The 102,458-nt window shown below is 40.4% G+C and overlaps 2 protein-coding genes across 2 annotated transcripts; both read left to right on the top strand.

The window, feature by feature from the left end:
* Window positions 1–8,740: 8,740 nt before the first annotated feature.
* Window positions 8,741–18,104, top strand: LOC127641251 (adhesion G-protein coupled receptor G7-like). Its single transcript, XM_052124091.1, has 7 exons — window positions 8,741–8,840; window positions 10,564–10,779; window positions 12,394–12,495; window positions 12,599–12,702; window positions 12,811–12,960; window positions 17,775–17,843; window positions 17,990–18,104. The coding sequence occupies exons 1-7, from the start codon at window positions 8,807–8,809 to the stop codon at window positions 18,035–18,037; spliced, it is 723 nt and encodes a 240-aa protein (XP_051980051.1). The 5' UTR covers window positions 8,741–8,806; the 3' UTR covers window positions 18,038–18,104.
* Window positions 18,105–22,050: 3,946 nt separating this feature from the next.
* On the top strand, window positions 22,051–78,110 carry LOC127640970 (adhesion G-protein coupled receptor G7-like). Its single transcript, XM_052123711.1, has 10 exons — window positions 22,051–22,123; window positions 26,094–26,248; window positions 27,768–27,929; window positions 28,465–28,577; window positions 29,174–29,505; window positions 32,788–32,869; window positions 32,984–33,142; window positions 33,285–33,444; window positions 33,596–33,791; window positions 78,052–78,110. Exons 1-10 carry the CDS (start codon window positions 22,102–22,104, stop codon window positions 78,108–78,110), a joined length of 1,440 nt encoding a protein of 479 aa, XP_051979671.1. The 5' UTR covers window positions 22,051–22,101.
* The last annotated feature ends 24,348 nt before the right edge of the window (window positions 78,111–102,458 follow it).

The following is a 102,458-nucleotide window of genomic DNA, read 5'->3' as shown; positions in this document are numbered from 1 at the left end:
TCCAGTGATGATTTTAAGCAGAATGTTTAAAAAAAAAATATATATATATATATTTTATTGCTTCTACTGTCATTCAAATGCTTTTAACTTTTAACCAATAGGTGGCACTGTCACCATATGGTATTGTGGTATTGTAAGGGTTTGTCTATAATGCCATACATGAAGTTTCCTGTAAAAACACCAAAGCATTCATATGATACATCCTCAGATCTTAATTAGCATCTTGCCATTTTATTCGTTTATACGTTACACAAGAATGGATTGGTATATCAAAAAGCTTTTCATAACTTTTTGTCATGAGTGTTTCTAGATGATTCATGTACACTCACCTAAAAGATTATTAGGAACACCTGTTCAATTTCTCATTAATGCAATTATCTAATCAACCAATCACATGGCAGTTGCTTCAATGCATTTAGGGGTGTGGTCCTGGTCAAGACAATCTCCTGAACTCCAAACTGAATGTCAGAATTCAGTTCTGACATTCTGAATTCTGAAAGAAAGGTGATTTAAGCAATTTTGAGCATGGCATGGTTATTGGTGCCAGACGGGCCGGTCTGAGTATTTCACAGTCTGCTCAGTTACTGTCATTTTCACGCACAACCATTTCTAGGGTTTACAAAGAATGGTGTGAAAAGGGAAAAACATCCAGTATGAGGCAGTCCTGTGGGCGAAAATGCCTTGTTGATGCTAGAGGTCAGAGGAGAATGGGCCGACTGATTCAAGCTGACAGAAGAGAAAATTTGCCTGAAATAACCACTCGTTACAACCGAGGTATGCAGCAAAGCATTTGTGAAGCCACAACATGCACAACCTTGAAGCGGATGGGCTACAACAGCAGAAGACCCCACCGGGTACCACTCATCTCCACTACAAATAGGAAAAAGAGGCTACAATTTGCAAGAGCTCACCAAAATTGGACAGTTGAAGACTGGAAAAATGTTGCCTGGTCTGATGAGTCTCGATTTCTGTTGAGACATTCAGATGGTAGAGTCAGAATTTGGCGTAAACAGAATGAGAACATGGATCCATCATGCCTTGTTACCACTGTGCAGGCTGGTGGTGGTGGTGTAATGGTGTGGGGGATGTTTTCTTGGCACACTTTAGGCCCCTTAGTGCCAATTGGGCATCGTTTAAATGCCACGGCCTACCTGAGCATTGTTTCTGACCATGTCCATCCTTTTATGGCCACCATGTACCCATCCTCTGATGGCTACTTCCAGCAGGATAATGCACCATGTCACAAAGCTCAAATCATTTCAAATTGGTTTCTTGAACATGACAATGAGTTCACTGTACTAAAATGGCCCCCACAGTCACCAGATCTCAACCCAATAGAGCATCTTTGGGATGTGGTGGAATGGGAGCTTCGTGCCCTGGATGTGTATCCCACAAATCTCCATCAACTGCAAGATGCTATCCTATCAATATGGGCCAACATTTCTAAAGAATGCTTCAGCACCTTGTTGAATCAATGCCACGTAGAATTAAGGCAGTTCTGAAGGCGAAAGGGGGTCAAACACAGTATTAGTATGGTGTTCCTAATAATCCTTTAGGTGAGTGTAAAATTCTGTGCAAATCGGAATTACGTTAGGAGTCAGAAAACGTAGGTTTTCAATTAAATTCAAAATGGTAGACAGGAAGTATGGCTGACCATGACAAATCTATGTACTAGGCATGACACAAGGAAACTAACAACATACAAGTTCCATGACAAAATGCCAAATTAATCAAAAGTGAAAAGCATTTATTTGTATCTTTTGACCACTAGGTGGCACTGTCCCCAAACTTTCAAAATACCTACAGGACATGGTCCATATGACATATAACAAATTTTGTAATAATATGCCAATGCGTTAGTAATATACAGCAACTTACAAAAAAATTCTAAATGGCCGAAGCCCAATGTGGCCGACATAGGAATATTGGATATCATTCGTCTAGGAATGCCCCAAGGAATCTTAAGAGACCAGTCTTAAGGCCAAACTATTCAGAAGTTACAACCAAAATAGCCATTTCTCATATTTCTTGACCACAAGGTGGGGGTGTGCTGAAACAGATACACTCAGGTCATGCTTGTGATTACATTTACCAAGATATATGTCAATATGCTAAAGCATTGAGAAGATACAGCCTCACATCCATTTTGGCCACCTATTGTCTGTGACAACAGTCAATTATTCAGTTTAGAGGTCATTATAAAAGAATATTTGTCTGCAGAATGCCACGACTAATGAATCAGAACCAAGTATGCCAGTAAGATGTGTAATAAACAAGCCTAAAAAATATTAATGTCTTGATAAATAATGGAAATATTTCCATTCAGCCCAATATGACCCTTAAAATTACTATAGTTGTATAACGTTATAGTGAGATTTATTCAGCTATTTTTTAAAATATAATATTTCTGACTTGACAAATATCATCACTGACTACTGAATATTGTTTTAATTTGTTTTCAGAACATATCTGGCTCAAGACCTCATGACTTTGCATGTGTGTTTTGGGACTACAGTCAAAGTGACTGGAGCACAAAGGGGTGCTTCAAAATGCTTGATGCTTCTGGTAGCATGCAGTGTAAATGTAACCACACCACCAATTTTGCAGTTCTGATGGTTAGTCAAATTACTTTTAAATAACACCTTTGTGCAACTTTGTGGCTTTGAGCCAAAACCTACTGAGCTTCCTTTCTGTTTACTGCCTACATTTGGTGCTGTTCACACAGAACATGTTTTTGTGGTAGTATGCACCAACTTTTATATATATTTGTTTTTCTATAACAAAATGCATTACTTGACGGACTCGATTCCAAAGTTTGGACACTTTTGATACTGATGTTTTATCGAAAGGAGTAATACTCACATAAATATATTGATTCTAAAGTTTTTGATTTAAGGTTAAGGTTAGGTTAGGGTTAGGTTACTAGTGATTTTATTTTTTATTTCTTTATATTAAATTAATGCATATCAAGATTTGAATGAAAAAAAGCCCTCTTATGTAAAGATTTTGTGGCCCCAAGTGGCTGTTTTCTAAACTGGATTTAAATTTAAATATAAAGTTGTTAAAACATTAATAATGTTCTGTAATTGTTGTTAATGAGTGATAAACAAAACAAGTCAAATAATTTGTATAAATATTAAACAATATAGAATTTAAACAGACACTATAATATTTTAAATAACCAATTTTATCATCAGAATTCTTGACAATACTTGGTATTGGATCGGAAAGAAAATAAACATTGCACATTGTTCCATTTGTTCCACTGGGTTACCACTTTGAGCAATCCATAAGGCAGCATTCTTACTGAAATAGAACCAATCTGAAATTCTATACATAGGCAGTAACTCATATAGAGCTCCTTAGACATAGCTCACTGATTTTCAAAGCATATCAGAAAACGTTTTAAATAATTAATGCAAAACTCTGAAACAGTATATTAAACATTGAATGTTGCTTGCAGAGCTACAGAGCAGATTACGTTTATTCAGAGGCTTTAAACTGGATCAGCATTGTGGGATGCAGTCTGTCTATTGTGGGTTTGGTCCTCACAGCACTTTATCAAATTAAGACCAGGTACGTCTAAAAGCACTCACTCAAAAACATTTTGGCAAAAAAACATAAAATAAGTATCAATCTTGATTTTGTTTTTAAATATATATTTTTAAATAACCATTACAGGAAATTGAGGAAAACCAACTCCACTATGCTCTTAGTGAATATCTGCATTTGCATGACAATCTTCTACCTGCTTTTCGTTTTTGGAATCAACAACCCCATCCAGCACCCAGGTGACACTGATTTTAAGAAGAATGTTATCCTTGCTTCAGACTGGCATCAGGCAGTTGATCAGGGCCCCTGTACACCAATCACGGTCCTGCTGCAGTATTTCCTGCTGGCCACATTTGTCTGGAACACCATGTATGCCGCTCAAGTTTTTTTTCTCATTAGTAATGGCCTCAAAGGTCTGCCCAAAGGTTTCTGCATTGTTTCCATGACAGCCGGCTGGGGTATGTACATTTAAACGTACTGAAATGTAATGTCACAACACTTTGGGAACACATAAACAAATATGTATGTATGTAATTGAAGTATAATATAATATGTCTATGTGGACTATAGTAGGTTTGCTTACTCAGTGTACTGTGGAATCCCAACTGTGCATCCATATGTCTGTTTTTGTACTTATGTATTAATTATTTTGGTAACTCTTTACACTAATGTTCCCTTTACTAATGGATTATTAAAGGGTTAATTAATGAGTAATAATTCATTTACAAATGCTTTATGAATCATTTATATGTGGTTATAACAACATCCATTAAAGGGATGACTTTCATGCAAGACCTGCCAAATATTTTGGTAAAACTTTACATAAATTTTCCCTTTGCTAATGGATTTTAAAAGGGTTAATTAATGAGTAATAATTCATTTACAAATGCTTTATGAATCATTTATATGTGGTTATAATAACATCCATTAAAGGGATGACTTTCATGCAAGACCTGCCAAATATGTTGGTAACACTTTACATAAATTTTCCCTTTGCTAATGGATTATTAAAGGGTTCATTAATGAGTAATAATTCATTTACAAATGCTTTATGAATCATTTATATGTGGTTATAATAACATCCATTAAAGGGATGACTTTCATGCAAGACCTGCCAAATATTTTGGTAAAACTTTAGATTACGTTTCCCTTTGCTAATGGATTATAAAAGGGTTCATTAATGAGTAATAATTCATTTACAAAGGCTTTATAAATCATTTATATGTGGTTATAACAACATCCATTAAAAGGACGACCTTCATGCAAGACCTGCCAAAAAGTGAGCATTTTACCTCACATGCTATAACTGCTTAATACCACATATTCAGCATTAGTACCCTATGAAAATGTATCAATGTAAGTGGACACCTGTGAAGCATTTATTATGTAGCTGCCAACATTAGAAGAGGACTGTAGCAAAATTACTTATCACAATAATATAATTTTTTGGGACATTGTGACAGAAGTCATAAGACATAAGTCACAATGTACTGGAAAGTACTGGAAGTACTGGATGATCGTTGCCATTTTTATCCATGTTGCTATTATAAATGATTTATAACACATTTGTAAAGGACTTATTAAACATGAATAACCCCTTTATAAACCTCTAACAAGGTGAGTGTTACCAAAATTTTGCTAAATCATTTCAGATCTCTTTATTTAATGTTTTAGGCCTGCCTGCTCTAATTGTTGGCATCTCACTGGCCACCACCTACAGCTTCAGGGACCCGCTAAGATATCGACAAGAAGAGTTGTAAGTAATCAAGCATTTGCTGGTCTTAGCTTGTCCCCATCCTGGTCTTGGTGTAAGTTGGCTGGTTTTAAAGGGAACCTTCTTTTGTTTGAATTTAAAGATTGTGAAAAATGTGTTGTCTTTGAACATATCCACAGTAACACCCTGGCAACCAGCTATAACACTAACATTTTGCGAACACATTTTGCATGGGCACCACTCACATTTGTCTTCCAAAAATGTACAAATCTAGTCTTTATTGTATTGTTGCAGTTGCTGGCTGGCTTCTCTGGACAAGGAAGGGAGATTTGACCCAAAGCGGCCAATGCTTTGGGGTTTTTTGCTCCCTCTAGCGGCCATGCTCATTTTTAACATAGCTCTTCTCATCTACTTCTCCCAAACCATCTGCTGTGCAAATCCTAACCTGAAGAGGTACATGTTTGAATATAGAAGCCATTGTTATTTTTTATGAACAATATTTGAAGTGTAATTCTCAGAGCGCAAATGTTATTTGCCAGGTTACAAAGATATTTAAACATGAATTATTGTTGTTTAGCTCACGAAGAACATCTCTAAAGAAGAAGATTCTGAGTAGTTTCTCTCTGGCTGTGGTGCTCGGTTTGTCCTGGGTCATTGGCTACTTTGTGCTCATTACCCATGATAAAACTCTTTACACCATTCTCAGCGTGATCTTCTGTCTCTTCAACACAACACAGGTGTGCAATTGCACTTTGCTTATATTCACCCATTTTTATTGAAGTTATTGACAAATAATATTGAAAAGAAGTACAATACAACCCACAATGTTGAGGGTGATATTTTAAAGGATTAGATCACAGAACACATTATTTACTCACCCTCATGTCGTTCCAAAGCTGTATGCCGTTACTTTGTCAATGGAACACAAAAGTTGAAATAAAAAAAAGTTAAATCCTAAAAGCACCACAAAAGTAGTCCATACGACTTGCCCGCTATATTTGAAGTCTTCTGAAGATACACAGTAGCTTTGTTTGAGAAACAGACTGAAATGTATTATAGCTATGTGTATTGTAGTACAATATAGTTAATTTGGATATTGGTATTTCCATAAGAATGCAACATATCCATTGCTTGACACTACTTTAACTACCCATATGCACAATAGCACACTACAAATAAACACAAATAAACTGTATGAAGATGACTGTAATAGTGTACATCCGTGTGTATATAAAATATGAAAAAAGCCAACTGGGGTATCCAAACTTTTGACTGCTAGTACAGTATATATGCACACATACACATTTACTATTTTGTAGTACTCAGTCTTAATCATCGAGGTTTCGAATCTTTGAAAATCATGAATAATTAAAATATTGTTTTCAAATCAAAGATACTATTAGGCATGTTTACAGGTTTGCAGTGGTTGTTAGCTAACTGTACTTTTTCTGTCCTCCAAAGGGTGTTCAGATTTTCATACTATTCACACTGAGGCCTTTTCTAAAGAAGAGGGCTCAAGATCATCTTGATTCTAAGACTGAATTAAAGGTGGATCCTTAAAATGTACTTTTTACGGACACAAAAAGCCAAGGACAACAGACAAGATCAAAGACTCCGGCCTATAGCCTACTGTCAAGCCAGATGTTAAAACATTTTGGCATGTCCCCTTTATTTCAGTGACAGTAACGGATTTGTATTTTTTGCCTTGCTAACACTAATTGATGTAATATCTTTTTTTTAGACAGGTATTTAATATCAAATATGGGGACATTTAGTTTTTCATATTACATACAAAACAAAAATTTGTATATTAGAATGCAGTCAGTAACATTAGTTTTTGTGACAAGTCTTTGATTTAAATTTGACAATTGATTTTTTTATTTCAAAAATAAAAACAAATAAAAACAAGTTTTTGTCCAGTTGCATGCATGTCCTTAGTTCTTTTTACTCTTCATTTATGTCAAGGTGTGAAGCCCTTATTATATCTAATAGTTTTCTTATTGTTATTCTGCCAAAAGTATATGGCAGCCCATAGAACCGTACATAGGAAAGTTATGAAATTTGGCACATCTCAAATGTAACTGTCCCAAATTTGGGGTCTCTCACTCAAACCCTTTAGCACCACCAACAGTTCAAATTTTCACTTACGTTTTGGCCTGTAACTTTTGAACTGTACTGTAAGTACTAGAAACAGCATTTATTTTTCTTTGATTCCTTGGGTCATGCCCCACAAGAAAATAATGCATAATTTTTCAGCTCTGCCCATTAGATTTTGTACTTAAGTATTAATTATTTTGGTAACTCTTTACACTAATGTTCCCTTTGCTAATGGATTATTAAAGGGTTAATTAATGAGTAATAATTCATTTACAAATGCTTTATGAATCATTTATATGTGGTTATAACATATAAATGATTCACATATCCGCCATTTTGAATTTTCTGAAGAAAAATTACATCATACAAAAATGATGTATCATCTACAGACATATCAAACATTTGTGGAACTCTTGGAATTCATGATGATAGACCAAACTGTTTTCGTATACCACGTAAACGAAATTGACGTCAAGCATGCCAAAATGGACGTGAGGCTCTATTTTTCTAACGCTTTAGCGTGTTGACATGAATCTTGGTATATGTCATAATAAACATGACCTGAGTCTACCTGTACAGTTGTGGAACAGCGCCACCTAGTGGTCAAGAAATATGAAAAATGTCTTCTTTAGCTTATAACTTTTGAATAGTTTGTCCTAACACCATGAGGTCTCTTTAGATTCCGTGGGGCATACAGAGTCGAATGATAACCAATTTTGCTATGTCGGCCATTTTGAATTTTGTCTTAAAATGCTGTATATTACAAACACATTGGTGTATCATTACCATATTTGGTATATGTCCTGAAGGTACTCAAAAAGTTTTGGGACAGTGCCACCTATTGGCCAAAAATTTTAAGTATTTGTATAATACTATAAAAAAAATTATAAATGTATTTTTTCACCACTCTGTTTAAAATCATCATTGGAATTCTATATTCAATCTAAATGTTTCCCATTGGTGTGCTTAGCCACATATTTGCTGCTTGCAACTATATTTATTATTTGTATTATCCTAAGATCTATTTATCTAGGTGTTCATACAGTATCATCCTGACTAGGTATGTCCTTAGCAACAACAATTTGTTTGTGGTCTTGTCTGAGTCACTATGGTAGGAATCTGTCTGCTAATATAACTTAATAATATAACTGGTCTGACTTACATTGACTTTCTACTAATAATTTAACTATTATACATTTGCTGAGTGAATAATATATCAATATAACATTACAGATATGATCGTTATAGTGTGGCAATTAAATTCCTGTGATCTTTGTGTATTTTGAAATGCAAGCCTATTTCCTTGACTGATGGACTTCCCATTCCAGTAATGATCCAGCCCTGATTCTGAATTATAAACCAGACAGTGACAAGAACCATTCCTGTTAGTCATTAGTCTTATATTAGTCTCATTATAGTTGTATCCAGTATATAGCATGTGCAATGGATTGCCATCAGCTCTTATTCTTTATCTCAGGTAAGAGATCCACCTGGACTTTTTTCGGGGGCCGAGGGTTATAGATGTGACTGGGCAGGATATTGCCAACTTATTGTTTGACAATAAAGCCAGCCCACTAGTTTTTATTTTTTATTACTCTTTGTTTTTTTCTTTTAATGGATTGATTAACCCTCAATTTAGTTGACCTTTGAAATAGTTACAATTATTATATTAGTTAATGATATCTACTAATTTGTTGAATAGTTATAACAATTTAAGCAATATAAGCAACAGTTAATAGTATTGTTATTTTAGGTTTTAAAGGGTTAAGGTATTATTTGTCTTTCACATTTTATTATTTGTTTTGTTTGTTTATCCGTCCATTTATGTGTATTTTAGTATAGTACAGTATGATAAGACACTTATTTGTTACTTGTTCAAATAAATTGTTTTCATGGAGCTGGTTTGCATATTGGTATTTCCATAAGAATGGCATGTAACCATTGCATGTGAGTCCTTAACCTTCCAAAGATCACACGATTCAGATAATTATACTAATTTGACTACTCCGCGTACACTCCATAACAATGTAAATAAACAAAATTTAAATGTTTAAAGGTGACTAATATGTTTGCATATATAAAAGACAGGTGGACATGTAAAAAAAAAGCACTGGGAAAAGCCAACCAGTGTATACAAACTTTTGACTGGTAGCATATGCACATGTATTTTGTTATTACGGTACAGTATATTACTGGTGATTTTTTGTTTTTCACTTTATCGTTAAAGGAATGTTCCGGGATCAATACATGTTAAGCTCAATTGACAGCATTTGTGGCATAATGTTGATTACCACAAAAATTCATTTTAACTGAAAAAAATAAATACAAATCTGGGTTACAGTGAGGCACTTACAATGGAAGTGAATAGGGCCAATCCATGAATGTTAAAATACTCATTGTTTCAAAAGCATAGCCACAAGATGTAAACATTATACATGTTAATATCTGCCTCTGTCTAGAATCATTTACTAACTTTTTCTGTTTAAAGATATATCTAGTTTAACAACTTTGTTGCCATGACGATGTAATGCTGTAATCCCCACAAAAACGAACATTTAAACAACTTTACAGCTCAAATAATACACACGTTAAAACAGAAGAATACATTTAAGTGTTATTAAAAAATTATATGCTTCACATTTCTGGCTTTAAACCCTCCAAAATTTGCCCCATTCACTTCCCTATAACCTTGATTTTTTTCTTTCATTGCAATGTCTTGTTTGTCCCGGCTACATTTCTGAGCGTATATCATTCCCTGTCTTGTTTACTCGTGTTTTGACTCTGCCAATATCCCACCGTTTGCTGCCTGCCTATTACTGTGTTTGCCAGGACTTCTGACATTGCTGTTTGACGCCTGCCCCGAACCTCTGCCTGTCTCACCACGATTCTGCCCTGCCTCTGATATTACTGTTTGCCTGGATTATTCGACCCTTGCCTGTCTGTACTCTGAGTTTGTTGTGTTTAATAAAGCCGCACATGGATCCCACTCAACCTGAGTCCTTGTTACAACTATGTACTCTAAAATGTTCCTCAGCAAACAGATTTAAATTCCACTTATTGAGCTGACAAGGATCTCATTGTTTGTTTCAAAATAAGCTGAAAATGGTACCAGACTTTATACCAACTGTTAAAAAATCATAGCGTGATATAAAGTGGTCATAACAACTGTATAATGTCTGATCTTTTGTCTCTGCAAACAGTTGTTTTGGTTTGTACCAGTCTGACCCTAATAAACGGCACCACAAACATAACTACAGCAACAAGCAACATCTTCAACAACCAAACGGTATTCCCGCGATCCATCACCTCAGCACACCTCAACACAACTGTTCCTAAACGGTGCCAAAATGGGGGTCGCTTAACTGCGGGGGTCTGCCTCTGTTCAGATGATTGGAGTGGAACTACCTGCACTAAATGTAAACACACACACACACACACTCATATATATTGCATATATGTAGACGACACACACACACACACACACACACACACACACACACACACACACACACACACACACACACACATATTACCTATACAGTATAAGGATTTGTTGACATTTTACTTTATTTTCACTATAATGTAAAATAGCACATCTATAGATTGTCTGTGGAACAATTTATATCTGTTTTACAACTGGGAAATAGAGATTCTTGTGCCACAGCTTTGCAGTGTTGGGAAAGCTATTTTAAAACTGTTGCTTGTCAAGTTACAAGCTACTCATACTTAAACTACAGTCAAGATATCCTTCTGAAAATGTACTTAGCTAAACTACGTGCTACTAACAAAAAGTAGCTTACTACATTAAACCGATATTTCACCCAAGAAGGAAAATTCTTTCATCATTTACTCACCCTCAAACCTTCCCAGATGTGCATGACTTTCTATCTTCTACAGAACACTTTATATATAAAATTTAGGCTCTGTAGCTCCAAACAATGCAAGTCACCAGGGTCTAAAACTTTGTAGCTACAAAAAGTATATAAAGGCAGAATAAAAGTAACCCATACGATTCCAGTGGTTAAATCCATGTCTTCAGAAGTGATATGATATGCAGGTGTGCATCCAAAAAAGATCAATATCGAAGTCATTTTTTACTTTAAATTTACATAAATCTTCACTTTCAAACAGACCTCTTAAGCACTCACCTCAGAGTTCTTCTTTCATTTTTGGAATTCACATTCTTTGTGTATAACGCTACCTACTGGGCAGGAAGGAGAATTTATAGGAAAATTTGACTTAAATGTTGATCTGTTTTTCATCCACACCTATCATATGGATTTAATTACTGGCATCATATGTATTCATTTTATGCTCCGTTTATATGCTTTTTTCAGCTACAATGTTTTGGACCGCGTTGACTGCTAAAATCTTTGTTTGTGTTCAGCAGAAGAATGGAAGTCATACACATCTGGGATGGCATGAGGGTGAATAACTAATGAGAGAATTATAATTTTTGGGTGAACCATTCCTTCAAAAAATTATAATTCAAACCACTGCCCCAAGTGGCTGAAGCTGTAAGTGTTTTTTAATGATAACATGTGAGCTCCAGTTTCTGGGTGACATGTCCACAAAGGGGCGCCAAAAGCTAATTATGCAGCGAGCTGTTTTTTGTCTGAAACCATATAATACAGTTTTACTCTAAACCAAACAATTAGTGGAGAAAACATGCAATCTTAAAGGGAACTTGAACCCCCCAATTATGCTCATCATTGATTATACAAACACAATTACTTCCTGGATTCAATGCCAGACGTGAACCCAGGTTTCGGTCCGGGAAAAGGTAAACATATTTGAACTAATGTAAAAATGTCTGATAGGAAATGCTTCTTTTCAGTAACTCGGCAGAATGAGATTGATGTCAGGATACCAGAATATTCTGTGGCAACATGATGACTTTCCGTGTGATCATGTTGTTTTGAATTAGTTACTCCCCAACATTGCAGCTTTGAATTTTTATTGATACACCTAAACATTTTTACTATGCAAAGTTCTAAAGGTTACTGATGTAGTCATGTATGTGTTTACAGCAAATTTCTGCCCTGAGCAAAAAGGCACATACACCTTTCCAAAAACTCTCTTAGGCCAGTTTGCTTCCTCCAAAAACCTATGCCAATCAGGGAAAATAAATGGTAATTTACCTTCTCTACTACCTTTCTGAAAAAACAATACACACTCGTAGTTATATATGAACGTACTTTAAATATCTCTTCATTTCACATTCATATTTTTCAGCTGGGATCCCCCAGGCATCAGCCCTCTGTAACACAGCTAATAACTCATTTAATTTTCCAAACATTCTAAATTGTGATTTGACCTTGGACACCATTAATACAGATGTAAGTACAGTAACAATATCTTCTGATTTTAATATACAGTAAAGTCATGTAAAATGTATATAGTTTTTTCTTAAGATAAAGATAAGGACATACATTTTTTTATTGAAGGTTTCTGGAGCTTCTTTGAAAGACATAAACATGTTAGCCTCCAGTACCCAGATCCTTACATCCATACCAGAACGACTGACACCCTACAACATCACAAAAGCAGCAGAGATAGCCAACAATCTGCTCTCCACTGGAACCCCACAAACCAAGGTACTTATTAAGCCTTAAACATTTTATAAAATATCACATATTTAAATACATTAAGATAATAACTAGAAAAGTTACGTTTGTAGCCAAACTTTGAGGTTGGCTTGAAAAAGCCTTTTCTAAAAGTTTAAAAGCTTGGGAATAGTAGGTAAAAGAGACAGACAGACAGACAGACAGACAGACAGACAGACAGACAGACAGACAGACAGACAGACAGACAGACAGACAGATAGATAGATAGATAGATAGATAGATAGATAGATAGATAGATAGATAGATAGATAGATAGATAGATAGAAAGAATGGCTGCCTGCCGGGCCGTGTGAAATGAACCTACTGCCATGTCTCTAAGATATTCTGCTACTGAGAAATGAAAGTTGGTATTTGGTTGCTAGGGCATTCACTCTGGTTGCTAGGGTGTGGCTATGCAGTTGCTAGGGTGTTACGGAATGATTCGCTTTTGGTCCGAGTCAAAAGAGCCCACCCCCATGTGTCTATGATATTCTGCTGCCAATATATGAGTGAAGCTATATGGTTGTTAGGGTGTTACATCTGGTTACTAGGGCATAGCTAGGCAGTTGGTAGGGTGTTATGGAAGGGCTTCCAGCCTGGGCCAAAAGAACCAACATTCATGCCTCAATGACATTCTACTTCAGAGATATGAGTGTTATTATTAGGCTGCTATGGTAATCTATCTGGTTACTAGAGTGTGACTAGACAATTGATAGAATATTATGGAAAGGCTGCCAGCCCGAGTCAAAAGAACCCACTTCCACATCTCTATGGAATTCTGCTGCTGAGATATGAGTGATGCTATATGGTTGCTAGGGTGTTCCATCTGGTTAAGAGGACATGGCCAGGTAATTGGTAGTATGTTATTGAAAGGCTGCCGTAACAAGTATAAATAACCCACATCCACATCTATGTGATATTCCACTGCTGATATATGACTGTTGCTGCACGTTTGCTAGGGTATTCCATCTAGTAGCTAGGGCATGGCTAGGCACTTGGTAGCGTGCTACAAAAAACCTGCTGGCCTGAGTCAAAAGAACCCACTTTCACATCTCTATGTAATTCTCCTGCTGAGATATGAGTGTAGCTATCTGGTTGCTAGGGTGTTCAATCTGGTTGCTAGGGCATGGCTAGATAGTTTGTAGGGTGTTACAGAATGGCTGACAGCCGTCCTGAGTCAAAAAACCCACTACCATGTCACTATTTATTCTGCTGAGGGGATATGAGTGTTGCTATATGGTTTCTATTGTGTTTCATCTGGTTGCTATGGCGTGGCTAGATAGTTCGTAGGGTCTTACAGAAAGGATGACTGTTGTCCTGAGACAATTAGACCTACTTCCACATCTCTACGATATTCTGCTGACGAGATATGAGTGTTTCGATATTGTTGCTAGGGTGTTCTGTCTGGTTGTTAGGGTGAATGCAGTTGCTAGTGTGTTAAAGTGATGGAGTGAAAGAAAGAAAAGTATGAGTGATGGAGTGATAGGATGTAGACTGAAGGTTCTAGAGGCAAAGTTGTTCAGAATGAGGAGATCTATCATATGGTATTAATAACGTGTGTCTGTTTGAAACACAGCGGTATATACCACCAATGGCCTAGGACTAGTTCTTTTAAAAAAAAAAATTCAAACAATACAAATTAGCAGGGAAATGAAAGGGCATAGCAAATTTTAGATGGTAATCCAATTTTGTTCACTGTTGCGTGCCCTTTGGCCGATCAGGGCAAGTCCATGCATATGGCTAGCCAGCCGAAAAATTATAATAATCCTTACAATTTAATAGTGTTTCTGCCCCTTCGGGCTTGAACCCCTAGTAATAAGCTTAAATAGTATTGGCTTTTTCAAGCCAACCTAATAATAATAATACTTTATAAGAGTTATGATATTATTTATTATAAATTATATTTTAATTATAAAACAAAATAATAGAACACTCTTACTATTATCATTGTTATTTTATAATGGTTAAGGTAATATTTAGTCTATTCAGTTCCCCGAGGCTATTGACGTGTCTTCCATGGCTCCGCCCCTGGAGTCTTCCACAGGTCTGCCCCTCAAGTCTTCCATGTCTTTGCCCCCCGAGTGTTCCATAGATCTGCCCCTCCAGTCTTCCATGGCTCTGCCCCTTGAGTCTTCCACGGCTCTACCCCTCGAGTCTTCCACAGCTCCTTCAATCCTCAGCCTTTCTGGCCTCTGAGCTCTCCGAGTCCCTTAGAATCTTGCTCTCCGAGTCCACAGCCACTCTGAACACTTTGAGTCCCATGATACCATAACCTCTGAACCACTTTAGCTGCGTACACACTGCCAGCGACTTTGTCACTGCAGGTCGCCAGTGGCTGGCGGTGAAGTCGCTAGTGGGCGTTCTCACTACTGGTTGCCTAGTAACGTTTATAAATGATATTCACGGATGTCATTCCATTGCTGTTGACAGCGAATCTCTTTTCTTGCCGCTAAAATTTTGGAGGGAAAAGACTAAATATAAATGGAATCAATACATAAAATGCTTTATATCAAAGATGAATGAGAAACAAGGCGTGCTGTTTGCCATAGCGGCTGTTTATCTGCGGCGAAAATGTAAATGCCGGTCTGTCTGGGTCCACAAAATCCCCGTGATCTCAGATACACCTTTCCACGCAGTATTTTTCTTAAAAATGTCCTACGTGGGAAGAGACATATCATAGAGCACTGGAAAATTTCTAACAGCAAGAATTAGCCTTTCATCCATCTTTCCGTTACTGCAGGAGCTGAGAGAGAGAGAGAGAGAAGGATCACGTGAGCTCTCCCATCTTCTCTCCTATTGGCTGTCGCTTCCGTTAGTCGCTCTTCATTTGAATAAAGTTGAACTTTGTCGCGTTGCTGGACACGCCCACATCTAGTTGCCAACGGTCGCGACAGCTCGTGTCGCCGCAAGTCGCTGTGCTCTCATTGAAAATGAATGGGATGGAGCCGCTGTTGCGCGCGATGCCACTGGCAGTGTGTATGCACCTATACTGCCCCATTCCCTGTGGATCCACCTCCTGAGACTCCACCATACCCTGCCCCTTTCTGGAGCCGCCACTCAAACCGCCGGATCCTGCTCCCTTCTTGAGCCACCTCCCTGGCCTCCGAACACCACTCCCTTCCTGAAGCCCCTCCCTTGGTCATTAATAAATGTATCTCTGCTAATTTCAGAAGACTTAGAATAAGGAAGCAATAATATATTAAAAGGTTTGTTTAAATTGACTAAGCATTTTGACCACTATGTGGGGCTGTCTCCAAACTGCTTAGGAACACTCAAGACATGATGTCAAAGACCCCTTCCAATGTTCATTAAAATCGGACAAAGTGTTTGAAATATACATTCATTTTTTATCAAATTCAAAATGGTGGAGAGGTTATATGGCTGATGTTGGAAACTTTGCATGTTACCTAAGATCATAGTCCTGATGAAGCATACTACTAAATATTGTTTCAATAGGACAAATAATTGCCTAGATAAAGCCTAAATTCCCTGAATTTATATACCTAAATCACTATTTGGTTACTCTACACTTGTATTAGAGGTCTTCAATCCCATCTGAGTCTGGTACACAACCTTCAAGTTTTGGGTCAGTTTTTCAAGTAGGCAAATTAAGGGCTGTACACTTTTTTTAAATTGTTTTCTTTTGTAAACATGAACTGGAAGGACGACTTTGATTGTTGCTCCACATCTCACTTTTTTCCTTCCCACGCAGGACCCCCAAATTTTAAGTTAAGTTAAAAAGAACTTCAATTGTTAATGTGACTGTAGAACATGATTCCAGATTGTCAAAGCATCCTGAAGAGGCTAATAAACTGCAGCAGTGTAACTCAAATGACACACATGACATTAGGCTACTAGTGTTCGCTGCTTCACAGAAATGTGAACATGCCCGGGAAGAATTACATGCACATTGTTACCTGCTAATTTAAGATTGTGTTTGACACATCTATGACAATGAACATTCTTTATTCCCGGGACTGTTTGTGAACTTTCGTGGTTAACCACAAAAATGTACTTCTTGTTTTGAATTTACGCCCCTGGGTTAATACGTGCCTACTGATCGCTAAGTATGACACATTAACCGACAGCTGATTAATTGCCTTTGCAATGAAAGGTAGCCCCCAATGTAGTTGTGGCAGTATCAGAAATGTTGTGTCACAAGCTGGGTTTCCATACATCCATGTATTTTAATGCACATTTTTGGATATAGCATAAAAAATGCTGGATGGAGACACCAAGATGCAAATAAAATCTCCAAACTGCACATAAAAAACATAAGGTCGATACATTTTTTATTCAATAAAAAGACATTGTCTTCTTCGGCTTCCCCGGAAGTTCAGAAGGTCAGGCTGAGTCTGCCCCATGTCACTGTCCCACGGGTTTAGGGGCCTCTCTGACCAATGGCTTTTTGTTTTAAATCATGCTGTTTTAGTCTCCTTGACCATTTTTTCGTCCAAAGGCAGGCTTCAACTAGACTGCTTAGTGCCTAGTTGAGCAGAATCTTTTAATTTATGATGTTGAAGAATTCCAGGATTAAAAGGTTGGGTTTTCTGGATTCAAGACATATTGCATAGCAATTGTTTGTACTTCTGCACCTAATATAGTACAATGGATTATACCCAAGATCTCACTGGATTCATATCAAACAGTCCGATAACAACAATCATAAAGCACCATAAAAATCGTTTAGTATGCACCTGCTTTTACTCATCTTACTCATAAAGCCAGGATTACAACTGTACCCTAAAGATTTGATGATACAAGTATACGTAAATAATGCAAGGCTGTTTTTGTTTGTTTTGCAGGACATCACTTTGTCAGCAGTTGCAACTGTCAGTCAACTCCTGAGTGCAAGTCCCACAAAGTACTCTAATGTCAGCACTAATACCATGGAATAGTAATACTTATTTCCAAATTTTGCCATTTTCAAAAGTTAAAACTTTCTTTTTTTATCCAGCTTTTGATTCACAGATTATCTTTTTTTACTTCATCTGCCTTTTTGTCTTTCAATTGTGTGCAGTCTAACAATGTCTCTGCAGCAACTCTCTCTGCGAAAGGACTTAAATAATTTGTTGGTGCAGCCGAATTTGGCAGTGCAGTCCATCAATGGGAAAACAAAGATCCAACAAGTGCAGTTAACCTCTTTTAAAGGCAAGTGTGTAACTATTAGATTTGAACATCTGCTTAAACAGGAGCTTTCTTGCAGATGAGGATAAATCAAACAGTAACACTTCCCTAGAAATTCCCGGAATGAGGAAGCAGGAGACAGAGTAGAACAGTTCATGGATGATCCTAATTGTGCGTCTCGCTTTTCAGCGATCTTTTCCAACACAAAAAACTCAAACACACAGGTCTGTGTAACTCTCTCTCCCTTTTGAAGGTCTCATCTTCCCTTTATCACTTTCGAGTCACTCACCGCAACACAGAACATCTTGTAGAGAAATTACATGGAGGTGTGAGTTCTTACCATTCCCCTCTCCTGGCCTTGCTCTCAATTCACAAAGCAGCACTTGAACACACCCCCTCCTCCACATACCCGTCACAGGCCAAGGAGCTGTCTAGCCTGCTACCGACTCCCCCCCCCCACCCCCCACGCATTGGCATACTTCATGCGGTGGAGCCATTGGAGTGGGCCGTGATCTGAACAGAGGGTGAAGGGCAGTCCCAACAGGTAGTATCGGAGGTTGAGGACCTTTTTCAATCGTACTGTACCTAGTCTCCCTTACTGAGAGCTTCCGGCTAATTTACAGTATGGGGCACTCTTCCCCCTCCACCACCTGGGACAACACAGCCCCCAACCCCCTATCCAATGCATCAGTATTTAAAATTAAAGGGAGAGAGAAGACAAGAGAATGTAAGAGTGGTCCAGTGGTCCATCCAAAGTACAGCTTTTACTTGCATAAAAGCCTGTTGGCACAGCTCCGTCCACTGGACCGGGTCTGGTGCCCCCTTTTTAGTGAGATCAGTAAGTGGGCTGGTGACAGTCGAACGCTTGGTCACAAACCTGCGATAATAGACAGCCAGCCCCAGGAACTGTCTCACCTCCTTTTTGGTCTTGGGTCTCAGGCAGGTCACAATCGCTGCTGTGTTATCAATTTGGGGACACACCTTCACATGCCCCAGTGGAAGCCCATTTACCATATTTCTACCTGTCCAATTGCACACGTCTTAGGGTTTGCTGACAGCCCTCAGATGTTAGATATGCCGCGTAGGCAGCGTGCAGAAAGAGGATTCTGTCCATGAGGTGCTGGAACATGGTTGGGGCCCCAAACAAACCGAAAGGGCCACAAATTGGTGTAACACAAACAGAGTTGAAAATGCAATTTTTTTGTGGGACATGGGAGTCAAGGGAATCTTATATCCCTTTGTTAAATCCAGTGTTGAATAATGACGAGCCACGCCTAACCGATCGAGCAGTTCGTCAATACAAGGCAACTGATACACGTCCAATTTAGACACTGCATTTACTTTTTGAAAATCCACACAGAACCAGACCGACCTGGTGGCCTTTGGAACCAGGACCACAGGGCTGGACCAGTCACTGTGGGACTCCTCGATTACCCCCATATTAAGCATGGCCATGAGTTTTCCCGCACCACTTGTTTCTTGTGTTCAGGTAATCTATAGGGGTGGCTACAAATCACTACCCACGGGGTCATCTTAATGTGGTGTTCTATGAGATTTGTGTGACCGGGGAGAGGCAAAAACACGTCGCAGAATTCCGTTTGCAACTTGGCAGCCTCCATGATTTGGGAAGGTGAGAGGTGGTTTCCAAAAGGGACTGGGGTGATTTGAATTACGGTTTTAAAATTCACATCTGGCCTAAACTCCTCCCTCTCTGGAATGATCATTGTTAAAGCCACGGTGACCACCTGTCTCCATGGTTTTAGGAGATTGAGGTGGTATAACTGCTGCGCTCCAGCTCAAACTATTTGCTTTACCTCATAGTCAACATCTTCGATTCGCTGTGTGACCTCAAAGGGTCCTTGCCACTTGACAAGTAGTTTGGAGCTCGAGGTGTGTAATAATACGAGGGCTCTATCTCCCTGTGCAAACTCCCAAAGTTGAGTGCACCTATTATACAGCCGAGACTAACGCTCTTGCGCCTGTAGCAAATTCCCCTGTGTTAATTGCCCCAATGTGTGGAGTATAGCTCTGAGGTCAAGAACATACTTAATTTTATTTTTACTTTCTGAAGGTCCCTCCTCCCAATTTTCTCTCAGGATATCTAGAACGCCTGAGGTCTGTGCCCATATAATAATTCAAAAGGGGAGAACCCTTAGGAGGCTTGTGGGACCTCTCGTAAAGCAAATAATATGGGTTTGAGCCACTTATACCAATTCCGAGCATCCTTGTGTATGAACTATCAAATCATATTTTTAATTGTTTGATTAAACCGTTCCACCAAGCCCTCCATCTGAGGATGTATACGCTGGTATAAATTGATTTAATCCCCAATAATTCATAAAGGTCGCAAAGTGTACGTGACATAAACCTTGATCAGTTAGGATCTCTTTCGGAATCCCGGGAGATAATTTTGAAGAGTGCCTCCGCAACACTTTGTGCTGAAATATTGTGGAGTGGCACAGCTACGGGGTATCGCATTGCGTTATCCACTAAGACTAACACAAAGTGAAACACATGTGCAGTCCATTCTAATGGCCCAAAGAGGTCCATACCAATTCTTTTGAAGGGAAACTCGATTAATGGAAGAGTGCACAATGGCGCTTTTGGAGTGGCTGAAGGATTCACCAACTGACCTTTGTGACATGCCGCACCCCACCTGTGAACATCCCAGTGAATGCCTGGCCAATAGAAAAAGTCCTGCCCTAAATGTCCCTCCATCAGATTATGATGAGCTGCCTGGAACAACATTTCCTGACGGCTCTTTGGAATCAACAACTGGCTTGTATCTTTGTTTGTCTGAGTGTCCTGCATCACTCGATACAACCAATATTTTATAATCATATAGTAGGGGTAGAAGAGTGCAACATTGGGCTGAAGCTGCTGACCATAAATTACATTCACTTGGTCAAAGGCGTGCCTAAGGGTTTCGTCTCATGACTGCTCCCAGAGGGGAGTTCCCCAGGACGCCCCTGACATGGTGCTGATGTCGATTGCTCTGGCAATGCCTCTCCAGCCAATGCAGCACACACCCCACACCAGATGTTTCAGTGGCAGGACCCATTTACACACATTCCCAACAACATTTGAAAGGCCGGCCAATTCGTACCCAAAATTAGTGGATGGGTGAGACAGGAACTATCTGGAAAAGGGGAAGGGCGAGAGGAAGAGGGAGAGATAAAGAGAGAAGAGGGCTCGCTGTCCCCCAGATATGCCACAAAACGGTTCTGTGCCAGCTGGACTGCCTCATCTAGCAGCACCAGGTGGTGGCACTGGACCCATTCTGCTGTCCCCTTTGGATTAAAAATATGATAAAATGAGACAATCAAATTATGTAAATCACTTTGATTCTTCAGAATATCACCAACATGTATGAGGATTGTTTATGCGTATTTTCCAATGCAGGGAACAGTAAATATTGACATGAAAGATTAATTGATTGAAACAATTCAGAAATATATTTGGTACACTTACAAAACCTTTGTTAGAAAAAGATGCAGTTGTGATTCAAATTAGTCCAAGTCTGCCCAGCTTCCAAAAAGATGAAAATGCAGACTGATCTCACAAAAAACAAAACAATCGGCAACAGAAGGTCGAAAGTTTTGTTTGCTTAAGCTGGTAATGCTTGAGCAAAACTGCCCCTCCCAGTGGCCGAAGATGGAACAGCAGTTGCTTACTTCTTTGAATGGATATTACATAAAACATACAGACTGTCTATTTTTCTAAAACATCTGAGTAGTAAATTCGGCACTTTGGGTCCGAATATGGGTGGTAAAACATTAAAAACTAACATGCTGAGTTTCATTATATAATTATGTCTGTATGCCACAATCAGAGGAACATCTTTATAAATATTTAAATGTTGTCTGTACAGTAAGTGTCCTCTTAACAGTTAAAATTATCTTTATATCTGCAGGGGAGAGAGATACCTTTATACCTGACAGAATAAAACTGGATGTGACAGAGACTGAGAATCTGCCTCAACACATAAAAGACTTTGACCTTCAGATGAAACTCAAATTCAATAAAGGTAGAGATTTACATTTACATTTATTAATTTGGCAGACACTTTTATCCAAAGCGACTTACAAAATAGGAAAACATAAGTGAATCATCTTAAGGAGACAGTGGTATGAAAATTGCCATATAAAAATGATTCACTAGCATCAGAATAGTATTCAAAACAGATTAAAGTGCAACAAGAATTGCTCTGCATTCTGAACGTACGTTCTGAACATGCTGCTGCATTCTGTATCATTTGCAGGGGTCTAATTGCACATGCAGGGAAGCCTGCAATCAGAGCATTACAGTAGTCAGTCTTGTTATGACAAGTGACTGAACAAGAAGTTGTGTGGCATGTTCAGAGAGGAAGGGTCTTATCTTCCTAATATTGTAGAGAGTAAATCTACATGATCTTGGGGTCTTTGAGATGAGGTCCATGAAATTTTGTTTGTTATCGATGGCTACCCCTAGATTTCTGACCATTTTGGAAGGCGTTACTGTAGTTGCACCAGCTGCATGGTGATGTTGTGTTAAACAGCAGGGTTGGCTGGAAAGACAAGGAGTTATGTCTTGGCCGGGTTAAGTTGCTGATGGTGTTCCTCCATCCAGGCTGAGATGTCTGCCAGGCATGCAGAGATTCGAGCAGTCACTGTGGTGTAGTTGGGCTGGAAAGACAAGTGGAGTTGCATGTCATCAGCGTAGCAATGGTAAGAGAAACTATGTGCCTGAATGATGAGTCCCAGTGATGTTGTGCATATAGAGAAAATAAGTTGCCCAAGCACTGAACCCTGAGGTACCCCAGTAAGTAGCTGATGTGGCTTGGACACCTCACCTCTCCAGGCTACTTTGAAGGACCTACCTGAGAGATAGGAATTAAACCAGTCAAGCACAGTTCCTGTGATGCCCAGTGAAGAGAGGGTGGAGAGGAAGATCTGATGGTTGACTGTGTTGAAGGCTGCAGAAAGGTCCAGCAGAATCAGGACGGATGATCTGGATTCAGCTTTCGCCTGTCTCAGCGACTCAGTGACAGAGAGTAGGGCAGTCTCGGTGGAGTGTCCACTTTTGAAGCCTGACTGATTGTCATCCAGCAGCTTGTTCTGTGAGAGATTTGATTGAAAACTGCCCTTTCAAGTGTTTTTGCCATGAATGGGATGAGAGATACTGGTCTGCAGTGTTCTATTTGTGTGGGATTAAGTGCAGGTTTCTTCAGCAGCGGGGTTACTCGAGCCTGCTTAAATGTAGTAGAAAAATTGCCTGTAAGTAGAGATGTGTTAATTATGTGTGTGAGTGCAGGTAGGATGGATGGAGAGATGTCCTGGAGAAGGTAAGAAGGAATGGGGTCAAGGGAACAGGTGGTGGGGTGGTTGGCGAGGAGGAGTTTAGAGACCTCAGTATCAGTCAGAGGTGAGAACATAGAGACAGAGGAGTTGCATACAGGAGATGGGTGTTTGACAGGTTAAGATGCTGAGAATATATTGCTGATGGTGTTTGACTAACCTTATTAGTCAAAAATGTGACAAAGACATCTGCTGTCAGTGATGTGTCAGGTGGTGGAGGGGGAGGGCAGAGAAGTGTGTTGAATGTTCTAAACAAGCTGTGAGTGTCTGTGTTGGTGTTGATCTTGTTGTGGTAGTAGGATGTTTTTACAGATTTAACATTATTTGAAAAAATTGCCAGCAGAGACTGATACTTACCTAGATCTGCTGGATCTTTAGATTTCCGCCATCTCCTCTCAGCTGCTCTGAGGTCAGTACGATGTTCACGAAGGACGTCAGAGAGCCAAGGGCTGGGTGGTGTAGTATGTGCTGGCCTAGAGGAGAGAGGACAGATGTTGTCTAGACAGGTTGTTAAAGTAGAGCTTAGTGTGTCTGTGGCATCAAGGGTGGAAAATACATTTTGTGTGGGAAGAGAAGTAGAGACAGCAGTGGAAAGGCTTGTGGGTGAAAGAGAACGGAGGTTACGGCGAAAGGAAACCAAAGGGGGAGTTTGTTATAATGTAGATGGGAGAGTCATGTTGAATTTAACAAAATAGTGATCAGAGACATGTAAAGGAGTAAAAAGAATATTTGAGTTGGTACAGTTATGTGTAAAAATGAGGTCCAGCTAGTTGCCCAATCTGTGAGTTGCTGTGGTGCTTATTCTTTCCAAGTCAAATGAGGCCAGAAGAGCATTCGGTTCAGAGGCCTGTGGCTTGTCTTGGTGTATGTTGAAATCACCAAGAACCAAACGTGGCTTACCATCCTCTGGGAAGGAAGACAGCAGGACATCCAACTCCTCGAGAATGCTAACGGGAGATGAATTTAGACTTGACGCTTTGCTTTTTCTCTTCTTCTTTTTCATAATTCAGTGAATTGATGCATTAAAAGTTTTGATGTTAAACTTTCTCTTATTATGACTTAAAGAGATAGTTCACTCAAATATGAAAATTCAGTCATTGTTTACTCACTCCTGTGTTGTTATAAGCCCATCTGACCTTCTTTCTTTTTCTTAACATTAAGAGAGAAATTTAAAAAAAATAAAAAAATAAATTGCTCAGTGATATCATACAATGGCAGTTTATGGTGACTACCTCTTCAAGCTTCATAAAGGTTGCAAAAGTATAATTCAGAAGTCTAATAAATTATTGTATGCAACTCATACCTTGTTCTGACCACATCCTCCACAGTTTTAGCATGTTTAAGCACAATGTGCGTCCTTTTCAGATAGTCCCTTACCCACTGTAGGCAAAATTTTCAAGGTTAACTTAACGATCTTGAACGTTTCTCCATGATGTCATAGGACCAGCTTTAAATATGAGACAAATTGTGTCCCATATTGATTCGATACAAGACGCATCGTTTCATCTATAAATATGGGACGATCCCGCATTTTACTGGATGGATGACAGCCCTATTGTGAAGGCATCTGATAAGGTTTGGTGAAAAACAAACCAAAATCGAATGTATTATTTAGTGAAAATTCTTACCAACCGTTGCTGTCCTGTGTGCATTTATTAATGCATGAAAGCAACAGAAAACACAATCCCCACTCACAAGATGGCCGGTCAAACGAGAAACTGATTTGTTTAGCTTCAACTGAACAACCAGCGATATTAACAACAGAAAACAATACAGCTTATAGAACTTACAAAACATGTCTGAAAAGTTTAAAGTCGACGAAGAGATGCATTTCTATGCCAAGTCTTATTTGTTTAAAAATGTAGTATTCGGAAATCAAACAGAGAGTTGGAGGAGGCTGAGAAAGCCACACATACACAGTCAGAAGCTATAGTCTGATAGATTACAGGAATTTTTTATGAGGTTTTAGATGTGTCCCTTACCAAAAGTGAACTGAAAGAATTGGAGAGAAAAGCAAAGGCCTATGGTATATGTCCCGTCTTCTCCATTATTAACTGGTGTGAGCGAGATTTTGGGAAACATTCAGTAGGTGTGGTACCACAGCATTTGGTATGATATATGCTGTTTTGAGAAAATTTTTGGATCAGTGCAGTTCACAGTGGACTGGGCTGCACAGCGCGATGCCGCAAATAGAAACCAAGCGATTGACAGAATGTCCCATTGCGCTTTAGGACCAAAACTCTGATTAATATAGAAAAGCTACCTTTTCATTTTTGTGTGAACTAACCCTTCAAAATACAGAGAACAATAATAAAAAAAAAAAACAACATCCATAAGTTCGTTTCAGCAACATTGTCTCAGCAAATGGTGCGAGTGCGGAACTATTGCAAATAATTACTGTTTTCTTGTAGCTTTCGAGCACTTCCCTTATCTGTCATTGGTCGAACAAACAGATAACCTTGCCCAAAAATCACACCACTGTTTGAGCCAAATTTTGCTGTGTCATGATGGTCAAGATAACAAACAACAAAGTTTTTGTTTTTTTTTTTATCAGAAAAATTACACTTCACCTTTACGGTAAATTAAATATGCAAGGCAGCAGGTAATAAGTAAATTGCGAGTAATCTTTCTCTCTATTTCGGTTTTTCACTCTCTGTGTAGATTTTGGTGAAGATGTTGGATTTGTCCTCTATGATAATGATCAGTTCTTCCAGTCACAAAGCTTTAAATCATCCTCGGAAAACAAGAGAAGAGTGATCTCTGCTAACCTGCAAGAAAAACATGAATTGGAGGTTGAGTTTACAATCCCACAATCAGTAAGCAATATTATACAGTATACACACTTAACACTTTATTAGGAACACTGTGGTTCTAATAAAGTGGTCTTCTGCTGTTGTAGCCCATCCGCCTTAATGTTTGACGTGTTGTGCTTTTTGAGATGCTGTTCTGCTCACTACAATTGTACAGAGTGGTTATCTGAGTTACCATAGCCTTTCTGTCAGTTTGAACCAGTCTGACCATTCTCCGTTGTCCTCGCTCATTAACAAGGCATTTCTGTCAGCAGAACTGCTGCACACCTGATGTTTTTTGTTTTTGGAACCATTCTGAGGAAACTCTGGAAACTGTTGTGCATGAAAATCCCAGGAGATAAGCAGTTACAGAAATACTAAGATATTATTCATATCTTAAGAATGAAAACTTTTTTATTGAGAGAGGAAAAATAAATAGTCTACAGGTGCACTTTTGATCTCTCATGATTTCAAATTTATGTCTTGCAATTGCAACTTTCTTTCTTTCTTTCTTTTGTAATTGTGAGTTTTATATTTGATTTGTGGGTTTACATCTGGAAGAAGTATTTTGTTTAGGTTTTTTGCTCATCAAAATTACATCTATAAGACGTTTCCTCTTGCAAGTTAATAATACATGTTAACAAGATGTCTTTGAGATGTTTATGATTCAGAATGTTTGTAAATCTGATCTTTTCAAGATGCGTAGCTGATGTTAAAGGTTTAGCTCACCCAAAAATGAAAATTATAATTTACTCACTCCTAATGCATCCCAGTTGTGTATGACTTTCTTTCTTCTGCTGAAAACAAACAACAATTATTAGAAGAGTATTTCAGCTCTGTAGTTCTTCAAAATGCAAGTGGATGGGTACCAAATTTTTGAAGTTCCAAAAGGACATATAGGGAGCATAAAAGTAACCCATAAGACTCCAGTGGTTAAATCCATATTTTGTGAAGCGATACAATAGGTGTGGGTGAAAAACAGCAGGGAAGAGAATCTATGGGAAAATCGCAAAAATAAGATGTATATATTGATCTGTTTCTCAACCACACCTATCATATAGCTTCTGATGGCATAGATTTAACCACTTGGAGTCTTATGGATTCATTGTATGCTGACTTTATGTGCATTTTGGAGCTTCAGAAATAATGGTACCAATTCACTTGTATTGCATGGACCTTCAGAGCTGAAATATTCTTCTAAACATCTTTGTTTGTGTTCAGCAGAAGAAAGAAAGTCATGCACATCTTGGATGGCAATTAGGGTGAGGAAATTAAAGAGTTTTCATTTTTGGGTAAACTATTCATTTATTTATAATTTATTAACAATTAAAGCTAAGGAAAGCAAAGAAAACACTTCATAATATTCATAATGAAATGTAAAAGTAAGCAGAGAAAACAGGTTGGCTCTGTTTCACCAAAGTCCTCTCACTTTTTAGGAGATTTCTGTTCTTCTTATACATTCATGAGCTCTGTGGTGTCAAACACATAGGCTTTTAGGAAGGCAAGTGAAGGGTGTTCATGAATTTAAGCATCATTGAACTTTCAGATCGATTCAACGAAGTCCCTCCATGACTTTGCATGTGTGTTTTGGAGTTACTCCAAAAAAGATTGGAGCGCAGAAGGATGTACCAAAGCAGAGATCATCTCAGGTCACCCAACATGCAACTGTAAACCTAATGAAAAACATGTCAATTTTGCCATCCTAATGGTAAGACACATTTACGAAACATGATATAAATACTGATGAAAAACAGTGTTAAACAAAGCTACTGGGGAGCTATTCGGGAGTAAAAAACTAAAAGTAGTGACAGTAGCTAACTTAAGAAAAACCTAACTTTTTCAGTAGAGCAACTATTTCACAATATTGTAGCTTTTCAAGAAACAAGCTACATTTTCCAAAGAGTAGAGCTGTAGCATCACAAAACGCCTACCTTTGTCACATTGTATTGTGAACGATTGATAAAATTGCTTACTACACAATTGACAATTTCGTTGTCATGACGACGTAAAACCGCAAACCCTGTAATCCAGTAACAATCTTTTTCTTTAATGTAGTTAGCTACAATACAACTAACAAAAAGTAGCTAACTACTTTTTAAAAAGAGTAGCTTGACTGTAGTTTCACTACTGCAGGTTTTAAGTAGCTTTCCCAACACTGTACTCAGTTTAAGGGTACAGGTAAATAAATATTATTTAAAAATAATATTTCCACAAGAAATTTATACATCTCTCATTTTCTGCAGACATTCAGTGTAAACTATCAATATTCTGAAGCCCTACATTGGATCAGCATCACTGGCTGTTCTCTTTCTGTAGTGGGTCTGGCTGTCACTGCAGTCTACCAAGTCATGACCAGGTAAAAGCACAATAACATTTTACTTGTAGAAACACAAAAAAACGTATAGTATACTATCACAATTAATGGGCATGAAGAGCTATGAAATACTTCTCTTTTTATCCATTTTCTCCCAATTTGGAATGTCCAATTCCCACTACATAGTAGGTCCTTGTGGTGGCACGGTTACTCATGTCAGTCTGGGTGCTGGAGGACAAGTCTCAGTTGCCTCCACTTCTGAGACAGTCAATCCATGCATATTATCACGTGGCTCATTGTGCATGACACCGCGGAGACTCACAGCATGTGGAGACTCATGCTATTCTCCACGATACACGCACAACTTACCACGCGCCCCATTGAGAGCAAGAACCACTAATTGCGACCACGAGGAGGTTACCCCATGTGACTCTACCCTCCCTAGCAGCCAATCCAATTTGGCTGCTTAGGAGACCTGGCTGGAGTCACTTAGCACAATAAAATACTTCTCAACCCTATTCACTGTGGGCAATATACTGTATGCATTGCACCTGACCGGCTCAATAAGGGTAGGGTTGTGTAATGTGCTTACAGATTTGGGACAGTATCCACATATTTGTACACACTCTTTGCTACAGGAAGTCAAGAGGAGGGAGCCCTACTCTGCTTGTGGTGAACCTCTGCTTGAGTATGACGATTTTCTACCTTCTCTTCATCTTCGGCATTAACAAATCTGAACAACATACAAAGGAGATACAGTTTTCTGAGCAGAATATGGTTCCTGAGTCAGATCACTATCAGGACCCAGATCAAGGTCCTTGCACAGTGATTACAGCCCTTCTTCAGTACTTCTTGTTGGCCACATTCACTTGGAATACTCTATATGGCGCAAACGTGTACCTCCTCTTCAAAAACAAAGTATCTGGAACGCCTACGTGGTTTCCAAAGGTCGCCTTTGCAGTTGGATGGGGTAGGAGACGTTCAAAGTCTTTAAAACTTCATTACATTAGAAAACTGCTTGGGCCTGGGTAGCTCAGCGAGTATTGACACTGACTACCTTCCCTGAAGTCACAAGTTCGAATCCAGGGAGAGCTGAGTGACTCCAGCCAGGTCTCCTAAGCAACCAAATTTCCCCGGTTGTTAGGGAGGGTTTCTGGTATTAGTGGTTCTCGCTTTCAATGGTGCACGTGGTAAATTGTGTGTGGATCGCGGAGAGTAGCATGAGCCACCACATGCTTTAAGTCTCTGTGGTGTCATGCACAATGAGCCACATGATAAGATGCATGGATTGACGGTCTCAGAAACTGAGGCAACTGAGACTTGTCCTCCGCCACCTGGATTGAGGTGAGTAACCGCACCACCGCAGTTTTCATGACTTTCGCTTTAAAGAATATTCCGTGTTCAGTACAAGTTAAGCTTAATCAACAACATTCTTGGCATTATGTTGATTACCACAAAAGTAATTTAGACTCTTCCCTCTTTTTCTTTAATAAAAGCAAATATCTGGGTTACAGTGAGGCACTTACAATGGCCCTCCATTCACTTCCAATCCGTAAATGTTAAAATACTCACTCTTTTAAAATTATAGCCAAAAGACATAACCAATATGTGTGTTAACATGACTGACGTGTGATAAAATCACTTACTAACCTTTTCTGTGCAAAGTTAAATAAAACTTTACAACTTCGTTGCCATTACGATGTAACGTGGAAGAGTAGATGACCTCAAAAACAATAATTTAAACAACTTTACAGATGAAATAATACACAAGTTTAAACAGAAACATTTATGTAAGTGCTTTAATAAAATTATAAGCTTCACATTTCTGCTTTTTAAACCCTCCAAAATATTGTCCCCATTCACTTCCATTGTAAGTGCCTCACTGTAACCTTGAAACATTATGCCACAAATGATGTCGATTGAGCTTAACTTGTATTTTACCTGGAATATTCCTTTTAGTTAAAGATTCTTGAACGTGCATTCTTCTGCCGATGTGGATGGAACAACGTCCTAAAATACTCTTGACTGTGTTTCCTGTGCTACCATTTAGCGGCACTGCAACATGGCATACATTTCAACCAGTGTCGTTCGATTCTTAAACAAATTACTGTTACATGCCGGATTTGTTTTTATCTATAGTGTGAAACATACAGTGCAATAATCAGATTCCCAAACAAATGAGTCTTATGAGTTGCCTATTTTAAATCTACATCGCAAAGCACATCACGACCAGTGTAGCCTGATTCCCCAATGATGCCTGTTATGAGTCTGTTCATTTAAACCAACACAGCAAAACACAGCGCAACCTGTGTAGCATAATTCAGTAACAAATTACCCTTATGAGTCTTTTCTTAACCTCATTCTGGCGGGAGTCGCAAAACATACAGCGCTTCTTCCAGAATGAATAACTCTTTTCAACAAGTTCATATTTGTGAATCAAAAACGCACTGAATTGCAAGTCATGTATTTAGTCATTTTCGACTCGAAATGAAACAAGAATTGTTACTGTGCTATGTGCATTTAAAGGAATATTTTGGCCAAAAATGAAAATTCCCTTATCGCTCATGGCTACCCAGATGTGTACTTTTTTCTTCTGCTGAACAGAAACTAAGATTTTTAGAGGAATATCTCAGCTCTGTTGGTCCATTAAATTGTCAGTTCACCCAAAAATGAAAATGATCCTATAATTTACTCACCTTCAAGCCATCCTAGTTGTATATGACTTTCTTCTTTCAGCCAAACACAGTCTGAGTTATATTAAAAAACATCCTTGGTCTTCCAAGCTTTATATGGGAGTGCATGGTACCTTAGATTTTGATGTCCAAAAAAGTGCATCCATCCATCAAAAAAGTAATCCATACGGCTCCAGTGGGTTAATAAAGGCCTTCTTAAGCAAAGTGATGCTTTGTTAACTTTATAAACAATAATCACTGGCTTCCGGTAACGGCCATTCACAAGAGAGTCAAGTTCCGGCGTATGACATAGGCGTAGCGTAAGCTCTGGTGAGAAGTGACAAAAGCGGAAGCACGTGAAAAAAAGGGAATTGTTTTAGCTATACTGTAGATTTGTATTAGTCTTAAAATGGTGCGTACGTGCATCTATCCAGTCATTCCAATCATTCATTTATGGCAGCAAACACTCTCAGCCTCTGTTGGCATTACCTCGCATTTCCTGCATGAGCACCACCATGTCTCCCGTACTCTCCGTCTACCAGATTCTTTTGTTCATGCTGCTGCTGCAGCCTCCTCAAATGGGGCTGGGCAAAAAACGAAATCTCCTCTTCTCTTATATCGACTTTTTTCTTTAAAAACCCTCATCTAATTCGTTATCCTCATCTAAAACATTGGCACATGTTTTGCCATATGCATTCGTCATACGCCGGAACTCGACTCTCTTGTGAATGTGCAGAAGGCCGTTACTGGAAGCCATTGATAATAGTTTATAAAGTTAGAAATATGGATATTTTCCTTACAAAAATGCATCGCTTTGCTTCAGAAGGCCTTTATTAACCCCCTGGAACTGTATGGATGACTTTTTTGATGGATGGATGCACTCTTTTGGGCTTCAAAATCTAAGGTACCATTCATTCCGATTCTAAAGCTGGGAAGAGCCAGGATATTTTTTAATATAACTCAGATTGTGTTTGGCTGAAAGAAGAAAGTCATATATACCTAGCATGGCTTGATGGTGAGTAATTTATGGGATAATTAAAAATTTTGGGTGCTCCAAAAAGGACATAAAGATATACAGCATAGTTTTTTACTATAATTTCTTCTCCTTTCCCAGTAGGTGGCAATATGCACGAATAATGCGAATCGCCAAAAACAAAAGAAGAAGAATGTGAAAGATTTATAGTAAAAATAAGGACTTAAATCCAATCCTATTGTTTATGAAGACAAGGATTTAACCACTGGAGTCGTATGGATTAATTCTATGCTGCCTTTATATACATTTAGGAGCTTTTGGAAGATTTGGAACCCCTTGACTTGTATTGTGAGGACATACAGAGCTGAGATATTCTTCTAAAATTCTTTATTTGTGATCAGCAGAAGAAAGAAAGTCATAAACATCTGGGATGGAATGAGGATGGCAACAGTCTGCCAAGGCCATTACATCGAATAAGAATAGCATTTTTTATTTCCACATCTTCCTCATAAGTACTAAAAGAATAATTAAGAAACCATTATGGAACTGGAATCAGACTTGTTAAATAATTACTGAGTGCCCATAAAGTGCCCTTCTTCTGTCTCAGGGTTTCCTGCTGTCATTGTTGGTATCTCACTGGGCTCTACCTACAGTGTGGAGAACCCTTTAGGTTATCGACGAGAAGAGTTGTAAGTACCAAAATATTTCAGTTTTCACATATTATTTTCCTTTTGGTTCTGCAATTACATTAATAATATGTCAAATTAGTGACCCCCCCCAGTTGTCACTCTTCTCTGCTGCAGTTGTTGGCTGGCTTCCCTGGACCAGAAACAAAATTTTGATATGCGGAAACCCATGTTCTGGGGATTTTTGCTCCCTCTAATGATCATGCTGATCTCCAACACAGCATTGCTGCTGTTCTTCTCTCGCAACGTCTGCAGAACCAACCCTAATTTAAACATGTACATTTACTTTTGGTGCAGTATACACTTATAATAACACAATAAATACATTAACATGATTGTACAAGTCCTTATGTTCAAGCACTCTCAGTTCTCAACTAAAAGACTTTAATGTTCCACCATCAACACTGTTGTCATTTAGGACACGACAAACTCCACTAAAGAAGAAGATTTTGAGTAGTTTCTCTCTAGCTGTGATGCTTGGTCTGTCCTGGGTCATAGGCTACATTATGCTCACCACTCATGAAAAAACTCTCAACCTCATCCTTAGTGTGGTTTTCTGTCTCTGCAACACAACACAGGTGTGTTAATGCATATACACTCTTCATCATGGCTTCATTCATCAGCATTTTTTAAATATTTGACTGCAAAATAATTTTAAAACTTTATGGATTTCAAATGAAATCTGCAATGCTTCGATATTGATTACGGATTTTCTTTCCATTTCCAAAGGGCATTCAGATATTCATTTTATTCACACTGAAATCTTTACTAAACAAGAAACCAGCTATTCTGGACTCAATACAGGTAGCAGCTATAGGCCTCCACAGGAGAAAGTTCTCTTTAAGGAAAGGTAACATACCAGAGATCAATGAAACCTACACAGCCACTGATCAGGACTCTATCAGTCTACCACAGGTCCTCAATGGTAATAACCAAAAGAGTCATTTTAAAATTGTGGGTACATACTTTATGTATGTCTGTAATTTTAAAATAGTAAGACAACTATTACTTTCAAGCTCATCATTTTAAATACTCTTAAAGTCTAGCTTAAAGGCCTATTATTGTTATCATTGACTATTTATTAATATTTTAATTAGATATTACAGATGCAGCATTGATACTATCATATAACACTGCTCCTTTGTGACAACTGCAAATGTAACACTTTCCATGTCCATGCCATGTTTCTTTAGAGCTGGAGTAGATAATTGAATGTTCAGACTGTGATCATCACCTCAACATTCAGAATTAAGGGACAACATGCATCGACACTATGAGATGAATCAGGATGTATACTGTAGATGGTGAGAAGGATGGATACCAACTTGTGTCATTGGTTTATTTGCGCTGTAATGGTAATTCAGAGTATTTGCATGTAAAACAATACAATGCCTTGAATTAAATAACTTTGTTGACTTATTTATGGTGCTGTTTCCATATTTATTTATCATTCCACATATTTATACTTTTATACTCAGTGGAGAAGGTAAGTGTTCTAATATACTGTCATTACAAGATAGTAGACCTGTAAGCCAGTCTTATTGATGAGGCAACTAAAGTAATAGTTTACCCAAATGAATAATTCGGTTATAATTTACTTGCCCCAGTGTATTTTCAAAAACCTGTATGACTTTGTTTATTATGTGGAACAAAAAAAGAAGATGTTACTGTCAGGTGAGAGTAGTTGAGAGGCAAGGATTTAGAGCAGAATTGCAGTGATGGGCTTTCATTAAATAACAAATAAAAAATTATAAAAAAATAAATAAAATAAAAAACACGAAACAACCCACAGGGGAAAACATCACAATGCAGGGCAGAATAAACAAACCAACTGGCTGGGCTGGAGAAGGAGAGCCTTGAGGTCCGGGCTAAGCACTGGAATCTCCAGGGAATTACAGGAATACAAACAGTCAAGACGAACACCACGACAGGGAAACATCCACAACAAACTGGCACGGGACAGAAAACACAATGCGGGACATTGAGATATCAAGAAGAAATCCCCCACAGCTGACTTTAAATGGAACACAGCATAATACAGGTTTGGGTTACGGTTCGCCCCAGTCTTTTTGCCACCACTTCCGACTGAAGGTGTGTTCGACTGCATCTCGATTTACCAATAGACGAGATTTGTCGGTTGCAGTCGGGGGAGGTGTTGAAAAGAGAGCTGTCAATCCGGCCACTTTTTTGCTTCCCATCGTGTGCTGAACCTACATCAGTCACGCAAGATCACGCGATGTTTGCTTTCTTTATTGCAGACGAAGTGGAATTCAGACGCTTGAATCTTAGACATAACAACCAGGAACATCGTTCATTTGAAAAGGTTATGTGCTGCTTAATACAGTGCCTGCTGGTGTACATGATAAAGTCCAATAAAAGCCTATATTATTTTAATACTAATAAAGCAGACAATATTTTTAATAATTTTTCATTTTTTTTTTTTTTACGAATAAACCTTATGTACTGTTACAAAACCATGGATTTATTTTGAAACCATTTGAGTTTTCTCGAACTTGAGGTGTCAGAATGAACACTTTGGTAAAGGCATACTACTCTTATTTCTGCCATAGACTAACATAGCAAAAGTAGTAAGAGTAGTATGTGAAGTATGCAATTGCGAATATTTTCTAGTGCTTTCATAACTCGTCTGGATGATTGATTTTTTTCATCTACTGTTGAAAAGTAGTCGTTTCTGCCTTACTCAATTTTAACTCTCGTATGGGAACAATTAAGGGAGAGAAACAGGAGGCTCTTAATTTGCAAATGCACAAACTTATTATTGGAATGACTGTGTAAATAGTACGTTCATACAGTCAGTTTCCCAGAATAGTCTTATATTTTTTATATTGAAAACAGTAACGTCTAAAAGTACGTGTAAATAATTAATTAAATAATTATTTATTGAACCACCATCTATTTTAATTGTAAAACTATGCTCAATGTCTGCTATTGCTTCTGAGAATCTGAACTCTAAAACCAGATCACCAGCTCTTTAGATCCACCAGAGAGAGCTATTTACAAGAAGATAGACGGTTTATTCCTAAATGGCCTTGTTTCTGCACAAATAACATGTAGTGGTTATTTATTTCCTGTGTTTGCTATGTGAAGCCCATTGTGCATTAAAAAACCTGTTAACATGAAATATTAGAAATCCTCAAGCCATGACTGTGGTCATCTAATTGATGAGGAAATAACATAGAAAACATTCAATATCTATATCTTACTTCTTGAGGGCTAGATAATGAGAAGAACATGATGAGATTATTGAGTTATTTTCAAGTGCTGCTGAGGATTCAGATCAGATGCCAGACCACTCTGGTTGTTGTTTTTGTCCTCAAAGAGACACATGTCCAATATTACTGTTTGCCCTCCAGTTTAGGCGTTGAATAAAACTGTGTAACACATAATTCACTATTTATAGTTGGTAATCCACACAGACTAAGGCGTTTTCTCTTCCTCTGGTGACTATGACCTCATGGCTGTTTTGTGAACAGTTCTGATCTGTATGTGCATGTGTGAATGCTAATACGTGAATAGTAAAAGCATCTTGGTTACAATTAGTGGTTGACTGATATGGGTTTTTTCAAAGACCGATGCCAATACCAATATCTAGAGAGCAGGATGGCCGATGGCTGATATAAATAACGATAAACATAATACAATTCAACAACAGCAAATCAGATGTACACAAAATGTCAAAACTGAAACAAAACTACTAACATTTGCATAAACTTGAAAAGAGAAAACCTTGAAAACAGACAGTGTTGACTATCCATTGAAAAATCTGTTGGTAGATTTTGGAACTGGCAAGGGAATGTTAACTCTTCTGTTAATCGGCCAAGCCAACGCAGTTATCGGCCAATGCTGATGATCGTAAAATGGTCAAATATCGGCCAATGAATCATCCTGGCCAATATATTGGTCTACAACTTTGTGGGCGGTTTGGACTAACAGGTAAACACAAAGACAAGTTGATTCATAAATAATTGTACCCACGAGAAGATATCTCTTGAGTGTGTTTCAAGTCGTGTGTTTTCTGCCTCCCCAGATTTGTACAGAGGGCAACCTGAACGCTTTCAGGATTGTTTTGAAGAACCAAATTTCTAAGAACCCTAATGTTTTGAACTGGTTATTTAGTGTTAAAAGCTTCCCTGGATGTCTGGGTGTGAGTTCAAAGCTCTAGGTATTCCTTCCTGGCCTGCTGCTTTGCATGGAACTCTTGGGGTACTTACTGGCCAGAAGGTTTCAGAAAACAGCTGACAACACACTTCTGACTGTTTAGTTCACACTTAGGATTTACTGCAGAGGTAATTAGATTTCCTTCTTTAACCACCTCCTCTTCAGAACTTTCCTGAACTTGTGTGTCTCTTAAAAACAGTGGCATATTCTGGGAATTTGTGGCTATCATGTGTCACTGTGATCTCAATCCATGATGGTAAGTGACCCGTTAGTATCACACTTTACAGGCAAAGGGCACACATACAAAAATACTGGCCCCTTGGGATTATGACACACATTGTGACTATTTATGAGAAGGCAGATGATTTCCTGTGTGTATGGCAGCTCTGTTCTTGCCCATTTGAATTATTTTGCATCATAGGATTTTTGTTAAGGGGTCAGAAGACTTTTTACTGGTCTTATTATCATTGATGAATTCTTGGATTTTTTTTTATTTTACAGTTTTAGTAACATCTGTCGAAAAATGTGTGATTATTTTAAGTTGATAAATATAAAACTATTTAAAGACATTGATCTAGCTTATTAAATACATATGATTGTTAATACCAACATAGCAGACCACATTGTTGGTCACAACTGAACCTTGCTCAATTCAAACTTTTATGATATGAATTTAAAGCCCTCTAAAATTCGCAAATGCCTTTGATTTGTCACGCCCGGTCACTTTTAAAGCAGCACTAATTGGCTTCTTTCAAGTTGTGGCGACTTTTGTATCATACTTTTTACATTTACATTTATGCATTTGGCAGACGCTTTTATACAAAGCGACTTACAGAGCACTTATTACAGGGACAATCCCCTAGAGCAACCTGGAGTTAAGTGCCTTGCTCAAGGACACAATGGTGGTGGCTGTGGGGATCGAACCAGCGACCTTCTGATTAACAGTTATGTGCTTTAGCCCACTCTGCCACCACATTACTTTTACTCAGTTGAAGTTATTGCTGGAAGGGCCGGTTGTGTTGTCCAGTGTAGGGCTGATTGTAGAGGATTTCGGGACTGCTCTTTTGCACGGAAGAATATCATGGTTTGAGTGTTGAGGTTATCTGCTCTTGCCTGTGCTCCATCGAAGACATATTCAAGCACAGAGCTGGAGTCATAATGTGCTATTTTCATGTAAATATTATGCTATTAACATAATATTAGTAATATTAGAGATATTACTTACTTTAAGGAAGATAAACAACACTTTTATTTTTATATTATTCAAGTGTTTTATCCACTACACATGAAAGGAATGTTCCGGGTTCAACACATGTTAAGCTCAATCGAAAGCATCTGTGGCATAATTTTGATTACTACAAAAATGTATTTGAACTCGTTCCTCCTTTTCTTTACATTTACATGTATGCATTTGGCAGACGCTTTTATCCAAAGCGACTTACAGTGCACTTATTACAGGGACAATCCCCCTGGAGCAACCTGGAGTTAAGTGCCTTGCTCAAGGACACAATGGTGGTGGCCGTGGGGTTAGAACCTGTGACCTTCTGATTAACAGCCCTGTGCATTAGCCACTACACCACCACCACTTTAAACAAAGAAAATCAAGGTTTTTCCTGTGAAGCACTTACAATGGAAGTGAATAGGGAAAATTTTTTTTAACATTAATATACTCACTTTTCAAAAGTATAACCACAAGACTAGGGATTTCCCGATACCATTTTTTTAGACAGAGTATGAGTACAGATATTTTTTTTTTTCTCTGAACTGCATATCAACAATTTGTTTCAATTTTATAATGAAAATAGTGTTTAAATAAATAAATTATTTCAAATGATTGATTCATTTGATTGAAAAATCTAATGAAAATATAACAATTCATTTTCAACATGACATTGTTTATATTTATTAAATGAAGTGCTTTTATTCAGAAATTCACTGCACAATCTAAAATACATTAGAGTTATATTTGATCAAATAAAGTGCTGTGCTATAGAGCATCACAGATGTAAGATATTGCTTAAATATAATACCATCACTATTGATTTAATATTATTATTATTAGTTGTAGTAGTAGTACATCAGTGAATGTTACATTTCTGTCATAATTTTAATTTAAATTGAGCTTTCATTTTTGCGGAGCTTTATTTTGAAGTGTTTCTGTGTTATGACCAAGTAGCTCTGATGTTATGACAAGCTTCGCACTCTGGAAAACGCCGGTCGCGCCACCGAAGAAGAAGAAAAATCCACCGAAGTAGAAGTCGGTGACACTATGTGATTCAAAGTGATTATTAAACCGCAAAGGCGTGTGAATTTGTGCTCTGTTTGCTGTCATCTGCTTTAAACAGAGTGCTTGATACTCATTCCCTGTATGAGCCAAGGAGGATTAAAAGGTACTTGCAGCTGGCGTCACACAGCACTGTCTTCACACATTCACAAGTGCTCACATTTGCAGCATCATCCACTCTATCCAATATATATATATATATATATATATATATATATATATATATATATATATATATATATATATATATATATATATATATTAATAATTTTTATCCACTTTTCTCCCAATTTGGAATGCCCATTTCCCACTACTTAGTAGGTCCTCGTGGTGCCGCAGTTGCTCATCTCAATCCGGGTGGCGGAGGACAAGTCTCAGTTGCCTCCACTTCTGAGACGTCAGTCCACGCATCTTATCATGTGACTCATTGTGCATGACACAACGGAGACTCACAGCATGTGGAGGCTCATGCTACTCACTACGATCCACGCACAACTTACCATGCGCCCCATTGAGAGCGAGAACCGCTAATCGCAACCACAAGGAGGTTACCCCATGTGACTCTGCCCTCCCTAGCAACTGGGCCAATTTGGTTGCTTAGGAGACCTGGCTGGAGTCACTCAGCACAACCTGGATTCGAACTCATGACTCCAGGTGTGTTAGTCGGCATAAATACTCACTGAGCTACCCAGGCCCTCATATATTTATATAATTAAATTGCAGATTTTTTGTGGTAAAATAATCAAACTTAATGTGATATTAATTTGTACACTGTTTTGGTTATGACATTCGTACATCAGATGGCATCTGTTTTTGGTATCTGAACACTTTGAAGGGTAACAATTTTAAAGAGTACCAGTACAAGAACGCGGTATCTGACCTGATACCGATACCATTATCGGTCTCGAGTAGTGACGATTTCTCAGGGCCTTCTCTGCTGGCGTAATATGCCAAATAAATATTTTTTGTTGACTTTTTTTGTATTTAAGATCGCTTTCCACTCCTAATTCATCTACAAATGAATAGCAGACAACTAAAAGTTTATCCAATCAGACTTTATTCCTCGATGCTTACAAGCAAAGTGTGATCACTGTTTCACAAATTACATGCCCGAAGCCATGCTCGTTAGCCGAAGCAGTGCGTGAGTTTGAGCTCCACACGCCTTCAGAGTTTCCAAAGAATCCCCCAACAGTCTAAGTGAATAAGCATCTAAAGTCAGATTGTCAGATTCATCAGCCAATCAGATTGATTTATTTGTTCTTGTGGGTGTAGTCTTTAGGATATGACCCAGTCCAGGCCTTCTAGCTGGCCTTGAGTGACGCAATCACACTTTAAGTGACGTAATTTGAAAGCGAAGAGCACGAGATCTTGCTGAAGCATCGACTGTCATCATTGCTGTTATTGTAGTTGAGAATATATATATATATATACACATGTATTTAAATGTCATTTATGCAATTAAACTTTGTGAAAATACATGTTATTGCACCCCTGCTAGTTTTTGATGCTTTTTATTAAATTCTTTTTACCTTTTACTGCTGTCTGTGGTGCCTTTTTCTCATGATATCAGATTATTTACATTTCTATTTCTAAGTAGGAAAACAATTTCACTATACACAGAAAAGCACATAATAGGACACAAATAACCATTAATTTTTATGTAGGCTCTATATGGTAATACAAGATAATGTGTTAATGTGAACATTGCTACACTCATATTAGCCTCAGTGCTTAATAGTTTATTGTGTATAATGAATTAGTTTATTAATTAGAGTAATAATAAAGTATACATTTTCATAGTAGCCTAATATGGTAAATGGTCTGCACTTATATAGAGCCTTTTTAACTTTAACAGTATTCAAAGCACTTTACACTGTGACACATTCACCCATTCACGTCATGCAAGTCACTAGCCTGCCATTGGGAGCAACTTGGGGTTCAGTGTCTTGCCCAAGGACACTTCGGCATGTGGAGTTGTGTGGGCCAGGATTCGAACCATGGCACCTATTAATTTAAATACATATTTAACTTCAAGTTACCATACTATGGTTCTTAGTGGTGTACTGTACACCATGCCAGCAAGAAACCTACCCTGATATACATTCTGTAAATTCATGTGGGACTATAATTACAACAGCCAATTTTTTTCAGACACTACTACACCACTGCCTAAAAATGTCTGTAAAAATTTATATTTAAACAACTTTATAGCTCAAATAATACACAAGTTTTAACAGAAGAATTAATGCAATTAACTTTATAAAAAGTTGTAATTTTATAATAAAATTATAAGCTTCACATTTCTGTATTTAAACCCTCCAAAAGTTGTCCCCATTCACTTCCATTGTAAGTGTGTCAGACAGTGAGAGCAAGACAAAGAGACCCAAGAGCAGAGGAACAGTTTTATAGGATTTATTTACAGTTCAAATAATAATTTCAGCAGACTTATGAGGAATCCCGCAGGCGATCGCACATGCCGTGACGACGAGGATCAGAGCCGTGAGGAAACCTCAGCTAAAGCCTCTTGCGTACAGCAAACTGGAAGACAACCACTCTCCCGGCATGCAGGCAGAGATGAGGAATCCTCCGCTGAAGATTCATGAGTGCAGATGACAAGCGTACAGCAAACTGGAAGGCTACCGTAGTCCCGACAAGCAGGCAGAGACGGACAATCAAACATATACACGAGACACATGCAGTACTTATTATACTTAAACAATCTCTACAGACTGCATTCATTCAACACTAAATTATATTCAACAATCCAGCAAAGAAATTGACACACGAGGGGGATTAAAATAGGCAGGTACAAACAAGTGACAGGTGCTGCTCCCCAGCTGAAAGGTGGCATGATCAGCGTTCCCATGGAATCATTCTTGGTTCCCATAGAAACACTGATTCGGCGTGCCAGTAGCACCTGAAACACACGAGGGAGAAACGTCAACACAACTAGACCAAAACAAACAGAACATGGAGCATGAGTGTTCAGATCCCGACACAGACCGAAACCGATCCATACAGGAAGTCAGGATTCAGACACCATACTCTGTACATGCAACAAGACCGACCGAAGAGCACACGCGCTCACACAAAGAACGTACACGAAACACAAGACATGGGATGATGTCACGGTACCGTCAGACAAAACCCCAAAAGAGTGATAGGAACGCGACATCACCGAAGAGCGCATGGCGGTAACTCACACCTGGACCCGTGCTCTCAACACAAAGACAGGACATGGGACGATGATGTCATGTTCCTGTCAAACTAGGGCCTCACTGGCAAGGCAAGGGCCTCACTTTAACCTCAATGTTTGCTTTTTTTTTAAGAAAAGGAGGAACGAGTCATAATAAATTTTTTTATTAATAAAAAAAAAAAGAATTATACATGCATTACTGGGCTATGAAATCAGTACATTATAAACATCTTGAGATGAGCAGACATTCATAGGTAACTACTTTGTACTAATTGTGGCTTTTAGATGGTCCACTCACACTATCTGCAAAAATGCCAATGGAAAGTGACAAAAACTTGCTGTTGTCACATTTCTGAGACTAGGGTAAAAGAAATACGACACCAGCACACACATTTAGAGACACACACACACAATCTTGAAATTACAGCAATGTTATAAAATACTCATAAGTCATGAAAATGAGTAAACATGTAAGAGTAACTTTACAGAGAAAATATATCCAACTAAACACATCGTGGTCGGTGTAATATTCCCCTCATAAAGTTTGATTCATTAAAGCATGACAACCAATATAAGCTTAAACAACATTACCAGAAAACATATCCAAGCATTATAGTAAGTAATTAGCTTCGCTAAGCAGTTAACAGAAAATATCCAGCTGGAGACTGATTTCCTGTTGGTGCTGTCCTGAACTGCGTCTGACAGAGCAGCCATAGATTCCCAAGCCGGTACACACATGACATAGTAGCTGGTCCTTCTTTACTGTTTTTACAGGGGTGGAAAGAGTACTGAAAAATCATACTCAAGTAGAAGTACTCTTACTTCCCAAAGTTTACTGTAGTGTGAGTAGAGTAAAAGTAGCAGTCCTAAAAACTACTTAAGTACGAGTAAAATTGTAGCTCATTTAAAAGTACTCATGAGTAGTGAGTATTGAGTACTGTGTTGAAAAACGTATGCCCCATTAGAATGAACACTGTATGCCAACTTTTAAAATACATCACTTATCCCTAATAAACACTACATGAATCTGATCCCAAAATATATAAGAGAGACATGATAACAGAAATTTTAAGATTAAAAAGTTATTTTCAGTACACTGATCGGCATTTTAAATCTTAATGTATGAAACAATTACATTAAAATCAGTTTATGCGTAGGGTCTAAATGTCCCTTAATGCCGACAGTGTGTTATTGTTGTGCATAAAACATGTTCAAACAATGCAAGGAAAGCAAAAAAATGCTAATAAGCAGGATCACTTGGCACATCATGTCCTGCACAATAGAGGAGGTAGAGCAGACATGGGAAAAGTTGTTTGGTACAGGGACTGCATCATGCTTAATAATTCACCCAAAAATGAAACTTCTCTCATCATTTACTCACCCTCATGCCATCCTGGATGTGTATGACTTTCTTCTGCAGAATACAAATTAAGATTTTTTTTTAGGAATATCTCTTTTGGTCCATACAATGAATGTTAAAATATTGAAGCTCCACAAATCACATAAATCAACATAAAATTAGTCTAATCCATGTGCCTGCAGTGGTTTAATCCATGTCTTCAGAAGCGATATGATTGAATTTAATTCCTTTTTTACCATTAATTCTCCTCCCTGCTCAGTCAATCTCCACTTTAACTTTCACTTTCTTCTTGTGTTTTTGGTGATTCACATTCTTCATTCATATCGCCACAAAATGGGCAGAGAGAAGACTTTCTAGCACAAATGTACTTAAATATTGATCTTTTTCTCATCCACACATGTCATATCAATTCTGAAGTAATGAAATAAAGCACTTGTGTTGTATGGATTACTTTTATGCTGCTTTTATGTGCTTTTTGGAGTGTCAAAATTTTGGCACCCCTTCACTTATATTGAATGGACCTACAGAGCTGAAATATTAGGTTGAGGTTGATTAAATGATAAGAGAATATTAATTTTTGTGTGAATTATTAGTTGTGTTCTCATTCTAATGCATGATGCACAATCTTCTGAAGTTTGTGACCGGTGGAATGTTCTGCTGAAGTATTGCTCTGTTTTATAAAAGGTATCATAATTGTAAATTATTTTATCATCTTTACTTTCCTGGTAATTTATTATACAAATTAACTCTCTCTCTACATCAGGGGTCGGTATTATTAAAAAACGAACAATATTTTTTAAAAATGGTATTATTATAAATGTCACTGTTTTATTCAATTACATAAATACTTTTAAAGCTACTCTTTGGCCAAAAGTAGTGAGAGGTTTTCTCATTTCCTTGTTAAAGTTGTTTGATTAAAAGCCTTTATATGACACAGCCTACTAGACAGTGCTCAATTCGGTTACATGTACAGTTCAAGTCCAACATTTTGATGAAAATACACTTTTTGTCCCACTGTTTAAATTCACTTTAGACATAAACGACTGCATTTATATGAAATCCTCATCAAGACCATTTAGGTGCATTAGTGCTCAAACATTATCCGCCTGTCAATCAAACAGCACGCAGCAACAGATGTCAAGAAATATAGAGTCAATCTTTTATATTTCATCTAGATCAATCAACCAGTGGTGTCCTTGCTATGGCGATTGATGTAATGAACACCCCTATTCTAGATGTATAACATAGGCTAAATATAGAAAACTACCATTGTGGCAGGGCGGAGGGCGGGGCCGGGTCGTGATTATACACACCCAGTCCCTTATCAGGCTAATTAAGCCTCCAAGAGGGATAATGGCTGATGGCAGACAGTGGTGCAACGAGAGAGAGATAGTTTACGGACATGTCCGTCGTGTGTGTTTGTGCCTTTTTAAATTTATCATTAAAACTATTATTTATATTGTCAAGCCAGTTCTCGCCTCCTCCTTTCCATTGACTACGTTACACTGGTGCCGAAATCCGAGAAGGAGGAGGGATACGCCGTAGTAGAATTCTCACCACTACCGTCCACCCCAACGGAGAAGCCGCGGCCATCTGCCGGGGGACGAGGAGCCCAACCGTGAGTGGGGAGGGGCTCGCTGCCGACTGCCTGGAGTGGGAGAACCGCTGCCAGGGCCGGGGAAGATCCCTTCTGTTCCTCAAGAACGCGGCGGAGCATTCCGTCTGCCAGGGGCTGGAGGTCTGCCTCCGATCCGCCCGGAGAGGCGCGGCTGTCATCCATTAGAGGGTGGAGGAGTGACCAAGGAACAAGCTACGGCGTATTGGAGTGTGTTTTTTTAAATCTCTCTCTCTCTCACTGCCGCTCTGCGTTGGCCTTTTCCCTCTCATTTAAATTTTACAGGTTTTTTCATTTAATTATTTCTGTTTCCCTCCCCTTGTCCCCTCACTCGTCCAGGTAGACTGGGATGACCTGCCAGCAGACAGGGCAAGAGGCACGCCCCTCCCCAGGGTAAGGGGGGGTGCACGTCATGCCGGGGCTCCCCTGCCTGAGAGAACGAGGGAGGAATGTGACAGGGCGGAGTGCGGGGCCGGGTCGTGATCATACACACCTGGTCCCTTATCAGGCTAATCAAGCCTCTGAGAGAAATAAAGGCCGACTGCGGAGGATTGTGCAGGAGAGAGAAATATTTTACGGACATGTCCGTCATGTGTGTTTGTGTCTTCTGTTTAAGTTTTATATTAAAATATTATTTATATTGAAAAGCCGGTTCTCACCTCCTCCTTCCCATTGAACTCCTTTACAACTATATACTCAATATACTCAAAATATACTTGTGGCAGCGGGGGCGTGGTCAAGCGCCCGTCCGGCAGAGAAAAGCGGTAAGGGCGCTTACACCTGAGCTAAATTATACCTACCACCTGTGTCTAATTTCAGTGAGCACGGGGAGAGCGGGATAAAAGTGGCAGCCACAGCACCTTTGAGAGAGAGAGTCGGACACAAGGAAGCCTACTGTGTTCCTTAAAATGATTAACTGTGTGTAAATTACAGTGTATGTGGGAAGTGTGTACATTAAAGTTACACCTTGAGCTTGAAGAACTGTCCTCTCGTGTCATCCTTGTTGGAAAGTGTCACACTGCTCAAGTAAAAGTAAATGTATAACATTTTTAAACGACTTAAATAAGTACAATTCTTGGGGAAAATTAGTTAACGTACAGTAACATGAGTATTTCTAATGCGTTACTTTACACCCCCTGTGTTTTTACAAACATGACGCAAACACGCAAGGATGAATGAAGCCTGCGATTTTGCACCAAATCTGTCACAACAGCTGAAAATACAAATAATTATTGTATGCTACCCCTAGTCCAGTGATGCTGTGACATTCTTTAGTATCTCTCTCTTTCTATCTCCCTGTGTCAGTCTTGTTGCACAACCAAAACACTCTTCACCTCTTACCTCTTAAATGCTATTTGATTGAATAAAGTTATTACATCTGATTAACTATTATCAACTGTAATCAAATGCTAGAGAGCAGTTGAGAGCCAGAGACACACAGAAAGTATAAATACTGGTTGTGAGATGTTTGTCTTGTTTTGTCCACCTTGAGTATGATCCACCTGGGTATAAAGCAAAGTTTTCTGTGGTCATGCATGTGTGAATGTGAAAAGCATAAACAAGGCTGAAGAATGCAAGGCCACAGCAGATCTGAGTCATTCAGTCATCTTAGCCAAAGATCCCTGTGTTTGTTTTGGTTGCTTTGCTCACCAGGGGGTCCAATGTCTTGGCTCAGAACAAGATCATATCCTAAGACTTAGGGTTTACAGGAATTCCTGATCCATATGTTTGTGTGTATGCACCTGACTGTGAATGTGCGAGTATGTATTTGGCTGTAGATCAACCTAGTGTTCCAGTTCTGTTAAAAACCTAAATGCTGAGATTTGTAGGTCACTGAGCTTGTGAATCTATGGAAAGGTATGGGAAGGCAATCTCCTGCTGTGCTCCATGCTAGAATTTATACAGGTTCTCTTCCTTTTTGTTTCTCTTTCCTTGCTGAATCTCTTCATTCTTCCTATTTTACATCTGTCATCCCATTTGTAAACTATAGAATATGCAACTCATGGAAACCTTTAGTTTTACAATCCGTAATGCAGTGTACTTTTTCCCAAGCCAGAATTCTTAACGCAAATGCCAAATGCTATTTGACATTTGTATTGACATTTTTAGCCTTTAAGCAGATAATTAGATGAAGCAGACCCCTTATATTGAATGTTCCTCCTGAGACTAAAGGCTAGCGCATTTATAGTGCTATCGTGATAGTGCTATTATGTCTTGTAATGGTCAGTTGCTCTAGCCTTTCAGAATATTTACTGCATTTACCATTGCATGCTTCTGCACTATTCTATGGCATTTTGTAGTGTGAGTAGTGAGTTCACACTGAAAAATTAAACAAAGAGTACTACGAGTACCCGGATGATGTTTTCTCGAGTATAAAATGTTTCTTCTTCGACTCAGCTACTGTGGTTTTCCATACGTATCGTAAAGGGTGGGGCTACCTGGCCGCAAAATTAGCTTGTCAAAACAATTGTAGCCTAATTAATGGTGAATGTGGCAACTACTGAAACGCATATTGAGACGGAATCTTGCAAATTTAAGTTGCATGCTTGACCATCACCACACGCTGTTCGAATATATACATTATTTAAGATATGTTTTGGACTGAGGTTGGCTAATGTGCTAAAGCTTCTGTCAGCTGAAAAATGGAGCATGTTTCCGTGAAGTAAAAAACATTTAGTGTTCCATTTGAGACAATGTTACACCTCCAGTTCCATACACTAGATGGCCGAGTGTAAGTGCACAGTTTATAGTGCGTCATTTGGGATTTAGATATACACTTTTGAGCCCATCCAGATGCATCTGACGAAAAGAGCAACACTAATGATCTCCAGCAAATGTTGCGTTTTGGATATACTGTAGATCCTGGTATGCTGGTTTTCCCATCAGGCTTCTTAACTAGATTAACCAGAAAGACTCAATTGGTCAACCAGTGTTACCAAAAATACATGGATGGTTGACCAGCATTTTTGATTTTCTGGCCCACAAGCTAGACCAGCACTAGACCATCACTAATCAGCATAAACTAGCCATAACCAACATGAAAATCCATGTTGGTGTACAGTAAGCGGATGTTTTCAGCAGGCTTATTGACTATTGTTATTGAGTACAATTTTAATGTTTTAGTAACATTGAAGCAAAGATCAGCTCTGTGGGTAACAGGATGTTTTAGTTACTTGTGCAGGCAAAGTGTGTTTACCCTGCTGTCAAAGTGGCCTGCCTCAGGCTGCAAGCCCAACCGCTTTCTCCTTCCTGATCTGTCAGTACTTTTATCTGCTCTCAATTATGGGCCTAGCATCTTGGCTAATATTAAAACAAGACTGGTAAAATAGGATAGAAAAGAAAAAGAGAACACCAGCTGATATTTTTTGTCTTATAAATTCCAATGAATCTGATTTAACCCAAAAGTTTAGTCTTCTGCAGTCACAGGTTTGTTAGTGATTGACGGCACGTGGAGGGAAGATGACCTCACGTGTACTCATGGGAACAAAACATGTGTGCCTGAGACAGACCACCACGCCTCTATCAGGAGACAGGGAATAAAAGAGTGAGACAGAGAGATTTTAACTGATATTATATTCATGATATTATGGTTTGGACTGTGGTGTTGGCCTGGAATGGGCGTAAGAACATATGTGCATGTGTGTTTGAATGTTTTGTTTGATTGCAGACCCAAATAAAGTTTTTGGTAGCAAACAAAATCTGCTGGCAACTCTCTGTATTTTAAGGAATAACTTCTTATTACAGGAATAAAGCATTATATCTGGAGTCTAAACAACCTATTGCTGGTCTTTATCTCCTTACTTATACCCCAGAGGCTGAGTCCCCTGGATATCAACACACATCTAGACACCTTTCCCTGCTGAAAATCAGCTTAGACCAGTGTGAATGTTTATTCTGGTCCATGCTGGTTTATGCTGGGAGCTGCTGGTCTAGCTGGTTGACCAGCATTGTGTTTCTGATAAAGCTGGTTGGAGGTCAAGGGCTGGTGGGGACACAAGCACATTAGAATCCTATGCTGGCAACAAGCAACTAAAACAAGCAATCCTGGGATTTTAACATGGGTGACCGCTTCAAATGCATTTTCTGCTTGGTTTTCACACAACTTGAAATTAGACCGCCCCAGACTCACTGTGGTTTTACCAGCTGTTCTACTCATAAACATAAAATGTTAAAAATAATAGAGCTGATGAAGTGTTAGATTTGTTATTATTGGATGCTGTTGCTGAGCACATGCAGATTCCCTATTGGCCACTGTGTGATTGGCATGTCCTCCTGCTTCTTCCCAGTTAGTGATACATTTGGTTTGTTTGGAGCTTCTGTCCCCACAGACCTCCAGTCAGAGTATGGACTGATGAATGCCATCTCATGGACGCTGGGGAATGGACAATTGAAGGATAGAGAGAGAAACTCCTTGGATCTCTCCAAACATTCCTAGCTTAGTGACGAGTGATATTAACCATATGACTCTGTAATGTTTGGGCTTTGCAGCTGCATTTAGTGTCTGAATACAGTTAATATTAACCTAAAACAGTCATGATAATTGGGACTTCTTGGTTGTTAAGCTAAACTTCATGTGACAGTGAGAGCTTAAGGTTACTGAAGAATGACGAACATCCCAGGATGTGCAAGTCTGAAAGGGAAGAACACAACCAGAGCTCATGTTTTGCAATGTATGTCCATGTCCTTGTCTGTTTAATCACTTCACAAAGGGAGATGTATGACTGCTCAACTGATTTGCACTATAACAGCATTCTTTAGTGGTGACATTCTTTCTCAGGATCCAGAACTGTTAACTCCCCACCTTTATCCTTTGATTCTGCACCGAACTACACCATAGAAATGCATAATAAAGCACCCAAAAGTGTCAAGAAAGTGGTCAATGCAACTCATGCATCTTATACTAAGTCTTCTGAATGCATACAATCAATTTATTTAATAAACAGACCATAATTTAAGTTATTTGTCACTCTCAATACAAATAATAATGAAGTATATAAGCAGTGCTGAAATCCAATATTGGAAGGTAAATCGAAAAGCATAAAACCTCATTGGTTTTTTGCTGGTCTGGAAAACAAATGTCATGACGACCTTATGTATTGCCATCGTATTGAATTCAGCCAACAGACATTTATTACATTATTTCCTTTTGTGTTTTGCAGAACAAAGTAAGTCATACAGGTTTGGGATGACCTGTGGGTCAGAAAATGATGCCAAAAGGTAATTTTTTTGGTGTACTATTCCTTGAAGCAGACAATAATCTCCCTCTCAAGCAGAACCATGGTTTATGGTGCCTCATGAGGCAAAAGAGGTGTGAATGTGTGACAGTTATATTTCTGATGAGGAATGCTGCCCATTTTCATATCCCTCTAAGCCTCGCTCTGTGATTTCACTGTCCACTGTTGAGATGATTGATCATCCCTCTGTTCATCCTGTGATTTGATGTTAAGGCCTCCGAGACCAAGTATGTCATGTGCAGCATATTTAAAGTAAAGCTCTTGCTCACTAAAAATACTGTCTCTTAAAATATATTCCATTATTCCATATTTCATAGTCATTTGAGAAGCTAGTTTATGTAAAGATGTGTTGCCACTCATACTCTGTGCACCTGTTTGAGCTCATCTGTAGTGGTTAAAGCTTAGGTTTATTTTTATGTGTTTGGTTGATATATTTTAGACATGGGCATATTAAATGCTATGAGGGTAACAAATACTTGGCAGGTCATTATATTGCATCCTTGACAAAGGAAGGGCTGAGGCAGGAGCTTCATCTCTATTATTTGGATTAAAGATCTCTTCTTCATTGGGTTGTGTTGAATGGTAGAGCCGTGATGAATATTTGGGATGAATGATTAATGAATGATAGTTAGAGCTGGATTCTTGTAGCATTTTGCTATTTATGGAGGGTGGTGAAATGTAGGTCTAGGGAGTGTATGAAGTTGCGGATAGTAAAAGTTTAAGAAAGATCTATTTGAACAGTCTTGGCTACCTTCCATTTCAACATCACTACTGACCTGCTGTGCTAATAGCTCAACTTGTCTAAGATATTATAGGTCTTTCCTGCCTCTGTAAACTCAGCACTTGCCCAGGGCAAGCAAGAAAATTAAAGGAATAGTTCACCCCAAGATTAAAATTTTATCATAATGTAGGGCTGGGCAATTAATAAAATTAAGATTACGATTTTGGCTTCCAACGATTACCAAAAGAAGATAATCAAGATAAAACAATTATAAAACATTTTGCAATGAAAAAACCCACCGTTCTATCTTTAAAGCATCCTTTATTAAAGTTTGTAGCGGTGGGAGCATGGTTGAGCATTCGTCCGGAGAGAGAGAAAGTGGTAAAGCTGCATACACCTGATCCCGATAATGACTAACACCTGTTTCTAATTGCAGTAAGCATTGGGGAGAGCAATAAAGAGCAACCATGCCAGAGTCCAGGAGAGGGAGTTACCCCTCTGAAAGAGACTATTGTACTTATAGAGAAACTGTCCCCCATCTCACAGGCCAGCACGAGGACCCGGAATGCCCTGGTTCAGCGGAGTTCGCTTAACTTCAGCGCAGGACGAGAATGCCACCACCCTGCGCGCGGAGATCACGAGCCTGTCCCTCCAGCCGAAATGGGGGAAAGGTTCTACAGTTGTGGCCAATCTTGGACCTGCAAGTTCTGAACTGGGCCTTACACAGACTCTGGTTAAAATAGTAACGCAGGAACACATTTTGATGTGCGCCCGGCCTCAAAATTGGTTCACAGCGGTAGACCTGAAGGATGTGTACTTTCACATCTCGGTTTTACATTGATGGGCATATCAGTACAAGGTCCTCCCCTTCAGCCTCTCCCTGTCCCCTCGTGTCTTCATGAAAGTCCCAGAGGCAGCTCTTGCCCGTTAAGGGAAGTGGGCATCCGCATAATCAGCTCGACGACTGGATGATTCTAGCACACTCTCGAGAGTTGCTGTGCATGCACAGAGACCTGGTGCTCAGCCAAATAGGGCTTTGGGTCAATTGGGAGAAGAGCGAGCTCTCCCTGGGTTCAGAGAATATCTTTTCTTGGCATGGAGTTAGACTTGGTATCAATGATAGCGTGCCTCACAAGCGAGCATGCGCAGTCAGTGCTGAACTGCCTGAAGTTATTCTGAAACACTTTCAAAGGATCCTTAGATATATGGCTTCCTCGGCAGTGGTCATATGAGACCGCTTCAGCACTGGCTTCAGACTCGAGATGGCATGGCGACGCAGCACACATCGCGTAACCATAACGCCACTCTGCCACAAATTATTCAACCCTTGGACAGACCTCATGTTGTTGAGGGCAGGAGTTCCCCTACAGCAGGTGTCCAGACACGTCGTGATCACCACAGATGCCTCCAAGTTGGGCTGAGCAAGCATGTGTTGGTTCGGTCAGAAAACACAGCAACAGTAGCGTACATAAATCACCAAGGTGGCGTACGCTCTCCTCGCATATTGTTTCACGCCCGCCATCTCCTCATTTGGAGTCAGTGGTGGCTGAGGTCGCTGTGGGCTACTCACATCCTGGGCAGCCTCAACACTACAATGGACAAGCTGTTGCAGCAGGCGATGCTCAGCGGAGAGTGGAGTCTCCACCCCCAGGTGGTCCAGCTGATTTGGAGTCGATTCGGCAAAGCACTTCCCTGGAATCCTCCCACTGCCCACTCTGGTATTCCCTGATGGGAGCCTTCCTCGGGACAGATGTACTGGCACACAACTGGCCCCGTGGGATGCGTTCCCCCCAGTGAGCCTACTGGCACAGATCCTGTGCAAGGTCAGGGAGGACAAGGAACGAGACACCCTCGTGGCCCCATATTCGCCCACCAAGACTTGGTTCTCGGGCCTCACGCTCCTCACGACAGAACCTCCCTGGCAGATTCCCCTGAGGACCCGCACCCAGACCTCTGGAACCTCCACGTCTGGCCCTTGGATGGGACGTGGAAGACCTAAGTGGTCTATAAGTGATACACGATAACTCAGGCCAGAGCTCCCTCTAAGGGAAAGGGAATGATTTCTCCAAACAGAGACTTGCCCATTGGATCATGGATCCCATCGCTCTGGCATACCAGGCCCAGGCCGTGCCTGCCCCTTTGGGAATACAAGAACACTCTACTAGGAGTGTGGCATCCTCGTGGGCACTGGCCCATGGCACCTCTCTAGCAGACATATGCAGAGCAGCAGGCTGGGCTACACCCAATACCTTTGCAATGTTTTACAATTTCCGGGTTGACCAGGTTTCATCTCATGTTTTGTCAGGTACGAACAGGTAGAGTTTGGTAATACGGAACAACTGGCCGGGTGTATCACTTGCGTATAGCACCCTTCCACCTACTTGAGGTGAAAGCGTGCACTTTTACCCCGAGTCGAGTTCACGAAGTCATGGACCCTGGATGCTCGTCCTCCCTAACCCTGTTGCTCATGAATTCGGTGGAGGAGTTCGCAGCTAGACCCACTACGGGTACTAATATGCCCTGTACTAGGAAAGTTGCTCCACAGGTGCCGATCACTCAGGTAACCTCCTGTGATGTATTTTCTGCTGTACGGTCTCCCTGTCGACAGACCCGCGTCTTCCATGGGCAGAGCCCTCTCTGCCCCTGCTGCCTTGTTTGTAGAGCTCCTCCCCTTCGAGGCAGGACCTGCCACCACGCCCCTCCTCCCCTACCCAGTGCAGTTTATATTTCAAGTTCAAGGTAATACACTGTTAAAAAGTCAAAATTTATGATTTTTCTGAAGTCAATGAGCATTCGTATTAAATTATCATGATCTCAATATTGACCCAAATAATTGTGATTATGATTTTTGCCATAATCGAGCAGCCCTATCATAAAGTGCCTAAAACTATTGCACAGTATTGTATGTTACGTTTTGGCGAGACACAATATGAAATTCCAAAAGTAAGTTCAGGAGGAGCTTGTCCATCTAGGCCTGGCAATAATATTCCAAGGATGGTGACGATTATTCTGGCATTCCTCCACCTCCCCATCTCCACTTGTATATTTCATAAAGCCTATAGCAATTATTTAGAAACTGTCTTTCTTTTACTTGTTTAGTCAAAAAGTCCATGGGGATCTTAGAAGTCAAGTCAAGTCAATTTTATTTGTATAGCGCCTTTCACAACACACATCGTTTCAAAGCAGCTTTACAGAATATCAGCATTAACAGACGATAAAACTGTAATGTCTATAAAGTCGATTAATCATCATTGTGTAATTTAGATAAAATACGATTTTTAATAGTGTTTAAAAATAATTAAATGATAATTGAATTAATAACCCCAGTGAGCAAGCTGTAGGTGACTGTGGCAAGGAACACAAAACTCCATAAGATGTAGATTAATGTAGAAAAATAACCTTGGGAGAAACCGGACTCACTGTGGGGGCTGTTCCCTCTGGCTAACATTATGAATGTAATGTAAATATTAATTATGTATAGGTAAAATCATGGTTTAAAATTATTAAACTAAGTGTTAAGGGTCAGTGATTAAACATCGATTGTGTTTGAACTGTAAGATTAATGACCAAAGTCTTTGAAGTCCATCTTGATTAATTGCAGAAGTTCACATAGATGCAATTGTCCTTGTTAATTGGCTGATGAAGGCTTTTGTTGGCAATAGTTATTCTAAGCATTTCATTTCAATATCGTAGTCCATAAATAGACTGAGGTGATGTAGGTTGGAGTTGGCATCATTTCATCCTCTGAAGTCTGTCATAATAGATTGAAGTGATGTTTGGCTGGCACCGGCTGCATTTAGTCATCATTCTGCGTCATGTAGCAGTGGAGTCCAACATGAAGCAGGAATGGTGCTGGATCCAGCCGGTTCTGGTGACCTCAGGATAGGAGTCCCGAGGTTGAGACAGGGAATCAAATAAAAAGATGTAAGCGTAGATGCCATTGAATTTATTGCAGAGTTAGAGATCATGCTCAATGTTTCTGGTTCCGGCAGACCCAACTAAAGCAGCCTAATTGTGGGTTGGAGGATAAATTAGATGTATGCCTGGCTAAATAGATGAGTCTTTAGTCTAGACTTAAACTGAGAGAGTGTGTCTGCATCTCGAACAGTGTTTGGGAGACTATTCCATAGTTTAGGAGCCAAATATGAAAAGGATCTTCCTCCTTTAGTGGATTTTGATATTCTAGGAACTATTAATAGGCCAGAATTTTGCGATCTTAATGAACGTGTTGGAATATAGCGTGGTAGAAGATCACTTAAGTATTGCGGAGCTAGACCATTCAAAGCTTTGTACGTAGTTAACAGAATTATAAAATCAATACGGAATTTAACAGGTAACCAATGTAACGATGATAAAATGGGGCTAATATGATCATATTTCTTGGTTCTCGTCAGCACTCTGGCTGCTGCATTTTGAACCAATTGAAGTTTATTTATTGATCTTGAGGTCATGAACGCATTAATTAGTTTTTCGGCATCAGCAACCGAGAGCATATGCCTTAATTTAGCAATATTTCTTAGGTGGAAGAATGCTGTTCTACAAACATTTGTAATTTGATTTTCAAAGGACAGATTGGTATCAAATATAACACCTAATTTGTTCGCTGTTGAAGATGATGTAACAGTACATCCATCTAGAGTCAAATGATATTTTAGTGGCTTATTTTTTGAGTTTTTTGGTCCAATAATTAGAACCTCTGTTTTGTCAGAATTGAGTAGAAGGAAATTTCTGGCCATCCAATCTTTTATTTCATTAATACACTCTGCTAATTTTGAGAATTGTGAAATCTCATCAGGTTTTGAAGAAATATAAAGTTGTGTATCGTCAGCATAGCAGTGGAAACTTATTCCACGATTCCTGATAATATCTCCCAGGGAAGCATATACATGGAGAAAAACAGAGGCCCTAAAACTGATCCCTGTGGCACTCCATATTTTACTTTTGTTTGGTTTGACAATTCCTCATTTACATAGACAAAGTGGTAGCGGTCTGCTAAATATGACCTAAACCATGCTAATGCCACTCCACAAATTCCAACATAATTCTCTAGCCTATTCAAGAGAATGTCGTGATCTATCGTGTCGAATGCAGCACTAAGATCTAAAAGCACTAGAAGAGAAATGCAGCCACGATCAGATGATAAGAGCAAGTCATTTGTAACTCTGATAAGTGCAGTCTCTGTACTGTGATGAGGCCTAAATCCTGATTGAAATTCTTCATATATACTATTTCTCTGTAGAAATGAACATATTTGGGAGGATACTACCTTTTCTAGTATTTTTGACATAAACGGGAGATTTGAAATCGGTCTATAATTAGCTAGTTCTCCAGGATTAAGTTGTGGCTTCTTAATTAGTGGTTTGATAATTGCCATTTTAAAGTTTCTTGGGACATGTCCTAAGCATAGCAAGGAGTTAATGATATTAAGAAGAGGTTCTGATATTACAGGAGATACCTCTTTTAAGAGCTTAGTTGGTATAGGATCTAACAAACAAGTTGTGGCTTTTGATGTTTCGATAAGTTTTGTTAGCTCTTCATGACCTATGATAGCGAAGGATTGAAGTTGCACATGAGGGAAATTATTCAGCACTGTTTTCTGAGGTGCTATGACAGATGATTGCATAATTCCAATTTTATTTCTGATTATTTCAATTTTATCTGTAAAGAAATTCATGAAGTCATTACTCTTGAGCTGTGACGTAATATCTGGTTCGGTTGAGGCTTTATTCCTAACCAATTTAGCCACAGTACTGAATAAACATCTAGGATTGTTGTGGTTATTTTCTATGAGTTTACTAAAATATGCTGACCTGGCAGCTTTGAGTGCGTGTTTGTAGCTACAGACACTATCCTTCCATGCACCCTGAAATAATTCTAATTTTGTATTTTTCCACATGCGCTCCATTTTCCGAGCTGCTCTCTTGAGAGGATGAGTGTGATCATTGTACCATGGTGCAGGGCTTATTTCTTTAATTTTCTTTAATCGAAGTGGGGCGACAACATCAAGGGTGCTAGAGAAGACTGCATTTAAATTTTTTGTTATTTCATCAAGTTCTTCTGGGCTTTGGGGTTTATTGAGTATATGAGATAGATCTGGAAGTGTATTAGTGAAGCTATCTTTAGTGGTCGAAAGAATAGTTCTACCTGAATGATGTTATGCTTGAGTAATGAGGCAGACGAGGAAATGTGGATCCAAACGCAGCTTGAACTTTATTGAGCGAACCAAAACAGGATAAACACAAAGTAACAACCCACGATGGGGAAATGAAACATAAACTGAGTGAGCTGACCAAGGTAAACACGAACAGGGAACTCGGGAGGGAAAGATACACCGGGTTAACATCAAACAACGATCGACAAAGACTGAACAAAGACACGGGGTATAAATACACAAACATGGGAAAGGTGGCCAATGAAAGAACAGAACTCAAACAAGATAACAAGGTGATTAACAGAAACCAAAGGCAAATTAACAAGGGCAGGTGTAAACAATGAACACGAACGCTAACAAGGACTATGGAGTTACATAAGGGACTAAAGTGAAAACTAAGAAGTGCAAAAGTGACAACAATGGTAAACAAAAGGGCAACAGTGAAACAAGACAGGGTATTCATAACAGAGCCCCCCCTCAAAGGATCGGCTTCCAGACGATCCTAGAAGACAAAGACAAAAGACAAAAAACCCACAGAGAACAAAATGATGGCACCGGGGGCAGACAGGCAGACCAGGGGGGGCATAAGAACAAGGAGGCAGTCCAAGGGGCACAGAGGGCAGGCAGGAAGTCCGGGGGGGGGCCACGAGGGGAAATGAGACAGTCCACGGGGGCACAAAGGGAGATGAGACAGTCCACGGGGGGCACAAAGGGAGCGGTTTAGGAGGCCGGGGTGGTATCGACCGGGCAGGGACAGGTTTCGATGGTCTGGGAGCTGGCCACCGGGCAAGGGTAGGTGCAGGAGGCCTGGAAGCTGGCCACAGGGCAAGGATAGGTTTGGGGGACCTGGGAGGAGGCCACTGGACAGGGACTGGGTCAGGAGGCCTGGGGGGAGGCCTCAGGACGGGAACAGGGTCAGGAGGCCTGGGTGGAGGCCACCGGACAGGGACTGGGTCAGGGGGCCTGGGAAGAGGCCACAGGACAGAGGCTGGCAGAGCCGTGTGAGGTGGAGCCAAGGAGGACTTCGGAGGCGGAGCCGTAGAAGACTTGGGAGGCGGTGCCAAAGGAGGCTTAGGCAGGGCCGTGGCAGACTCAGGCGGTAAGGCCTTGGGCAGGTCAGGAGGCAGAACAGTGTTGGGCGGAGCCAAGGGAGGCGATGGTGTAGAAGGCTCAGAAGGCGGAGCCACTGGAGGTGGAGCCGAATGTGGCGAGGGCGAAGAAGGCTCTGAAGACGGAGCCAATGGAGGCTCCGGAGGTGGAATTGAAGGAGGTTCGGGAGGTGGAGCTGAAAGAGGCTCAGGAGGCGGAGCCAAGGTAGGCGGCACCGTGGGAGGCTTTAGGAGCGGAGACCAGGAAGACTCTGGAGGCTCTGGGGGCAGAGACGTAGGAGGCTCTGAGGGTGAAGCCGTCGAAGGCTTGAGTGGCTCGAGAGGCGGGGCCGGAGGAAGCTCGGGAGGTGGAGCCATAGGAGGCTCGGGGGCTCTGAGGGCGGAGCCGTCGAAGGCTTGAGTGGCTCGATCGGCGGAGCCGTAGGAGGCTCGGGAGGTTCGGCGGGCGGTGCCGTCGAAGGCTTGAGTGGATCGAGAGGCGGAGACATAGGAGGCTCTGGAGGTGGAGCCGCAGGAGGCCCCGGGGGCGGAGCTGCAGGAGGCTCGAGAGGCGGAGCTGCAGGAGGCTCGAGAGGCTCTGGGGGCAGAGCTGTCGAAGGCTTGAGTGGATCGGGAGACGGAGCCGTAGGAGGCCCTGGGGGCGGAGCCGTAGGAGACTCAAGAGGCTCTGGGGACGGAGCCCTGGAAGGCTCGAGAGGCGGAGCCCTGGGTGGCTCGAGAGGCCTGGAAGGCGAAGCCCTGGAAGGCTCGAGAGGCTTGAGAGACGGAGCCGTGGGAGGCTCGAGAGGCTTGAGGGGCGGAGCCCTGGCAGGCTCGAGAGGCTTGAGGGGCGGAGCCCTGGAAGGTTCGAGAGGCGGAGCCCTGGGTGGCTCGAGAGGCCTGGAAGGCGAAGCCCTGGAAGGCTCGAGAGGCTTGAGAGGCGGAGCTCTGGGAAGCTCAGAGGGCGGAGCTCTGGAAAGCTTGGGAGGCTTGAGAGACGGAGCCCTGGAAGACTCGAGAGACTTGAGGGACGGAGCCCTGGAAGGCTCGAGAGACTTGAGAGACGGAGCCCTGGAAGGCTCGAGGGGCTTGAGGGGCGGAGCCTTGGTAGGATCGGAGGGCGGAGCTCTGGAAAGCTTGGGAGGCTTGAGAGGCGGAGCCCTAGAAGGCTCGAGAGGCTCGAGAGGCTTGAGAGGTGGAGCTCTGGGAAGCTCGGAGGGCGGAGCTCTGGAAAGCTTGGGAAACTCGGATGGCGGAGCTCTGGAAAGCTCGGGAAACTCGGATGGCGGAGCTCTGGAAAGCTCGGGAAACTCGGATGGCGGAGCTCTGGAAAGCTCGGGAAACTCGGATGGCGGAGCTCTGGAAAGCTCGGGAGGAGGAGCCCTGGAAGACTCGAGAGACTTGGGAGGCGGAGCCCTGGTAGGCTCGAGAGGGGGAGCCCTGGAAGGCTCGGGAGGTGCTGACTCTAGGATGGGCACGACCACTGGCGCTGGCTCTTGGACGGTCACGGTTACTGGCACTGGCTCTTGGACGGTCACGGCTACTGGCACTGGCTCTTGGACGGTCACGGCTACTGGCACTGGCTTTTGGACGGTCACGGCTACAGGCGCTGGCTCAGGGACGGTCGAGGCTACAGGCGCTGGCTCAGGGACGGTCGAGGCTACAGGCGCTGGCTCAGGGACGGTCGAGGCTACAGGCGCTGGCTCAGGGACGGTCGAGGCTACAGGCGCTGGCTCAGGGACGGTCGAGGCTACAGGCGCTGGTTCAGGGACGGTCGAGGCTACAGGCGCTGGCTCAGGGACGGTCGAGGCTACAGGTGCTGGCTCAGGGACGGTCGAGGCTACAGGCGCTGGCTCAGGGACGGTCGAGGCTACAGGCGCTGGCTCAGGGACGGTCGAGGCTACAGGCGCTGGCTCACTGACGTTTGAGGCTACAGGCGCTGGCTCACTGACGTCCAAGGCTATTGGCACTGGCTCACTGACGTTTGAGGCTATTGGCACTGCTCACTGACGTCTGAGGCTACGGGCTCTGGCTGGGTTACCGTGGTAAGCGCCGGCTTGGGTTCGCTGGGCGCTGAGGGCAGAGCCAAGGGGGGTTCAGAGCATGGGGCTGTGGCAGGCGGAGGCTGGAGTGCAGAGACCTCTCCCTTTCTCCTCTTCCTCCGGACTGACGCGACTGGCGAAGCTGGGATGTTGTTCCTGGTCAGCGTGGCTTCAGGTTCGCTGACCGTGGCTGGCAAGGGCTCAGGCTCGCTGACCGTGGTTGACGAGGGCTCAGGCTTGCTGACGGTAGAGGCCGTAGGCGCTGGTTCGCTCACTGTGACATGCGTGGCCGCTGGCTCGCTCACTGTGACATGCGTGGCCGCTGGCTCGCTCACCGGGGCAGGCGTGGGCTCTGGCTCGCAGACCGGGGCAGGCGTGGGCCGGGAGGTGGAAGCCTGTCTTCTCCTCCTCCTCCGGGCAGACGAAGAGGGCCGCGCTGGCTCGTTGACAGGCGTGAAAGGACGAACCACGGGCGAATGGAGGGTCAATACTGTGGGAGGCGCTACGGGGTTCTCCTCGATGACGTCCACTGTTAGAGGAGAACCACAGGCCTGTAGGGTCTCCTCTACGAACGCGCGGAGCGTCCAGTCGCGCGTTGGCGGTGGCAACTGCTCCTTCAGCCCGTCACTCAGATTGCCTCGGAAGAAGACCACAAGGGAGGAATTAGGGAAGTCTGAAACGTTTGCCAGGACAAGAAAGTCGTGGATGTGGTCTTCTATCGGTCGGTCCCCTTGCTTCAGGCAGAGCAGTTCAGTAGTTCAGCTCTTTGGACTGCTGGATCCATGGGTGGTCGATCGTTCTGTTATGCTTGAGTAACGAGGCAGACGAGGAAATGCGGATCCAAACGCAGCTTGAACTTTATTGAGCGAACCAAAACAGGATAAACACAAAGTAACAACCCACGATGGGGAAATGAAACATAAACTGAGTGAGCTGACCAAGGTAAACACGAACAGGGAACTCGGGAGGGAAAGATACACCGGGTTAACATCAAACAACGATCAACAAAGACTGAACAAAGACACGGGGTATAAATACACAAACATGGGAAAGGTGGCCAATGAAAGAACAGAACTCAAACAAGATAACAAGGTGATTAACAGAAACCAAAGGCAAATTAACAAGGGCAGGTGTAAACAATGAACAGTGAACACGAACGCTAACAAGGACAATGGAGTTACATAAGGGACTAAAGTGAAAACTAAGAAGTGCAAAAGTGACAACAATGGTAAACAAAAGGGCAACAGTGAAACAAGACAGGGTATTCATAACAAATGATAGCGTGGTGTAGATTGAGTAACATTAGCTGATTGCAGCATGCAAGAGACGAGGTAATGATCCGAGATGTCATCGCTCTGCTGCAGAATATCTATATTATCAACATCAACTCCATATGAAAGAATTAAATCTAGCGTATGAATATGGCGATGAGTTGGTCCTGTTACATTTTGTCTGACTCCAAGAGAGTTGAGAATATCGATAAATGCTAATCCCAAAGTATCATTTTCATTATCTGTGAATGTTGAAGTCACCAACAATTAAGGCTCTATCTACAGTAACTACAAGATCTGATAAAAAATTTGCAAATTCACTAAGGAAATCTGAATAAGGCCCGGGTGATCTATACACTGTAGCAAGGGTAAAGTACGACAGAGAATTTTTATTAATATTTGTATTTGACGGTGACACCTTAAGCGTTATTAGTTCAAAAGACTTACATTTATATCCTGTCCTCTGAGTAACACCAAAAACTTCACTGTAAATTGTAGCAACACCTCCTCCTCGACCCTTCAGACGAGGCTCATGTTTATAACAATAACCTGGGGGAGTAGATTCATTTAAACTAATATATTCATAAGCCAGGTTTCAGTTAAACAAAGCGCATCCAATCTATGATCTGTAATCAATTCATTGACAATTAGTGCTTTGGTAGAAAGAGATCTAATGTTTAGTAGCCCTATTTTTATATGATGTACATTTTTAATTTGTTTGTTTTGTTCACGTTTGACCTTAATCAAATTTTTTCTAAATGATTTAGTGAGGGTATTGTGTTTCGTAGTTCATGGAACAGACACAGTCTCTATGAGATATCTAGGTGATACAGTCTCTATGTGTTGTAGTTTATGTGACCTGTGTGACGTCTCAAGGCAGCTAGCAGCTACCAGTTTGCCTGCTTCCTGACCTGGGCCCCATTTAGTCAATTAATATCATTATTAAGTCTATGAGCCAAATTACTAGAGAGGAGAGCGGCACCTTCCCTGGAGGGATGGAGTCCGTCTCTCTTTAGCAGGTCAGGTCTACCCCAAAAACTTTTCCAGTTTAATATAAATCCTATTTTATTCTGACACCACTCAGATATCCAGCCATTCAGTGACACTAATCTACTATAAACCTCGTCACTATGACGAGCAGCGAGGGGACCAGAGCATATTACAGTGTCTGACATTGTTTTTGCAAATTTGCACACCTCTGTAACATTATCTTTAGTGATCTCCAACTGGCGAAGCCGGACATCGTTAGTGCCGACATGGATAACAATTTTAGAAAATCTACATTTAGCATTAGCCAGCACTTGTAAATTTGATTTGATGTCAGACGCTCTGGCCCCTGAAATGCAATTAACAATAGTGGCTGGAGTCTCTATTTCCACGTTCCTTACAATAGAATCACCGATAACAAGGGCTCTTTCAATATGATTCTCAGTGGGTGTATCAATGAGTGGGGAGAATTTATTGGAAACCCTAACAGGAGCGGGAGAGTGGTATCTCTTTGCTGAATGAGTATGCCGCCGAGACGTCACCCAAATGCCCTGCTGCAGGGGCTCTATAACCGGAACCAAAGTGTGTGTGTTGCTCTCTGTACTGCCAGCATCTGAAACAGTATCTAACGGCTTCTCTTTCTCACTGACCTCTACTAGCGTTCGGATGCGAGTCTCTAACTCATTAAACTTCTCCGTCAGCCTGACTAATTCCTTACATTTATCACAAGTGAATCCCTCACTGCTGACGGAGGAGGCTATTTTAAACATGTGACATGCAATGCATGAACAAATAACATGAGCCGATGCCATGACTTACCGCAAATTGTTCGTTGTTCCTGAGCGGTGAGGGTTTTGAGATTGATTTGAATCCCTCACAAAATTGTTTGTTGTTGGTGGTGGTTGTTCTTGATAAGCGGTGCTTTGAGATCGATGCAATAATCTGTGTACCGCAGAGGAGAAAAAACGGGTGCGCGCTGAAAAAATGCACGCAGTTTAATCGCGATAAAAATAGAACACAGATACAGGTGGAATATGCGCGCAGTTGAATCCCGATAAGAGAATAATACGGGAAGACCCGATGCGTGCTTAAAAATGGCAGATGTTTAAGGATTAAAGGCTACAAACACAGACTCTAGCTAGGTGTCAGCAGCAACCGGTAAAATACACGCAGATGAAACGGGAGAAAAAGCGGAAGAATCTGAAACGCGGTAAAATGACAAAGGATATAACTATGAACGATGACTATAACTTTGAACATATGAGAATAAGCAGTGCTAAGCAGGCCACAAACAAACTCTCGTGCAGCGTGCGAGCGTGCTGTGCTGTCAGAAACAGGAAGTCCAATAAAAAAGGAAGTCCGTAAAACTGGACTAGAACACAAGTCCAGTTTTACGATTACCTTAATATGCTCCAGGACTAAATGAACCAGTGTACTAGGAAATTTCAATTAAAATCTTGATGTCTGTTATGTGTTCATAAGTCCATGAGAGAACCTCGTTTATAGTGGCACCCTTTTTACACATGAACTTGAGTTGTTTTTGCAAGCTTGTTATGGTTGTTTCTCACCATAGAATGCCTTAGGAAGACTGTGAATATGACACATGAGACTACTTTATGATAATTTGAATCCTTTATTTAAACTTTAAAGTGAGTCACTGTCCACTGCTGTTGTATTGGAAAGACGGACTGTCATGTTCATTAAAAAATCTCCTTTTGTGCAAAAGAAAGTCATAAACCTTGCCTTCATCAACCTTATGGGGACCTCCTGAGTGGTGGCACTAGGAATAAGGTACAAATGCAAAGTCTGAGTTGTGTCAGTGTGTCAGAGGTGACAGAACATCTGTTTACTCTCAAATCATTGCCGCCCTGGCATTCCAAGACATACACTACCAGTCTAAAATGTGGATAAACTTGAATGAATTTGTTTCTGATTATCTTAAAAAGCATTTGATCTAAAGGTGCATGCTTGATATTACTTTTGTAGACAAATTGTGTCTATGCATTTCTTTATAAAAAAAAATGTATATACACATTACAGGTGCTGGTCATATAATTAGAATATCATCAAAAAGTTGATTTATTTCAGTAAATCCATTCAAAAAGTGAAACTTGGATATTGTATTCATTCATTACACACAGACTGATATATTTCAAATGTTTATTTAATTTAATTGTGATGATTAAAACTGACAACTAATGAAAATCCCAAAATCAGTATCTCCAAAAATTAGAATATTACTTAAGACCAATACAAAAAAGGATTTTTAGAAATGTTGGCCAAATGAAAAGTATGAACACGAAAAGTATGAGCATGTACAGCACTCAGTACTTAGTTGGGGCTCCTTTTGCCTGAATTACTGCAGCAATGCGGCGTGGCATGGAGTCGATCAGTCTGTGGCACTGCTCTGGTGTTATGAGAGCCCAGGTTGCTCTGATAGTGGCCTTCAGCTCTTCTGCATTGTTGGGCCTGGCGTATCGCATCTTCCCCTTCACAATACCCCATAGATTTTCTATAGGGTAAGGTCAGGCGAGTTTGCTGGCCAATTAAGAACAGGGATACCATGGTCCTTAAACCAGGTACTGGTAGCTTTGGCACTGTGTGCAGGTGCCAAGTCCTGTTGGAAAATGAAATCTGCATCTCCATAAAGTTGGTCAGCAGCAGGAAGCATGAAGTGCTCTAAAACTTCCTGGTAGACGGCTGCGTTGACCTTGGACCTCAGAAAACACAGTGGACCAACACCAGCAGATGACATGGCACCCCAAACCATCACTGACTGTGGAAACTTTACACTGGACTTCAAGCAACGTGGATTCTGTGCCTCTCCTCTCTTCCTCCAGACTCTGGGACCTTGATTTCCAAAGGAAATGCAAAATTTACTTTCATCAGAGAACATAACTTTGGACCACTCAGCAGCAGTCCAGTCCTTTTTGTGTTCTGACACTGTGTCTTGTTCAATAGTGGCTTGACACAAGGAATGCGACAGCTGAAACCCATGTCTTGCATACGTCTGTGCATGGTGGTTCTTGAAGCACTGACTCCAGCTGCAGTCCACTCTTTGTGAATCTCCCCCACATTTTTGAATGGGTTTTGTTTCACAATCCTCTCCAGGGTGCGGTTATCCCTATTGCTTGTACACTTTTTTCTACCACATCTTTTCCTTCCCTTCGCCTCTCTATTAATGTGCTTGGACACAGAGCTCTGTGAACAGCCAGCCTCTTTAGCAATGAACTTTTGTGTCTTGCCCTCCTTGTGCAAGGTGTCAATGGTCATCTTTTGGACAGCTGTCAAGTCAGAAGTCTTCCCCATGATTGTGTAGCCTACAGAACTAGACTGAGAGACCATTTAAAGGCCTTTGCAGGTGTTTTGAGTTAATTAGCTGATTAGAGTGTGGCACCCGGTGTCTTCAACATTGAACCTTTTCACAATATTCTAATTTTCTGAGATACTGATTTTGGGTTTTTTCATTAGTTGTCAGTTATAATCATCAATTAAAAGGAATGAACACTTGAAATATATCAGTCTGTGTGGAATGAATGAATATAATATCCATTCTTCCAATTTAATGGAATTACTGAAATAAATAAACTTTTTGATGATATTCTAATTATATGACCAGCACCTGTATACACACACACACACACACACATATATATATATATATATATATATATATATATATATATATATATATATATATATATATATATATAAGAAAGTTGGACCCAAGATTGAAGTTAAGCATTCAAGCAATTGAAGCATTAGTTATCCTGCATACATAGGAACTCCTTCATGCACATTGTTAAGTTGGATGAGAATATCCATAGTGTGCAGAGCTGAAATCTTGGAAAAGGGTGGCTATTTTGATGAAGCTCAAATATAAGATTAGTTTGGATTTTTTCAAATTTTTGTCACCAAATAATTCACATACTTGCATTTGTGCTATTTCATCGTACTAAAATGTGAAAAATAGTAATAATGAATAGTTGTGCCCAAACATTTGACTGGTACTGCATATGGCCTAGACTGCAGCCTGTCTTTTCAAAACAGAGTAATAGAATGTGCCGAGCTCTGCTCAGCTGACAAGAACGGGTTTAGTCCTGATATTAATGAAAATACTGTGCAAATAATTGACTTCTTAAGACCAGATTCTGTCTAGAGAGCAGACTGTGGTGCTTTGCCTTCAATTGACTGCCTCATGATGCATCTGTGATACACAGCAGAAGTACATGTAGGTCAACATTTAGAGATAATCCAGGTGTGTTGTGCCAACTATTTGGGGGGAAGCATATATTCTGCATTCTGTGTGATGTCTACTAAACAACAAGACAGGCATAAATTATGATGTGCTGTGCTTTCAGCAATGAGGGGACCAAAAAGTGTGCTTGGCAATTTAGGCCATAAATATGGGACATTAATCTGTTCTCTCCACTCTTAGGAAAAAGATTCCTAAGAGTTAAAGTATTCTTGGCAGGTATTGTTTATCCATCTCTTTTTCTTCCTTTTCTCATATACACATTCCCTCCATTCTCCTCACTCTCATTTTCTGTTTTGGTTATGCCGAAAGCTTCAATGACTTGTCAAACAAACAAATAGCTTTAAATCACCAAGATAGATGAGGTATTTTCACTTTCTCTTTGGCGCCTTCAGAGAGCCGGGACTGAATGCTTTCCTCTAATTGGCAGAACTCTTATGAAGAGATTGCCTAAAAGATGATGGGTAGCTGGTTGTCTCAACCAAGCTTTACAGCACTTGGAGCCTGTACATGATCTACACTCAATCAGTACTCTCAAAACTGGAGTGTCGAACATATGCCACAAACACACACACACACACACACACACACGCACTTGTGCATGATCTTGCATTACTATGGTGGTAACAAACCTCAGTAGTCAAGGGGCGATAGATCTTCAAATGTTTGTGCCATAAAATTGGATGTATTATTGTCTAACTTACTTGCTTAACAATAGTCTATTCTAACTGTAGCTTAACCATGACAATAGTTGACTTAAATGAGAAACATAAATTTCGAAGTGCTATACCGCCCCTTGTGGCAACATTTGCAAAGTTATGAATTGAGGTCTGAGACATTTTTGAAAACAACAATGCACGGAATCAAGCTTGCATAGCAAGAAGTGTTTGTGTTCACATAGTTGCCTAGAATACATTTTGGGCTTTTGAGTACTTTAGAGTTTTTACTGGAGCTAAGAGTAAGTTTCTTAGAAATCTGAAACTGTGTCTAGAGGATCTCCTGAGAATTTTTGTCAGCTGAAATGGTGCCTTGAGTGTCTTTTAATTTTTACAGTGTAGCATACAAATGAGATGCTTGAAATCAATCTGGTAAATACAACAATGTACATACCCATTTACTTTCTCTTAACACATCCCCAACAGATATGAAGGAGTTCATGGTCACACAGTGTTGCTTGTTGAGATTCCCCCTGTCAGCAAGAGACTGCTTATTCTACTCAAGATGTCTATAAACGACTTTACAGATGTCGTCCGAAATAGAAACACATATATAATATATCCTTATAACTGATATATATTTCTTTGAATCTCCAAAGCACATATTGTTTGCCATCCTCAGCTGACCAGAAATGATTCTCCCAAGGATCCTCTCCATTTTGCCCTAGTTCAATAATAAATTAGGAGAATTAAAATACTGACCTTGGTAAAACATAGACATAGGGCTTCGCAGTTTTTCTGAGCATTAACCAGTTATTTTGTACTTGGAGACAAAGATGCAAAAAACAGATGTTTACACGATAAGTTTGCTTGCATATCATTAATTTGGGGAGAGCCACAGATTACACAGGAATCATAGATGGGTGGGCAACCAGAGAAAGACACAAGGGAACCTTAAGCATTTGTTTGCTGTATAGCTACTTCGATCTGGATTTTGTCCTTGTCGTAAGACAGTAATGCTGACATGTGTAGTGTATCTCCAAATTTTGATCCCTTCAAGGTTACAGCACTACGTAGTATGTTGATCATGTCATAAAACCTTCAGGCAGTAAGTGAAAAGTTATTTTCTTGTTATAAGTAAGATGTTGTGTAAAGTAATCAGTCAATTTATCAATCGATTACACTTTCTACTAAACTGTCTTTGACTTTACAAATACAGTAATTCTACATCCCCTTGTGATTATATCATCTGATCACTGAAGGGAGGAAACATGCATTCATGCCTCTGTTTGCTCCAAGCAATGGAAGACTCCATCAGAACTTCTTAATCAGAATTTACTTAATCATCGGAAAGTAAAATAATCTTTGGATATAATATTTACCTGTCACATCAAAATGTGTTTCCTCATGTAATATTGCCATGGACTTATGGCTGGAACAATCTTTCTTAAAGCAACCTACTGCAGTTTTAAGTGCCTTGCTGAAGGGCATCTTGTTGATGGTTCATGGCCTGCTCCCTGCAGGGATCAACCAGGGACGTTGAATCACTACACGTCACCCTACTACTATGATAATCTATGATCAAACCCTTTGAAATGAATGAGGATAGTTCATGTAAACTATGAATCAATTGAAATATTTTATTGTTAAATGTTAAAATTACTTGTTGTACTCTCCATATTCTGTATATTAATAGTCGGTTTGATTGTTGTTCTTAATTGCTCTTCCTGGAAGCACTTTTTTCAGATAATCTTTTTCTGATATGGGGTGGCTCAGGTGGTAAAGCCGGTTGTCCACGAATCACAAGGTTGGTGGTTCGATCCCAACACGACTCCACATGCCGAAGTGTCGTTTGGCAAGACCCTGATCCCCAAGTTGCTCCCAATGGCAGGCTAGTGCCTTGCATGGCTTTGTGAATGGGTGAATGAGATGAAGTGTAAAGCGCTTTGAATACCGCTAAGTTTAAAAAGGTGCTATATAAGTGCAGACCATATAGTTGGTTTGTTTGTTGTTCTTAATTGCTCTTCCTGGATATTTTTTCTGATGTTAACATTGACTATGTCTTTGCACAGAAATCTGTTCCCTCTCTTTTCTGCAACCTCCATGTTTAAAACTTCTCAGCAGTGCATCTATTTACCTAGAAAGTCAGCACCAGCATCAATCAACCTGATTTCTGTCTCATTTGTTTTTGTGGTCTTATTATGTATTTCTTTAGCTTGTTACCAATGTTGTGTTCATCCAGATTAAAATGTAATCTTCTTTTAAAATACAGTGAACTATAACAAGCTAGAAATCATAATCTGGATGCCTATATTTTTAACCTTCAAATTTAGACAGAAACAAAGTTTCTGTGTTTCATTTGTTTAGCCCTTTTCTACAATATTGGAAACAGGTGGGGTTGTTCTGTCTTAGGCCACACCCACACAAATAAATTTTTGTTTGAAAACACATCTTTTTCTCTGCATTTTGGACTTCTACCCATACATGTCTTTGCACTATAGCGTAGACAGTGAAATATCTGAAAATTATAACATATTTGTTATAATTTTAATCAACACTTTGAAAGCGTTGTTAAACATAAATGTTACTTTACATTGCATTCCTTAAAAGGCGACGGGAAGTTAACTCAGAATTGCTGTCCCGTGATGGAACACGAGGACAATTACTTTTCAGACCACATATGGAACAGCAATTTTTCACATGCGCAGTCAGGGGATTTAAGAGATTTCATACATTTTAGTGTAGACGAGCAACTTTTGGAAAACACTTGAAAATGTCAGTCTGGATGGAGAGCGTTTAGAAAATGACATTTTCCAATAAATATGGAATATTGTGGATGGAGCCTTACTATTTCGCAAATCACAAATGTATGCTTGTGCCTGCGCAAACCCAGACTTACTGCATATTTTATGAGCCACCTGTTTGTCAATGTTATAAATGCGTCATTGTTTACAGGTTGCATTCTCAGTCGGTGCTATGGTTTGTTCACTCTTTCATCTGGTTTCTACCAACAGTAATATCTGAGGTCACATGTGCCTGAAGTAAAATGTTATATTATGCTTTTAATGGTACAAAGTAAAATTTAATTGGTAGTGTTTAACTTTTTTCATTCCAGATGTTGAAATGTGATCTCAAAACACGGTTTTGCAAAACACATGTTTTCTTACAGCACCTTCCTTTGACATTACGTTTTCTTGAGAAAGTAAGTTTATGTACCCTTAGCTTAGAGCTCACTCTTTCATCATTAATTGATCCAGTTGGGAACTACCTTGATGGGAATTTTCCATACCATTACACAGGTGTCACTGGATATTATGGTGTCAATAAATGGCTCGTCTCCTTCATTTTTAAACTTAGTCAGCACTTTTATTTATGATGTCATTTGAATGATCTCCCTATGGATGTGATGTAATGCAACGCCACCCTTGCTCCCAAAACCTTCCCATCAAGTGAGACCACACAACACTGTCTTGCTGCCAGTTTTTCTGCTTCCGACATCAACAGAGCACAGCAATACTTTTTCTCTTTAAAGGTTTCCTTAGCTCAGCTTAATGCTAAACCTCCCTCTCAGTTTTTCCCTTTTGGAAATCAACACAATATTTCTCTGTTTTTGTAGGATTGGACATGAGTTTTCACCTCACTTTTTGATTTGTTTGTTTAACACAGGGTTGGAAAAGACAAAGATAAAAAAAAAAAAGTAATTTTTCTTGTATCACCTGAGACCTTGGTGGGTCTCAGGTGATACAAGGTGATTCAAAAGGCTGAAACATACTCTACACAAGTACGTGAATGCACATGCTCCTAGCTATGCAAGCTGGATTTTCTGTATCGCATTCCAAAATGTGTCAGACCTCGGTTCATAACACTGGGCAAGTACACATTGCATTTTCATGGATGCTGCAAGGCTGCTATAGTGGATATAATTGCAATCTGTCCGCTTATACGCGAGTTTTCTCTTTGTTACCCCTACAATAATGTATGAACGCAAGTTAAGTTTGGCAATGTGTTTGAATCATGCATGCTTGCATGAAGTATTTTACTGGCATAAGAATCCGTTTATAGTTCAGATACAGTGCAATTTGGGGGTAATTGCAAACAGCTTGTTCCTTAAAGCACAGGGATATGCCATCAGTCATCACTGATGAAGTCCTTATACTTTAACAGTCCTCTTTCTTTTGAAGTGTTAGTAATCACATTAGCAAATATAATATGTTTCCACTTCTCTGTAAAGTCTTTAACATGATTAGAAACATGAATTATATCATGTGATGAATACATGTATTAACATTTCACTCTGCAACAGTTGGTGTAAGATTTACCATTTCCTGTTTCCAAAAATTAATGAATCGCAGTGCTCCTTACTCCATCTGCTAGTGTTTCCTGTCCATTCTTACATTTAGAAGTGAAGTTGTTGAATCAGACTTTTGTTTGGGTTCTGGTTTCGTTTTGAATCTTGTCAGCCAGCATTTCAATAAGTATTCATCAACAGAGTAAGATTAGAAGGTCTCTAAAGCTTGAGGGGAGAGATCATCAGTACTAAAGCCACCTGCCAATTTATGGTGTTTAATATACTGGTCTCCACTGCGATCTCCCCTCATTCAAGATGAGACCTCAAAGGATAATTTTTCTGTTGTGTACACATATTTACATCACTTATTATGTACCAAAAATATAAGGCAATGAATCAGATGTAGATTCCAAAAGCAGGCATTGTTTGGGGTATGTATTTTGAAGTAAAGTGGTTTCAGAGTCATATGAAGTTATAGCAGCAGTTATTTTTCATTTTTTAGGAAATTTGAATGGGGTCCGAGGCCAAGGCAATAATGTAGTCATAAAACCTACAGGTTCAGGATAGCCTGAGGCTGAAGTTTCTTTCCAGTTACCTTGGCCTGTTTAGGTCTCTGAAGCCTACTCCTGTGGTAAAAGAACATGACATTTCATCCAGGTTTTGTCTCCAATGTCCTAGAAATAAAAGACTTGATTCATCATGCCTCATTAGGCAAGGTATGGCAAAGGCTCCATGTATTATTTGGCCATACGAGTACTGTTAGTGTATGAACTTTTTTATGGTGCAAGTTTGTGATTGGTTTTACATGGACACCAGAAATTGGCTTATTGCGAGAAAGTGGCGTTCCATTTACATACACTATATAAGCAGCATGCACTTTACTCTGTACACACGGCCCAGTCAGTAAGCAGCTTTCTCCACACAACGTAATTTCCCTGTGATGCTTGTGTAAATAAAAAACATGACATCTGAGGAAGACTTTATTCTCTGTTGCTTCGCTTACTTTCCAGATATTCCAGAGTTGTTGCTTTGTTTGTTTCTTAAACTTTCTATCGAGACCTGCAACGGAATTCCTCTGCAATAGTGGGGTTTCCCTCTTTCGTCAAACTCCAGGATTTTACCAATGAAAAAGCCCAAATGCGTGAACGAGAGGGACAATCTAAATTTTACATTGGTATGTATAAAATGGGTGCAGTTTATAGTGAATGTGCTTTTCCCACTGTACTCCTAGAAATGTAATTCTTCCACTGTGTTGACTTGTTGTTGGGCTCCATCCTATGACGTTTGTTATCCGGTCTGTTTATGCACATGCAAACTCTTCAAAAACCTGTAAAAACACTGCTTATGCGTATACATGGCCACATAAGCCACGTTCTTGGCGAGAAACCTTGGTGTGTTAAAGTAATTTAAAGTATTTGTATTACGAATTGTAAAAGTAGTAATTTTATAAGAATGTTTTATGAGATTGAAGTGGTATTTTTGGAGAATAAATTTGTAATGTTACGAAAATAAAGTAAAATTAGGAGATTGAAAGGCATAACTTTGAGTGAATAAAATAGAAATATTTAAAAAACTATTATGCACTATTATAAAAAAAAAAAGGGTGTGATTTAGGCCACTGAGGCAGGACTACAGTGGTTATTTAATGATTACATTTATTGAGGTTAAAGAACCAGGCAGACATTCATGAAATTTACTCTTTTATGCAATCTGAAATGGTAACCATTGGTTGACACCAAGGGTATCAATGGTTGCATCTGCCTCTACATCTACTCCACTTTGCTGTTCTCCACCACTTCAGTTTTATGTTACTTTCCTTATGACTTTATTCTTATAATGTTATGACATTAATCAAGTAACATTATGGTTAGCAAAAAATTACCAATTTAATTCCATAATGCGATTACTTTTTTCAGATTATTTTGACTATTCTCAAAACATTACAACCTTCCTGTTACGACTTTCAAAATCATAGTTATTTATTGATTTATTTAATTGAGCCACTAGAAGCACTTTTGCTTATATTGCCAAAAGTGTTTTTCCTGGGGTTCTCCTACACTAAAATTACTAATGAAATCAGAAAATGGAGGAACTACAGTCTGTTTTTATGGAAAGTACTTTCTTTATTTACTGAAAGCTGCATATGGACATGCGTGTTCTATTGCAAGCCTCGAGGGAATAATTACACTATCACAGATTTCACAAGGTAAAGTTACTTCATGAATTGCATCCTGAATCACTTTATTAAACTTGTAACCTGTAAACTTGTTAATGCAGTACTCCTGTTGTTTGCTATATCTCAGCAAGTGTGACAACCTCAGCCAAAATCTAGTTGTTTGAAATATGCTAGTGTAACATTGGCTACGGCAAATGGGAAAATGTGGTATTTCACTCTACTATTGCTCAAACTACGTCCTCCCTGGCTCTCTTTATTCATCCCCAAGGGTGTGTTTGTCATTCTTAAGGAAGCCAGAAGGCCCTGCTGAGATTTTCTTAAAGCTCTCTGAGGTAGACCACATCTTTGAGGAAAACCTCCCCCTTCAATCCCCCCCATCCCCCTTCAGTATTAGCTTATCCCATATCCTCACCACCAAAATCCAACACAGGAATGTACCCCAAAACTTTCTTGACTTCATCCAGGTCTCCCAGTGTATGAGGGGACTTAAAATAATAAACAGTGAATATACATCACTCTACTCTAAAATATTTAATCGGTCAGAATGCTTGTGTAAACTAAAACTTGCCCACATGGAAGTAAGAGAACATTAAAGAGATAATTCAGTTTTTCAGGATCTTATTAGAGACATTTGTCGATAGTGTATTTGTTTAAATCTACTTTAAATTAAACATGTTGGATGTTTCAGCAGTGACACTGTGGTTCTGCTCTTCCAGATTTCTTGTCCATTTCAATGCTCCCTAAGCACTCTGATGTATTGGTGGGGAGAACATAAAGTGGCAGGAGTTAAGCCAGTGTGGTGTCTGCGGTAGACCTACTCTGACAGGTAGATACATGTGAAGTTAATCAGGAAAAAGGGAGGATAAGGCAGTTGCTCTAGTGCTGAAGTTTCATCAAAATCAAAATGAACAGAAAATGCTCTAAAAAGGTTTTAATGTAACCTCGGCAATTCATCTTATCTGCAACTATCTGGACAGGGTAATTCAGGGTTCCCTTTCCAGCAATTGCCTGTCCTGATTATGTGGTTCATTGCATCTTGATTATAATTGCTTTCGCCTTGCATCACTGCAGTTTTCAATTCTTCACAGCCCTCTTGTGTGACCTTGAGGGCTGATGTTTGTAGTAATGTTTACATGCTATTCTCAGAACTTTAAATGTTGTTCTGAAGGAAAGCGTGAGTCTCTGACAGTTGTCTGACTAGGTGCCTTGGGACTGTCATTAAATGCAATTTTTCACTCACCTTGTTTTTTTCTTATGGCATTGTAAACCAATTAAAATGCTATTAACGGAGTTGATGCAGCACTGCAACAGCAAATCTGGGATTGGCAGAGCTTTCTTATCCGTGTCTGCTGCATTACTGAAATAACTAATGACTACTGCACATACATTCTGGTTTTAAAAATAGTGTTAAAAACAAATTATATTGTCCTCAAGAAGCATCATTGTTTTTGCCAGATGCAGGACTTTTCCATCCAATTAATTTTCCCAGTGACATGTTATAGTAAGGACTAAATTCCAGGGCTCTTCCCATATTTAATTGACCACATGTTCACCATTTTGTTCAGCGGAAAACCTTAAACATGAAGCGCATAATGCTTTCAAAGTTAAATCACTTCCTCTAATCCCAGCCTGATGTGCAAAGACAACTACTGTACAAGAAAGCCGTTCATTGGTTGTTTTTACAGCCATTTAATTAATTTGGCTGGGATAGGAAGGACCATGCTTCGTTGCAATCCTTGTGCACTTGTGTTCACCAGTCATATTTTACATTGCTTTTTATCTGCTCAATGACCACTGTAACCCAAGCTGTTGCTTAAATTAGCAGGGCCTGGGTAAACATTATCATGAGTTTATCCCCCCTCCTCCTCTTGGACCAATGAAAAGGTTATACCATAGAGGTCTTTAGTGGGCCCCCTCCTTGTCACAGGGCCTAGGACAACATTCCCCATTTTCTCCCTTGCTGTTATCAGTCAAAGTGTTGAAACGTTCAGTTTACATGGACTGTTATTCACATTTTATACTTGTAGACATTTATAAGACATATAATTACTATGTACAGTATATAATTAGTATTTTATTGAGTTTTTGAACACCACTGTTACATTGTAGTCAACATAGTAGACAGCTTTACAATTGACATCTTAACATATATCCCATAGTGATGATACATTTTGAATAAAAAAAAAAAAAAAAGGATTAAGCCAAAAGAGGTAATAGAAATCAGATACAAATATATATATATATATATATATACTTTTAAGAACACACATCGATCAAATGTACAGTTTTACAATAAGCACCACGCTTTCATCTGGTAGCAATATATTGCACATATTTTCCCCATTTCGCCACATATTTTTCGCCCTGTCATTGATGTTGAAAGAGATTTTTTTTGTATGATGCCACTTTCGCCAACTCCATGCTCCACTCCTGGAAAGAGGGCTCACCTGGGTTCTTCCAGTTTCTCATTATTATTTGTTTTCCAACCATTATACTGGTCTGAATAAAGTCTGCTGCTCCACAATTCATGTCTGGTTATTTCCATGTGCTGTCTGCACTGGTTCACTAAAGGAATTATGCAGATCAGACAACAGCACAAACACGCCCATAAAATCTGTGCTGAATGCATTTTGTTCAGCGAATGCATTTTGTTCAATTTTGATCTTGTGGGGCGGTTCTGAGTGCTATATAGCAGAGGTTGCAACAGACCACCGCGATCTGGCTCACTCTGCCAGGACTATACTTGACTACACCGCATATCTGAATATGTGCCAGGTTATAACCCTATTCTCCATCATTATTTGATTAATTACTACTACCATGGTCAATAGAAAATGTACACCTCTTTAAAATACAATTTATTTTACTGCCTACTGTCTGTTGGTAATAGCCCTATGTAACTTGTGCCGGGCATTTTTTGTGAATGAAGCGCAATCTATAATGAGATAGATGACAATGACTTAATAAATAAGGAGTTGAGATGGTGGAGGGATGCCAGAGAAATTGTCAGAGAAGTGAGCTAAGTCAGGCTGATCACACTATGAATTTAGCGACAGTAGGTTGAAAGTTCTGCTACTGAAATTGGTCTGTGCTCACCAAAATTCGAATCACTGTCCCCTAGATACTAATGTTTGAAGTGTTATTGAAGGTATGGGCACATGTGGGCTTCAGTTTCTGGGTGGAATGTCCACAGAGTTGCACCAAATTTTATATTTATTTTTAGTTGTACATAGTGTAATACAATCAAGAGGAACCCTATCTAACCCCAACCTAACCCTAATTAAACATATGCCCTAACCTGAACCCTAAAAAGAAAAGTGATCACAGTAGCAATTATTTAGAAATGTCTGATGGCAAATGGTGTTTGTCAGTGCTTCTGCAATATTTGGTTGATTTCAGTGTACATTAACTTTCGGAAGCAACGTGTTGATTTTCCATGTGGTAATCTTGGCTAAGAAGACTGTCTATTTTAAACTTCTGCATTGTGATTAGATTGCATTAAATTAACATGGCCCTGCCCAACTATAATATGAAACAACATTTAATTATTTGTGCTAAGGGACATGCCTTTTGGGAGTCAATGATAATTTGTTCATCAAGTGTCGTCCTGATAAATATTGACATAAAGACCCAAATGTGTCAACTCTCTTGATGAATGGGGTCTTTCATGACTTTTGTGTAGAGGCAGACATCAGTGGATTACCTGGATACTTTGACGAACCAGACAGAGATCCCCAGTGACCCCGTTGCACAAACCAAATACAAAAACGCTCATAGAGGACAATGAAACAATGGCATTTTAATCTTGAAATGGACCTTACCCATCAACTTCAATTCAATTACAATTGGGTACCTGCCAGAAATGGTACATTTGGTTAAAGTACTAGTGGAGGATTAAAGTAATCAGAATTTCCAGTAACATCAGACCATTTTCCCTTCACACATCAGTGCTACCGGCCTCATAAATTACAACTTTAAATTCTTGCACACATGACTTTTTCTTGTCAGTAGTCTATATGACTACAACATTTCTGAAATAAAATTTTTTAATTGTACTCTTTGGGAATTTGTTTGTGCATGGTACCAAACTTATTGCTTGATGAAGCAGATTTCAAAAGTTTCTCTATGTTGAAATGTGGTGAGAAGGTTTGCATGTACTCTTCAGTCCAATATGAGCACGCCTGATGAGCTTCCTTTGCATATGTTTTCAAGCTCAAGATATCAAATGTTTCTGGCTAACATTGCGACATACCTTTTATACTGTATTAATCAACCAACCATAGGACTATCAAAACTAAACCAGCAACCATATAGTTTAAACTAAACATATTTTTCACAAACACAAATTAATCAGTCAAATGAACATTCTTATCAACTACAAGATATGACTGATCTCAGTATGGAGAAGCAGTGTAGGCAGTCCATTCATTCATAAATAATTCCATTACATCATAAGGCAACGAACCGCAAGGCCACACTTGGTTATGCAACCATCAGTGATCTTTTCCCCTCTGTCTGTGTACACAAATGAGAACCATGCAAGCCATATGGTTTGTCCACATTCTCATAGATGTCATACAATAATAAATGTTGGGGATCAACATGGGAAGGTGGGCTGTAAAAACTGGACAGCAATGAAACCCAGGCCAAGATCAGCATTTACTTGTTGGGGGACCAATTCATACCCATATGTTCCTCTGTCTAATTTTTCGTAATGAACGTGTTTTGCAGTGTAATTGGACATCCATCTTAAGTTTTTAGTCAAACCTTATCTTCTTAATTTATATACAACTGAACAGTACCAGCACTAACAACTGTTCCCAATCTGTTACTCACTTGACATTGTGTCCATATAGCAACACTACATGTACATTTATACATTTGGCAGACACTTTAATCCAAAGCAACTTACAGTGCAATTATTACAGGAACAATCCCCCCAGAACAACCTGGAGTTAAGTGCCTTGCTCAAGGGCACAATGGTGGTGGCTGTGGGGTTCGAACCAGCAACCTTCTGATTAACAGCCCTGTGCTTTAGCCACTACACCACCACCACTCCAACTCTATTGGTCTGGAGCCTGAGACACCTTCTGATCTTTTATAAAAGGCCAATGGTAATTGGCGAGTGGTATTTGCATGCCATTCCCCTGAACATACGGCTATAAAGGAGGGGCGTGCATACCTCTCATTCAGATTTTCTCATCGGAGCCGAGCGGTCACTATTTCATTGAGAAATAATGGATGCGGTCGATATTTCTCGCCTTCATACAGCCACAATCACTGTCTTTCGTGCCTGTGCACTTTCCACACCGAGACACCTTTTTGGATGTATCATGTCCTCATTGCGAGGACATGACCATGGCAATGTTGCTGTCACAGCTCGCTTTCATAAGAAAGCAAGCCACTCCAGCAGCTCCATGCCTTGGTCTTTCTACCCACGGGTATGAGGCCAGCGTGGCTAGCACTGGGGGCGATTTGGGGACCACAATGGGACCACGTCCGCCGGATAAATCCCCACAGACTTCCCATTTCCCAGCATGCTCATTTGCTCCGGTTAGGCTTCCGGATGAGTGTGCCGGCTCGTCTCAGGGCGAGTTCGAACTCTTTTTCGGTGCCCGCATCACAGTTGATGAGCTCTCGAGCGCAGCATCGGAGAACAGGCTTGTTCAGTCAGATGCGAAAGCCTCGGCCAGGCTTCCCCCTTCGGGTGATGTCGCCCAGTCACACGCTGACACAGAAATGACGGACGTGCTTTCCCGGGCAGCCACGAGTGTCCGGCTAGAGTTGAACCCTCCACTCTCCCCTGAACGCTAATGGCTCGATTATTGATATTTAGGCTCGTGGCACCACTCACAGCCACGCCCCTCCCCAGTTCCTTTCTTCCCGGAAATGCATGAGGAGCTGACAAGATTGTGGACTGCACCTTTTATTGCCTGGTCCCAATCTTTCGGCTCCCCTACCCTTATTACCCTCGATGGTGGGGCGGCCAAGGGCTACTCGGCGATGACCCCAGTTGATAAGGCGCTTGCGGTGCACCTATGCCTGAAGAGTGCCGCCTCCTGGTGCCGGCGCCCGAAGCTCCCATTTAGCGTCTGTAGATTTGTAGGCCTGTAGTCCGGGTCTTCCGGCTGGGTATATCGCTTGCACATAGCACCTTTCACCTCCCTTGAGCTAAAGATGTGCATTGTTGATTCCCATTAGCTTTAACAAATGTGTTTCCTGACTTGACTTTCTCCTAGCCCTGTGGCAGGCGAATTTGCGGAGAAACTCATTGGTCCCCCATTAGGTAACCCCTTGCGACGTTTATTTCCACTGAAAACGTTTCCCTGTTGGTAAACTGCATCTTCCTTGGGCAGAAGCCCCTCTGCTCCAGTCACCATGTTCATAGAGCCTCCTCCCCTATTGGGTAGGACCTACTATGGGTCTTGTCCACTTGACATACTTCCGTCTCTCTGGGTGGGGTGTGGTCTCTGTGGTGTCTTCTCTGAAACCCCCTAGTGTCTCTACATCGACACAACATCGAGTAAGTGACAGTTAGGGAATGTCCTGGTTACTTCTGTAACCTCCATTCCCTGACGGAGGGAAGGAGACTTTGTGTCCCTCCTGCCACAATGCTGAACTACCCGCTGAAATGGCTGGGACCTTATTCTCGGCTCCTCAGCACAAAACCTTAATGAGCGGTATGCACGCCCCTCCTTTATACCCGTATGTTCGGGAGAGTGGCATGTAAACACCACTCGTCAATTCTCATTGGCCTTTTATAAAAGATCAGAAGGTGTCTTGGGCTCGCAAGAGTCACCCCTAGTGTCACTACATCGACACAACGTCTCGTTCTCTCCATTAGGGAATGGAGGTTACAGAAGTAACCAGGATGTTTTATTTACTGGTGAAATGCACTGAAATAAACAAACAAGCTGGTAAATCAAGCCACATCACAAGCATATGTGCAGGGACCTTCACCCTAATAGGCCCAAAGACTTTCTGCAACAACCATCCACCTACACCAATGCCATCCACCTACACCAATACATGATCCAAGATGGCGGCGCGGTAGCACGCAGCGGCCACTCCGGATCCACAATGGTGCTATTTTTGTTAAAAAAGCCCGACTTTTGCAACACATGGACATCGGAGCAACCGGTGTTCGTGTCTACCATCACCAGACACTACTGAAATATAAGACTCATGCAAAAACCAAGCTGCATGATGACCTGCAGGAGGCGCTACGCGTACTCGGCTTGCTGCGGAGACCAGGCCTCCAGCCCTCGGCGTCGCCTGATGCCGATGGCCGGGGGAGAGGACGTCGTAAGCGGTGTGCGAAAGCGAAGCGCGGAAAGAGGGCGGGGTCCATGCTAGGCTAAAACAAACCCTAGCCGGCCGGCTCTCCCGCCTATCCTGCTCTCAAATGTTTGCTCCCTGGACAATAAACTGGATTATATCCGACTCCAGCAGGCTACACAGCGTGAGTTTAGAGACTGCTGCGTCTTTGTTTTCACGGAGACGTGGCTCAGCGACAGAGTTCCGGATGCTGCCATTCAGCTAGACGGGCTCGCCTCGCTTCGTGCCGACAGAAATACAGCTCTCTGCGGTAAGACTCGCGGTGGTGGCTTGTGTGTTTACATCAACACGGAATGGTGCAAGAACTCTATGCTAGTCTCTAGTTACTGTTCATCGCTGTTGGAGCTTGTGACTGTTAGATGCAGACCTTTTTATCTACCACGGGAATTCACCACTGTTTGCATAACCGAGTTTACATTCCCCAGCGCTAACGCTAAGGAAGCGCTCTGTGAACTGTATGGGGCTATGAGCTGAACTGCAGAACGCTCACCCCGACGGACTGTTTATTGTCGCTGGAGATTTCAACCATGCAAATCTCAAGACAGTGCTCCCTAAATTTCATCAGTATGTGGACTTTGCAACGAGAGGGGCTAACGCAGCTTGATCTTGTTTACACAAACATCCCAGGCGCTGCACGGGCGGAGCCCCGCCCACACCTCGGCTACTCAGACAACATCTCTGTTATGTTAATTCCAGCATACAGGCCGCTCGTCAGACGCACAAAACCGCTTCAGAAGCAGGTGAAAACCTGGCCAGCAGGAGCCATCTCTGCTCTTCAGGACTGTTTTGAGAGTACTGACTGGCACATGTTCAGGGAGGCTGCAACATATGGCGACTCTACCAACAAGTGCATTGATGATGTCACTTTCTCCAAGACCATCACCACACGCTCCAACCAGAAGCCGTGGATGACTGCGGAGGTGCGCACGCTGCTGAGGTCCCGAGACTCCGCCTTCAGAGCAGGTGATAAGGCAGCCCTAAGAACAGCTAGGGCCAAACTGTCACGGGCAATCAGAGAGGCAAAGCACGCACATGCCCAGAGAATCCACAGTCACTTCCAGGACAGCGGTGACACGGCACATGTGGCAGGGCATCCAGGCCATCACCAACTACAGGACAACATCAGTTGCCTGTGACAAAGATGCCTCCCTTCCAGATGCGCTGAACGACTTCTACGCTCGGTTTGAAGTGCAGAACGACGTGATGGCGAGAAAGTCCACCCCTCCTACCAATGACCAGGTGCGCTGTCTTACCATGGCAGATGTGAGGAAAACTCTACCTAGAGTCAACCCACGGAAGGCTGCTGGACCAGACAACATTCCTGGCAGAGTGCTCAGAGGATGTGTAGACCAGCTAGCAGATGTTCTTACCGACATCTTCAACATCTCTCTGAGCAGCGCCGTCGTTCCAACGTGCTTCAAGGCCACCACCATCATCCCCATGCCAAAGAAGTCTTCAGTGTCCTGCCTCAACGACTACCGTCCCGTCGCACTTACACCCATCATCATGAAGTGCTTCAAGAGGCTCGTCATGAGGCAGATTAAGACCCAGCTGCCCCCTCACTAGACCCACTGCAGTTTGCGTATCATTCAAACCGTTCAACGGACGATGCCATCACCACAACCCTCCATCTGGCCCTCACCCACCTAGACAATAAGGACTCATACGTTCGAATGCTGTTCACAGATTTCAGCTCAGCATTCAACACAATCATTCCCCAGCACCTGATTGGAAAGCTGAACCTGCTGGGCCTGGACACCTCCCTCTGCAACTGGATCCTGGACTTCCTGACTGGGAGACCTCAGTCAGTCCGGATTGGGAACAGCATCTCCACCACCACCACACTGAGCACTGGGGCCCCCAGGGCTGTGTGCTCAGTCCACTGCTGTTCACTCTGCTGACTCACGACTGTGCAGCAATGCACAGCTCGAATCACATCATCAAGTTCGCCGATGACACGACCGTGGTGGGTCTCATCAGCAAGAACGACGAGTCAGCATACAGAGAGGAGGTGCAGCGGCTGATCGAACTGGTGTAGAGCCAACAACCTGTCCCTGAATGTCGACAAAACAAAAGAGTTGGTTGTTGACTTTAGGAGAGCACAAGGTGAACACACTCCACTGAACATCGACGGCTCCTCTGTGGAGATCGTCAAAAGCACCAAATTCCTTGGTGTTCACTTGGCGGAGAACCTCACCTGGTCCCTCAACACCAGCTCTATCACCAAGAAAGCCCAGCAGCGTCTCTACTTTCTTCGAAGGCTGAGGAAAGCACATCTCCCAACCCCCATCCTCACTACACTCTATAGAGGGACTATTGAGAGCATCCTGAGCAGCTGCATCACTGCCTGGTTTGGGACTTGCACCGTTTCGGACCGCAAAGCCCTGCAGAGGATAGTGAGGACAGCTGAGAAGATCATTGGGGTCTCTCTTCCCTCCATCAAAGACATTTACAAAAAACACTGTATCCGCAAAGCAACCAGCATTGTGGACGACCCCACACACCTCTCATGCAAACTCTTTACCCTCCTGCCGTCTGGCAAGAGGTACCGAAGCATTCGGGCCCTCATGGCCAGACTGTGTAACAGCTTCTTCCCCCAAGCCATCAGACTCCTCAATACTCAGAGACTGGTTTGACACACACACACACGTGTCCTGAGTTGCACTTTAATTACTGTCACTTTATAACTGTCTGCTACCTCAATAACTGCTATGTGCATAGAACACTATCTCATAGTATGTTATGTTTACATTTTTAGAAACTGTCATCTTTTTGCACTACTGAGTACTGGTCGGCGCTGCACTGTCTATTGTCCTGTTCATTGTCAGAAATTTGTTGTACTGTCCCGTACTTTTTGCACATGTTTGCACGTGCACTTTATATAGGTATATATAGGTTTTTTATATAGGTATTTTATTTTGTTGTGTTGTCTCATGTGGTCCTGTGTTGGTCCTTTGTTGTTTTTATGTAGCACCATGGTCCTGCTGGAATGTTTTGTTTCATTTTGCTGTGTACTGTACTAACTGTATATGGTTGAAATGACAATAAACACCACTTGACTTCACTTGACTTGACTTGCCGAATGGTAATTTTAAGCATAAATCCATGACTTGCGGCAAGAGTTAAGATTACAAACGCTCAGAGGACTCTTTCCTGAATTGTAAGGCAGCCAGTTTGGCGGACACACAGATGAACTGCAACTGCAGAGCTCATCAGGTGGGGAGATATTTGGAAGAATTGTTCCCCTCTTTTTTGTCTGTTCGAACAATTAAAGCCTGGACATGACAGAGAGTTGGACGCACATCCCCTCTGAGTCCCTGGTGTAAGATCCTGGTCCAGCTGTGATTAAGTGATGTCTTTTGGAGCCTGTGCTGGTTTAGTTATTTATTTAGTTTTAAACTCCAAGGAAAATCTCCACCAGAGCAGATGTTGGGTAGGCAAGAGTGAAAGGGAGATGAAGGAAAGAGAACGGTGACACATTTTTCCCGTGAACCCTCTGAGGGTGCATCACGAACTGCTGATCTTCCAACTGCTTAAAAATGTTTTACTGGTTTTCCTACTTGGTGCAACCTAAGAAACACTTGCAAAATTATTGCAAGACCAATAATTTTGTCAGATATTATTCAAGGTTTCTACAACAGAGATGTTTAAACTTATATATCAAGATTAGTCTAAATTATTTAACTGTGCTGAGGCCTAACTAGCCAAATTATGTAGAATGTAAAATGACTCATAACTTATGATTTGACTATCAAATTAAGGCTTGGTTGTCCTAATATTGTACAGACACTGTAATAAAACAGAATTTACTTTAAGCACATCATAAAACATACACTTAGAGAGAAACGATGCATTGACATTTATCGGCAAAACTTGTGTATTTGGAGTATATCCTATACTCTTTTGGAACCTACTCCCACTGCTTTTGTGAGGCTGTCTGTAACAGATGTGTAATGTAACTCACCTTTGGCTCTTTCTTCCTTGCTTCCTCCTGGCTCCAGAGGTCCACTATGGATAATGCCTTCCACCTCTGGCCTTCAGAAGAGACCAGAAAACAGGTGGTGAAGCTATCTCCAACTGCTTTTCTTTTCATTTAGCTCTCTGCATATTATAAAATGAGCCATGTGGAATGCAGAGACACACTTGAAGGTGAAGGTAGGGCTGAGACAACACTGGCACAGGATGGAGAAAGTCAACGGTCTATCAGGAAATTCCTTTGATTAAAAAAAACAATTAATAGAAAGCCTGGTCTTAAAACCGATTGCTACATTTCTCTCCCATTCTAAAAAATGTTTTTGTGTGTGTGTGTGCGATTCTTTCGTTCAAATGCTGAAACTCTAATCACTTTTTTGTTATACCAAGCTTTACTTACCAACAGGACTGATCTTTTTACAGGACCGAACTTTGCTGTTACCGAAGGCCTCTCCGTTCTTTCTAAAATGTATGAACACACATGATAATAATTGACAAAGTATGTTTTTGTTGAAGTGCAATATGGAAAATATTCTGATGCTCACATGCAATTTCAAATAACAGGTGTCCAAATAAATGAATATACTGTGGATTGTTTTTTCATTCCAATTGATAGGGTCAAACTAAAAAAGTGTGTGTGTGTGTGTGTGGGTGGATTCACTCTGAAATGACTCCCCCAGAGTACAGTTGGTTAGATGTATTGCTTTCAAGACATTAAGTCTTATTTTCCATACTGCTCCAGTACTGGGCTGATTAATGTAGCCCTTTCACTTTTGCTTAAAATATATATTTCTTAGAGGGGATACTTCACGAGTAACATGATTGTCATGGGTCTTTTTGAATTATGCTTGATGTACTATGTACACATACTCTAATGTTCATGCAAAGCTTAACAAGAGTTCTTTTAGGCCCGCAGATGTCTTTTTATGATGACTAGTTGAGAAAATCTATAGATCACTGAAGTATTCAAGATTTTGTTTAGTCGTATTAGCCAGAGTCTGTTATTCAGGGTGCCCAGTGATTAACATGGGTAATTTGCTCAGGTAATCTTTTGTGTTAGAGAGGTGGTTTCTTCAGGCCTGTCATCACAACTCTCAACTCATGTCTACACTCAACTCATGCCTCTTTGTCTACAGGGTGGTAACAGCATCTTACCATGTTGCTTTCTCAGCCTCCACCTTGTCTAATAGACATCTCAATGCACGTTTCATTCTCAGATATCTCTAGTGTCACATCATTTTCCGAATTGATTCCCCCAACACAGTTGAATGTAACAAATGAGCAGGTGTGTTGCCTTGCAAAAGAGTACTGTGGTGGTTCCATGATACTTAGATACTGTATATGCCATACCATGATACTGAATGGTCACTATATTCATGTATCATGGTATTTACATGGCACTCCTAGGCTTGTCAATGTCTACTATGATATTGGCATGGTACATATTAAAAAAACAAAACATGATATTACCATCCAAAAAAACACGGTATTAATATGATACCACTTCCAAAAAACAAGGTAAAACTAAAGTACTTTTCTGAGTTCTATGGATGCAAAGCGCAGAGCTAGACTATTGCAGAAGTGATCTGTGGTGACATATAAGGAAGAGAAAGAGAATGTTTTACATATTTATTTATTTATTTTTTGTCTTTCTCTCTAAAATGATTTATGTGCTATTGGAGGTTGAACACTGGCTTACTGTAAACAAATCTCTTGCTCTGACAATTTCGATGGAAAAGGGGTTTGTGTTGAAAATCGAATAACTGTGTGTACCATTTCACAGTTGGAGAGGGAAGCGCTGTATTTGAACACTTACTCATGTTTTGGAAATACTGACTCTATTCGCTTTCCTTTCTGTTGACATGCCTCTCCCGCTGGGTCCAGATTTGACAAATCACATTGAGTGTTGTGGAGGAAATACCCTGATCTTCTCCATGTCGGGATTCCCGAGTGAAGGAACTGGTTGGAGAGATAGTCAGCTTGGAGAAGGTAGCTCCCAAGAAAGCATAAGAAAGTAAACTAAGTAAAATAACATTAAATAAGTAAGCAAAGTCTGTTACATAAATAGGTAGTATTTACTAAGCTAAGTATGCAAGTGAAGTTAATTAAGTGAATAAATTACATAAGTAATTTAAGTTAAATAAGTAATATGGATATGGATAATTTAAGTTAAATAATAATATGGATCTTCGCACAGTGGTATAAAAATTATACTATTTTTGTGTTGTGGGAGAAAATAAAATCAAAGAGCATTTTACCTGCAGAGCCCTTTGCTCCGTTGTACCCTATTGTCACTGAGTATGTAAACAATGACATACTCATCAGAAAGTATATCCTGCGCTGGATCAAGTCGATATTAAAAATGCATGTGTTTCTCATCAGAGACGCAATCTTCTTTTGAGGAAAATTTGAATTCTTCCTCACTGTTCAGGATCATTTGGAGAGCTTCCTCATGTGAGTAGCGTGCCATCTTCCAAAAGCAATGAAAAATCAATGAAACTTTGATACCACTTTTGTAGCTCTGATATTTGTGAGGATCATCCCAGATAATTACCATATGAATAGTGCACTCTGCTAATGGGTGTTCCTAAGAGCTGTGCTAATGAGATTAGACTGACAATTATATGCTTAGTTTCAGTTCATTTTTTCTCTAAGCAAAACTTTACGGAAATTGATGCAGCAGAAAGTGCATTCTGTTTATTTTCTGTATTTTTACAAAAGCACAATGTTTTGTTTTTATTTTGAGTGGACACAAATAAAAGTAGACCCTATACAGTTTCTAATTATGTCTTCCTCTTATCTTTATGACCATAAATGACAGAGTATTTTAAGTTTTTGTCATTGTTATAAGAACAAAAACAAGTGATTGCGCCGACACCTCCGTTGACTAAAGAGGGTCAAACAGAGTGGACAATCTAATAGACACTATAGCAGGGGTGTCCAAAATCTGGGCACTGGATGTCACAATCACATGCAGCCACTATTCACAGCGCATCATCTCCACTAGTACGCTCTGTGTCGTCACCAGATACATCCACTGGCAGAGTTTAACAGGAGTTTGTAATACTGCTTATTTCCAAGGATGAAGAATGATTCATTTATTAAAGGATTGACATCATGTTAGAAACTTTACTCATGTACTTTTCTTGTCAAAATGTCCCAGTACCTCACATTATACAACTCAGTAGAGCTGCTGTTGTGCAAGTGGCTGAACAGAGTTTATTGAGCATACTCTCCCAGAATGTCCTCTGTAGCACTGGGAATTCATTGGTTCATTCAGATATTTCGTTGAAACAAGAAAAATTATTTGCGGGGTTCCCAGAGCCATTTGAGTGAATACTGTAGCTCTCCCCTGAACCCTCGTGGCTCGATGATTGGCACCGCTCACAGCCACGCACCTCCCCAGTTCCTTTCTTCAAGGAAGTGCACGAGGAGCTGACAAGGTCGTGGGAGGCACCTTTTAAGTCAAGTCAAGTCAAGTCAAGTCAATTTTATTTGTATAGCGCCTTTCACAACACACATAATTTCAAACGAGCTTTACAGAGGATCAGGCATTAACAGACGATAAAACTGTAATGTCTATAATGTCGATGAATCATCATTGTGTAATTAGATAAAATATGATTGTTAATCGTGTTTAAAAATAAGTAATTAAATAATAATTGTATTAATAACCCCAGTGAGCCAGCTGAAGGCGACTGGCAAGGAACACAAAACTCCATAAGATGTTGATTAATGTAGAAAAAACACAGAGACTCACTGTGGGGGCCAGTTCCCCTCTGGCTAACATCATGAATATAATGTAAATATTATTTATGTATAGTTAAAGTCATGGTTTAAAATTATGACTGGACCTTTTACTGCCCGTCCCCGATCTTTCAGCTCCCCTGCCCTTACTACCCTCGATGTTGGGGCGGCCAAGGGATATTCGGTGATGCCCCCAGTGGATAAGGTGCTCGCGGTACACCTATGCCCGCAGAGCGCAGCCACCTGGCGCGGGCGCCCGATGCTCATGTTCAGGGCGTGTAGGTTTACGTCGTCCCTAATGTCCAAGGCCTAGGGTGCCACTGGACAGTCCGCCTCCGCCCTGCACGCCATGACACAGTTCCTTGACACCCCCATTTCCCTGGCTGGCCTATTCGGCGACACCGTCGAGGACTTTGCCCAGCAGTTCTCGGCAGTGAAGCAGCAGACGGGGGCAATCCAACACAACCTACCCCAGCGTGGCTCAAAATCCCACACCCCGTCTGCTCGTCGCCAAGGCCATCCTCCTGCGGTGACTCTGCTACAGCCCGCCCCCGCGGCCTGCCCCGGCGTCGAACCCACCGCAGGAAGCAGATGCCACCCGTCTCAAGGAGAGGCCGCCAAGAACCCGGTTCAACCTAGGTGGGTTGTGGACTCCCGTGTAAACAAGCCCATTCTACTAGGAGTGTGGTGGCCTCCTGGGCCTTGACCAGTGGTGCCTCTCTAACAGGCACTTCCCCGACCCCCCCTCGACGCAGACACTAGTGGTCCCAGTCGGTTCACAAATTTCACTCTTTTTGGGCAAAGAAAAATGAGGAAAAGAGGCCTGTCCATATTTTTTGGGTAGTTGACTTGTCCCCGAAGGGCCATTCGATGCTCATAACAGCATTGGGGAGGTTACGTGTTGGTCTGGTGCGCTGGCTACGAGGCACACAGTAGTCTGCCCGTCTCGCACCACCAGTTCACATAACAAAGTTGAGCTAGTTGTGGCATTTTGTATGACTAACCGATGAAATGGCTGGGACCTTCTCTCTCGGCTACTCAGCATAAAACCTGAATGAGCGGTCCGCACGCCAGCTCCTTTATACCCGTATGTTTGGGGGAGTGGCATGCAAATACCACTCGCCAATTCCCATTGCCCTTTTATCAAAGATCAGAGGTGTCTTGGGCTCCCAAGAGTGACCCCTAGTGCCACTTCATCAACACAACATCTCGTTCCCTCCATCAGGGAACGGAGATTATGGAAGTAACCAGGTAGCTTTCAACCACAGATGCCTCTAGAGATCCCAAAGATCAGTAGTGCAGCTTTAAGAAATTCAAATTAAGCTAAGAAAGTATGTTGACTGGCACAGTGGTTGGTGATTTGAGCTCATCAGGGTGGTAATGGTATTACTATCTCTTTCTCTCTCCTTTTTCTTTTCCTTTTTTCCTCTTTTCCACCTCTCTGTCCATTTAGCATCACCAGGCTGTTGCTGTATTACATTAAGACATGACATACTATTCTTCAATATCAAAAACTGATATAATACACCTCATATGGATCTTACACAAACTCTGAGCACCAGAAACAGAACTTAGTCACAATTATGTTTAATTTCTACAGTGCAGTTATCAATCTGTATCGCTTATTCCGTTTTAATTGTAGATGGCCTTATTTATTATGTTAGCATTACGTGTTGTGTACATGTTGCTTGGACATGATCAAACTCTGATGCTTTTCTGTAAAACTTCTGGTTTTATTTTGTATTTCATTAGACTATGTTACATTTAACAAAGGTAGTCATTTGACCTTCGAATAAGAGGAAGTCAATAAGAGAATCAATAAAATGCTATGTCCGATACAGCTGCCCGACACATCTTTTCCCCTGACTTAGAATATTTCTTAGATTACTTCTCAAATTCATTTCCAAGGTTGATTAACAGCATATTTTAACATGGTTATTGAAACATTTGAAGTGATTACAAAGAACATTCTCACTGGCACTTGAAAATTTCCATCTTGGTTTAAAACCATCTTGCAAACAGAATGCATTTGTACATCTGGTTGCCGTCTTTGCAAAAAAGAAAGATGAAAACAAACGAATAGCCACTGGAACCCTCAGAATGCAAAAACCTTGACTCTAACAACTGAAAAACCTTCTAGCATAGAGGGTATGCCTTTGAATTACTCTTTTATTGGGAGATACACATGCGCCCTTGTCATGATAGGTATAACATTAGTTCCAATTCATTGGAATTATAGAAAAATAACGTACCGTGTAGTTGGTGTTAGAGATGTCAAAAGTTTGGTTCTTCGAAACTAAGCTGATACTAAAATTAAAAAGATATAACAATACTACGCTTCTGCAGTACCGGTAGTACCAAGTACCAACTCATTTTGGTAACCACACACTTTGACTGACTGTTTTTTTTTTTATACTTCACATGACACACACACTGTAGGACAGATTATATATTATAAAACATATTGTGTAATTTTTAGATATTTATTGATTATGACAGATAAGATATGATCATGAGCGTGATTGCCAGGTATGTTGTTTACACTGCAATGCAGCATGGGATTCTGAGTTTGTCAAGCATAAATGGTTCTAAAATCCTAGCCCTTTCATTATGAAAACTGATTTAGTCCCTCTTTGCTGGTAAACAGCAGCACAAATGCAGATCGCACCGGTTTGATCACATGCCTCTGAGCCCAACCTAGTGTTATCAAAATGGTTTGATAGCATTTGCAAAAGGGTGAACAAGAAAATGAGAAAACGACTCACAGCTCTTGACTGGATAATTTTATTAGCTTTAAAAACATATTTTTTTTTTACCTAATAATCATACAGTGAAGACTGTACCCATTAGGGAAGCACCGATCTGTCGGCAACCAACCGCGATCTTCTGACATTTGCATTAAACCTGTGATCGTCCGATCATGCATAGATTGAGGGCCAAGAGTCATTACGCTAGAAATTCACTGGACAGTTACAGACGGAGAAGACAAAGAACTACAAATGGAAAAATGAATTAAACAACAAAGATGCAAATACAAATCTGAGTTTAGTTGATGTAACGTGAGTCATGACATTCAGGGGGTGTGTGGAGCGATAGAGACAGTTTGAGCAATTATCACTCACTCCCAACATGCGCGCCCTCCACTCTCAATCTCTTATCAGTCACTCATCTCAGTGCTATTTTGTGAGAACCCAGATTTAAATCATATATAACTATTTGTCACAATACCACTAATAACAGCAATAACAGTTGAACCTTGAATAACGGCACCGCATCTTCTGTAACGCAAATCACTAAAGGCGGTAAACAAATCATAGATACTAATGATTTCTCAGAGGAGCAGTTTTGGAGCTTGTAGTGGTATCTTATTTTTGAACATATCTCTGATATGTGTGATGCTCTTATGGTGTTTACTGGTTGCCAGTATGTCACTAGGATATTTGATAGCGACAAATAATCATAACGGTTTTTGATTGAAATAAATGTTAGCACAATAAAATTAAATTGAATGTAATCTTTCAGTTATAGACATATAACTGCAGCATATAACTTGTAAAAGTGTGTCAAGGAGCACTATAAAAATAAATATTGATGTGTTTGCAATGTTCAAATATCAATTATCATTTTGGCATCATATTTCCAAGGGAGTATGCTAACGAGCAGTAGTAAGTGCTTGTCATGGCAACCAGATACATTGCAAAGATGTTCTAGTATATAAACATCAACAACTCAACTTGAAATGGCAAAGAACCAGCTTTCCTTCCCTGCAACTTCATCCTATTGAGAACCACAAACGATACCAGAGATGGTAATAATATGAACATTGAGGATGGAGCTGATAAAAAATTTTCGACAATAAATGTCATTGTCGAAGAAAGTCGTTTGATCTCATTTAACGTAACTTGTGTGCGATCACATTAAACTCTAATGATGATGTGTGAGAGGAAGAATTACACAGATCACAGTCCAGACGTACTTTAAACTTTCCAAACTGCTTCAGGTGATGTAGATCGCAAAGTACAAGGGAATTATACAAAAATACCAAATAAGTAAATACAGAAGCACTCTCGTTGTGGAATAAGTGGAGTTGGAGCTATTTAAAGGAAACACCCTGGTGTTACATCTTAAATGGAGATTTAATGTGTTATAGCTTTATTAAAGTTCAAATAATACAGAAGCAGGTCATGTAATTAACTACAAACCCCGAAACTGGCATTTCTCTGTGCGGTCAGAGCCTCTTCTATGAGTTGCGCGTATGTCCTGGTCTAAGGGGGAGATTGAAACTATACCCGGCTGAGGAACACTGTCGCGGGGATGCTTATCCCTCGAGCATGCACGGTTGCTGCAGTTAGATTATAACATGATGGCTCGTGACTTATTGAATCCTAAAATATGTCACTGTGCATTTCTTATCGTGAAGAAAATTGGCTTTATTAATAAGAGTGATGTGTTTTTTTTTAGAGTTAAAGATGGATTTGTGAGTTAAAGATGGATTGAAGTGAATAGAAAATTGAGAGAGGGTAGTCTTCGCTTTTTTTTTGTAAAAGATGATTTTGTCCTCTTTATTGTTAGTAAGCACCTTTAATACAACCTTTTAAGTCAGGACACAAGCAGAATAATCGGATAAGAGCAAATGATTAATCATTGCAATAATCGCAGAATAGTCTAATAATCCTTCTAATAATCGTTAGATTAACTGATTATCAAAATAATCGTTAGTTGCAGCCCTAACTGAGGATACTTCACGTCCACTACTAAACTACTAAATCAGGACATATTTACATTTTTAGTGACTTTTCTGTGACTTGGGACACCAGGACACAACTTGTGAATCAGGGACATCTGGCCACCCTATTCTAGTGTAAAGACTAATCTCAATGTAGGACCAGAACAATGGCATGGCTTTAAAGCATAGTTCTGTTTTTGTAAACTGAAGCATTTCAGCGCTCATCTGTCTTTGGTGAGAAACATTTCTCCTGCTTAGAAAATAAATTGCTACAGCTCAGATGCAGATGGAAGATATTACCCTATTGATTGTCAATGCCAATTTTCTTTGATGCAATTTGTGTAGTTTCTTTATTGTTAGCTTGTTTTGGTGGATATGGTTTGGTATTCTTAATTCTACCTGGCTAATTTTCAAACGGATTGTGACCATGTTCTCATTCTCAGCAGCCAGGGTGGATTTGCTTCCCAGCACACGTTTGCTCAGAGCAACAACAATTTTCTGGCTCTCTGTGTGCCCCAGATTTCAGTAATATGCTTATTTGGTCTTTGTATGGATGTTCACGTGTGTCTGTGTGGTTGTTTGTCTAATATGTCTAAAATGTCAGAAAGTCTCCAATGAAGTCTTATCCATGTAGGGTGTAATAATAGGATGTTTTGACTCTCTTCAACCCTTTTGTCCTTCCAAAAACTGCATATATCCATAATATATATATATATATATATATATATATATATATATATATATATATATACAAGGTTGGGGAGGTTACTTTTTAAAATGTATTCCACTACAGATTACAGAATACATGCTGTAAAATATAATTTGTAATATATATACCATTAGATTACTCAAGGTCAGTAATCTAATCTAAATACTTTGGATTACTTCAGCACTGGCAAATTGTTTCATTTGTTTTGACTATAAAAAAGTAAATAAAGTTGGAAAATTCACTTAAATATATATAAAAAAACATTCTCTGAAAAAAGCCTAAATATCTAAATATCAAGTAAATGTATCTTGGTTTAGGATATTTTTACACAAAAACAAAATGTAAAGAATAATATTTTTGCAGTAAATCTTTGCTGTAATATCAAAGATCTTACTTCAGAAAAGAAGTTGTGCTCCAATGTGAATTTTCATCATAGACTTGGTAACCTGGTAACGGATGCAATTTTAAGGCAAGAAATAGTGTTTTAGCTTAGCATTAAGCTAAATGCTCACATGACAATTTAAACAAGGTTAACTATTTTTGCTGCTCCAAACTTCAAAACCCCACAGAGCAGTACCACCGCACCTGAAGGGATCCAACTCCCTAAAGGGGCACCATCTTACCCAAGGGGGGCACCAGAAATTCCACCGGCAGCCCTAACTCACACGTTATACGTTATTCAAGGATCCGAAAGCAGTCGCGAAACATAGATTATGGCTTCGCGCTCGCATCACGCCCCCACACTCACATAATATACCACACCCCCTAAACCCCCCCAACAATCATGGAGCTCTGCGTGGGGCATCAGATTAGCCAGCGGTGATTGGCCTACCACAGAGTGTACACAACAAACTCCTTTTCTGATCATATGGGGATTCTGTTTGTAAAATGAGGCAGAAAATATATTATTTGTAGCTTTCTATATGATGTTAAAGACTACATTGGTTAGCATTTCTTGTAAAAATACCCTAACACATACAAAACATTGACAAGGCATGTAATTGTAATGTAGTTATTGGATTTACGTTTCATTTGTTAAAGCGTAACTGTTTTTTGGTAAGCTGTAGAAACATTATGTAGCACCCAAGAGAAAGTTCCTCATAGTCATATCTTCCTTTTCTCTCACAACAGTGTGAACTTGTATGAATCATAACATCATAAGAAAGCGTTTCACTGCTGTTCAAAAGCGGATATCATCATTTATATGGATAAATATTTTCCAAGTGAATAGTTTAAAATTAAATGAAACAAATGACAATAAAATGCAAAGTAATCTCTTCAGTAATCAAAGTACTTTTTGAATGTAACTGTATTCTGATTACCAGTTATTTAAATTGTGACTGTAGTGGAATATAGTTACTTATATTTTGTATTTTAAATACATAATCCAGTTACATGTATTCCGTTACTCTCCAACCCTGTATATATATTTAAGCAATATCACACAAGCAAGAGTGTGATATGGCCCTACATCAGATATATATATCTGTCTCACCACAACTGATCATGGCCATTTTTGTGACTTGGACACACAAACCTGTTTAAAATGAGAGCAATTCCACAGTACTCCATTGAGCTATTACCACAGCACGTTTTCACGCTTCCTTTGGGGTTTGTATTGGTTCGGTTTGATAGTCAGAAGATCCATTTTTCTTGCCCATCCATCTTTCATATCCAAAAAACTCTTTGGTTTATGTGCACAGACTTGCATGCAGATAAACAAACTCCCATTGCAGCATCGCACACCCACACACTTTTATTTGGACTTTATTTGTTAAAAGCTAAGCAACACTTTTTAAATTCTCTGAAACTGAGCGTGAGTGTGTGTGTGTGTGTGTGTGTGTATAGTCACCCCATTACCTGGCTGTAGATGTTTTAACACTAAAACTCAATGGGCTTAACCATTGCATACATATCTACTGATGCTCAGACTTGCCACCAGGAGGCTTAATTCGCTCTGGCTGTATTCTTGCTGGCACTCCAGGCATCGACTTTGCAGTGGCTACTTTGATTCATGGCCATGTGCGCAGCTGTGTGAATAGAGTCAGTGGTAAAGCTAGCTGTGAAGACTCCAGGGAAGGAGTTGTTGATTTGTGTGAATGCCTTTCTGCTGAAAACAGCCAAGAAAAGTTGCGTGGGTGGCCTGTACTTATGGATGCTTTTGAGTTTCGTCAATGGAGAATTTAAATAAAAGTTTTCATACACTTGTACGCTTATCAATTTCCCTTTCTTCCTTTTCTTGGACTGACAACACTCAAAGCTGTTCAGGACCCATTCACACCATTTAATATAATTTCACGAGTTCACTGGTGTATACCTTGAGCGCATTGTGGTAAACGTATTTGGCATACGGTCCATAACAGAGGGGCTTGAGAATGGGACTGGGCTTGAGCTCCGTTATCCCCCCTAGATCTGACTGAAGCAAAAATTAGAAAGACAATTTTGAAATAATTGGTATAGGGTTTTTAAAATATAAAGGTGAAGATGGGGAGTTGGAGGGATGCCAGAAGAATCATCACCAGTGCAAGGGATATAGCCTCTTATATATCCTTGGGATATGCTCCTCCCTGACTTACGTTTTGAACTTTCGTCATTCTCGTTGTGTAAAACTTTATCTCCCTGATAATCTTGCCTGGACTTTAGACCCATTTCCCCACAACCAGAGTATTGGTCACAAAAAGAGCCTGCGTTCTATACCCCTTACTCTGTACATACGTCATTAAATTGGCTAGACACTTTTGGTTGTGTAATAGAGAGGTTTTTTGCCATGTAAATTGTGGAGTTGTGGAAAACTGTGACTTTTTGTTATCAAACAGATTATTTTACCATTTCCGCTAATTAGGACAATGTCTATCTGCTTTCAGTTCTGTCATATAACTTTCATATTATCTCCCTTTTATTCACTCACCCTCTCTCTTTTTTTTGGGTTGGAAACCTAATAAAGTCACATAGAATCATTTTGAATTTTTATAGTCTTTTTTCCCCCCATAGCTTTGTGGTTTTCGGAGAATGTCCCTGCATTGGGTTTGGCAGGGCAAACTGTCCTTCACTTTTTCTAGCTCTGGAAAAGTGTAGTAATGCAGTAAAGCAAGTATTGATATTTATTTTTATAATTGGAGTTGTACTTGGTGGTAAAATGGGGCAAAATAAGAGGGGTTTAGAAAGAGGCATTCAAAGTCCTAGAGGTCAGATGTCTACTAAACATATGGCTATTTGTCTCCTTTCTCAAGGAGACCAAGTGTTATTAATTTGATTAAACCTGTGCAATAGCGTGCAATAGGCTGTGAGACCCAGGGTACTTGGTTTCATTCAGGGCTTGACATTAACTTTTTGGCTTACTGGCCATTGTGGCTAGTGCTGTTCCAAAGTAACAAGCCACCTAGCATTTTCACAAGCCAAAATCCCCCATCCCAATAAAAGTAGTAAAAGTTTAACTAAAGAATGTTACTGCATCCAGTTGTTTGAACTTTGAATTTTATTTGAATGAGAATAAAATGAGTGGGAAACATATGGAGTTATACACGTTCCACAATGTTTTGTGCATGCAAGATTAAATTTTGGGTGCACAAAAAGTTATTTTGCATGCACCAGATAATATTTTGATTGAAATAAAATCTGCATGCGCAAGATTAAATTTTGAGCGCACTAAAATGTATTTAGAATGCACAAGCTCCTACCCACTCTGCATGCAAAATAACTTTTTACATTCTCAAAATATAATTTTGTGTATTATTCTGCTTCTTCCCAATGGGAGTCTATGGAATCCCATAGAACGTTTGTATGAAAATTGTGAAATTTGGCACACTGTTATGGGTGGACATGAGTAGTCCCCATAGAAAATTTGGGACCTCTAGGACAACCTCCATAGTGCCACCACCACCCAAAAATGTAAATGTCTTGTGTGTGTATCTTTTGAACTGTTTATCCTAGAAATAAATAACATTATTTATAACATACATTATAACTCCACCTATTACAATAGCTGCCATTTTAGATAATGATGTTTACAGTTTTCAATTTTCATGTCCTTTAAACTTTGTCCAATTTGTACAAAATCAAAATGGCTCAAAATAATCTCCAGACCAAGCCACACAGAAATAATAGTAAAGAAGTTTGATTTTTGTCTTTGTTTAAAAGTTACAGCAGCAAAAATGTAACAAGGTCGAGTTAAAACTGGATGTGAGGCTGTATTTTCGCAGCGGTTTGTCCTATCAAAATGAAATTTGGTATGCTTCATCAGGACCATGATATGAGGGTACATGGAGATGGTTTGGAGACTTTTTTCACAAAATATGTAAAAAACAAATGGCTATTTTTGGCCGTAACATTTTTTTTCTTTTCTAATCCCACCTCAACAAATCATGCAATTAAAACCTATGGAGATCTTTGCATTTGGCTCACTAAATGGCTGATGGGCTTTTCTCCAATCCAATTTTGATTTTGATTTTGTTGTATAGTTACATGAATACAAATTAGATTATGGTAACAATGATGATTGGCTGTGATTGCTCTATGCTTGGTATGTCAATTTACTGACTGTCAATATTGTGGTGCAGTGTGCTGAGCAGTGACTTGTAGAACAGGAAGTTTCAGGTTCAAATCCATCCTGAGGCGATGTGTAATGTTTTGTGTTTTTGCGTTTATATCATATGTTGATCTTTGGGTTATGGTTAATGCTGTGCAATTCTGACATTTTGGTGCTTGGCCCCATAATTGGTGCTTGCAGCTATATTTAGGGACCAAGCACCAAAGGTGCTGTGGCATCTATTATTTTCATTAGTATTATTATTATTATAATTATTATTATTCCTCCCCAATGGGAGTCTATGTTAGCCCATAGAAGCGAACAATGGAAAATGATTAAATTTGGCACACTGATAGGAGTGGTCATGAATAGCCCCCATACCACATTTGGGGTTTCTAGGACATACTTAATAGCACCAACAAATTCACTTTTCTTTTGTGCGTATCTTTTGATAATTCATGTTTTGTCTGATTACTCTCCTCCTGATGATTACATTAAAACTCTGCCCATTACAGTTCTGCTCCTTCAAACTTTACCTGATTTGCACACAAAATGGCTCAAAAATTATCTCCAGACCGAGCCACACAGAATGAATAATACAGAATTTTTATATTTGAATGATGAAATGTAATGCAAACACATAGTTAACAAGGTCGCTGCGAGAACATATGGACCCACTTTATATTAGGTGGCCTTAACTACTATGAACTTAACTATTTGATACAATGTACTTATTATGTACATACATGTTGTTGCATTGTAATTACATTTAAAGTACTTGCATTTAATTACATTTGTAGTTACACTGATAACTTTACCCCTAACCCAACACTTACCCCAAAACCTAACTCTATCCCCCAACCCTAACTCCTAAACCTACCCGTACATCAATCTCAGTAGCAGCCAATGTAGGCATTTTTCAGAGCAACATGTAGTTACACAGTAAATCCGCTGCCATATCACCCTGCAACTATTGCCTGGTTGCCCACTAAAGCTAAGCAGGGTTGAGCCTGGCCAGTACCTGGATGGGAGACCTCCTGGGGAAAACCAAGGTTGCTGCTGGAAGAGGTATTAGGGAGGCCAGCAGGGAGTGCTCACCCTATGGTCTGTGTGGGTCCTAATGCCCCAGTATAGTGACGGGGACACTACACTATACTGTAAAAAAGCACTGTGTTTTGGATGGGATGTTAAACTGAGGTCCTGACTCTCTGGGGTCATTAAAAATCCCTAGGGCACTTTCTTCTTGTAAAGAGTAGGGGTTTAACCCTGGTGTCCTGGCCAAATTCCCCCATTGGCCCCTATCTATCATGGCCTCCTAATAATCTCCATCCCTGAATTGGCTACATCACTCTACCATCTCCTCTCCACCAATAGCTGGTGTGTGGTGGGCGTTCTGGTGCACTATGGCTGCTGTCGCATCATCCAGGTGGGTGCTGCACACTGGTGGTGGTTGAGGAGATTCCCCCTATACTATGTAAAGCAGTTTGAGAAAAGCGCTATATAAATGTAAGTTGTTGTAAATACAGTATTGTATATATTTAATGTTAGTACATAGTAGTTAAGGCTACTAATATAAAGTGTGACCAAATATAGTTATGCACCTTAGTTAACAAGGTGGAAAAGGATTTGAGGCTGTATATCGGCAACGCTGTGTCCTATCGAAACTAAACTTGGTATGCCTCATGAGGACCATGGTCTGAGGGCACATGCAGAGTTTTGCAAAAGTGCCACCTATGGGTCAAGAATTGTTAAAAATAGCTTTTTTTGCCTACAACTTTTGAACCGTGTGTCCTAATCATAGGGTTGATGTCAGTTCCCGCGACTGATGCGGCCATGCCAGAGGTCTAGTTTTTGTGTGAAGGCGTGCACTTTGACTGCAAGGAGCAAAATATGAGTTTCGCGGTCTTGCAAAGACAGGTTGAGGCCATTCAAGCGGTCAAATATATCGACCAAATAGGACAGAGACGCAAGCCACATAGTGTCATCCAGATGCTTCGCCAGATCTGATTTGATTTCTGTCAAAAACCACTTCACCTCCTCTCGCAGCTCATACAACCGCTGTAACACCCGCCCCCTGGAGAGCCAGCAAACTTCAGTGTGCAGAAGCAGCTGTTCGTGCCCTGACCCCATCTCCTGGCAGAGGACCCCCAAACAAGCGAGAGTTTAGCGGCCGTGATTTGATGAGATTTATTATTTTCACGGATTGGTTCAGCACGGAGTCAAAGAGAACCGGCATTTTTTAGCAGCTAGTGCTTCACGATGGACCATGCAATGTGTCCATTTCACAAGTGGAGCTACTTGCTGAACGTGAGCAGCTAGGCCACGCTCACACCCCGTCATTGCCTGCGCACCATCCGTGCATAGGCCAACGCATCGGTCCCAAGCCAAACCATTTTCACGGATAAAAATATCAAGGACATTGAAAATGGCTTCTCCTGCAGTGTGCGACTGAAGAGGCCGGCAAAACAGGACATCCTCCTCAGTCGCCTTGTCCCGCAGATACCTGACATAGGTGAGGAGCTATGCCTGCCCAGCAATATCAGTGGATTCGTCCAGCTGCAGTGCGTAGTAAGGACTCTTTTTTATGAACTCTATCAGTTGCTCTTTGATATCATTGGACAGGTCTACAATTCTCCTAGCGACTGTGTCATTGGACAGTGGTACTGCACCGAGTTTGGCTGCTGCACTATCGCCTATCATTATTCTGCACATGTCTTGCGCTGCCGGCAAAATGAGAGTCTCTGCGATTGTATGCGGTTTACCCAGTTTACCGATCCTTTTGGCCACTACATACGATGCCTCCAAACACTGTTTAGACACAGTGCTGTGCACTGAAATGGTTGCCTGTTGCTGATGGAGGCCATCAAGCTTTCTTTTAAAATATTCAGCTGGTTTATTTTTAATGCCAGCATGCTTTGTTTCGAGGTGCCTTTTTAATTTGCAGGGCTTCATCCTGTCGTTTGCCAGCACCTCGGCACACACAACATACTGAGGTCTCAGATCAGCCGTGACTGTAAACCCAAATTGCAGGTATGCTTCATCGTACCTTCGAAGCTTTTTTGCAGCTGGTGG

Source organism: Xyrauchen texanus, chromosome 50 (genome assembly GCF_025860055.1).
Source record: "Xyrauchen texanus isolate HMW12.3.18 chromosome 50, RBS_HiC_50CHRs, whole genome shotgun sequence".
In the NCBI taxonomy this organism is placed as follows: Eukaryota; Metazoa; Chordata; class Actinopteri; order Cypriniformes; family Catostomidae; genus Xyrauchen; species Xyrauchen texanus.
The sequence above is the reverse complement of the archived record's forward strand: the minus strand, read 5'-3'. Positions and strand labels throughout refer to the sequence as shown.

Coding starts and splice junctions, on each gene's coding strand:
- LOC127641251 (XM_052124091.1), top strand. CDS start 8,807: ATGGATTGCCATCAGCTCTTATTCTTTATCTCAG. Junction 10,780..12,393: donor TGGAACTACCTGCACTAAAT/GTAAACACACAC, acceptor ATGTGTTTACAG/CAAATTTCTGCCCTGAGCAA. Junction 12,496..12,598: donor CCAATCAGGGAAAATAAATG/GTAATTTACCTT, acceptor CATATTTTTCAG/CTGGGATCCCCCAGGCATCA.
- LOC127640970 (XM_052123711.1), top strand. CDS start 22,102: ATGAAACTCAAATTCAATAAAG. Junction 28,578..29,173: donor GTCTACCAAGTCATGACCAG/GTAAAAGCACAA, acceptor TCTTTGCTACAG/GAAGTCAAGAGGAGGGAGCC. Junction 33,143..33,284: donor ACCAACCCTAATTTAAACAT/GTACATTTACTT, acceptor GTTGTCATTTAG/GACACGACAAACTCCACTAA.